Below are 132288 nucleotides of genomic sequence, written 5' to 3' on the forward strand. Positions count from 1 at the left end.
CTTCTCCCCCACTGAAGACTATGTGTAAGAATATAAAACATTCGAAAACCTTTAAATTATAGATTCAACCGGTAATAAACCTGTTAATATTTGATTATGATAACCCCTGTAATACAAATTATAACCTAATGCCAGCACTTCAATAAATGCTTGGATGAAATGATAATTAATGCAATGATAAAGATGATGGTTATGAACAGTAACCCTAAAATAATTCCTATAATTCTACACTACCCTCTCTTGACCTCTTGACCACAAGAGGTCACCATACTGTGTGTGGTGTCACTCCTTGGCCCATTCAGCTGCTCCCCTGTCCATCCCAGACATCATGGACATTAGGATCACTGTTCTTAGCTCTGACCCTCTCTTGGCATCCTGTGACTTAACAAATCAGACAACCTCATGTCATCTAGGTGGTCTTAGTTATAAAATGCCCGCTCCCACTTGAGAACACTTCATGCTTAAGTGGTCTCTGCTCCTCTTCTGGGTCCCTCTCTTCTGGGCCTCCTGCAAAGGATAGAAAACACTTTCTCCCTACTATGCTCTAAGTTACTCTGTTCCTCGATTGTTCTCAAAACATGAACCTAATTTCATATTTGGTTTTTGACTTTTATTTTCAAATCTTAATCAACCGTACTCAGCATTTGTAAAACTCTTCAAGCACTGCCTTCAAGAGAATCGAAGGAAGCACGTCTCTGCATATGCTTCCTCTTTGCTCCTTATCTGATCATCAACATCCTGTGCACAAACTGTCACTGCTGCAAGGGCCTCTCATCTAAAGTCACCTTTCACAAGAAAAATCATCATAAAATCATTATAAGGGCTTATTCTACTAAAAGGATCAAAGGAAAACAACCATTTTAATCAACTAAGTTTAAGCATATAATCAATTACTCCTAAATAACTTTCATCATAGCTAAAAGCTCCCTAGGAACAACTTCTGTGTGTTGACACTAACTTCATTTTAACACTCACAGTTCCTGTGTTTAAGGTCCTGTTTTAATATATCATTTTATTTCATTTTACTACTCTCAATGTAATGGTACATTCTAATTATATTTTATCAGTCATTATATTTTATCAGTTTTAACCAAAATACATAAGCTTTTCCCCCCTTGGACCTGGTTTAAAGCAAAAACTTGATCCCTTCAACAAGTATTTGTTATTCTGTAACTGCATTTTATATAAGAGGACTAATTTAGAACTGCATGTGTTATCTCCATATTTTACATGTTACCCAATTTAGTTACAAACGAAACTCCTATTCAGTTAAATGCTAAATGGATTTCAGGCCTTTTGCCTGGAATCAATACTGTCAGGTCTTAATGAGCTCTATATGTCTGTAAGCGTGTGCAATCCTTCAATAACTCAGGTCATTCTCACAGTAGATTGGCCAATCATAACGTTAACCAAAAGTTTATGACCCTCAAGAGACGACTCTCTGAGCCACAACTCCGTCAAAGGCACAAAATGCAATGTGTATGAACATCCTCATAAAAAGCTCTCCTCTACCCTAAAAATAAATCTATTTACTATCAGCAATTCATCTTCTAAACCTAATTCAGTTCATTTTAATCCTCTCTTTAAAGAATTTAAAGAATTTTACCATATTTAAATTATCAAAAAACCCCAATCGTCATAAAATCATACTAAAACCCATTTCAAATTAAACAAATTAAACCTTAAATCCCTCTCTTTTTTGACACATCTCATGTGGCAAAAAACTCAACATGCTCCACCCAAGCTTAACAAATCAAAAGGAAAAAAGGTTAGTCATTTCATTTCTCAGAACAGCTCAGCAATTCTCCTCTCCGGTGTTTTGCTCCAGCCCTGAAAACCTGTGTTTAAGGAACAAAATCAATTTAATCATCATGTCAAATCTTCTCCAACTCGTTGCTCCATGGAAAGTCTGGATCCTCGGAATTTCCTGAAAACAAAACCTGTGCCTTACATTTCATACTCAACTCTCCCTTTATGATCTAGTCTGTGTCATGACAAAAATAACCTTAAACAAAACAGTTATTAATCCTGAGTTACCTCAGTTAATGGTAACTTGAATCTCATCAAACAATGTTTCCCCTTTTAGCATTTAGCATTCTATAGTGTAATAACATAATCCAACCCCAGTAAATAATTTTCTCAAAACAAACATCAATATCCCAAAATCAGCATCCCCAGATTTAAGTCTCCCACTTGTCCTGTTTGTCAACCTTTATTTATTTCCCCTTGGTCCAACCACTCGCATTCACTCCCATGCATTCACACACACATGATTTTTTTTTTTTTTTTTTTTTTTGCTGATCTGCAGCCTCCTGCGCACGTCATCAGATGCTCCACATCAGCAAAATGAGCTCAATCATTCGTTTTATTTCGTTTTCCTGTTTAGAAAAAGAGTTCTCTATACTTTTGACTGGATTGAATCGATACAATCCATTTTTAGACAGAGACTTGCCGCCAATCAATCTCTGATTGTAATCAATTATAATTCTGTAAAGCCCACCTGATTTTCGTACTTGGTAATTTTGTCAACGCCGTCCGTTCACTCTCTTCCAGGCCTGCTTAAAACAAAAATGAAAAAGAGAGCTGATTATTAGCTCATCAAAGTACAAAACAAAATCACCTGACAGGTTTTTTCCTGAGTGCACTACTACAAAAATTTTTGGGGCCCTCTCAGACATATCCATGTCTTAATTAAACACCCTCTCTGGAAATAAAACAACAGCCTCAAAAATCTGAAACAATCTTAAATTTCACCCGTTCAACACACGAAAACCTCGTCAAAAGATCAAAGACCGTTTGCACAATGTCACCCTTCCTCACTTTACCATGTGTTCATTCAGCACAAGATAAAACCAATTTCAACCACATATCATCCTTAAATTATAAATTTCCTGTCCAAATCTGCCCCTCTGAACAGACCTGACCACCGTAATCAAATATCCTGATACTTTACCATTATATATTTCTCCCAATACTCTTCATCAGCCCCGATCTCTCTTGAACTGAAAGCCTCCGACACACACGCACACAGGAAGTGTCTTTGTCACTCACTCACTCCAGCTAATTTGCATAAACCCACAGCTCAACAGCCAACTTAACAAGAGGAATACATGTTTAAACCTTATCACATTATTGAATTATTTTCATTTTCTTTCTATACTAATCACTTACTTTGATAAATCAGTGCAAGAGCACTCCTAAGTAATCACTTCTCTTTTGTTTTTTGTTTTTTTCCATAACTCACTCCCTTGTCATACAGCTTCGTTTGAGTTATTCCACAACAACTCTATTTTATCCAAGTGTGTTTTAAGTGTATTTTCTTCAACATTCACACCATTTTAACCCTCATGAAATCAGCAGGCTGATTTAATTACATATGTTTGTGTTCTTAGCCAAGTTTTAATCACTATCTATACATTACTCTTCATGAGCTTATCTCTGTAAGGTTAGTGCATTTTCTGTTTGTATGTGTGATTCTTATAAATGTTTCTTTATGATCTTTGTGATCTTGTAAATGTTTCTTTTCCAGTGTTCCAAACTCCTTTTGACAGGGTGTGTTTTCTCTCTTTGGCTCATCACTGATCCTTGTTAATGACATTTCCCCTCCGCCTGTGCCCAGTGGCCTTACCTGTTAAATCCCGTCTCCTCCAGTGACTCCAAGGTCACTCCGGGACTTAGGTTCGAGCAATCGTGACTGCGCCTTGCCTTAGGTTGTCCCAGGGTTTCGAGGTGGGATCTTACCCGTCATGGGCTGTCCAGCCTTCCATGCCCGCCTACTACAGGAGCCAACTGGGCAAGGGTGTTATCAGGCCTAGGGGACACACTGGTTCTGGAAATTAAAGGAGTGTAAACTGCTTTCTTTATTAAACTTTCCAACAATAATTTCACATGTAACAGTTTGTGTATGTGCATTTTCAATTCATTAATGTAATTGTTAGTTCATGTATTTATTTCTCTCAGTCTGTCTCTTTTCTAAAACCTGTAATTAATATAATTTTATTACTTTATTACTTTTTCTTAAAACATGCATTCGCTTCATCTTCTTAGAATTTAACTCTGTCTATTTCTCTGGGTGCTCCCCTGACATCATCAGTCACACACACCTTCCTCTTACACACACTTTTAAATATTCTAACCTCTTTCAGACGCCATGACTCGTCTCACACACACTGCCTTCTCTCTCTCAAACTTCCATTTTCCACTCACTCAGACAAATAATGCAGAGTCACTCAAATCACATACTGACAGCCTTCACACAATTAAAATCACACAAAATACGCTTTCATACGAGTATTTTGGACATGCCTTCCATGATCAGAAAGAGCAAGTCAAAAGAGAAAAAGAAAAAGAAAACTGAAACCTCTCATCGTCTCGCAGCTTCTCCCCACACACACATAACTGAAAAATAAAACACACCAACATTTATGGCTCACGAAATATACATCTATCAAAATTCAGTCATTTACTATGCATCCACACTAATATATTCAAACTGTATTTACACTCTCATAATAAGCAAAACCAACCTCTTATATACAGGCATTTAGCAAAGCGCTCAGTCCTCTCGAGAACTGAAACCACCCTCTCTGCGCGTCACTGCTGCTCATTTGCATTTACACACACAATCAGTGCACATCCGGCTGTGCATGACTGACACAGAGACTGATCTTACTCATAGATCTCATATTTTATATTACAGACGTCTTATTAATTACAACTGCACAGATTTTTTAGGCCTTTTCAACTCCTATGTAATTTCGATAATAGAACATAACGGCTCCAACCGATCAGTCCCAGACTTTTGTGCTCAATTCACCAGGCGGTCCCAGACTGTCCTGTCCAGATTTCTAAACCTAACATAATTTGCCAGCATACCCAATAAGCGCAAGAATAGGGACTTGAACCCCTAGCAATTTCGGAGTTTCCCAACCTCTCCCCCGCTGTCGACGGTACTATCCCTACTGTCCTAGTAGGTCTAAGATCAGCGTCCTGTCTTAGCGCAAGCGTTACCAAGGAGAAAATGCGCTTCTTAACAGACGCCGCTGTCGCCCCTAGAAAAATTTACAATAATTTGAAACAACAATCTACACCGGAGCGGATAAGATTGAGGCAGATCTCCCGTTGTGGACATAGGGGACTTGAACCCACAAAATGACCATCACACGTAGACCAAATGACCAACGGGACTTGAACCCACAAAATGACCAAATTCCTATCCTTCTAAAGTTCACTTCGCAGTCCAACTGCTTTAATTCTCTTTTCATTCCTTTATTCTCATTACTCAGTACTGTCACTTATAAACTTCCATTTCATTATCATTACTTCAACCTTCAACTTTTCACCAAAATCAAAGCAGACATCTACCAGTAGTTTCAGTGAGTAGACTTTCAATTTACACAGCCCAATTTGACACACACTTTGGTTCATAAGATCAACAGGTGGTGCCTACCTTTTGTTATATGCCGGCTTGTCACTCACTTTGACCACTGACCAATGCCTGAGCGCCTGACGCCGGACCTTTCTCCGTCCTGTCTCACTTCCCCTCGGACGAAGCCCCCAAATGTTAAGGTTCAAAATATAGGAAGGAAACACAGGAGGAATGCAAGTAACCACACTGGTCCAAAGGGTAAAGACGATGATTTTAATGAAATGACACGCGTGGGAGAATGAGCGGACTCTGTAAGCAGACAGCCCCACAATCTCATCCTCCTAACATCAAAATACAGTTTTATATGCATCAGAGTATATTTAGTGACGCCCCTCATTGCGTCATCACATACATCAGCTTCAAAACCACAAATGTTCTATTTGACAACTTAAGGCACAATTAAAAGTACACTGGCTTCCATCTTCTCCTCGGTGGTTTCCGTAAGCCAGCTCAGCTCTCGCATCGTGCATCTACTGCTTCATCATCAGTCAACCTTCACCTACACCCTAACAGTGTGTGTGTATGTGTGTCTGTGCGCACACGCGGCAGGGCGCTGCATGCTGTGTACTGCATGACCTCTCACTATTTGTCTGTCTGTGCGTGCAGAGTTTGCATCTGCTTTTCTGAACCTTAGTTGAACTTTCCCTATCAGTGATTCCTCTAACTAAGTGTGCGTGTGGTTACGTGTATGTCCCGAACCAAGACTATATATGTGTACTCTACTGAATTAATGTTTTGATCAAAAGCCTCTACTAAAAGCTTAAATCAAAGATAAATGCATACTAACTCTTTGGCTCTTTGGCTTTCACTCGCTCTGCTTTCGGTTTCGCTTCTGCAAAAGCACACCGTTTCCTGTCAGCCTGCAACTCAGCTTCTCCCCCACTGAAGACTATGTGTAAGAATATAAAACATTCGAAAACCTTTAAATTATAGATTCAACCGGTAATAAACCTGTTAATATTTGATTATGATAACCCCTGTAATACAAATTATAACCTAATGCCAGCACTTCAATAAATGCTTGGATGAAATGATAATTAATGCAATGATAAAGATGATGGTTATGAACAGTAACCCTAAAATAATTCCTATAATTCTACACGTTCTAGAAGAATTTAGAATACTTTGAAACAACAATCTACATCCGAACCAGGATTAAGATTAAGGACAACCCTCAACAGTTTTGGAGATTCCCAAGTCCTCCTCGAATGTTGCCCGAAACTATCCCTAGTCGCAGCTAGGTGAAGGATAGATTTCTCTATCCAGCAGGGAGCGTCACCTCCGAGAAACTTCTTAAGGGTTGCATAACCAATGGGACTTGAACCCACAAAATGACCAAATTCCCTATCATTCTAAGTTCACTTCAACTGCTTTCTCTTTTCATTCCTTTATTCTCATTACTCAGTACTGTCACTTATACTTCATTATCATTACTTCAACCGGTAAACTTCATGAAAACTTCACCAAAATTAAAAAACAGACATTCACCAGTAATTACAGTGACCAGGCTTTTAATTTGACATGCCCAATGTGACACCTTTTGGAAATATATTTCAACAGGCAGTGTCTTACCTTTAAATGCCCCGGGGAATGCCTGCTCACTTTCACCACTGATTACCGTCTGCCCGTCCAATTACCACGGACCCCGGATCTCTCAAAATTCCTCCCTCTCTCTCACCGGACGATGCCCCCAAATGTTAAGGTTCAAATGTTGAGAGAGGAATCCATAAATAACCACAGATCCAGGCGTGTACAATTTAGACGGCATTTTAATGAATTACACATGTGTGAGTTCAACAACCCAATCAGTATTGAACTGCTTTACCATATTCAGACAACGGTTTTATAGGGTTAAGATAGTACAGCCCCCTTTTCTGTTGCTAGGCAGATTTAAACAAAGCATACGTCACTCAAAACCACAAATGTTCTGTCAACAACCTTTAACATAGTTTTAAAAGAACATTGTCTTCGGGTCGGTGCTTCCCCTCAGCTCGTCTTCGCTGTCGCCATCTTCTGGGACATCTGGTGCACTTCCTGGACTACCACGCACGCACCCAAACTTTGCAGTTATAAACTCTTACCTACTAAATGAGTCTGTGTGTGTGTGCATGTGCGGGGGGCGTGCATGCTGTGTACTGCGTGACGTGTCGTGACCTCTTACTATATGTGTCTGTATGTGTGTCTCGCCTTAAATGCTCTCACATCTCACCCGTTACACTTCTGACCTTTCACCGAACAGAGGCTCATCCTTACATATAATAACCTAACTGGAACTATATATGTAATCTACTGAATAAATGTTTTAATCAAAAGCCTCTACTAAAAGTTTCATATCCTACTCACAGTACTTGCATTCAGAGTCTGCTTTCAGTTTCACTTCTGCAAGAGCATGCCCTGCAGACGTGTTTCCTGTCTCTGCCCTCTACACAGAAACACTGAGATTATAGAAGCATTAAAAACATTTAAAATTATAGATTCAACTCCACAGTTTAAAGTGGTTCTCCTTGGACTTGTAATAAAGACTAATATAATACCCATATATTTGAACATCTGAATGCATCTGAATGCAACATCACTATTAACATGAAATGTTAATGATGATTATAAACATAGCAGCAAATAATAGCAGCAAAACATTCCTACTCCTCTCACACTGTACACCACAACATTTTACTGTCTCGCTTGCACCATCTTGCAGGCATTCGTGGTACTGCTTTGAAATGGTTTAGGTCTTATCTTTGTGACAGAACTTTTAGTGTTAACTTTTTAGGGTATGAGTCTTCCTCTGCCACTTTTCAGTCTGGGGTCCCGCAGGGCTCAATTTTAGGGCCTCTGCTTTTTTCATTATATTTACAGCCCCTGGGAACCATCCTCAGAAGGCATGGAATATCCTTCCACTGCTATGCTGACGACTGTCAGATTTATCTGCCTCTGAAGCAGAAAGAGGCCTTGTCTATTAAGCCACTTCTAGCATGTCTAGAAGACATTAAATCTTGGATGTCCCTAAACTTTCTAAGGTGTAATTCAAGCAAAACTGAGGTGATTCTGTTTGGTCCTAGTGGACCTTGTGAACCCTCTGCTATTGATTTGGGACCCCTGGCAGAGTATTTTAAATTTGTTGTTACAAACCTGGGTTTTAAGATGGACAGTGATTTTAAATTAGACAGTCAAATTAGGGCTACTGACAGGGGATTTCTTTAAATCACCCTGCTGTTCTTTCTTTAGCCAAGACTCCTGAGTTTAGAAGACACAAACACTGCAGTTCTTTCACTCGCGAGGGCAGCCATGAACACAGGATCTGCGTCTATTGACTGTCCGCGTCCTTTATTTATACAAGATGATTTGTGTGTGTGTGTGTGTGTGTGTGTGTGTGTGTGTGTGTGTGTGAAGATAACATCAGTCAAGGCAGCGGGTTTTTCCCTTTTCTACATCTGTATGTTCTCGTAAAAGAGCTGAGCTTAGTCTTCTCTACATCTAAATGTTCAGAACGACAGGATGCGGTTGGTATCTGCATAAGTTCATCACACAAGTTACTAGGTGAAAAGTCGTAGAAATATGCTTAATTATAAAAGGAATACATTTCATGTAGCTGATCACATATATACAATTTTCTCTTGACATTCCGCCCTGTTTATCAGAGAAATGAAATGTACAATAAGTAACTACTTGTCTTTCACTTTCTTAGTTACTACATCATAAGTTACACTTCATCTTCATGAAACAAACAGGAAAAGAAGTCTTCATGATCTTCATAGATTTCAGTATATCTGCTTATGCTGTGAATGATAAACTTATCATCTGTGAAATTACAGCTTTAAACAAGTAATAACTCAAATAAAGAAAACAAAATAAAATCAGGAAAAGTCCAACGACGATCAACAGTCTCTTTAAAACTTGAAGTCATGTCTGAAGGATGTACATTATCTGATATGTAAGTGCAGCATGTGTTTGTTCTCAGCCAGGATCATGTGCAGTGCTACACGATGTTGCATTACAGCAATTCTGAGAGCGTCTATTTCTTTGTTTTGTCCCTCGTTGACCTCGCAGGATGCTTTAAGAAACAAGCCGAATCTATAGTCCATTATCTCACTTCTGAGAGCATGTTCTCCAACTCCTGCCCACAGGAGGAGTGAGTTGAGTACCTTTTGTCCAGTTGTCCAAAGTTTGAATTCTTCAGGTACGTCGGTTTCCCAGATTGAGTCATGTAGTCTGACTGTTGAAGTTGAGCGTTTCTTCCTGGATGAGGATGACGATGTTGTTGTTGTTGTTCACTTTGCAAAAGTCACTCTGAAGGTGGTCAGAGATCAGAATTAGTGCACCTGTCCCAGGGTGTTTCCCATATATGGTTGTGTTAATATGCTCGGCATGTGCGAGCAGACGTAACAGTCTTTCTCTGTGGTCTTGCTAAACACATCTCTGTATCAGGCATTTTTCATCCAAGAATGGATGTGATCTTGTGTCATGTCCATTAGGTGTAAGTTGTCGTACGTCCATCTTCTCTGTCTGCCTCGTGGCTCAGCTGCTGTTGGCATCGGCTGGGGTCCTGTAAGGGTGAGCTTTGTAGTCAAGGTAACCATCAGGGTTCCCCTTCACACCTACACCTGGCTGCCTAAAGTTGATCGGATAGAGATTGGAGTGCGGGCTTACCCTCACGGGGCCCCAAGAACGCACTTACCACCCTCACCCCGAAACAACCAAGCGTGGCGCTTCCTCCTCGGTGTCGGGGCTTCCCGGGACCTCAACCTTTTGCAGTGGCTCTGATGTATCCAAGATGGTCTCTCTGCAATTTTACAGGCTGTGGGTGTTGTCAATAACACTTGGTTTCAACCTGCAAGAGACTGGAGAGTCTTACGGCAGTTTATTGTTCAAAACAATATCCTTATTTTCTAGTAGTTTTGCCATCCACTCTGCCAGAGTTGTTTCTCTGATGGATTTTTCTAAGAGTTCACTCGTCACTGGGAGTGGAAAAGGTCTCCCATGAACAACCTCAAATGATGTCAGTTTTTTGAGAGCCTTGTATTAATTTCATCCACATTTTTACTAGGCCTATGCACTCAGGCCATTCAGGCCAGAATGACTGCATAAACATTTTGCAACTGAAATTGCATCTGCTTTTTTCACTGGATAAATATCTGGCCATTTTGAGAATACATCTATAATCACTAGAGTATAAAAGTGTGTATTAAGGACCTGGACTATCCCCCCCCTCTGAGGACACATGGGTCACCCCATGTGTCACTAATGCTGCTGTTCTGCACAGGGACTTGGGGAGTATCGGTTTACCTTCACAAGTCATCAAATCATATTATTTTGGGTATTCTGATGATTAAATTGTGCTCTAAAGCAATGTCAGCTGACTTTCTTACTGCTTCTGCTGCGGCTGCACAGGCCTGCACGTCCATCTACGTGTAAGTAGAAAGGCTTATCATAATCAGGCAAAGCCAAAACTGTATTTGTCTGTAATGCCAGTTTCAAGTTACTGAATGCTTCTTCTGCTTTCTTCTTTGTAGATGCAACACTACATTTTGACTTAGGGCATTTTAGGCAATTCCTATTTCTCAAAGAATTCATACATCTTACATATTTCAAACTTTTAAGTTAAGGAAAAACTTTGCATTGCTTACAGCTCATAGCTCACAGCTCTAAAACTCGTCATTGTTAAATCATGTGCCTAATCATTATATGTCACTGTGATCCACAAGTATGATCACAAATTTGTTTTCCAAACTTACAAAACAAACAAACAAAAACAAAAAACAATTGCCTATGGCACCAAGGCTTTGCGTTCATATTAATTGAGTGTAAGCTGCTTTCTTCATTGCAAGTATTTGTTACAATAAGGTTTGATTCATGCATCTTATCACTGAGTTTGTGCAGACTCTGCAGGCAACAGGCAGACTCTATCTCCCCTTAATTTTCACAGTCTACAAACAATCAGTAATTCTCCTAAATCTTGATTTAAAAACAATACACCTTCATTTCACTCACGCACTTTTGAATAGAGCTCTTTCACACATCAGGACAACTAACACTTCTTCCCACACATCTCCATTCTTTAGGTCAGTTTGTAGCGTATACACTTATGTGTTTTCAATCAGAAAAATAAACTCAACCTCTCATAACATCACTCATGGATTTCTTGAATTAAAAGCACTTTCAAACTTTAAACATCCTATTTTACATCACAAAAGAAATATATTTCACACTCCTTTATTTCATACACACTTTTTAAATGTTCTAACCTCTTTCAGACGCCATGAATCGTCTCACACACCCTGCCTTTTCTCTCACTCAGACAAATCACGCAGAGTCACTCAAATCAAATACTGACAGCATTCACACAGTTGAAATCACTCAAAATACACTTTCCTATGCGTATTTTGGACATGCCTTCCATAATCAGAAAGAGCAAGTCAGAAGAAAAAGAAACTGAAACCTCTCATCATTCTCACAGCTTCTCACCACACACACATAACTGAAAAAATAAAACACACCAGCATTTATGGCTCAAGATATATACATCTATCAAAATTCAGTCAATTACTATACATCCACAGTAATGAATTCACACTCTATTTATACTATTGTAGTGAGCAAAACCAGCATCTCAGTCACAGGCATTTAGCAATATTTGCAAACAATAGTTATAAAGCTCAATAAGACTCTACGCATGAAAGCAACACTCTGCATGCGCGTCACCGCTCCTCATTTGCATTCTCACACACACACCGTCTAAAAATAGAATCAGCAGCCAGTGCACTGTTGTGTTGTCTCAAACCTGTAGCTTTAGCTGTTGTATTCAGGGCTTGACTTATTAGTTGTTAGTATAGGATTGCTCTTCATCTCAAGAGAGTCTCATCTAGGCTAACAGGTTTACAAACAGGTCAAGTGTCTCTAAGCACTTGATTAGATTTGGTATTTTCCTTATTTTCTTCATCTCATATATCATTGTACTGAGTTTGAGCAAACCTTAAGCTTGAATCAGACTACTTTTAACAATTATCCACCTCACATCATAACTGACTGAGGTGCCTCTTATTATTAATATTATGTCATTGTTAATGTTATCATTGTATTGTTTTTCCTTTATTATAACAGCAATAGTATATTACAATACACTACTTTACTACTAATATACAATAGTATATTAGTTTATATCTTATTATGTATCCATCACGGGTCTGTGTGAATCTGCAGCTTCACACCTTCCCAAGCTGGAGACATTTGCTTTTCCTTGGCTGACCAATGACACAGCCGTAATATGCCTTATGCATCTCTCTTTTTTATTTGATATATTTTGTGTGAATTATCTGGTTTTCCCAATTTGTTTCATTTGTACCAATTTACAGGTTGTTATCCTTCCTATTATCTCCTATTATCATGTTGAATACACTAGATAAGCTCTACTTTAATTTAAGTTAACCTTAATTTAACCTTTTGTTTATTCCACTTCATTCCTCTTTCCATGCTTTAAAATACAACTCTTGTGTATGCTTTGATTTCTTTTTAGCATCCTTTTCAGTATTTATTTCTGCTTGGAGGGTTTCTTATAATTTAGTTATACATTATACATACAGTTATACATTTTCCCTCCCACGTGGGACATTTAGGTGTTCTTTGGATTTCTTCATCTATAACCACTGATTTGTCCGGCGCCTGGACATTTCTTTTCTAGCCACTGCTCGTCAGCAGTGAGTTTTGTGGGCTGATTCCCCATTATCACAGAACTGCAAAGCTTTCTCTGGTACTAAACTCGGGGGTGGTTGCTGACACGCCCTTCTACCTTTCCCCTTTATCACCAGTACTTGAGCTTTTGCAGGATACACAAAGAAAACAACAAAAAACAATGGAAGTAGTTCAGCAGCTTATTGTGCTGTAAAATCAACTTACTTCCAAAACACATATACATAAAACACATATACATACACACAGATAGACATTTGCGCGCCAATTTGTCACGAAGTATTTCACGGCCACTTCTAAAACCACTCTAAACACAGTTCCTTGTGGCGAACTTAAACCTTATTTGTCACGAGGTATTTGACGGCTACCTCTAGAACCAATCTAAACTTAGTTCCTTCCGGCGAACTCAACCTATTTCACGTGTTTTTTCGAAGTAATTCCGGCTACTTCTAACCTATTTTACGCGTATCCCGAAGTAATTCCGGCTACTTCCAACCTTTGCGCATTTCCTGAAGTAATTCCGGCTACTTCTAACCTATTTTATGCATTCTTCTAAACCCTTCCGGCGGTTTAAGACCAAAAGTGTTTTCTCACCCTCAGTCGTCTTTTGCTGGTTGTTCAGGTCATCTGGATCCCAACGTCGTGGACCAGTACTAAACCACCGGCCTGGACCCGAATTCAACGTTCCAGGACTCTCACCTCTACCTGGAGAGGGCTGTCGACAGACTTCGGTGCTGGTTTACCCACGGCGTCAGGATGCAGAAGTCAGACCTTATTGGAGTCACAGAAACGTGTCTGGTGTTTCCATCTCTAGGTTCGAAGGACCAATTTAAATGACAGGGGATTTCTTTAAATCACCCTGCTGTTCTTTCTTTAGCCAAGACTCCTGAGTTTAGAAAACACAAACACTGCAGTTCTTTCACTCGCGAGGGCAGCCATGAACACAGGATCTGCGTCTATTGACTGTCCGCGTCCTTTATTTATACAAGATGATTTGTGTGTGTGTGTGTGTGTGTGTGTGTGTGAAGATAACATCAGTCAAGGCAGCGGGTTTTTCCCTTTTCTACATCTGTATGTTCTCGTAAAAGAGCTGAGCTTAGTCTTCTCTACATCTAAATGTTCAGAACGACAGGATGCGGTTGGTATCTGCATAAGTTCATCACACAAGTTACTAGGTGAAAAGTCATGTAGAAATATGCTTAATTATAAAAGGAATACATTTCATGTAGCTGATCACATATATACAATTTTCTCTTGACAGCTACTGTCAAGTCCAGTTTTTACCATTTAAGGTGCTTGGCAAAGGTAAGACCTATTTTATCCAGGCTGCATCTTGAAACGGTAATCCATACTTTTATTTCATGTCGTCTAGATTACTGTAATGCTCTGTATTGTGGAGTTAGTCAGCATCTTCTCTCTCGTCTGCAGCTGGTCCAGAATTCTGCTGCACGACTTTTAACCAAAACTCGTAAAAGAGAGCACATAACTCCCATCCTGGCTTCACTCCATTGGCTGCCTGTATATCTTAGAGTTCATTTTAAAATTCTCATGTTTGTGTTTAAATGTTTAAACGGTCTTGCCCCAACTTACCTCTCTGAGCTTCTGCATCCTTACTCACCCCCCAGGTCTCTCAGGTCAGCTGACAAGCTGCTCCTGGAGGTACCCAGGTCCAAGAGGAAGCTCAGAGGGGACAGGGCGTTCTCTATTGCTGTTCCTAATCTGTGGAACAATCTGCCCCAGCACATTAGAGAGGCCCCTTCACTGTCCACTTTTAAAACACGTCTTAAAACCCATTTTTACTCCTTGGCATATGACACAGTCTGACCCTGATTTTATTGATTTTATTGTTTTAAATGTAATTCTCATCATCATTTTTTATATTATTTTATTATTGTTGTTGCTATTTGTGCTAATCTTATTTATTTATTTTAATGTCATTTTAATAATCATTTATATATATATATTTTATTTATTTTATATTATTATTTTTCTTATTTTTTAACATGTTCAATATATCATTTTGGCATGTCAAGTGTACAGCACTTTGTGTTCAGAGGGGGCTGATCTGAAAGTGCTATATAAATAAATTGCTTGCTTGCTTGAGGAGGTAAAATTATTAACAAGATAATCGACCTCTGTTGCAGTAGAGTTCAGATAGCTGCTCTGCTCTATGTTGGTACAGGGCATTGAAGAAGATAACAGTGGGTGGATTATATTCTTAAACTTAGTTACAGCACTTTCAGAAAGACATCTACTGTGATAAAGTCTACTCTCCACTGCTGTGTAATCAATTATTGTAAATGTAAATGTTATCAGGAAATGATCAGACAGCAGAGGGTTTTCAGGAAACACTGTTAAATGTTCAGTTTCTATGCCATATGTTAAAACAAGATCTAGAGTGTGATTAAAGTGGTGGGTGGGTTCTTTTACATTTTGAGAGAAGCCAATTGAGTCTAATAACAGATTAAATGCCATGTTGAGGCTGTCATTTTTAGCATCTACATGGATGTTAAAATCACCCACAATAATTATTTTATCTGAGCTGAGCACTAAATCAGATAAAAAGTCTGAGAAATCAGAGAGAAACTCTGTGTAAGGCCCAGGTGGACAGTAGATGATAACAAGTAAGACTGGTTTCTGAGTTTTACAGCTGGGGTGGACGAGGCTAAGCATCAGGCTTTCAAATGAATTAAAAGTCTGTCTTGGTCTTTCGTTAATTAATAGGCTGGTGTGAAAATTGCTGCCACACCGCCCCTCGGCCTGTGCTTCGAGGTTTCTGGTAGTTAGAATGACTCGGGGTGTTGATTCATTTAAACTAACATACTCATCCTGCTGCAACCAGGTTTCTGTAAGGCAGAGTAAATCGATTTGTTGATCAATTATTAAGTCATGTACTAACAGAGACTTGAAGGAGAGAGACCTAATATTTAATAATCCACATTTCACTGTTTTACTCTTTGGTTCAGATGTGGATACTGTATTGTTCTTTCTTTGTGATTTTTATGTTTAAGTTGTTTGTTGCTGGTTTTTGGTTTGTTTTTGTCTGTTTGGGAGCTGACACAGTCTCAATGGAGATGGGTTTTGGGGGGTAGCAGGAGGAGAGAAGCTGCAGAGAGGCGTGTAAGACTGCAACTCTGCTTCCTGGTCCCAACTCTGGATAGTCATATTTTGGGGGTTTAATAAATTGGTCCATATTTCTAGAAATGAGAGCTGCTCCATCCAAAGTGGGATGGATGCCGTCTCTCCTAACAAGACCAGGTTTCCTCCAGAAGGTTTGCCAATTATCTATGAAGCCCACATCGTTTCTGGGACACCACTCAGACAGCCAGCAATTTAAGGAGAACATGCGGCTAAACATGTCACTCCTGGTCTGATTGGGAGGGACCAGAGAAAACTACAGAGTCCGACATTGTTTTGGCAAAGTTACACACCGATTCAATATTGATTTTAGTGACCTCCGATTGGCGTAACGGGTGTCATTACTGCCGGCGTGAATTATGATCTTACTGTATTTACGTTTACCCTTAGCCAGCAGTTTTAAATTTCCTTCAATGTCGCCTGCTCTGGCCCCTGGAAGAGCAGGCGACAGAGGGAGGTGGGGGAAGACAGAGGGAGGTGGGGCTCCTCGGAGAGTGCAGTGGGAGGGAGGCGGGGCTCCTCGGAGAGTGCAGCAGGGAGCAGTCCTGATAGTGGTGGCTGTCTTGGCATTGAAGAATGCTGACATGACAATAAATGCCTTGCCATATCCCCACGCCGTATGATTGTCATGTTACAGACAGGGCACTGAACATGTCCTGTCGTCCTACATGGCAGCCTGCACCAGCATATCATTTTGCCTGTAAGAGAGAAAAAAACCCCCAACATGTAATTTAAATGCAGTTGTATAGAATACAATCAGTTTATCTTACAATCAGATTGTACATGTTAACAAAAACATCCAAGCCATCCTCAATAATGAAAGCAAAATGGTGTGGATCACAAGAGCTGTCAAGAAATGTGGTGAACAGGAAAAAAAATATATTTAATAAAAACACACTTTTTTTCTTGCTGATGAATGCACTGAACTGTACAATGTGAAAAGCAACTTGTAAGTCAACAAAGAGACTGCAGAAGTGCAAAAAGAAGTGCAAATTTTTAACTTTAACTTTGAGGTATATTTAATACCAACATACCTTTGAAGGCAAAGCATTTTTAATGTGTCCATTTATATGCTCCTCAATCTTTGCCCTGACAGCAGGGCTGAGAGTGGGGCACAGAGGGCAGTGAAACAGCCAACACGTGGTGCATTCTGGCAATTCTGGCTTGGAGGCAGAATTCCAAATTGATATGTGCATCTAAAACAGGGAGAAAAACAGATAAACACCATATACACATTTAAGTTCAGGTTTTAGCAGAAATAACACGTTACAGTTAGCATGTAAGAGATTTGGGAGAAAATTCTTTAAAAAAACCCCATAATTTACAAGACACTTTTATTTGTGACATACGTATATATTGACATATAACAGACAACCTGTTGGAAACTATTTCCAACATGATGCTTTCTCATTTTGAAGACCTACAGACTTGGTTAGATGTTGTTTTTCTAAGAATATATTTCTGTCGTCATGCTCTTCAGTTGTCTTCTATCGTTTCTCAAGTCTCTAATATTTCTGTTGTGGCTCCGATTGCTTTGTTTTTCAGTGTGCACTCACACTAAAATAATTTTTGGCCTTCATCTTTAAAATGACAGTGAAAAGCAATAAAATACAAATAAAAACTTTGAATCAATTTTTTTTTTGACAAATATTTTTATTGAAAAAAGAAAACAACACAGTACTTGCACTTACCGAATAACAATTAACCAGGCAATTGTTGCGAAATCAGTTTCACCCCGGTTCTTTTTATTCCTCGGGCATCCAGAGACGGCACCGGAACTCAGTAGTCATTTCACAAAACCTTTATCGTCATTCATCTTCATTTAAGCATGCATCTTCTAGAAGGGGAGACGTGCCAGGCCGGTGTCCCTCTGCAGATCTCCTACCTCTTTGTTTGTTACAGCCAGCTTTACAGAAGTGACCCCATCATAAAACCCCCATGGTGTGCTGCAAACTCTGTATTTGTGTGTATGCACGAGCACGTGAGTGCCTGTGTGTGCGCGTACCTGTGTGTATGTGTGAGTGCACGTGAGTGAGTGTGCATGTAGGTGTGGGTGCGTCGTAACAGTCAAAGCACTGTGTGTGTGTCTCTGTGTATGTGACTTCCTGCCGGTCATAAAAGTAATCTCCTCACCCAAGCCACACCAAATTCCTTTAGACAACATACAAAACACAGTTAACATATTACAAACACTGAGACCCCCACTCTGCATCCACTGGGCCAATGGCCTCTTGTTACATTTACATTTAAGGTGGAGAGTCTCCTGCAAACCTACTTCTAAGTTATAACAATTATGAGTTTTTATTAAAGGTACAAGCATCAGCATCAGCAACCCCCAACTGTAGCTTCCTGTCTCCTTTTACGACAGGCAGACCCCCAGTGTCCATAAATTCCTTTCCCTCTACACAATTACACACACTCTCAGGCCTACAGCTAAGCCAAACTAAAACACAGACAAATCCTTCCCTATTCCTCTGATCTAAACAAATTTAACACATCATATTATAATAATTGTTTTCTTGTACTCACACAATACCTCTAGACCAGTAAAATAAGAAATAAAGGGTTGCCACTTGTGGAAAAATTTGGCTGTGCAACCTCTCAACGTATATTTAATTTTTTCAAGTTTTAAAAAACACATAACATCTTTAAGCCACTGGGAAATAGTAGGATACTTAACAGACTTCCAATGCAACAATATTAGACGTCTCGCTAATAGGGTTGTGAAAGCTATGATATCTTTTTGTGTAGAGTCAAGTGTAAGTGAGCGATCAGGAATCCCGAATATAGCAATCAGGGGGACAAGAATAAAGAGTTACCCCAAGAACAGTTGACATAATAGCAAAATACCCAGTCCAGAAACCTTCCAGCTCAGGACACAGAAAAAACATGTGGCTAAGGTGACAAGGAGAGCCGTGGCGTTTATCACATTTGTTTTCCACTTCAGGATACAATTCAGAAAGTCTAGACTTAGAGAAATGCGCCCTGTGTGCTTCCTAGTTCCCCTTCCCATGTACACTTACAGTGGCTTGCAAAAGTATTTGGCCCCCTTGAACTTTTCCACATTTTGTCACAAACATGAATCAATTTTTTTGGAATTCCTGGTGAAAGACCAATACAAAGTGGTGTACACGTGAGAAGTGGAACGGAAATCATACATGATTCCAAACATTTTTTACAAATAAGTGAAAAGTGGGGTGTGCATAATTATTCAGCCCCCTGAGTCAATACTTTGTAGAACCACCTTTTGCTGCAGTTACAGCTGCCAGTCTTTTAGGGTATGTGTCTACCAGCTTTGCACATCTACAGACTGAAATCCTTGCCCATTCTTCTTTGCAAAACAGCTCCAGCTCAGTCAGATTAGATGGACAGCGTTTGTGAACAGCAGTTTTCAGATCTTGCCACAGATTCTGGATTGGATTTAGATCTGGACTTTGACTGGGCCATTCTAACACATGGATATGTTTTGTTTTAAACCGTTCCATTGTTGCCCTGGCTTTATGTTTAGGGTCGTTGTCCTGCTGGGAGGTGAACCTCCGCCCCAGTCTCAAGTCTTTTGCAGACTCCAAGAGGTTTTCTTCCAAGATTGTCCTGTATTTGGCTCCATCCATCTTCCCATCAACTCTGACCAGCTTCCCTGTCCTTGCTGAAGAGAAGCACCCCCAGAGCATGATGCTGCCACCACCATATGTGACAGTGGGGATGGTGTGTTCAGAGTGATGTGCAGTGTTAGTTTTCCGCCACACATAGCGTTTTGCATTTTGGCCAAAAAGTTCCATTTTGGTCTCATCTGACCAGAGCACCTTCTTCCACGTTTGCTGTGTCTCCCACATGGCTTGTGGCAAACTGCAAACGGGACTTCTTATGGTTTTCTGTTAACAATGGCTTTCTTCTTGCCACTCTTCCATAAAGGCCAACTTTGTGCAGTGCACGACTAATAGTTGTCCTATGGACAGATTCCCCACCTGAGCTGTAGATCTCTGCAGCTCGTCCAGAGTCACCATGGGCCTCTTGGCTGCATTTCTGATCAGCGCTCTCCTTGTTCGGCCTGTGAGTTTAGGTGGACGGCCTTGTCTTGGTAGGTTTACACTTGTGCCATACTCCTTCCATTTCTGAATGATCGCTTGAACAGTGCTCCGTGGGATGTTCAAGGCTTGGGAAATCTTTTTGTAGCCTAAGCCTGCTTTAAATTTCTCAATAACTTTATCCCTGACCTGTCTAGTGTGTTCTTTGGACTTCATGGTGTTGTTGCTCCCAATATTCTCTGAGACAACCTCTGAGGCCGTCACAGGGCAGTTGTGGAGCTGTTTTGCAAAGAAGAATGGGCAAGGATTTCAGTCTGTAGATGTGCAAAGCTGGTAGAGACATACCCTAAAAGACTGGCAGCTGTAATTGCAGCAAAAGGTGGTTCTACAAAGTATTGACTCAGGGGGCTGAATAATTACACACACCCCACTTTTCACTTATTTATTTGTAAAAAATGTTTGGAATCATGTATGATTTTCGTTCCACTTCTCACGTGTACACCACTTTGTATTGGTCTTTCATCTGGAATTCCAATAAAATTGATTCATGTTTGTGGCTGTAATGTGACAAAATGTGGAAAAGTTCAAGGGGGCCCAATACTTTTGCAAGCCACTGTAAGCTTAACATTTGAGTGGTTACTAAAACACAGGATAGTATCATAAAGTTTCGAAATGGTTCCTCTGTGATGAGGAATAAATGATAACGTAGTTTCCCACATCTGTTCTGGAGGTAAAGAGGGGAAATTTGGGAAACACTTAGCAACAAATTTTCAAATTTGAAAATAGTGAAACAAATGGGTAATAGGGAGATCGTAACGAGAAGACAAATTGGCAAAACTATTGAAGACGCCATCCACATATAAATGTTTGAACTGTTTTAAACCCTTATGAATCAAATTTAAGTATTACCATGAGGGAATGGGTCCCTGTCCAGCTGCGTTAGTCTCTAATAACGGAGGACTGTGTATACAATTTAAAACGTCATAATCTCAAGCCTCAAATCCGCACTTCAGTTACACATTTAAAGTCTGTTGTGGTGGTGAGCAGTGAGGTTAAACTGCAAAAACTTTGTCCGGTAAACGCTGGCCGTGTCTGCACCGAGATGTGTTTGAACCTGTCTCAGTCACCAACTTGTTGAACTCACACTTCATGTTGTTTCTGCAGATGGCCACACGGTGGCGTCTCCACACTGAACGCTTCCACGCGACCGGAGTGTCTCAAGTCTTCTCTGTGACTTTCACACAAACTGAGGCCGGACATCATGTCTCCTCAAACGCACAGATCACTTCAGGAGCACCGCGTACACAAGCTCGGACGCAGTCTGAACGAAACCGACTGTAAGGAGCAGCTAGTTAGAAGTCGAGTGTTTTAATGTTCCACTTTAAACCAACGGTGGTTAAAAACTTTAGCTGATAACTGTTAGCGCTCTCCTGCTGTAGCGCCCTCCTCTAGTCCTTTGCACTCCGAACTGCTTCTGTTCCCCTGCCTTTTTAGAAGTGATTTGTGGTTCAACATCTGGCCTGTGGACACCTGTGGACCTGTGGACTGGAGCAGGCAGTCTTTGAAGTGGCAGCTGACCTGCTTTAACTTCTGAACCACAGCCACCTGCTGCCATTACTCAGTATTCAGCCAATGAAAACCTGCCATACAACACACACTGCCATTGGTGTGCTGAGGTCAGCTGATCTGCCCGCACCTTGCTCCGTTCTTCATCAGCTTCCAGTTTACATTTCATTTTTCACGTCTTGTCATGTGACCTTTAGTTTGGTTCGTTTTGTGCCCGTCTGAATGACCCAAAGATTAAAAAACAAACAAAAAAAAACCGTTGACAACGGGCTTAATACACATTGAAACTTTATTTAAAACTGCTGTAGTAAACAAATAGAAAAAAACAAGGCGTTTCCTGTGTGCTCTGTCACTTCCTCCTGAACCTGGCAGATAGAGCAGAGTGTCAGCCATCTTTAACTCATTCAGACACCAGAGAGAACAGGTGAAATTTACCTGGAAGTGCCAGGTCGCTTCCTATCCACACCCAGACGCTTCCTGTCTGCAAAGGACGGTCTGTAAGGGAGAGAGATGGTGAGACAGACGGGACAGACGGACAGACAGTGAGACAGCTGGCTACCTGTACGTACCCTGCTCGGTACTGCTTCAGGGCCTTACTGCTGGTGTTTGTCAGCTCTTTGTCAAACACCGACTTCTTGCCTCCTTTTCCTGCTTTCTGATTGGCTGCTGCACACAGAGGATTGGTGAGAGCAAGGACATTATCAGGGTTAGTGTGTTTGTTAGCGTTTTTACAGCATCACATACCTTTAGTTGGCGCTTCATCCTCTGGCATCGCCCTCGCCCTCTTCGGTCGGCGCTCTCTTTTGGCTGCTCGCTCAGCAAACATCTGGGCCTTCAAAATCTCAAACTGAGCACGTTCCTCAGACTGACAGACAGGTAACAGGTAAGCAGGCGCTCAGGTGATTGATCGGATGTGAGTACTGATTAATGCTGGATCGTTTTTTACCGTCAGCTCCTTTTTCCTGCCGTCCTTCAGGAACTTCTCTCTCTTCTTCTTCCCTCTAATGGCAAGATCGAACTCCTGCAGGGCCTTTGACACTGAGCAAAGTACTATAGTTACACAAAGATCACTCCACTGTACTAATCAATACTCTGATATTAACTGATACTATAATTGCCCATTGGGCCTAAGGGGCCATCTGTGAGCATCTTACAATGCTGTGATTGCAGCCATTCCCCAACTCTCTGTGAGTGGTACTCATGGACATCGATCAATAACCACTGATCAGCAGGTGTTGATCAATGATCATGACAGTTTGCATATTAATGATCATAAACTGACCTGCTAGTTTCAGTATAGCTCTGGAGGCAAAAGGTAGTGTAGCCACTGTTAGCTCTCGCCCAGCAGACTGTCCTGAGCAGTCGGGGAAAAAACGCTGGCTGACACAGACCTCTGCAGCTTCTCTTCACCTGTAATTTCTGTTATCTTATGGGTTTAAAAACATAAACAACTGCGGGACACTGTTTGTCTAGATTTGAAGCGCCCAGCACGTGCTCCCGACGCAGGGGAAACTAATCCTGCCAGGGAGGCCTACCTTGGCACCGTTGTAATGCGGGTGAAGCCAAAGGCGAAATCAACACGTTCTCATCCCAGCTTGTAACACACCAATGCTATGTGACAAATCGTCAGTATGTTACGTGTTTGGCGCCATGAGAGCCATTTGGATTGAATCCATACATGTAAACGTGTTTTATGTTCTGATCGTGAAATGCTCTGGAAAACACTATTTCATACAGTTACGGTTAGGGCTGGAATACACGGCTGGAACGTGTGTTACTGCTGTGAGCGGAATTCTGTTGGATTCCGCTGAAAATCCAGAACATATAAGGACGCGGAAGCGTTACTATGAGATGCTTTAGGACAAATCGTCGGTATTTCGCGTTGAGGATGAGAATGCACTGCTTCATCTTCTGTTTTGCATTTGAGTGAGAGTCCCGTCAAAAAACCTTCTTAAATATGATCAACCTATCTCTAATAATCGGCTATGTACCACAGGCCTTCAAGGTGGCTGTAGCTAAACCTTTACTTAAAAAGCATCTCTAGACCCAGCTGTCTTAGCTAATTATAGGCCAATCTCCAACCTTCCTTTCATATCAAACATCCTTGAAAGAGTAGTTGTCAAACAGCTAACAGATCATCTGCAGAGGAATGGCTTATCTGAAGAGTTTCAGTCAGGTTTCAGAGCTCATCACAGCACAGAAACAGCTTTAGTGAAGGTTACAAATGATCTTCTTATGGCCTCTGACAGTGGACTCATCTCTGTGCTTGTCCTGCTAGACCTCAGTGCTGCGTTCGATACTGTTGACCATAATATCCTATTAGAGCGATTAGAACATGCTGTAGGTATTACAGGTACTGCACTGCAGTGGTTTGTATCATATCTATCTAATAGACTCCAATTTGTACATGTAAATGGAGAGTCCTCTTCACACACTAAGGTCAATTATGGAGTTCCACAGGGTTCAGTGCTAGGACCAATTCTATTTACATTATACATGCTTCCCTTAGGCAGCATCATTAGAAGACATAGCATACATTTTCACTGCTATGCAGATGACACGCAGCTCTATCTATCCATGAAGCCAGGTAACACACACCAATTAGTTAAACTGCAGGAATGTCTTAAAGACATAAAGACCTGGATGGCCGCTAACTTTCTGCTTCTTAATTCAGATCAAACTGAGGTTATTGTACTCGGCCCTGAAAATCTTAGAAATATGGTATCTAAGCAGATTCTTACTCTGGATGGCATTACCTTGGCCTCCAGTAACACTGTGAGGAACCTTGAGTCATTTTTGACCAGGACATGTCCTTCAACGCACATATTAAACAAATATGTAAGACTGCTTTCTTCCATTTGTGCAACATCTCTAAAATTAGAAATATCCTGTCTCAGAGTGATGCTGAAAACTAGTTCATGCATTTATTACTTCCAGGCTGGACTACTGTAATTCATTATTATCAGGATGTCCTAAAAACTCCCTGAAAAGCCTTCAGCTGATCCAAAATGCTGCAGCAAGAGTCCTGACAGGGACTAGAAAGAGAGAGCAGATTTCTCCTGTTTTGGCTTCCCTTCATTGGCTTCCTGTTAAATCCAGAATTCAAAATCCTGCTCCTCACATACAAGGTCTTAAATAATCAGGCCCCATCTTATCTTAATGACCTTGTAGTACCATATCACCCTATTAGAGCACTTCGCTCTCCTTTGATAACAGGATTGAGTTTAAAATCCGAGTACTGCGACAGCACTACTACACAGTACTTCCTGCTCAGCCTTCAACACTGAACGAAGGATGACCCACAGTCACACAGTGCTCACGACATACTACAGCGTGTGAATTAGTACTTACTGCGGCTCTGTTTCCTTTCCTGTTGGGTCTGAAACCAAACCCGCTGTGACTGATCAGAGGAGGCGGAGTCAGTGAGACGCTTCTGAGCCACACTCAGCTACACACAGACACACACACACACGGTTTAAATAAAAATCCTGTTTGTTGCTGTTCAGTTCTTTTGCTTTTAAATTAAAAACAGGTATTTTAGCGACAGGTATGCAGGTATCCAGGTGTACCTTGGCCTCAGACGCAGCCAGCTCTCGTTCCTCTCTCTCCAGCTTCATCACAGCTTCCACGTCTTTCTCCAGTTTGGAGATCAGGTCTCTAAATTTCAGGATGACTTCTGAATGACACAAATACACATTTCAGTGACAGGTTCTCTCACTTGGAGGACACTCCTCACCTGGGTCACCTGCTCACAGTTTAGGATTGTTTACCTGGCGGCAGAATGCGAGCCTTCACGGTGCTCTTGGCTGACTTCACGACCTCTTTCAGCATCTTCCTCTCGGACTCTCCGACGAGAGACACTGAACGCCCCGATCGCCCCGCTCTCGCAGTCCGCCCCACGCGGTGCACGTAATGCTTCACCGTGCCAGGCATGGTGAAGTTTATCACCTGAGGGATAGGCAGGCGAACGAGCGAAACACGTTTTAAAAAGCAGCTTTAACGCTTCTGATTACTCTGGTTACCATGGTAACAGACTATAATCCACTTTGAATCGTGTTTGAAAAACAAGGGGAAGAAAAAGTTTTTGTGTCATGTGACTTTTCTTCTTTTATGACCATATTTCATTAAACCATCGAATTCTGTCTTTATTCATATTTCAGTGGTTGTAGGAACTTCACCATAGTAACCCTGCCATAACTTTACGGTTCTCCTGCAGAACACTCACTGTTTTGACTCCATCGATGTCCAAACCTCTGGCTGCCACATCTGTCGCCACCAAGATATCAATCTGTTCATCTTTGAAACGCCTGCAAAACAACAACCACGACAAGAGCAAAGTTACTTATTCTAAACCAGAGGTTCTCCAATTTATAGTTCTGAGTGTACCTCAGGTTCTCTCATCTAATCCAACTCTTTTTATAGAGCACTTTAAAGTCAACACGGTTGACCAAAGTTTTGGGAAAATCAATTGTGTAATACTGTGAGAACGAAGGCTGTATTGGTTGTGGTTTTTACACATATAAACACATTAATAAGAGGGAACTAGCCCAAGGTAAAAAATAAATAAAATTAGTAGTAAAACATGAATAAAATAGACAATAAATAAAATTAACAAAATAAAGAAGATTAAAAGCGACCAGAAACTGACTACAGGCTGACTCTGGTACTACTCCTAAAACATTTTGAAGAAAAGGTGTGTTCTTTAAAGTGATTTAAAAAATATCAAGTGTTGGGGCCAGCCTAATATGGAGCGGCAACTTATTCTCTAATCCCCGTTGTGCGTGCACCTGACGTTCTCTAATCCCCGGTTTTATGTGTACCTGAGGTTCTCTAGTCGTTGGTTCTGACTCAGTTCTCCATGCAGTTCTCCAACCTTCAATCCCATTAGTCCCAACAAGATATGCAGTCTGTGGGCCTGTTTCCGCGTCTGAGTGAACAACATGACGTGATCCTGGAACGTCCGAGTCAGCAGAGCTGAGAAAAACAAACACAGGTAGAACTGTAGAATTGTCACTAGTACCTCGATGTTACTGCAGTATCAACGAGTACCTACCAGCCACCACGGCCTCACGATCTCCTTCTCTGTGAGGTCGGATTCGGACAAACTCCTGCCGCAGGAACGGCGCCACGTCAGTGTTGCTGTTAACAAAGATCCTGACTGGCTGCTTCAATGACACCGCTGCCAAGTCTTTCACCTGAAAACACGTGTCACAGGACAGTCATTCAGTGATCACATGATACAGCAGCACACACATGACTGAGCATGCATACCTCCTCTGTCATGGTCGCAGAGAACAGCATGGTCTGTCTGTTGTAGGAACACAACCTGATGATCTCTTTCATCTGCTCCTCGAAGTATTCATCGAGCATCCTGAGGGAACCACACACAACCGCACAGGTAAGTGTCTCGGCAGATTCTGGTTTCTGGTGTGACGGATTCCCCCGTCGCTTTTTACCTGTCGGCCTCGTCCAGGATCAGGATCTCAATGTGCGTCAGCTCAAAGCTCGGCGTGTTGTGAAGGTGATCGATCAGCCGACCAGGTGTCGCTATTAGGATGTCCGGGCCAGCCCGCAACGCTGCCTCCTGAGACTTCAAGTCCAACCCACCTGAAGACAAATCAACACAGATGAGGCCCAGACCAAGTCTGAATCCGACCGGGTCCAGAGTCAGACTGAGTCAGATCCAACGATAATTGAACCACGACAAATAGACGCACCAACAGCCAGGCAGGTGGTGATAGACGTGAACTGGGCGAGTTGACGGGCAACAGAGTGAACCTGGATCCCCAGCTCTCTGGTGGGAACCAGAACCAAGACGCGGGTCACCTGGGATGTCCTGGGCTTATAAACCAATCGCTCCAGCACAGGCAACATGAAGGCTGCTGTCTTCCCTGCACAGAAAAGAGGAATTCACGTGTCCAATTAAACTGAGATCAACTGGACCCAGTATGATAAACGAGACCCAGTGTTACCTGTCCCAGTAGCAGCACAGGCACAGAGGTCTTTGCCCAGCAGACCGACAGGGACGCAGGCCTTCTGGATCGGAGTGGGCTGCTTAAAGCCCAGAGCAGTGATGGCCTGCAGGAACACAGAGTTTACTCAGACAACAACAGAAACGAGTCACACAGCAGCAGATGTCCAGGTCTGAGCAGATGTGCTGGTCTTACCTTCAAAATCGGCCTGGACAGATTCATGTCGTCGAAAGTCAGTTGGTCATCGTACTGCGACGCGTCTTCATAGAACGACTCTGCTGCCTGGACACAAAGATGGCTGTTAACATGTAACCCGCGACATGAACACGTGATCTTATTCGGTTGTCTTCCTCACCTCCTCTGCCACCTTCCTCTTCTTCCCCCGTCGTTCCTTGTCTCTGAGCGTGTCTGACAGGAAACAGGAAGTAAAAATAAAACTTCCACTGACAGTATTAACAACTGTATCAGAGCGCCACTCATCGGTCTCAGGCTCAAACTTTAGTTACAAACAATAACATCTGAAAGAATTCTTCCTGCTACATTTAAAAATAAAAGTTTCTTACCTGATTTGGTCAAAATTTCCTCGTCGCTCGATCCAAACTCCTCATTTTCGTCCTCATCATCGTCTTCATCAGTAGCAGCTACCTCTCCAGCTGGAGGTTTCACATCCTCCTCCTCCTCCTCCTGGTGGTTTTCTGATGAAGCTTCAGCAGCGTCACTCTGAGATGATTTCTCCTGAAGGTCAAAGAAAACAACACCTGACGCACAGAAAATAGACTGATACAAGGGGCCAGTCAACTCACCTGTCCTTTTCTGCTTAACCTGTGCAAGATTTACTACTGCAAAGCGCTGTGGGTATTTCTGTCATGCGACTTCATGCTGTCATATTCCACATGAAACAAAGTTTCACCTTCTAAAGAGAATCTACTCAACCTTCAGGCTCGTTAGCCTCACACTCACCTCAGCTTTCCTCTTTCGGCGGATTTTCTCTATTTTCTGGTCCAGAGTTGTCAAGGTTCTCTGCAGACAGAACACAGAATGTGAGAACAAACACACAGGTGGAAAGTGTTATGCTCCTCCCGTTGTTCCATGTGTGTGATGAAGTAACTGTGCTGCTCCGCAGCAGGTTGTTCTCTACCTTCTTCTTGAGCTGCTTCATGACATCGGCCATCGCCCAGTCATCGTCGTGGCTCGGCCCGTCTCTCTCTCCAAACTCAAAGTCACAGTTAAAATCTCTCGACCCGCGACTCTTCTTCTTCTTCTTCAGCACGATCGGCTCCTCCTGGAACACAGACAGAGCACAGGTGAGACAGACAACAGGTGAGTGACCCCTCCCAGTAACCCTTTAGCAATAAACCTCGCAGACGGTGGCATTTCCACAGAAACTGCATACAGATGCAACATCAGGTAACTTCAGGTTTAATTCTGTAATTTCAGCATTATGAGAGGAGTTCACATCACGCTTCTTTATATCGTCACAGCAACTGATACTGCAGCCTTTAAGATCCAGACCTCCAGCTGAGCAGTCAGATCTGACACTCGCCCAGAGGTCATAACACGAACACAGTGTACAGTCGAGTCTTAACAACTTACTTACAACTGGGCTCGTCAGGCACTCCTTTTGGCTGCAGTGGTTATTGTTATATTTATATGCTTCCATCTGCCGTTTCTGCTCGGTGACAGCTCATACTCTTCCTTTTTCTCCCTCCCTCGCTCACAGACACATAACAGGTATGGCAGGTCGCTCCCTGCAGCACGGACTACACTGCCCATGAGGCTGCATTCTTTAGGGCTATGCCTGTAACACTCTGCCTATTGCCTTCATATGAAATCATTTTTAAAAATATTCCTTCACGTCATTATGAGGCTGCAAGTAGGGGTGACATGGGCCGCGAGATTGAGACACAGGCATTGGAGCCTCTCAGTGCATGTTTTGTTTGGGTTTCCACCTGCGTGAAATTACCAAAAATAGAAAGGGCATAGCCTAACATAGGAAACAGGAAAATACCACCCTGTAATCCTTTTATTTCAACAAAGTAACTGTATTCTGATTACCACCTTTTTAAACGGTAACTGTAACGGAATACAGTTACTCATATTTTGTATTTTAAATACGTAACGGCGGTACATGTACTCTGTTACTCCCCAACACTGCCCGCAGCTGAAACCACCAAACATCAAAGAAAAGGGAGAAGCCCCCGTCCGGCCCGCAGCACACAGAGACCCCGCTCACCTCTGACCTTTAACCTTTAACCTCTGTTTGGGTTTGAATTCATAGTTGCCTTCATTACTAATGTGTTTATGACTGACCGGGAGAGGTGATGCTGCATTAGTGGCCATTACTGCACTCAGCTCTCCTCTGTGAAGGTTTACATTACATGTTTACACTGAGCGCCAGAGCTGTGCGATACTCCGTGGTACCGGTCCAACACCAGGTCATACAGGCCCGATATTACCGATACGGTGAACTTAAAGCGTCTGCAGTGAGCGGCAACTAATTCCATTGATTTCACAGTGTCAGATAATGTTTGTTCTTCAGGACATTCCGCAGGAAACGACAGCAAGCCGCTGAACCTCACCGAAAATTATTCACACCTATACCAGCGGATGGGCTCTGGTCCCAGATCGGACTCACCTCTTGCTCGGATTCGGTCTCCGCCTCGTCGGGACTCGAATCCTCGTCCCGGATCGTCCCGATCAGACCGAGCTGCTCCAACATGGTGGTCCGATGTCCGGGTCTGAACGGGTTCTGAAGACGTTGTCCACACAGTCACACACGTGTGTGTTGATGAAAACAGGAAATGCAATCGTATGTTTCCGGTTGACTTCTTCTTCCTTAGCCAGGCTTTCGGCACTTCAGAGGCGTACTGCTGCCCCCGTCAGCTCGAGCGTAAAACTACAGCCAGCGTAATAAATCTGACGGTGCTTCAGAAAGCACACGTCACAGCGTCCCATGCAAACGCAAACAATACGTAAATAAGGCTATTAAAGCCAGAAGTGGTAGATTTTTCCAAATGAGCTACCAACCATCACACTGGATTATTGTACCCCTGCACTCAGATGAATGGAATGTCTTGGATTATTTAAATCTGCCGCTGAGCAGTTTAACATCATCATTAAGAAGTAATTTCACAGTCCCTAACTCTAACACCTGACTGTCTTGGATTCTGTGACGGATGGTTTGGAGATGGTTGCGGCAGAGCTGAAGATGATCCAGATGTTCACTGGAACTGAGAGGGGTTGGACAGGATTAGAAATGAGTCCATCAGAGAGACAGCTCAGAGTCAGAGAGGCTTAGCTGATTTGAACATGTGCAAAGTAGGGAGCGTGGATATAAAGAATGTTGATATTATTGAACTCCACGATTCTCTTTATAATTTTATTCTTTGGCCTTTGCGTCCTTGAATCCTTCAGTGTGCTCTCATTAATCCTGAATTTTCTCTGTGCTTTTGCTTTTTGTGTTGCAGATTATCCTCCATTAAATATTTCACTTCATCTCATTGAAGCTGAAAATCTCAGTCACATCAGCAAAGCTTGACTGTTTTGATGATGAAAAGTGTCTGCATGGGTTCTCTGCGAGTACTCCGGTTTCCTCCTGCAGTCCAAACACGTGTAGTTAGTGGGGTTAGGTTAACCGGTGACTCTAAATTGCCCATAGGTGTGAATGTGAATGGTTGTCTGCCTATGTGTTGGCAACCCAACAGATTGGTCAGTGGTCAATGGTAACTTTATTGTCCCCAGTGGGAAATTGATTTGCAGTTTGTCCACACACAGATAGACAAAAGTAAACAAGCACAACTCACAGGAGAAAAAAAAAAAAAGCCCAGAGAGGACAGCCCAAATGTTATCATCAACAAAGTGCAATGGCAACAACACTCATGGTTTAGTGTTGCTAACCATGATAATAGCAGCAGGTACAAAAGACACTCTATGTCTCTTAGTCTTAACTGCAGGCACTTTATACCAATGACCTGAGGGAAGCAGCTGAAGATCATTAAAGAGAGGACCTCCTCAGCACCTGCCTGTTATAAAAGTCCACAAGCTGGACCTGAGACCTCCCTGAAATCTGACCTGCCACTTTAACCAGGTTAGCAAGTCTGGTCTTATTGGTCAAAGACACATTACCATACCAATGATACAAAACATTTAAACAGATTCAATAAAACTTTTATAAAAAGTGTCATCATTTCAGATGAAATGTTAAAACCTCCAAGTTTCCTTACAAAGTACACGTCTTTAGCACCTGGCCACATATATTATCAGGACCTGGACTTTTCCACCCGTCTTTTATCAAAGAACATAGCTGGGGGGGCTCTGGTACTCTCTTTTAACAAATCCAGTGTGTTACTAAAATTATAATTATCATTAAATCGCAAATAAAATCTATTCACCTCATTGGCCAATTGAAAGTCTGAACTAAAACCTGGGAAACTTGTCCCTGTGACAGTGACCAGTCATGTGTTTCATCCCTGCCCAGGCAACCCTTAAGTTTTTGCGACCCATCTCAGCCTCTACCTTATCCTTGTATTTTATTTTGGCTTTTTAAAATTTCGGATATGATCTCCTTCCTAATTCCTCTTACCTTGGAGACATTCCCTTAAATAAAAGCTTGTTTCCTGGCAACCTGTCATTAGTGTACATCACCCTACCTACGGTAGCTGGGATAGGTTCTAGCCCCCCTCCCATGACCCTGCTAAGGATAAGTGAATATCCTCCGCACATGTCCAAACCATCTCAGCCTCTCTCTCTGACCTCTTTGACCCTGGGCTGTCCCTTTAATGTGTGCATTTCTAATCCTGACCATCCTAGTGTGTGAATGTGTGTGTGAATGGGTGGATGACTGGTTGTGTAAAGTGCTTTGGGGTCCTTAGGGACTAGTAAAGCGCTATACAAATACAGGCCATTTACCATTTACCATCCTGCCTACTCTCAGTGAAGATTTGAACATTTTCAGCTTGGCCTCCTATATTTCTATATTAATCCCATAAAATCATAACCATTCAAATCTAACAAGCATTTTAAATATTATAATCTTTGCTGCAGTAACACTCAAAATGTCCCCACTGTAGGACAAATAAAAGATGATCTCATTTCATCTTAAACATTTAAGGCCAGGATGAGTGAATTGGAGACCCGTCTCTTCACACCTATAAAACCTATAGCTAACCAGGTCGCTGTAGTCGGTGCAGCCAAAGGTCGCGCAGCAGCCTTTAACTCTGCCCAAGCAGACTGTCCCGAGCAGCTGGCTGATGATGAGTCGGAAGCATAGTCCAAAATAGAGGCCTCTGGTACACTGCCAACCTGCTCATATTTGTAATCATTTTCCCCCATTTAGTGAAACACCTAACACACCCATGACAGACTCCTGTTTTCTCTGGTCCCCTCCCCAATCAGACCAGGAGTGACATGTTTAGCCACATGTTCTCCTTAAATTGCTGGCTGTCTGAGTGGTGTCCGAAAAACGATGTGGGCTTCATAGATAATTGGTGGTCACTACAGTGGACAGCAATTCAAAGGCTGTCTTCTTGTATCTGTGTCAGTGTCGAAGGTATACTTGCACATAAACACAACACATTTGTATTTATTCATTTGTCAAATTCATAAGTCAAAACGTATGTTGTCCACCTAAGCAGACATGTAAAAAACTATTTGAAAAGTACATGTTTAAAAAAATGAAGTAAAAAATATTTTTTTCATGCCTAAAGGTGAATAAAAATCCTGACTGAGGTTGTCATAATTCATGGATGACAGGGTTAACAGTGTTCCCTCTCTTCGCCGATCATTTCCTGATAACATTTGGATTTACAATAATTGATTACACAGCAGTGGGGAGTAGACTTCATCACAGTAGATGTCTTTCTGAATGTTTAAGGATATAGATCATATACTAGACCTCAGTGCAGCGTTCAATGCTGTCGACCATAATATCCTATTAGAGCGATTTGAGCATGCTGTAGGTATTACAGGTACTGCACTGCAGTGGTTTGTATCATATCTATCCAATAGACTCCAATTTGTTCAACTAAATGGAGAGTCCTCTTCACACGCTGAGGTTAATTATGGAGTTCCACAGGGTTCGGTGCTAGGACCAATTCTGTTTACATTATACATGCTTCCCTTAGGCAGCATCATTAGAAGACATAGCATAAATTTTCACTGCTATGCAGATGACACGCAGCTCTATCTATCCATGAAGCCAGGTAACACACACCAATTAGTTAAACTGCAGGAATGTCTTAAAGACATAAAGACCTGGATGGCCGCTAACTTTCTGCTTCTTAATTCAGATCAAACTGAGGTTATTGTACTCGGCCCTGAAAATCTTAGAAATATGGTATCTAAGCAGATTCTTACTCTGGATGGCATTACCTTGGCCTCCAGTAATGCTGTGAGGAACCTTGGAGTCATTTTTGACCAGGATTGTCACGGCTGCCGAGGCAAGCCGAGTGGTGTTGGAGGAAAGGAGGACCCAAAATGCAGGCGATGACTGATGATTCAAGTGATGTTTATTTACAAGGTGGTGTAGTGGCAAACAGGCAGTGAGGGATGACAAATAACTGAAGAAACCTAAACTGGGAGAACTAAATAACAACCCTGAGAACATACGAAACGAGATGCGGGGCAGAGAGACGCAGACAGAGGAACAGAACACCATGGAACACAGACGAGCCGACAACGAGCACAGATCGACACCCACTATATATACACACACAAGGTAATCGGGTAATTACACACAGGAGGGAAGAACAGCTGATCCTAATACACATGATGACTGGAGGACACAAGCTGAACACAATGACCACAGACACAGACCTTCTGAATAAAACAGGAAATCCAGAACACAAACCGGGCACAAGGGGGGACACAGAATACCAAAATCAGAATAACTAGAACAGAGGAAAATAATCATAAAACACAAAACGCTGGGCCAACGACCCAGCACCATGACAAGGATATGTCCTTCAATGCACATATTAAACAAATATGTAAGACTGCTTTCTTCCATTTGTGCAACATCTCTAAAATTAGAAATATCCTGTCTCAGAGTGATGCTGAAAAACTAGTTCATGCATTTATTACTTTCAGGCTGGACTCTTATCCATCACACTCCCGTCTCCAAACTCTCTTAAAGGAAGTTGTCTGATTGTTGGGGTTTCTCTGGGGTTCCTTATAATACAAAGGAACTAGAAGCATCTGTAGCATTTATTTAGTGCTATGTAAGTAAAATTAATTTGAATTGAATGTAAAGTTAAAGGTACAACAAAAGTATTTAATTTACTGCATTGTAATACTTTGATCATTTATTATTTACAGTTTTATAATCTGTAGATTGATGTCATGGGAAATTAATATTATTTTGTTAGTTTATTTGTTTCTTGTGCTCAAGCTACCAGAACAGTACTTTTTTAAAATGTGGATTAAAATTATTATTACTTTTTTTATTTAGTTATTTTATGGTGTGCCTATGCCTCACACAGGAAAGCTCCCAGTTTGAGACCAGGAGGACTAAAGTAGCTTTGTATGTTCAAAATAATCCTTGAAATCTGAATAAGGAACTAAATTTATTTAAAATATTATGTAAAAAGAACATTCATAAGAAATGTTATGGTTTCTAAACACCTGATTATTTTATGGCAATATTATTGTTTTTACTGTGAGGCACATTTTGATTTTTTTAAAGCCAGTTTCTTTTAGATTAAACCACCAATAATGAGTTCATGACAGTATTTTTGTTTTGTTGTTGGTTTGAACCCTTAGACAATAAAAACCCCTCAGCTCATTCAAGACCTCTCTAAAAGAAAAAGAGAAAATGTATAGCTAAAACATGAAGAGAAACACAGAGGAGGGGGAGGGGGAGGAAGGGGAAGCATGAGGGGTAGGGGGAGGAGTCAGTGACTCCCTCGGGATAAAAGTCTCCACAGAGTGATCGGCGCTCAGAGTGAACAGGGACAGAAAATCAGAAACTACGACGTGATCTCCTCCTCCTCCTCTTCATCCTCCAGCTGCTGATCTGTGAGTTTCATCACTCAGACATTCAGAGCAGAGTTCAGAGGCAGGAAAAACAGCTGACATCAGAGAGGGAGACACAAAAGGAAGAGTTCAGCTCAGAGAAGAGACAGACAGACAGAGGTCAGCTGACACCAGACAGGCAGGTAAACAAACAGAGAGCGTGACATCATGGACAGGTGAGCCCCATCTGAGGTTTTTTTTTTATTGTGATTGTTAGTTTGAATTTGCAGCTCAGCGGATGCAGGTCTGAGGAAGAGGAGGTTTAAACTGTAACCCCCCATAACCTCCTGTTCCAGTATAATCCTCATCCAGGCTTTCAGCTCACTGAGGAAAATGTTTAAAAACGGACCGTGTGTGTCTGGTGGAGAGATTTTAATGCGATGTGAGATTCTTAAAAAGCTTCTGACTATTAGAGCAGGAGGAAGCTCGCCCGTCGCCACAGCGTCACTGAGAGACTGCAGGACAGGACAGGGTTAAACTGAAACTGCTGGACTTATTAGGCTGAATTAAAATGTTATGAGGTCACTGATTTAACTCTTTCATTGTTTGTTGGGGAACATTTGCTGCTTTGTTTGCCTCTGAGACTGGAAGATCAGAGGTCAGAGGTTGGAGGTCAGCGTTTGGGTGTGGAGTCTGTGTTTGAGCTTCAGTAGCTGAATGAATGAGGAGGACTCTGAAGGAGTGTAATTAAAGGTTAGCCCTTAGCAGTTAGTGGTGAGCCAGATGTTTAGATGTGGGTGCAGCAGCAGCTGGATGCTGATTGGCTCTTGGCACTGAGCTGTTATTAAATACACTGATTACAGACTGAGCTTGTGTCAATATTTGTGAGGATGCTCTGCTTTTTGGAAGTTTGTTGGGAGCTTCAAACCTGTTGAGTAATGTGTGTGTGGTCTTTCAGGTCTTGTTCTCTGTTCAAGGCTCATCATGGCATGTAATCTTTTAAAATCTGTCAAGATGCGCTACGAACTCATCAGCAAAGTGTTTACACATGTCAGAGCATCTGTGGACTTTCTTTAGGACTGGAAGGGTCTTGGAAACCACAGGCATCGCCCCCTGGTGGCCATGAAAGAGAATTTAGGTTTTACGCACTGACGCTTTGTGAGGTAGAAGTCAGTTCCAAATAACTTACCTCAAACCATCTTCTTAACAGTTTAGATTTACATTTACAATAATGGATCATACAGCAATGGGGAATCAATTGAATATAGTAGATGTCTTTCTGAAAGTGCTGTAACTGCCTTTAAGGACAATGAATTCATGCTTTATCCTGTCTGTTTTTTTTTTTCCTGTAGCACAACACTTTGTTTCCACCAGTTGCTGCTGAGGAAACTCTTTGTCCTTTTAAAGTGCTCCTACAATTTCTCATGTCAGGAGCGCTTTTAAGGTCCAAGTTGCTCTGTTTATATCTTTGAGAGGATTAAGTCCACATTTTGAAGAAGGAAATTCAACCCATGATAAGAACATCAGAATTTTGCAATTTATGGCAACTCTTTGTACAAGGAATCTGGAGACAGACCAACATCAGACCAGAACTCAAAAAAGTTAATTAATGTGAGTAGAGAGAGCTCAGGATGGTTCAGTGTTTTAGATTTAGAGGTGTTTATTTCTAACAGCTGTGGAGCTGTGACTTTGGTTTTATAGGCGGACATTTTAATGGGATTAGAGAGAACATTTCAGCTTAAAGAGAAATCAAGAAGTGTGCTTTCATGCTGAAGACCTTTGACTGCTTGACTGCAGTCTAAAAACAGTTTAAATCTAAAATAAAGTAAAAGAAGGAACCACAGAGTGGACATTTCTAATCAGAAAGTCAACAATTTCACTTCCTGTCAGAAAAGCAGAGAAATCAGGCCAGGAGCTGCTGAGAGGCGCTTGGAGCAGGGGGAGGGTTGTTGTTGCAACAGAGGAACAGAGGTTACTGCAGTTCAAGTTGAACTGTGTTTGTATGGAGATCACAGTGTTAGAAATGTGTTCACCCTACAGATCTGTGTGGCCATCATCATCTTTGACCCCCACCGCAGCTTCTTGTTTCAGGTTTTAAACAGGTTATGACGTTCATAAAACACTTGGTGTTACCTTTGAGCAGTTCGCTTGAGAAAAAAACTGAGTGAGAAAAAAAATAAAGTGAGGATGCCTGTAAGTCACGGCTCAGGGTACAAACACCTCCTCTGAACAGTCTATTAAAAAAAATCCCCCCAAACCTCATAAATGACCTCCTGCCTCCTTTTCCTGATGACTCAACCCTGACTTGATGGTAGACGGTCTGCTGTGGAGAAACGATGGACCAGAAATAGATGATCCTACAAATGTTGTTATAAAGCATGACTGCGACTCTTTAAAAAGGCCAGAAAACCACATTTAACAAGGAAAACAACATCTGTGCACATCTAAACTCAATTACCAAACAGTCCAACCAAGAACCAGAACCAGAACCTTAGAAGCACTTTTCAGTGCACAGTTCTTATTTTAGGTTTTCCCCCACTGTAGGTCCAAACATTTTCTTTCAGCTCTATTTCAAGGGTTTAACATTAAAAATGGCATGTTCATGACATCTTACAAAACCTGTATTATTGTCCTTACAGATGTAAATACAAAGGTGGGATTATTTTATGTGAACTCTTCTTTGTTTCAGGTTGGCATATTCAGGTTCAGGATGACTTCCTATTTCGTGCACTTCCTCTTCCTCTGGTCTTTGTCTGTCATGGGCTCTGCTGAACCTGCAGGCTGTAAAATACGTATCACTGACAGAGGACTGGACATGTGTGAGTATATGAGTCATTATAAACCTAAAACAATCATATGACCGCCTTTGAGCAAGCACTTGGTGACAGTGGGAAAGAAAAACTCCCTTTTAACAAGAAGAAACCTCCAGCAGAGCCAGAGATGAATAATGACTAATAATTCAATACAGAGAGGTCTATTAACACATAGTCAGTGAAGAAGAAACACCCAGTGCATCATGGGAATCCCCCGGCAGCCTACACCTATTGCAGCATAACTAAGGGAGGATTCAGGGTCACCTGGTCCAGCCCTAACTATATGCTTTAGCAAAAAGGAAAGTTTGAAGCCTAATCTTGAAAGTAGAGATAGTGTCTGTCTCCTGAATCCAAACTGGAAGCTGGTTCCACAGAAGAGGGGCCTGAAAACTGAAGGCTCTGCCTCCCATTCTACTTTTAAATACTCTAGGAACAACAAGTAGGCCTGCAGAGTGAGAGCGAAGTGCTCTAATAGGGTGATATGGTACTACAAGGTCATTAAGATAAGATGGGGCCTGATTATTTAAGACCCATTTAAGACCTAATCATTTAAGGCCAAGTTTGTATTTCTTCCTGTATGTCACATACAGTGTCATGATCCTGGGTCCTTTTGACCCAGCGTTTTGTGTTTTCTATTATTGTAATTTTGGTTCTGTTCTTCCTCAGTTAGTGTTCATTCTTTTCTACCAGTGTATCCCTGTGTTTAGTCTGCGTTTTGAGTCTGTGTCATTACGTGCATGTGTTTCCTGTTTTACTTTAAAAGTCTCTGTCTTATCTCAGTGTGTTCAGTTTACTTTTCCCCTGTCTCGTCAGGTCTGATTACTCCCAGCTGTGCCCTCCTTTTGTGTCTCATTCCCTCGTTATCCTTCTGTGTATTTAAACCTCGTGTCTGCCTCTGTTAGTTGCTGGTTCGTCTGTGTTGCTCCCCTCCGTGTTCTCGTGTTTTCTCCCTGCATCTCCGTTTCTCGACCCAAGGTTTTAGGTTTGTTTGTTAGCTCTTCCCAGTTTAGGTTTTTCAGTTCTTGTTCACCTGCCTTTGTTGTTTGTACCCACGCGTGTAAATAAAGACTCACCTGCACCAGAGCTGCCGCCTTTTGGGTCCTCTCTATAATCTCCACACGCCTGCCACACCGGGCGTGACATACAGTGGCTTGCAAAAGTATTCGGCCCCCTTGAACTTTTCTACATTTTGTCACATTACAGCCACAAACATGAATCAATTTTATTGGAATTCCAGGTGAAAGACCAATACAAAGTGGTGTACACGTGAGAAGTGGAACGGAAATCATACATGATTCCAAACATTTTTTACAAATAAATAACTGAAAAGTGTGGTGTGCGTAATTATTCAGCCCCCTGAGTCAATACTTTGTAGAACCACCTTTTGCTGCAATTCCAGCTGCCAGTCTTTTAGGGTCTGTCTCTACCAGCTTTGCACATCTACAGACTGAAATCCTTGCCCATTCTTCTTTGCAAAACAGCTCCAGCTCAGTCAGATTAGATGGACAGCGTTTGTGAACAGCAGTTTTCAGACCTTGCCACAGATCCTCGATTGGCTTTAGACACCAGACAGGTCAGGGATAAAGTTATTGAGAAATTTAAAGCAGGCTTAGGCTACAAAAAGATTTCCCAAGCCTTGAACATCCCACGGAGCACTGTTCAAGTGATCATTCAGAAATGGAAGGAGTATGGCACAAGTGTAAACCTACCAAGACAAGGCCGTCCACCTAAACTCACAGGCCGAACAAGGAGAGCGCTGATCAGAAATGCAGCCAAGAGGCCCATGGTGACTCTGGACGAGCTGCAGAGATCTACAGCTCAGGTGGGGGAATCTGTCCATAGGACAACTATTAGTCGTGCACTGCACAAAGTTGGCCTTTATGGAAGAGTGGCAAGAAGAAAGCCATTGTTAACAGAAAACCATAAGAAGTCCCGTTTGCAGTTTGCCACAAGCCATGTGGGGGACACAGCAAACATGTGGAAGAAGGTGCTCTGGTCAGATGAGACCAAAATGCAAAACACTATGTGTGGCGGAAAACTAACACTGCACATCACTCTGAGCACACCATCCCCTCTGTCAAATATGGTGGTGGCAGCATCATGCTCTGGGGGTGCTTCTCTTCAGCAGGGACAGGGAAGCTGGTCAGAGTTGATGGGAGGATGGATGGAGCCAAATACAGGACAATCTTGGAAGAAAACCTCTTGGAGTCAGCAAAAGACTTGAGACTGGGGCGGAGGTTCACCTCCCAGCAGGACAACCACCCTAAACATAAAGCCAGGGCAACAATGGAACGGTTTAAAACAAAACATATCCATGTGTTAGAATGGCCCAGTCAAAGTCCAGATCTAAATCCAATCAAGAATCTGTGGCAAGATCTGAAAACTGCTGTTCACAAACGCTGTCCATCTAATCTGACTGAGCTGGAGCTGTTTTGCAAAGAAGAATGGGCAAAGATTTCAGTCTGTAGATGTGCAAAGCTGGTAGAGACATACCCTAAAAGACTGGCAGCTGTAACTGCAGCAAAAGGTGGTTCTACAAAGTATTGACTCAGGGGGCTGAATAATTACGCACACCCAGAGATGGGCAGTAACGCGTTACTTGTAACGCGTTACTGTAATCTGATTACTTTTTCAAGTAACGAGTAATGTGTGGGGATTACTATTGCAAAACGGTAATTAGATTACTGTTACTTTCACATAGGAACGCTGCGTTACTGTGTTACTAAAACCGTGATTTTTTGCGAGAACGTCTCTCATGACAGTGACGTGGCGAGTGCGACGTTCGTGACAACAGCTGTCTGCAGATCATAATATATCGAGTGCGGGACAGAGTGTAGCATGCAGCGTTTAAAGCGTGGAAGTACTGACCTTATTTTGAGTTTGATTCCATAAAAGTGACAAAAACATTAGTGTCCGTTGTGCGTGGAAGAAACTTCTTTTACAGCGAAAAACCCTAAACTTCCAAGCAAGCACCGAGTGCGCTACGACGTAATGTGAAACTCACAGAGAAACTCGCGGATTCTTCCACTGACCGCTGCGGCACACCTGCACCAGGGTAAACCTCCGCCTACCCCACTCCTGCTTTACAGGTGAAAATAGAGCAACAGGACCGCTAGTCTTTGATTTTATTTATTTTCTGCTGTGTTTTACTTGCATCTATTTGAAAGAGTGAGTGTAAACACAAAAACATATTTTATTTTATGTGCTGGAATGTGCAGAAAATAGGTTTAATTGTTAAACAAATTTCTTCCAGTCAGAGAATGTTGCATATAATTTAATTTTTACTTGATGCATAAAGTTAAAAGATTAAAACTAATAAAACAAGTTTTAAAAAGAGACTTTTCCATTTGATTACATTTTGTATGATGAATTATGCAGAAAAAGTAGAATTGGGCTGAAAGATCTATCGCTTTATCACCTATTCAGGTTGTAAATCGTGTTTTTAAAAAGTAACTAAGTAACTAAGTAATTAATTACTTTTGAAAATAAGTAATCAGTAAAGTAACAGGATTACTTTTTGGGGGAAGTAATCAGTAATTAGTAACTGATTACTTTTTTCAAGTAACTTGACCAACACTGCGCACACCCCACTTTTCACTTATTTATTTGTAAAAAAATGTTTGGAATCATGTATGATTTTCGTTCCACTTCTCACGTGTACACCACTTTGTATTGGTCTTTCACGTGGAATTCCAATAAAATTGATCCATATTTGTGGCTGTAATGTGACAAAATGTGGAAAAGTTCAAGGGGGCCGAATACTTTTGCAAGCCACTGTATTTAATAGATGTTTGGCATGCAGAAAATAATTCCCATTCCAAAAAATAAGAATGTTGGTTTTAATGGTGTCAATAGCCTTTTAAAGGCATCTTTTGATCAGGACTGTATCAAGTTTACAGTGAGCAGAATTTTAGAAAGGAGAGCAATCACAGAGGCCATCACTGACAGAAACAAGGAGCTGATGGATGACATGGAGGACATGTTGGTCAAAGTGCTCTTTCTGCCACTCCCAAACATCCCTGGTCAGGTTGAAAAGTTCTTCTGATTAAATGAGTTTGGGAACCTTCAGGACATTTTTGAGCTAAGCTGCTAAGTCCTTCTAAACTCCAGAGAGTTACTGATGAGTTAGTTATCTATTTAGTTATTTATTTGGAAGTTTGAAGAACTTTCTCTGCCAAAGCTCTTTAAATGTCTACTTTAGAAATGTCATCATCAGGTTTGTTTTGTGTTTACAGTGAAGTATGAAACTCAAAAATTTGTTGAAGAGGAGCTAAGTAACATCAGCATGCCGGAGATGAAGGGGGAAGAAGGACGATTCCAGTACACCATCACTGAGTACATGACTCCACAAAATCTGAAGTGATCATTTAGACCCATCCATGTGTTTTAGTAACATCACCTCTCTGTTTGCTATGTTCTCAGTGTGAAGATTACAGAGCTGAATCTGACTCACGCTGATCTGCGGTTCATCCCTGATGTTGGTTTGCTGTTCGATGTTCAGAACTCATCGATCTCACTGACTTTCAACAGACGGATCCTCTACTGGTTCTTGTGAGTTCTCCTCCAGAACACATGGTTCAACCCAAGCAGTTCCACCATAGAGAACCAAATCACTCCACTAGAGCTGGTGCTCACAGGACCACTAATTGCAGATGATGTTGTTTTTGATGATAATGTTATTGCCTCTCAGTTACGACACAGGAAACATCAACGCGTCGGCTGAGGGCGTGAACATCAACACAGCTCTGAACCTGATCAGAGACGAGGAGGGACGGCTGAAGATCAATAACATCACTTGTGATGCCAAAATCAGCAAAATGAGTGCAAAGTTCAGTGGAACGCTGGGGTAATCAATTACAGTGATTCAATAAACAATAAACAATAAATGCATGATGTGACTTATGTGACAGTATCAGCCAACCAGGAATCTCTGTGCCTTTTTTAAAGGAGAGTTTACGGCTTCCTGGCCAGATTTCTGACAACAGGCATGCGCTTCCTCCTCAACCAAAAGGTACCTGGTCACCTGTCGCTCTCTGACATGTCTGTCTTTCTCCTGTCTCTCCTCCCTCACTTGTCTCACCATCCATCTGTCTCACCTCCCTCACCCATCCCTCTCTCTCTCACCTCTCGCGCTCACCTGTGTCACTTCCCTCACCTGTCTCCTTTGTGTCACCTGTCCCATAACTCCCCCTCTCTCTCTCACCCGTCTCCTCTATCTCTTTCGCTCAGATCTGCCCGGCTCTGGATCATGCTGCTCTGGTTCTTGTGAACTCACTGTTGGAGACGATCCCAGTGAGGACAGAAGTTGATCAGTTTATTGGTATCGATTATTCGCTGATCAGTGATCCCGTGGTGACGTCCCGGAGCCTCGACATGCACTTTAGGGTGAAGATTACCTGAGATTACCTGATGTAGTTTTTTATAGAGGCCATAAATGAATTGTGTCTGTTGTTTCCGTAGGGGATGTTCTTCGACCTTTCTCACCAGAACATCTCGTTGGTGAACTATGCTGTGGAACCCGTCATCAAAGAGTATGACCGGATGGTATACTTGGCACTGTCCGAGTTCTTCTTCGACAGTGGCTTGTTCTCCTACTACACGGCCGGAGTCTTTCAGATGCACATTGTCAATGAAAAGGTCAACCAGCATAAACAAAACATTTAGACTTAGAACCAGAACCATAAAAACCAGAACATCTTAAACCATCACGGAAGTCACTAGTTTCCTGTTTGCTATTTGTTTCTTGTAACTGCTCAGATGCCCAAAGATCTGGAGATGTTATTGAGAACCACCTACTTTGGATTCATCATGATGCTGGTGAGCAGACACAGCAGAAACATGACTGAAACACAAGAGCAACACAATAGAAACAGAACAAAGATGGAGTGCAAGACAAAAGGCTCATTAAAAAAGAGGTTTGTTTAATGGGATGCACCGCCAGATGTTGGGTAAATATAGAGTGGTATCCACAGAAATGTCAGAATCCCAGCTAAAAGCTCACAAAAGCATTTCAACAACCACCAAACAACTAAAACAACAAACAATTAAAGAACTGGTAAACAGATTCTGCAAAAAGATGTAAACACAAAATATGGATCCCATGTTCACCCAATGGTTCACCATGACTAGAAACGGGTGAGATTACAGCTGAACTAAATCTAACTACTGACACAGAGGAAGTAAAACATAATGCACACGGACAAAAAGGCTAACACAACAAAACAGGAAACATACATGGGAACTGAACAGTGACGAAGTCCAACTGAAAACACTGGGTCGACGACCCAGGAAGCCTGACACACGTGAAAAACATTGAAATCAATTCCCTCTTACTTTTGCTGTCTTGCTTCCATCAAGTTAAAAACTTCCTGCCTAGCTGTATCTCTCAGTGTGCTTCGTTTCCCAAATACTGCAAAATTCTGCAAAATTGCAAAATGCTTATGTGAAACACCACGGCAGACCCGAAGCCATATTTGTGCTTTGCAGCATACTTTATTTGCACATACAGTTGCTGAATATACATATGAACGGCTGCAGCGTCCTAGCTGCCAGCCGACAAATTCCAAACACCACCAACAACAAACACAGGTACAATGTTCGGCTTTATATTTTTGTGTTTTATCCTCAATTACTTTGAAACAGTGGCCTCTGCTGTGATAGCATTGTGTTTTTGATGAAGTCTCACAAGTGTCAGCTTTATTTTGATATCAAGATGATTTACACAGTTTGTAATTGCTGAGAAATAGTCAGTTAGCTCTGGGCATGTCATTTTCAAGCAGGAATGTTAGAAATACCCCCCGGGGCTTAACAAGTTAATATAGTTCAGCTTTTCAGTGTGTAACACCAGCCTGTTTTCTCCATGTTCTCCTTGTGTACTCTGGGTAGAACCCGGCACTGGTGGATGCTCCACTGTCTCTCCAGCTCGCCGTCAACTCTCCGCCCAAAACCTCCATCAAGACGTCTGGAGCCACGGTTGTCATGACTGCCATCGTCAATGTGATGGTGCTGCCTCCAGGTCAGCCTCCGGTTCAGCTGAGCAGCATGACCATGGTACACACACACACACACACACAGACGCAGACACATTGGACACAACCAAAGCAGACTCTAAAGACTGTACACTGTGGTCTGGTTTGATACTGCTGATCACTGCATCATGATAATGTTCTTAAGGACTTGTTTAGGATTACTGGTGTTGTTTTAAAATGGGTCATGTCATATATAACAGATCTTTTACTGTTTGTATTAGTCAGTGATATCTGAAATAACAGTTCTGCCTTTGATAGAAATTGTCTTAGCTGGGCTGGTCTGTTTTGCCACACTGGTGACCTGATAATCTGGTGAAGACTGGATGGCTGCACTGGTCCTTTTAAAAGGCTGATTAATTGTCTTTGATGGCTTGTAATCTGAGGCAGAAAGACAAACTCCAAATCCACCCTAACCGGACGGAGGATAACAGTTCTTCTTTAAAAACACACCGCAGGGTCACGGGACCTCTCATGACTTCTTTATCATCTAATGAATATTTCTAAACTCAGACTGCTGGTGTCAAAAGGCTGAACTGCTCTTACTGATTATTGTGACTGTCCTCTTTCTTCTGTTTTAACAAATCAGCTTTGACTTGTCTTCAGACTGTGCAAAGTGCTGCGTCAAGACTTTTACCTGTCACCACCTGAAGCTCACACGTCACTCCAGTTTTGGCTTCTCTTCATTGGCTGCCAATATATTTTAGGTTTCACCTTAAAATTCTAGTTTTAACTTGTAGCGCCCTACATGGTGAAACTTCCCAGTATATCTCTGACCTGCTGAAACCCCATCGTTCTTCCTGAGCTCCTAGGTCAGCTCCTAGGTCATCAGGTCGATGCCCCACACACTCGGTTCATGCTGTAAAGACTGCTTTGAATCCTTTTAAAAGTTACTAAGCTTTACTTATATAACATCATACAGAGAATACATCTGTGGCAAGATCTGAAAACTGCTGTTCACAAACGCTGTCCATCTAATCTGACTGAGCTGGAGCTGTTTTGCAAAGAAGAATGGGCAAAGATTTCAGTCTGTAGATGTGCAAAGCTGGTAGAGACATACCCTAAAAGACTGGCAGCTGTAACTGCAGCAAAAGGTGGTTCTACAAAGTATTGACTCAGGGGGCTGAATAATTACGCACACCACACTTTGCAGTTATTTATTTGTAAAAAATGTTTGGAATCATGTATGATTTTTGTTCCACTTCTCACGTGTACACCACTTTGTATTGGTCTTTCACCTGGAATTCCAATAAAATTGATCCATGTTTGTGGCTGTAATGTGACAAAATGTGGAAAAGTTCAAGGGGACCAAATACTTTTGCAAGCCACTGTATATCTGTCCCAGGCAAAGAAACGAAGATGAAGACCCTAAACAAACTCTGAAATGTGGTTGAAGCATCCCTGTGGCTTCAGTGTTTGCGCCTTCTTGTCATTTATGATCTTTGAGCCTTTTAACAAGAAAAAACTCACAGACTTTGAGGTGGAAACTAAAAGTGTCTTTTTCCCTTCTTGCAGGAGACCAAGTTCAATGCCAAAGTTTCCATGAGAGGAAAACGTCTGTCTGTTCACGCTGACCTACGCAGGTTTGCACGTTTCACTTTTTGTTTCTGCAACATGTTCATTAAATATCAGATTGGCCCTAACCCAGTCACCCCACATTCACTCCATTGTATTTGCACATTGAAATCTGTAGCAAGATTTTTTTTCCTGTAGCAATATTTGAATACAAATATCTCAAAAACCATAAAATCGAAATTTTCACTGATCTTCCTTACCATGAAAATCAATCAGTCTCAAGTTTCAAGTTTTATTTTATCATATATATGTAACAGTGGCACATCACTACCAGCAAAGAAATTCTTAGGCTCAGAGCCCCCTCAATATTTCATGTAGAAAAAAAGCAAAATTGCACACAAGGTAATACTAATATAAGATATACTATATACAGTTAAGCCCATAATTATTCATACCCCTGCCGAATTTTGACTTAAAGTTACTTTTGTTCAACAAGCAAGTTCTTTTTTGAGCAGAAATGACACAGGTGTCTCCCCAAAGATAATAAGACGATGTACAAGAGGCATCATTGTGGAAAAAAATATTTCTCAGGTTTTATTTATATTTTAGCAAAAAGTATCATGTCCAGAATTATTCATACCCTTCTCAATAATCAATAGAAAAAAGCCTTTATTGGCTATTACAGCAATCAAACGCTTCCTATAATTGCAGACCAGCTTTTTGCATGTCTCCACAGGCATTTTGCCCATTCATCTTTAGCAATGAGCTCCAAATCTTTCAGGTTGGAGGGTCTTCTTGCCATCACCCTGATCTTTAGCTCCTCCACAGATTCTCAATTGGATTCAAGTCAGGACTCTGGCTAGGCGACTGCAAAACGTTAATGTTGTTGTCTGCTAACCATTTCTTCACCACGTTTGCTGTATGTTTTGGGTCATTGTCGTGCTAAAATGTCCACTGGTTCCCAAGGCCAAGTTTTTCTGCAGACTGCCTGATGTTGAGAATCTTCATGTATTGCTCTTTTTCATGGTGCTGTTTACTGTGATTAGGTTCCATGGTCCATTGGCTAAAAAACACCCCAAAGCATTAGGTTCCCACCACCATGTTTGACAGTGGGGATGGTGTTCTTTGGGTTGAAGGCTTCTCCATTTTATGCCAAATGAAGGCAACATCATTGTGACCAAATAATTCAATTTTTGTTTCATCTGACCATAACACTGAAGACCAGAAACCTTCTTCTTTGTCCAGATGAGCATTTGCAAAGGCCAAATGAGCTTTGGCATGCCTTAGAAGTGCCTGGAGAAGTGGCGTTTTCCTTGGTCTGCATCCGTGGAACCCAACAGTGTCCGTTGGACTGTCTGCCTTGAGACATTGCCACCAGCAGAGCCCAGATTCACCAGAATGGCCTTGGTGGTGATCCTTGGATTCTTTTTTTCACCTCTCTCACTATTCTCCTGGCCAACACAGGTTTCACTTTTGAGCTCCGACAACGTCCTCTAAGATTTTCCACAGTGCGGAACATCTTGTATTTTTTAATAATACTTTGCACTGTAGCCACTGGAACTTGAAAACATTTGGATATGGCCTTGTAGCCCATTCCTCACTTGTGAGCAGCCACAATGCACAGCTGCAGGTCCTCACTGAGTTCCTTTGTCTTAGCCATGAATGTCCACAGACCACCTGCAGAGAGCTGCTGTTTTTCACCTGTTGAGTTGATCAAAACAGCTATTTCCAATTAATCAGGGTAATTAGGATGCTTTAGAACAGCTTTGACTATTTGGAATGGTATGGAACTTTGGATTTTCCCAGAGACTGTGACAGTTTGTAAAGGGTATGAATAATTCTGGACATGATACTTTTTGCTCAAATGTAAATAAAAGCTGAGAAATATTTTTTTCCACAATGATGCATCTTGTACATCATCTTATTATCTTTTGTGAGACACCTGTGTCATTTCCAGTCAAAAAATAACTTGCTAGTTGAGTAAAAGTAACTTTAAGTCAAAATTTGCCAGGGGTATGAATAATTATGGGCTTAACTGTATTTGTAACTCCTTGGCTCTTGAGGGAGGCGGTCGCACTTTCTCCCTCTCCCTTATCTTTCCTGCTTGGCTTCTCATGTCTTTTGTATAGTCTCGCTTATTCTCTAACCCAGGGGTCGGCAACCTTTCTGATGATGAGTGCCATCTAAAATTTCCTCAGAAGTCAATGTGCCATATGATTGCATTAGCAATAAATTTAATAATGCTCTATATCAACAGTTACATACTATATAGAACAACTTTATAGAATTATATTTGTTTGCAGGTGTTGGCAGCTATCAGCGAATAGTTATCAGCTATTTTGAAACAAAAAACCCCCAAAACACTTTTTATCCATAACAGCAAATGAACTGTACAACAGAAAATGCAAATGCTATTTATGGTCTCCTCACAACAATGATAAGAAAAATAAACTGAGCCAATATGGCATGTTTGTTAATACAGAAATACACATGTTAATGTGATCTCTGGTCTCCCACTCAGAGACACAGGTCTCCGAGTGTCCAGCATTCAGACGGCTGCCTGAGGACACTCATGTGAGAGAAAATCTGCTCACACAGATATGTAGAGCCAAATACTGTCAATAAGGCCTCTGCAATGTTCTGAAGACAGTTAAACTTGTCAGGTAGTGATGTCCAGCAGGTGAAAATGCAGCTCCATAAACATGCACAGCTGTGGATTCCAGCTGCGTTCGTAGTTTTGCAAACTTTGACCCCCACAGAGTCGAGCTTTTCAGTTCAGTCAGCTGCATTTCGATGTCCTCTGTGTCCAACCAGTTAATGCGAGACAAATCCAGCTGCTCATTAAAGCTTTCTGGTTTGAACAGAAAATAAAACATTGGTCCATACACCTGAAAGTCCCGAAAACCCATTGTGAATTCTGTCTCGAGTCTACGGATGTATCCGTGTATTTCCGTGGTGCTGATGCTGCGCTGAGCGGGCAGCTCCTGAAGCATTTGAAGTGTCGGAATGTGGAAATTTCAACATCGCTTGAAAAAACTGCCAGCTAGCAACGTCCCTCTCACCGGTAGGATAAGTTATTTTTAGCCAATTACAAGTTGAATCTGGTAGTTGGGGTTGTTAGCTAAGATACCGTCATTAAGAAGCAGCACAACTAATTTGTCTATGCGAGCTAATTTGCGATGTGCACCACTGGCCCGGCCATTTTTTTTTTAATGCACCTTCTCAGATTAATTCACTGCGTGTTGTGACCAGGGCTGAACTGGGACAAAAAATCGGCCCGGGCATTTTGATTAGAGACCGGCCCACCAGGTATTATAGGAAAAGCCATGAAGCCTTTGAATGAAAACAAACGCTGTTGTGACAGTGATGTACACTGTCTTGTCGGTATATGTATGATTTCCATACATTTTACATCAGATAAAAACGTTGATTGTAAGATTCAGATAATTATTTATTAAAGCGAGACATTTTAAATGGAAATAAGAAAGAAAAGTATTTCTTTGTGCCACCCTTTCCCTGTTAATGCCCTACCTGGCCCCCTGGCATAACTTTGCTAGACCCGCCCCTGCACAGTTACCAGCTGTCAGCTACATAGAAAAGGATCCTGGTGTTATTTGTCTCTCAGAAACAGTTCATAACTTCCCTTCAACTCATTCATGTCACCTAAAAGGTAAACCTGTTTCTCCATCACCTGTTCAGCTCTGATGATTCAGTAAGGACATCTCCTGGTTTCATCTGCATGTTTCCCTCTCACCAGATATCCAAACCGATATCATGACCAGCAGCTTTTACAGCTGTGGCTCCAGCAAACATCAGCTGATACTAGAAATTAATATTAAATAAATTCTAACAAAAGCTGATCAACTTTAAACGTGCTGCTGTTGTTTAACGCGACATCCGCTGGTTTCCTCTTTCTGGCGCAAAGTGAGCGATAAACAAACAAGAGAGAAAAGCCGATCAGCTGATCATTGATCAGTTTCATGATTGAAGTAGCAACAGGAAAGGGAGGGGGAGAGAATGAGAGAAGAAGAGGCACCTGCAGCGTAATGACAGAATAACTCCAGCTTTGTGTCTTTTTCCATTCTAGCTGAAGTCCGGGACAAACTGTGTTCCTTTTTACCTCAATATGAAACGCGTAATATTTTCTCTGAATACGGGAGGATTTTGTTTTTTACAGGACAGTTGGCAACTCTACTAACTAACCTTATGAATAAAATAAATTTCATTATCAGTAACATCATAGCACCCACCCAACTGTATAGAAACTCCATCATGCTAGCAGTACGATATTACAGTACGATTATTGTAACTGACTGTAAAGCACAACAAAAATAAACTAAACTTGGTTTATATCTGACCCAGATAGACTGCAGGTCATAACTTCTTACCTGAAGTTCAGTTCACCTGACACTCGGACCGGAGGCCGCCTCAGGTCTCTCCTCCTCCTGCCTCCCCTTTCCCTCGTCCACCTGCTGGCCTCTGTGGAAGCTCCGCCATAGCCACCACCAAACAACTGAATTATTTTTACACATCGGCCAGCATCTGGCCAATCCACCACCTTTCATTCTTTATACCGTTAAAACAAAAACAAAACAAAACAAAATGCCCGGTTGGCCGATGGCCAGTCCAGCTATGGTCATGCCATCAGTTAACCCTTCGCGTGCCAGCTGTGACATGCGTTCCCAGGGTTGCTGACCCCTGCTCTAACCCTAAGAGAGTCTCCCAGAGTTGTTATCTAAAAACCTAAAGAAGAATTATGGATTTGATTAATTGGTCCCTTAACGGGCTTGGGAGAGCCTGATTGTCCTGCAGAGACGTTTGCTGCTGGATACTCGATGGTCGGTTGTGTCATGTGTCTGGCGACACTCTCGATGGAGGACATTGAATGGCATCTACCAATTCAGAACCACGATAACAGAGTTCTGGCTGATTGGAGCTGGCTCTGAGGTGGCTTATTTAAGAACAAGAAGCGGCTACAGCTGTTCAAAATCCCACAAGGCTGGCCGACATGATAGACGATGGGCAAAGCTGTGAGTACTCAGACTGTGTTTATTAAACGCAATATGGATAAGATCTTGGAGAAGAACAACGGGAATTGAGACCTGGTGACCAGTGACGGACATTAGACCAACTGTAAAATTGGATGCAGTTTGTTCGCACTAACCAAAACAACTACCATCTTCATCTCATGCAGCCCCCCTGGCGCCAGCTGGATGCTCAAGGCAAAAGCTGACAGGAATAACAAATCTCCCTTAGATAATAGGACTGTGCCGTGACTCTCTCCCTCCTCATTCAAGGCCACCCGTGTTGACCGAAGATTGTTTACTTTTGCCTAACTGGGTGAAGGGACACTTTCTCTCGGTTGAACACAGAACACACACACACACGCATGTACACTGACACAGACCTACACTCACCCCCCACCCCCTCCAAACGCCTTCAAAGCTTATGTCTTCTGTGTAGTGAGATGTGGTGATTCATGTGCTGAGGGTTTTTTTTTTCTGTTCTCAAACTGATCTCCCTGTTGGAGCTCAGTCTGGGGGGAGTTCTTTTTTCTCCTCGTCTTTCCTCATGTTGTGCATTTTCCATTGTTATACCTCTCTGACCTGTTTTGCAGTTCAGCAGCCTGATGGCCTGTGGGTAGAAACTGTCCCTGAATCTGGTCCTGTGAAGAGTGTAAGGCTGGGTGGGCTGGGAGCAGAGAGGATCCTCTGGGCCTGTAGAGGTCCTGGATGACCGGCAGCTCAGGCCTGGTGATATGCTGTGCATAGAACTTCCGGTATGTTCCGGAAGCTGTTGAAGAACTTCTGGTATGCTGGCACCTGTGTTTGGCTCTGCCACTGCTGGGTGCAGTTTGTCGTGCTCCACTACTTTTGTATTATTTTTTTTCTGCTCTGCTGTTCTCATTTAGTTTTAATGATGTATTGGCTGCCTTGGTGTATGATCGTCTGGCTTTGCTATCCATCTGATCCTCTATGATGCCTCACGATGTCTCTTCATCCTCCTTCGGCATTTTCCATCCTCCTCCATAAGCTGGATCGTCGTCGGGTGATTTCAGCGGATCCTCTAGACCACGGAGAAGGAGAGGGAGAAGAGGAGGTTTTAAGGTAAAGCTCAGGCTTTACTGGCGGCGGGGTTCGGCTGGTAAGCGACGCTGAGCATGCCTTGTCTCCTGTGCTCAGAGAAGCTCCATGGAGGGGGACTTGTTTTCCACATCCCTGTTTGGATACACTGGGCCCGGCTCTTTGCCTGAGGAGGGTTTATCCAGAGTCTTCTGCTGGCTGGCTTTTTCTTCCCACGGTGAGTGGATTCTACGAGTGTGATGGTTCAAACCATTCAACTTGAGCCTCCGCAAATATGGAGGCTTCTACTTTGCTGAATATGGCGCTTTTTAATGCTCGATCTCTGTCTAATAAATCATTCTTGTTGAATGATTTTATATTATCTAAAAAACTGGATTTTTTATTCCTGACTGAGACCGGGCAGCGGGACGTAGACTATTTGTCATTTGTTGAACTCTGCCCGGATGGCTATACTTTTATTACCCAGCCTAGGGTTTCTGGTCGGGGTGGTTGTCTCGCTGTGGCTTTCCAGGACTGTTTCTCCTGCCGCTCCATGAAATTTGGACATTTTCTTTCGTTTGAGCTGCAGCTGCTTAAAATTGGAAACAAGGATCTGTTTTACTGTGCTGTGTTGTATTGTCCACCTGGCTCAAATAGGTTATTTTTGTCGGAGCTCAGTGACTTTTTATCCTCGACTATAAAGCTGTCTAGGTTGCTCTTAGTTGGGGACTTACAGTGGCTTGCAAAAGTATTCGGCCCCTTTGAACTTTTCCACATTTTGTCACATTACAGCCACAAACATGAATCAGTTTTATTGGAATTCCAGGTGAAAGACCAATACAAAGTGGTGTACACGTGAGAAGTGGAACGAAAATCATACATGATTCCAAACATTTTTTACAAATAAATGACTGAAAAGTGGGGTGTGCGTAATTATTCAGCCCCCTGAGTCAATACTTTGTAGAACCACCTTTTGCTGCAATTACAGCTGCCAGTCTTTTAGGGTATGTCTCTACCAGCTTTGCACATCTACAGACTGAAATCCTTGCCCATTCTTCTTTGCAAAACAGCTCCAGCTCAGTCAGATTAGATGGACAGCGTTTGTGAACAGCAGTTTTCAGTTTTCTCCTCATATCTACATCACCGATCCTTTTCTGTGGTGGTCTCCGATTTTAGGTCATCCTCTACCTCCCTTACTTGTGGTGTCCCTCAGGGTTAGGTTTTGGGGCCTTTATTGTTTTTAATATATCTTTTCCCCCTCCAGCATATAATGGGCTCTTTTGAGGACATTTCTTATCACTGTTATGCTGATGATATTCAGTTGTACATCTCTTTTAAGCCCCATGATTTATCTAAGCTTCAGGTTCTGAATGATTGCTTAGATTCCATCAAACATTGGATTCAATTCAATTCAATTCAATTCAATTTTATTTATATATTTTTATATTTATGTATTTTCCTACTCAGTTGTATATAGTATTTGTATTTCTATTTTATTCTATTGTATATATTATTCTATTCTATTTTATTCTATTGTACATAGTATTTTATTTTATTTTATTTTATTTTATTTTATTGCATTCCAGTGTTTTCTAATTTCTGCTACATAACTTTGCACTTTTGCTGTAACAAAACAAATTTCCCACCTGTGGGACTAATAAAGGCCATCTTATCTTATCTTATCTTATAGCGCCAAATCACAACAAAAGTCGCCTCAAGGCGCTTTATATTGTACAGTAGATAGCACAATAATAAATACAGAGAAAACCCAACAATCATATGACCCCTATGAGCAAGCACTTTGGCGACAGTGGGAAGGAAAAACTCCCTTTAACAGGAAGAAACCTCCGCAGAACCAGGCTCAGGGAGGGCGGGGCCATCTGCTGTGATTGGTTGGGGTGAAAGAAGGAAAACAGGATAAAGACATGCTGTGGAAGAGAGACAGAGATTAATAACAGATATGATTCGATGCAGAGAGGTCTATTAACACATAGTGAGTGAGAAAGGTGACTGGAAAGGAAAACTCAATGCATCATGGGAATCCCCCGCAGCCTCACGTCTATTACAGCATAACTAAGGGAGGATTCAGGGTCACCTGGTCCAGCCCTAACTATATGCTTTAGCAAAAAGGAAAGTTTGAAGCCTAATCTTGAAAGTAGAGATAGTGTCTGTCTCCTGAATCCAAACTGGAAGCTGGTTCCACAGAAGAGGGGCCTGAAAACTGAAGGCTCTGCCTCCCATTCTACTTTTAAATACTCTAGGAACAACAAGTAGGCCTGCAGTGTGAGAGCGAAGTGCTCTAATAGGGTGATATGGTACTACAAGGTCATTAAGATAAGATGGGGCCTGATTATTTAAGACCTTGTATGTGAGGAGCAGGATTTTGAATTCTGGATTTAACAGGAAGCCAATGAAGGGAAGCCAAAACAGGAGAAATATGCTCTCTCTTTCTAGTCCCTGTCAGGACTCTTGCTGCAGCATTTTGGATTAACTGAAGACTTTTCAGGGAGTTTTTAGGACATCCTGATAATAATGAATTACAGTAGTCCAGCCTGGAAGTAATGAATGCATGAACTAGTTTTTCAGCATCACTCTGAGACAGGATATTTCTAACTTTAGAGATGTTGCACAAATGGAAGAAAGCAGTCTTACATATTTGTTTAATATGTGCGTTGAAGGACATGTCCTGGTCAAAAATGACTCCAAGGTTCCTCACAGCATTACTGGAGGCCAAGGTAATGCCATCCAGAGTAAGAATCTGGTTAGATACCATATTTCTAAGAATTTCAGGGCCGAGTACAATAACCTCAGTTTGATCTGAATTAAGAAGCAGAAAGTTAGCGGCCATCCAGGTCTTTATGTCTTTAAGACATTCCTGCAGTTTAACTAATTGGTGTGTGTTATCTGGCTTCATGGATAGATAGAGCTGGGTGTCATCTGCATAGCAGTGAAAATTTATGCTATGTCTTCTAATGATGCTGCCTAAGGGAAGCATGTATAATGTAAACAGAATTGGTCCTAGCACTGAACCCTGTGGAACTCCATAATTGACCTTAGTGTGTGAAGAGGACTCTCCATTTACATGAACAAATTGGAGTCTATTAGATAGATATGATACAAACCACTGCAGTGCAGTACCTGTAATACCTACAGCATGTTCTAATCGCTCTAATAGGATATTATGGTCGACAGTATCGAACGCAGCACTGAGGTCTAGCAGGACAAGCACAGAGATGAGTCCACTGTCAGAGGCCATAAGAAGATCATTTGTAACCTTCACTAAAGCTGTTTCTGTGCTGTGATGAGCTCTGAAACCTGACTGAAACTCTTCAAATAAGCCATTCCTCTGCAGATGATCTGTTAGCTGTTTGACAACTACTCTTTCAAGGATGTTTGATATGAAAGGAAGGTTGGAGATTGGCCTATAATTAGCTAAGACAGCTGGGTCTAGAGATGGATCTGTGGGATGATTATTGGTAATTTTTTCTCTAATGATAAAAATTTTATTTGTGAAGAAGTTCATGAAGTCATTACTAGTTAACGTTAAAGGGATTGTTGGCTCAGTAGAGCTCTGACTGTTTGTCAGCCTGGCTACAGCGCTGAAGAGAAACCTGGGGTTGTTCTTATTTTCTTCAATCAGTGACGAATAGTAAGATGTTCTGGCTTTTATGGAGGGCTTTCTTATAAAGCAGCAAACTATTTCTCCAGGCTAAATGATGATCCTCTAAATTTGTGACACGCCATTTCCTCTCCAGCTTACGAGTTATCTGCTTTAGGCTACGTGTTTGAGAATTATACCACGGAGTCAGGTACTTCTGATTTGAGACCTTAGTTTTCACAGGAGCTACAGTATCCAGAGTCGTACGTAGTGAGGAGGTAAAATTATTAACAAGATCATCGACCTCTGTTGGAGTAGCGTTCAGATAGCTGCTCTGCTCTATGTTGGTACAGGGCATTGAAGATGATAACAGTGGGTGGATTATATTCTTAAACTTAGTTACAGCACTTTCAGAAAGACATCTACTGTGATAAAGTCGACTCTCCACTGCTGTGTAATCAATTATTGTAAATGTGAATGTTATCAGGAAATGATCAGACAGCAGAGGGTTTTCAGGAAACACTGTTAAATGTTCAGTTTCTATGCCATATGTTAAAACAAGATCTAGAGTGTGATTAAAGTGGTGGGTGGGTTCTTTTACATTTTGAGAGAAGCCAATTGAGTCTAATAACAGATTAAATGCGATGTTGAGGCTGTCATTTGTAGCATCTACATGGATGTTAAAATCACCCACAATACAGGGAGTGCAGAATTATTAGGCAAATGAGTAATTTGTCCACATCATCCTCTTCATGCATGTTGTCTTACTCCAAGCTGTATAGGCTCGAAAGCCTACTACCAATTAAGCATATTAGGTGATGTGCATCTCTGTAATGAGAAGGGGTGTGGTCTAATGACATCAACACCCTATATCAGGTGTGCATAATTATTAGGCAACTTCCTTTCCTTTGGCCAAATGGGTCAAAAGAAGGACTTGACAGGCTAAGAAAAGTCAAAAATAGTGAGATATCTTGCAGAGGGATGCAGCAGTCTTAAAATTGCAAAGCTTCTGAAGCGTGATCATCGAACAATCAAGCGTTTCATTCAAAATAGTCAACAGGGTCGCAAGAAGCGTGTGGAAAACCAAGGCGCAAAATAACTGCCCATGAACTGAGAAAAGTCAAGCGTGCAGCTGCCAAGATGCCACTTGCCACCAGTTTGGCCATATTTCAGAGCTGCAACATCACTGGAGTGCCCAAAAGCACAAGGTGTGCAATACTCAGAGACATGGCCAAGGTAAGAAAGGCTGAAAGACGACCACCACTGAACAAGACACACAAGCTGAAACGTCAAGACTGGGCCAAGAAATATCTCAAGACTGATTTTTCTAAGGTTTTATGGACTGATGAAATGAGAGTGAGTCTTGATGGGCCAGATGGATGGGCCCGTGGCTGGATTGGTAAAGGGCAGAGAGCTCCAGTCCCACTCAGACGCCAGCAAGGTGGAGGTGGAGTACTGGTTTGGGCGGTATCATCAAAGATGAGCTTGTGGGGCCTTTTCGGGTTGAGGATGGAGTCAAGCTCAACTCCCAGTCCTACTGCCAGTTTCTGGAAGACACCTTCTTCAAGCAGGGGTACAGGAAGAAGTCTGCATCCTTCAAGAAAAACGTGATTTTCATGCAGGACAATGCTCCATCACACGCGTCCAAGTACTCCACAGCGTGGCTGGCAAGAAAGGGTATAAAAGAAGAAAAACTAATGACATGGCTTCCTTGTTCACCTGATCTGAACCCCATTGAGAACCTGTGGTCCATCATCAAATGTGAGATTTACAAGGAGGGAAAACAGTACACCTCTCTGAACAGTGTCTGGGAGGCTGTGGTTGCTGCTGCACACAATGTTGATGGTGAACAGATCAAAACACTGACAGAATCCATGGATGGCAGGGCTTTTGAGTGTCCTTGCAAAGAAAGGTGGCTATATTGGTCGCTGATTGGTTTTTGTTTTGTTTTTGAATGTCAGAAATGTATATTTGTCAATGTGGAGATGTTATATTGGTTTCACTGGTAAAAATAAATAATTGAAATGGGTATATATTTGTTTTTTGTTAAGTTGCCTAATAATTATGCACAGTAATAGTCACCTGCACACACAGATATCCCCCTAAAATAGCTAAAGCTAAAAACAAACTAAAAACTACTTCCAAAAACATTCAGCTTTGATATTAATGAGTTTTTTGGGTTCATTGAGAACATGGTTGTTGTTCAATAATAAAATTATTCCTCAAAAATACAACTTGCCAAATAATTCTGCACTCCCTGTAATTATTTTATCTGAGCTGAGCACTAAATCAGATAAGAAGTCTGAGAAATCAGAGAGAAACTCTGTGTAAGGCCCAGGTGGACGATAGATGATAACAAGTAAGACTGGTTTCTGAGTTTTACAGCTGGGGTGGACGAGGCTAAGCATCAGGCTTTCAAATGAATTAAAAGTCTGTCTTGGTCTTTCGTTAATTAATAGGCTGGTGTGAAAAATTGCTGCCACACCGCCCCTCGGCCTGTGCTTCGAGGTTTCTGGTAGTTAGAATGACTCGGGGTGTTGATTCATTTAAACTAACATACTCATCCTGCTGCAACCAGGTTTCTGTAAGGCAGAGTAAATCGATTTGTTGATCAATTATTAAGTCATGTACTAACAGAGACTTGGAGGAGAGAGACCTAATATTTAATAATCCACATTTCACTGTTTTACTCTTTGGTTCAGATGTGGATACTGTATTGTTCTTTCTTTGTGATTTTTATGTTTAAGTTGTTTATTGCTGGTTTTAGTTTGTTTTTGTCTTTTGGGAGCTGACACAGTCTCAATGGAGATGGGTTTTGGGGGGTAGCAGGAGGAGAGAAGCTGCAGAGAGGCGTGTAAGACTGCAACTCTGCTTCCTGGTCCCAACTCTGGATAGTCATATTTTGGGGGTTTAATAAATTGGTCCATATTTCTAGAAATGAGAGCTGCTCCATCCAAAGTGGGATGGATGCCGTCTCTCCTAACAAGACCAGGTTTCCTCCAGAAGGTTTGCCAATTATCTATGAAGCCCACATCGTTTCTGGGACACCACTCAGACAGCCAGCAATTTAAGGAGAACATGCGGCTAAACATGTCACTCCTGGTCTGATTGGGGAGGGACCAGAGAAAACTACAGAGTCCGACATTGTTTTGGCAAAGTTACACACCGATTCAATATTGATTTTAGTGACCTCCGATTGGCGTAACGGGTGTCATTACTGCCGACGTGAATTATGATCTTACTGTATTTACGTTTACCCTTAGCCAGCAGTTTTAAATTTACCTCAGTGTCGCCTGCTCTGGCCCCTGGAAGACAATTGACTATGGTTGCCGGTGTCTCTAGCTTCACATGTCTGAGAACAGAATCACCAATTACCAGAGTTTGACCCCGGCGGTGTGTCGCCGAGTGGGGAAAACAGTTAGACACATGAACAGGTTGGTGGTGTACCTGGGGCTTCTGTTTAGGACTATGCTTCCTCCTCACCGTCACCCAGCCGCCCTCTTTCCCCAGCTGCTTGGGGTCTGCCGGGGAACAGCTAGCAGGGCCTGCGCTATCTTCAGCTGCACCAGCTACAGGGGCCTGGCTAGCTACGGGTGAACGAAGGGTGCGAAGCCGAGTCTCCAATTCAGTAATCCTGGCCTCCAGAGCTGCAAATATGCTACATTTGTTACAGGTATCATTACTGCTAAAGGAGGCCGAGGAGTAGCTAAACATCTGACACAATGAGCAGGAAAGTGCAGGAGGGACAGGTGAAGTAGCCATGGTGCTAACGAGTCGGCTACGAGCTAAGCTAAGCTAAGCTAGCGAAACAGTAAAGAGACAGTGAGTGAATACTTTGGCTATAAATTAGGTAGTGAGTACACAGAAAGGGTGATTCAGCTGAAGCATGTGAAGATTATACTATGAAAAAGGAATGTATCAAAAGATTTAAATTAAATTGCTAAGCAGAAAAGCTACTCAGAAACACCACTGTGTTTGAGCAGGAACAGGAAGTGATACTCTACCACAAAGCGAGCGAACACCAAGTGACAGCGCCACCAAGAGTCAGGAACTCGTGGCTGCAAATTTCCTCCAACTCAGCGAGGGGAAAAATGAAGTCCTCATATGTGCTCCGGACAGATTTGTATCCCAGATAGTGAAAGCCCTTGGTCCTCTCTCAGTGTATGTTAAATCCTCTATCAGGAATTTAGGTGTCACTTTTGACTCGACTCTCACATTAGATGGGCATGTGAAATCTCTGGTTCGGTCTTGTTTTTATCATTTAAGAAATGTGGCTAGGCTAAGCCCGATTTTATCTCGCTCTGAACTGGAGATAGCTATACATGCATTTATTTCCTCACGCTTGGACTATTGTAACTCACTGTTTATGTGTCTAAGCAAAGGTTCTCTGGATCATCTCCAGGTTGTGCAAAACGCTGCAGCTAGGCTTTTGACAAAATCCTCCAAGTACTCACATGCGACACCATTGCTATTTCAGCTACACTGGCTTCCTGTGGAATTTAGAGTACATTTTAAGATCCTGGTCTTGACATTTAGAGCCTTGCATGGACTGGCACCAGTCTACATCTCTGATCTGCTACAGCCCTATGTCCCTAGCAGGTCCCTGAGGTCATCTGATCAGGGCTTACTTGCTATAAAACTGACTAAGATAAGAACTAAGGGTGACCGAGCTTTTGCCACTGTGACCCCTAGGTTAGGGAACTCTCTCCCTCATACATAAAACCTCTTCAGCCGGCGCAGAAAGAAGAGCTCGCTGCTTTTATGATCACGTCCACATGATGTGAGCAGCTCAGATTCATATGAACTTTGTCATCCTCTAAAGAGTGACTTTTGACCTTTAGTTGCAGATGAACAGCCGGGTCTTGTCCCGTGGAGGTGGCTCTTGTGTGTTGTGCCATGCGTTTATGAGGTGGTTGTTTGGTGTCTCCAGTGTAGAGGTCTGAGCACTCCTCGCTACACTGCACAGCTACACCACGTTGTGAAGTTTGTGTCTGAGTGTGTGGCTGGGTCTGAAGTACACTGGGATGTTGTGCTTGGAGTAGACTCTCCTGAATTTGAGACGGCGGACTCTTTCCATTTCTGGGTTACCATGGCGATGAGTTCTGTCTGATGTGATATGGTGTGGGAGTGGCTTCTACAAGCATTTCATTGATGCCCACATGTCAGGGTTCCTGGGTCGTTGACTCAGCGTTTTCAGTTTGTCTCATGTCCGGTTTATTCTCTGTTTTCACTCCCTGTTCTTTGTGCCAGCCTTTCCCTGTGTGCTAGTTCAATTATGTTCAGCTGTTCACTCACCAGTCTCCACCTACCTGCGAGTCCTGCTTTTGGGTCCTCTTTTCCTCTCATCCACACACACCCCTGACAGAATGACAAGACCCGTGCCACGAAGACATGTTTGTGACCCAGTGGAATCGGTCCTTTTCGAGCAGCAGGAGCAGCGCTTTCCGTTTGGGTGGAGAAGCTCTGGAGGAAACAGCGGCTCTTTCTGGAAAGAGAGCACATCTTCGAGGGGTCTCGCCTGGCTCTGGGCAGCCCTTGGAGATGCCGTGGTCCCCCACCTGCTGCCTCACCTGCATCGGAGCATTCACCGCGGAGAGTGGGCGTCACTGGCCAAGCTTTGGCCGCTCGCTCTCTTGCCGCTCCGCTCCTCACTCGCCCGCCAGCCGCTTCATTCACCGGACCTTAAACCTCGCTGTGCCACAACGGCTCCGCCTCCCACCTCGGCTCTACGAAGGCTCCCTCACTCAGCGGCTCAGCTGTTTTTGCTCAGTGGAGGCGAGGCTCATGCAGCCATCGTATTACCGGTTTGGAGCAGCAAGATCCGGTGGTGAGCAAAACTGACTTTTTTTCTCCTCACCACAACACAACTCGTGCCAGGCCCTCGGGACGGTGCAGTTGATGCCCAGCCAACACCCATTTCTGTGTCAGCTCCCAGAGCGAGGGCAGCTGAACCTCAGTCCACTCCTGCCCCCCTTCCTGTACCTTGGGTGGGGGTGACTGATGTCCATCTAGCTCCCATGCCTGTCCGAACACCCAGGCTGAGGGCGCCCAGGATCTAACCTGATCTCCCTAGAGGCTCAGCTGAGGCTCTCCAGCCATTGCCCTCACGCTCTGGAGGATTGGAAGAGCTAGCGTGTCGACCTGCCCGTTCACCACCTCATCCACATCCTCATCCAGCTTTTCAGGGCCTAGCTCACTCCCTTAGTAAATTAGCAGACCTGTTTCCATCTCATGTTCCCGGTTTATTGTCTCAGGCTGCAGCACTGTCACCATCCTCAGTTCAGTCACCTGTAGCTCAGTCTCCCGTCCTCCCGTCTGTTGTCCAGTCTCCTGCTGTTCAGCTTCCAAGTCAGTCTCCCAGTCAGTTTTTAGCTCTGTTCCCCGATCTGCAGTCACAGCACCCAGAGCCAGCTGTGAGCTCTCTCTCTCTCCTCAGTCAGAGGTTTCCACACCTGCTGGCCCTGCCCCAGTCGCTCCCACGCCGTTGCCTGCAGCTGCTTCGCCACCGGCGGTTCCATGCCGTCGCCTGATCCAGCGATTGCCACCACCTCGTCCACATCGGGTTTGGCGTCGGCGGCCACCTTCCAGGCCGCTGACTGGTCTTCCTCGCGGCCGGCCTCTGGACCTGCTGAGTGGCCGCCACCGTCTTCCTCGCGGCCACCCACCAGATCGACTCCAGCGTCACTGCTGGCCACGTGGCCGCCCACCAGATTGACTCCAATGCCACCACTGGCCACACGGCCACCCACCAGGACTGATTCATTCTGGACTCTGTGTTCAGCTGTTCACTCACCAGTCTCCATTCAGTCATTATTCAGCCGGTGTATTTAAGCCCTCAGTTTCAACCTGGTCATTGTCTTGTCATTGATGTTGTCGTTCCCGTGTGTGCCCTATGCTCAGTCAGCCATTCAGTCATTCAGCCAGTCTTTCAGTCGTCCAGTCAGTCAGCCATCTCATGTTCTGTTCATTTCTCCATTATCTACAATAAATCACCAGTCCTCACCTACCTGCGAGTCCTGCGTTTGGGTCCTCTCTTCCTCTCATCCACACACATCCCTGACACCACAGACTACACCTGTCATCTCTCACCTTCCTCAGGAATGAAAAACTCTAACCCACCACAAAATGCTCTCACACCGGTTCTCCAGCAGAACTACCTCATCACCAACACCATCACCATGTTGGTTAAAACTGGCTTCATAATGATCCACCATTTTATGGCACAACTTGATTATTGATTTTTTTATTGACTTTTTTCACCTTTCAGGTTTAAGATCTTCTCCAACCAGTCTGCTCTTGAATCTTTGGCGGTAAGTTTGTCTTCATCTTACAGTAATTGGTTCAATGAGACAGCAAGGAGACACAAAACTACAGAACAAACACTTCCTCCCTGATTTTTACATGTTCTGACCAAAACATGAAGCGTATACACCCTAAAACCTCTCTGTGTGTCTGCAGTTGATTCCTCTGCAGGCTCCTCTAAAGACAATGCTGCAGATGTCTGTAGTCCCACTGATCAACAGTAAGAACCTAATTCATCAATCAAAAAACTCACAGACCCTGAACACACCGTGACAGTGTCACTCTGTTTGTGTGTGCTCTCTTAGACTGGACAAAGAGAGGCGTTCGGATCCCGCTGGCTGATGGGATGGATTTCATTGAGGAGGTGGTTGAATATCATAACGTGAGTGTGATTTTACCCCTCGACTATTTGAGGAGTTTTAGACTTTTTTTCATATTTATGAAAATAAAACATAAAATTGATTTTGATTAGTTGTAACACATTGAGTGGATTGCGAAAAAAATTGAATAAATTTTCAAATATTTTGAATGCAAACCTGTTGTGTAAATAGATGCACATCGAAAGTGCTTTTATGGAAAATTTGTCCTCAAAAATGCACTGACAAACACAGAGTACACGTGAAGTGATGATGAGTGGGTCCTGATGTTGCTAAGAAACAAAAGGAAGAAACAGAGAATCTGGGTTTTCCGATTCCTTGGAATAGGCAACAGAATGTCCTGGATTGATCCAGAAGTTTTCGGTCATATTTCAGGATGTCAGTCGGGCAGTTTGAGCTCTTGTTGGCCTCCTTGGGACCACAACTGAGGTGGCAGATAAATCATTTCAGTGAGCCGACTGACCCCGAAGAGCATGTAGCTGTGTGTGTCTGAGGTTAAATAGGATTATTTTACTGTTCCCATGTCACTGGATATTCAGTACTGGTGAACATTTTGACCCACGAGTGCACTTGTTACCAAATGCAGTGGTGACCCTTCTCTGTATTATTGTAGGGTCTTTACCTTAGAATATAAAACGCTTCGAGGCGACTGTTGTTGTGATTTAAATAAGATAAATGACCTGATATGACATTTCTGTGTGTGAACCTCTGCATCTGCTGGATTTTCTCATCTTTAACTGTTGAACATCAGTTGTGAGGACTTTAATTCCTTCGACAACTTTAGCACTGAGATGTTTATGGTTTACTCACAGAAGCGTTTCAGGACTTGGACTCTTTCTTCTTCTGGGATGGAACAGTTTGTGAGCTTAGGACTGCTGTCTTACTGAATCTCTTAAGTTCAGTCCTCAGATGTTCTGGAGTTGACGCTCTGCAGCTGTAATTCAGAATTCGTTTTCTGCTCAGTGATGGTGAGCTGTGAGACCTCGGGAACTTTTCCAAAGTCTTAATTGATCCAACACACTCTGAAGGAACTGAGAACAACGCAGCTTCTTCAAACTGTTGATTAGTTCTTTTCTAGCTCTGCATTCAGGACAGATACTCCCCAAACAGGAAAATCCTGTGACTGATGTAAGTGCACTCTGATTGGTGCACCTCTGCCAACTGCCATATTAAAGAAAAAACAAAAACATGCCTCAGAGATGTAAGATTGGTGAATTTTCCATAATAAAGTCTTGTATTATCATTTTATTTGTTTTAGTTTTAGGACTTTGTTGAAAATCTTTGGATTTTTAAAGTCAGATTTATGCAGAAATAAACTCAGTGCTGCCCCCTGGCTGACTGGAGCTGTTCCTTCTCTGCAGGGTTTCATCGTGATCGGAGCAAATCTTCACTTCAGCAAAGGGCTGAGAGAAATGGTAGTAGGAAGCTCAGAGATGGAGCAACAGACTGCCAACTCCACCGCCACCACCAGCACTGCCTAAATGTTCATACGCAGGGTTTATATAGATCTACGATTAATGTGAATATATACAACACATCAGTAAAACCATGAGTATATGATGAACAGATCAGAAAAGAACTGACAGCAGCACAGTGAGCCTTACACCTTGTAATCAGTCCAAACTAACAGGGTTACAATTAGAGACACTATTACTCCTTCTCACAGTTTAATGTATTATTCGTAGATTATTTTCAAGATTAAAGGTAATTCCAGTTATTTATAGTTCAGACAGTGTTGTTCACCATAGGTCACATGCACGCTGACGCTGTGAAGGTAAAACAATATAAATACGAAGGACTAAATCAAAGATGAAGGGAAACACTTGTATCCATGACAACACTGTGTCACAACAACTCTAAAGTTGCCCCTCCTCTGAGGGCGTTGTTCCAGTGGGCAGATAAGTGATCACGTGGTAACTGTCAAGGTTTATTTCTTTAACCTTTTGTTAGTTTATTCTAAAAAAATAACGTTCTGCCCGAGAACATCAATTTATATTTCATGTTCTCTCTAAAACCTCTCACTTCATGTTGATTCATGTTGTTTCTATTTACACCTGAATGTCAGGTAGAGCTAGAAGCCTCCTCTTTGGCTCAGTTTACACATGAAACACAATTCATCACTGTCAAGCCGATCGGGGAGAAAACGCTTCGCTGTCTGTTGTACTTAGATGTCTTTGACCTGATGAATCTTTCACTTTTTGTCTCATTAGGAAGTGTAAACAGGTTAAAACTACATGATGATACTGGAAACCACTCAGGAGATTTTATTTTTCATCTGTGCTGTTGCTGGCAAACCTGTCTTACCTGTACTTATCCGAACATTAAAGATTATGGACCTGTTCAAAATAAACTGAAAGCTAAACCTGAGACCTGTCAGTAGTTTATTTTTGATTATTGTAGGGTCTACCTTACAATATAAAGCGCCTCTAGGTGATTTGTTTTGAATTTGAGCAGTATAAATAAAATTGAATTGAACTGAATTAAAACTTCCACTCATAAAAACCAGCTGCCATTCTGTCATTAGTAAAGTTGATGTTTTACCTGTCTGGGTGGAAGATGTTACTTCTTTTTTCATACAACACTTTATGTCCAAACTCTGATTTACCTGTGTCAAAAATCCCAGGCGGAAGTCTGCTCAACCACAGTATCTCAGAGAAACTTCAACATCTGACTGTCTTTATTGGTGTAGTGAAACTTTGAAGACTCACAAATGTTCAAAAATATGAAGCATCTTCACCAAACGCCAAATATAATTTTTTTCCAATGCAATTCAATTTAATTTATATACTGCTTTAATAGCCACTTCAAGCTGCTTTATATTGTAAGATAAAGACCGTACAGAGAAAACCCAACAATCATATGACCCCCTATGAGCAAGCACTTTGGCGACAGTGGGAAGGAAAAACTCCCTTTTAACAGGAAGAAACCTCCAGCAGAACCAGGCTCAGGGAGGGGCGGGGCCATGACCGGGTGGGGTGAGAGAAGGAAGACAGGATAAAGATATGCTGTGGAAGAGAGACAGAGATTAATAACAAGGATGATTCAGTGGTTTCAAACTGGAAGCTGGTTCCACAGAAGAGGGGCCTGCCCTGTTAAACCTAATATTGTGGTTAATTAAAAATATTAAGTAGACCTACCTCAGTTTTTATCAACTTGTTATTAACACTCAGTTTAAGTAAGTTACCAGGCAGTTAACTCAGTTTATTTGAGTTGGCTTAAATGAGAAAAAATAAGTAAGCTGGAAATTAAGCTTTTCAGTGGTGGAATCTAACTAAGTACATTTACTCTATATTGTACTTGACTAGGTTACAACTCACAGGTTGCCTGCTTTACTTGAGCTTTTGGCTTCACTTTTATGCCTCTCTTGTTGCTTCACTATATTTTATATTTTACTTCATCATCTGACAGTTTATGTTGGAAGTTTGTATATAAAACCTGCAAATAAGTCCCCAGCTGTGCACATGAGTACAACAAAAATGATTATTTATTTATTGGGAAAATTTTTAATTTGCTTTTTCTTGTTGACTGTTTTCTAGTATTTTGTTGTTTTGGTTTTTTTTGTTTCTAGGCAAAAACAGAAAACTAAACTGCCATTCTGCATCTAAGGTCATACAAACGCCCACATTATTTTAAATAAAACCAGATGAAATGGTCATTTTATTTTATCTCGTTATCATAACTTTGCAGTCTCAGCCAACTGCAGGTTTCCCACAACCTTATTGCTCCAACCTTATAAACAGTATGTTTGTGCTAAAAATTGGTCCACCCCAAGGATCGGGTCCCCCGACACAAACAGAGTAACATAGTGCACACTGTTAAGCGTCAGGAGGATTGCCAGGATTTATACATCGGGGAAACCAAAAAACCTTTGGCGAAGCGGATGGCACAACACAGAAGAGCAACCTCGTCCGGCCAGGACTCTGCAGTCTATTTACACCTACAGGCCAGTGGACACTCTTTCAATGATGAGGATGTACACATCCTGGACAGGGAGGAACACTGGTTTGAGGGCGGAGTCAAGGAGGCCATTTACATGAAAAGGGAAAGACCCTAATGATCCACTTGGCCATGACAGATTCCATATTAATGACCATGAAACTGACCTCCCAGCCCATTGTTCATCAGTTGTGCTAGTTTCAGTCATTGTACAAATGTACTGTTTATAAAGGAAACCTGCAGTCAGCTGAGACTGAAGAAGTCACCCGATGATGACGAAACGTTTCTCTCAATGAAAATGTCCAGTTGAACAGAATCAACCTTTTGGGATGTCCTTACCTGGATGATTGAGGATGCATCAAGATGTTCCATGTTATTGCTTTGCTATGCTGAGCAAACCTGGGTGCAGCTGGAGAAGCTTCAGTTTAAGTGGTTAATGTTGGCATCACTGGTCTTCTTATGTGATACACTAAAGGTTTCAGAATCAGAGAGACTTTATTTATCCCCAAGGGGCAATTAAGATACAACAGAGCAGCATGACGTTGAAGATAAGGACAGGGCATAAACAGGCAGTAAGAGTGAGACGATAAATACACAGAATATACAGTATAGACACAGTTTTAAAATTACACAGTTTTAAAATTAAAGTGACTAAAAAGGTGAATAAATAACTGTAAGTGACTAAAAGTGACTTACCTGCAAGAAACAGGCAACAAGAAAACAAGAACACAAGGCCAGCCCACTGGCTGTCACACTGTGCAGCACGCAAGACCGACAGCGCACAATATGCTTTTTAGGTAGCAGCCAAGAAAAGTGTAGTTTGTGTCTCTGAACACCTGTGTGCACACCTGTATGGATGAGCGCGCTTGTATTCAAAAGGTTTCTCCATGTAATGATCTGCTAGAGGGTGTGGGGAGCCATAGCCCCATCCGCCAGGGCATGAAACAGGCATGGAGGAGACCCAGTCCCCAGACATCCAGAGGCCCCCAGAGTGCGAGAACCCAAGGAGGACCACTCAGGTAAATGTAAGTGTTCTCATGCTAAATTTTGCTACTGTAACTTTGCACTGTCTACTTTCTGCTGTGAGACAACAAATTTCCCATGTGTGGGACTAATAAATGTTATCTTATCATATCCTTGTTTTCCAAATATTTAGTTCTAACAGTACTACTGATTGCACCGTGTTTATCCATTCATGAGCTGCTGTAACATGATCAAACGGCTGAAATGCCTCCTCAGGATGTACCGTAAATCCCGGACTACAGAGCGCCCCTGATTAAAAGCCGCATGCTCCAATTGTAGAAAGAAAATCAATTTTGTACTTGTACAGGCCGCACCGGATTTTAAGCCGTATGCGTTTCACTTGTAATATGAGATATTTACACAGAAATATTACACGTGAGGATTTTTAACGTTTAATTTAATCCACAAGGTAACATAAACGTTATGATAACACAAAAATACATACTGCAAATGCTTTTTTTCCTCGAACAGCGCCTGTAACACGGCTACCTGTAAGTATACGTACGTATCGGTAACACACAAATTACGTTGCTTATGGTTTTTTTACAGAACAGTGCACAAACAACATTACGTCTCTTAACAACCAATAAAAATATATGCCATATATATACTACTTATCATTTTGATTGGTCTACTGTTACCAGGCAAAATGTTTTTGGCCGCACATCAGTATAAGCCGCGGTGTTCACAGTGTGGGAAAAAAGTAGCGGCTTATGACCCGAAAACTACGGTAGTCAAGTTCTATAGAGTTTTGATAATGACCTAATAATTTTATCCAGGTGTATTGCGGCAGGGACAATTTTAAAAGTTTGAGGACACTGTGCCTCGAGGGCTGGAGTTTGACAGACGTGGTCTAAATTGTCATGTCATTCACTCAGTGTTTGTTGGGATCCCCATGTCTTTTCCCTCTGTAACCTCCTGAGCTAAGGCTTTTTGCTTCCTGGGCTTTGTTTTTGACTTGTGTATCAGCTAAAATTAAAGCTAACTTCCTGTTTTCATGGCCTTTTTCTAGCTTTATTAGATCGGGACAGTGAAGCTCGACAGTAAAGTGGAGGGAGACAGAGGGGAACACATGTGGCAAAGAGCCACAGGCCAGCTGCTCTCAGCTATGGCATATGGTCACCTGCTCATCCCAGTGAGCTGAACTGGCGCCCAGCAAGCTTTCTGCTATTGTCGTGGTTCTGATGACTCAATTTCCTCTCTCCATCGCTCTCACTCATGTGTATGTGTGCCAATTATGCCTTCTGTTTTAAAGGCGGGTCTTCCTGCTTGCCCCTGCCAGTTGCACCTGGGATGCTTAACTCACCTGTGAGAAGCTGGAGTACAACAGTCGTTTGACGCCTGATTGATAAACTGGAAATCGTTAGTAGAATTGGGTCTCCAATAAAAACACGTTCGTTGTCTTTGGCTCTTTGTTCCTTTCTGTGCAGGAAACCAGACCTTGCAAGTGAGTACACTGACACGGTTATTTGTGGAGAGAATGAAAAGAAGCTCTGTCTGAGCATCGAGTGGTGATTTTTTTTAATGAAAAACAAACTATCAGGACACTAAAAACAATCAACCCGATCATTGATCAGTGAAATTTAATTCCACCAAGTAAAAAACACTCCAAAGAAACTTTTGCTTCTGTCAAGTCAGTTAATAATTTATTGAACAATAATCCAGTTATTGATCTGTGAATGAATGAACTAATGGATGTTAAATGTCAGTTACTGATTGTAATTATGCAGATCCCTTATAACACTGATGATTTTCCTTAAACTGAAAATTAGATAAAATTTCAGTCGTGGCTTCAAACACTTTCACGTTAACACATGTTCATGTTTACACATTGTTTTTCATGTGGTCATGTGCTTTTGTGGACTGGGTTTCCCTAAAACAAACTTTGTGGTTGCATGTCATCGAAGACTTTGCTGATGCTGTCATAACCATGGAAACCACACTTCCTGCCAGCGACCCTGCAGCCAAAGGTTAGGGCGTCTTGCAAGCTCCCACCTATAGACAGAAAACATTGATCTTTTAAATTAATCAGTCCTCAGGTGTTACTGATTTATTTTATTTAAAGGTAAAGGGGAATTAAAGGGCATTACTATGTGTTAATAGACCTCTCTGCACTGAATCATACCCGTTATTAATCTCTCTCTTCCACAGCATGTCTTTATCCTGTCTTCCTTCTCTCACCCCAACCAATCACAGCAGATGGCCCCGCCCCCTCCCTGAGCCTGGTTCTGCCGGAGGTTTCTTTCTGTTAAAAGGGAGTTTTTCCTTCCCACTGTCGCCAAAGTGCTTGCTCATAGGGGGTCATATGATTGTTGGGTTTTTGTCTGTATGTATTATTGTAGGGTCTACCTTACAATATAAAGCACCTTGAGACGACTGTTGTTGTGATTTAATTAACTTCCCTTAATTAAAGGGAAGTTAAAAGAGTCTTATTGTGATGGTCCTGTGTCGAAATGTTTGGAAAAGCTTTGGATTTGTGTTTTAAGTGTTGTGGTTCCATCTCGTCTGTTCCTCCATGGGGTCTTGGGAGCAGGTCACCTATTAATCAGAACGGTCGTGATTGGGTTCCTGGCTGCTCCAGTGTGCATGCCAAAATAGGACCCCAAGTCACACAGCTTGTGGATAGAAAACTGTCTGTCCATGGGTGGATGAGATATGTTGTATGAAGTTTTGAGTGCTCAAGTAGTGTAGAAAAGGATTATATAAGAGCCAATCCATGTACGCTTACAACAACGGATATATATTAAAACAGGTTTTGTTCTGGCGTGTATCAGGAGCAGCACTTTATTAATGAAGCTTTTTGCTACAGGATACTGAGGTTTTTCTGGCTTCCTGCTACATAGATGTTTAAAAGTCTCACCCTTGGACAGTGTGTAGATGACAGCGGCGTTGAAGGTGTCCCCAGCTCCAAGCGTGTCAACGAGACTTTCAGGAGGAAATGCATCAGAATGAATGATCACACCATCAGGACCCAAAGCATCAGCTCCTTTTTCTGCCCAGGCACAGATCAGGACGGCCCTGAGGAAGGATGGCGTCATATTTTTATTTCTATGGTTGTTACTAATGTTACACTGCTGACCTGTGACCGCTCACCCCTGTTTGACTCGACTGTAAAGTCCTTTCAGGGCAGCTTCAGCTGACTCAAACCCAAAATCACGAGCAACGTCCTTACTGACAAACACCTAAAGACATGAAACCGTGATGAACTCGCAACACGTGACAGAAAACATGCAATAACATTTTGTCTGGTAGAGTGGGCAGTTCTCCTGGTTCTAGCACAGAAGCTCTCACCACATCGCCATGAGGAAACAGCTGGTACAGCGGCTTTCTGGTCTTCTCTATCTCCACGGAAATGGTGATCTTCTGTTGCTGTGGCAACATGCTGTTATATTGCTCTACCTGCTGGATCATCTTCACCTGCTCCTCTGCGTTTCGGCCCTACAGGAGTTAAAGTGTGACAGCAAACAAACAAGATTTATAAGACAAAACGGTTTCCAGTGGGTTAGAGTGCACTTTTGTTTAATGAATTAATCATCATTGATCAATTTCAAATTAATGTTTTTTCTGGTGAAAAAACTGTTTCTAAATGAGCACAAACTTCTGAGGAGTGCAGGCTGGAAAGGTGTTCAGATGGTGACAGGTGTTTTCTGATTGGTTACTCATCATTAACAGGTTGTATTTATGATCTTAATTTAAAATTCTGATTACCAATTTCAGTTTAATACTAGGTTGGGTTGACCTGTTTACTGGACTTTACTCACCTCCCAGTGGATCCACTTGAACTGATGAAGGTCAACTTTTGAAAAATCCTCTGCTGTGACATCTGGAAGGTTCCTGACAGACAGGAAGTGAGATCAGAGCTTATGGTCCTTTAAAACAACCACTTCCTATAAAAAAAAGCTATAAAGCTGACTGTGTTGCCATCCACCAGTCAGTCAGAGAGGCCCCGCCTTTATAATGCAAACTTTTAGTCTTAATACAGTTGAAACAGGTGAGTCATAGAAACATCCTCCCCTGGTAAATTTGTTTCAAAGGGGGAAATTATCTATAGAGACTTTCAATTCAGTTTTATTCATATAGCGCCAAATCACAACAAAAGCCTGAAGGCGCTTTATATTGTAAGGTAGACCCTACAATAATACATACAGAGAAAACCCAACAATCATATGACCCCCTATGAGCAAGCACTTTGGCGACAGCGCGAAGGAAAAACTCCCTTTTAACAGGAAGAAACCTCCGGCAGAACCAGGCTCAGGGAGGGGCGGGGCCATCTGCTGTGATTGGTTGGGGTGAGACAATACAATACAATACAATTTTATTTATATAGCACATTTAAAAACCCGAAGGCACACCAAAGTGCTTCACAGTAACATGTAGAGTCAACATAAATCAATAACAGGGTACAAATCAGGCACTAGCACAGACAGGATAGAGGCACTAACAGACCAGGAGATTTAGGTAAATACAAAATCTGCTAAGACAAAAACAGCAGTAAAATTAATAAAAAATAATAATAAATTTAATAAAATCTAATAAAAGATTTAACAGATTAAAATTTAAAAGATTAAAAGGGTGTTAACTGGTCAGGAAAGCCAAGTCAAACAGATATGCTTTTAATCTTGATTTAAAGGATTGGACAGAATCCAAGGCTCGAATAGAAGCAGGGAGGCTATTCCAAAGTTTGGGTGCAGCTGAAGCAAAGGCACAATCGCCTCTGGTCTTCAGTCTAAGCTTAGGTTGGGCCAGAAGTAATTGATCTGATGATCTTAATGCACGACAAGGGGTGTGCAAATTAAGGAGATCAGTGAGGTAGCTGGGTGCAGTGTTATTCAGGATTTTAAACGTGAGTAACAAGATTTTAAACTCAATTCGATATTTGATTGGTAACCAGTGTAGATCGACAAGAGCTGGAGTAATGGGGTCAAACTTCCTAGTTCCAGTAAGAAGGCGAGCCGCAGCATTTTGAAGCAGTTGCAGCCTTCAAGAGAGAAGGCTGGGAGACCACAGTAGAGGGAATTACAATAATCTAACCTGGAGGTCACAAAAGCGTGGATAAGTTTTTCCAGGTCCCTATGTGGTATATAATGCTTAGCTTTAGAAATCTGGCGCAGTTGAAAAAACCAGATTTAACTACAGATGATACTTGCTTATCGAGCTTAAAGGAGCTATCCAAATAAACACCCAGGTTACGCATAGAGTCAGAGAGAGAGTTAGCTAGGGGCCCCAGCAGGGCAGCAAGCTGGTCTCGAGGAATATGGCTGTCGAACACCATAACTTCAGTTTTTTCTCATTTAAAACAAGAGAATTTTCTGACAGCCAATCTTTAACCTCACTCAGGCAATCATACAGAGAGTTCAGTGATGCTGACAAATCATCAGTCAGTTGACAGTAGATTTGAATGTCATCAGCATAAAAGTGACAGGAAATATTGTATTTTTCAAATATGGAGCCCAAGGGTAGCATATACAAAGAGAATAATAAAGGGCCCAAGACAGACCCCTGGGGCACACCACAGCAGAGAGGGGCAACAGAGGAAGAGTATCCTCCCATCACAACAGAGTAGGATCTGTCAGTGAGGTAAGAATTGAACCAATTAAGGGCAGAACCCTTGATGCCTACAACATGCTCTAGCCTCATCAAGAGTATATTATGATCAACCATGTCAAAGGCTGAAGACAGATCCAGTAAAACTAAAACGGCAGGGCGACCAGAGTCAGCAAATATAAGAAGATCATTATAGACTCTTAGCAGGGCCGTTTCAGTGCTATGGTGAGGCTTAAAACCAGACTGGTATTTGTCTGTGATATTATTTGCAACTAAATAAGCCTGTATTTGGAGAAAGACGGCTTTCTCTAAAATTTTTGATAAAAACGGAAGCTTCGAGATTGGCCTATAATTGGCAGGGTCTTTCTGATCAAAATTACTTTTTTTAAGAACGGGGTGCACTACCGCATGTTTAAAAGCAGTCGGGACACAGCCCACAAACAATGATAAATTCATTAAGAATAAAATGCAAGGCCCAATTTCCTCAAAACCTTCCTTGATAATTCGGGATGGAAGGATATCATGCACAGAATTCGAGTTTCTCAGTTTTTCAATTATTCCCTTAAGAGTGGGGAGTGATAGCAGCTCAAAGTGAGAAAAGGTGGACATGCATCCTAAAACCGGAACAGGGTTCAGCACAAGAGAGTGAGAGTGTGAAGCCTTCAGTAATAAAACTTTCCCACTAAAATGATTAAGAAATTGTTCACAGAGAGTTTGAGAGGCCGAACTCAAAGAGTCCGGACAGGGATTTATCACTGAATTAAAAATTTTGAATAACATTCGGGGTTGTGGCTATTAGTATCAATAATGTCTGATAGGAAAGCTGCTTTAGCTGCCTTTACGGAGTTCTGGTAGAGAAAGCGGCTCCTACAAAGAATGTCATAGGATATTTGAAGCCTATCTTTTTTCCACCTCCTTTCGGATTGACGGCAGACACGACGTAAAGCTCGTATAGTGTCATTTAGCCATGGTTGATGAGAAGTTCTGGGACGCTTCATCTTTTTAGGGGCCACAATATCTAAGAGAAGGAAGACAGGATAAAGACATGCTGTGGAAGAGAGACAGAGATTAATAACAGATATGATTCGATGCAGAGAGGTCTATTAACACATAGTGAGTGAGAAAGGTGACTGGAAAGGAAAAACTCAATGCATCATGGGAATCCCCGGCAGCCTACGTCTATTGCAGCATAACTAAGGGAGGATTCAGGGTCACCTGGTCCAGCCCTAACTATATGCTTTAGCAAAAAGGATGTTTGAAGCCTAATCTTGAAAGTAGAGATAGTGTCTGTCTCCTGAATCCAAACTGGAAGCTGGTTCCACAGAAGAGGGGCCTGAAAACTGAAGGCTCTGCCTCCCATTCTACTTTTAAATACTCTAGGAACAACAAGTAGGCCTGCAGTGTGAGAGCAAAGTGCTCTAATAGGGTGATATGGTACTACAAGGTCATTAAGATAAGATGGGGCCTGATTATTTAAGACCTTGTATGTGAGGAGCAGGATTTTGAATCCTGGATTTAACAGGAAGCCAATGAAGGGAAGCCAAAACAGGAGAAATCTGCTCTCTCTTTCTAGTCCCTGTCAGGACTCTTGCTGCAGCATTTCGGATTAACTGAAGGCTTTTCAGGGAGTTTTTAGGACTTCCTGATAGAATCTGGTTAGATACCATATTTCTAAGATTTTCAGGGCCGAGTACAATAACCTCAGTTTGATCTGAATTAAGAAGCAAAAAGTTAGCGGTCATCCAGGTCTTTATGTCTTTAAGACATTCCTGCAGTTTAACTAATTGGTGTGTGTTACCTGGCTTCATGGATAGATAGAGCTGCGTGTCATCTGCATAGTAGTGAAAATGTATACTATGCCTTCTAATGATGCTGCCTAAGGGAAGAATGTATAATGTAAACAGAATTGGTCCTAGCACTGAACCCTGTGGAACTCCATAATTGACCTTAGTGTGTGAAGAGGACTCTCCATTTACATGAACAAATTGGAGTCTATTAGATAGATATGATACAAACCACTGCAGTGCAGTACCTGTAATACCTACAGCGTGCTCTAATCACTGCACTGAGGTCTAGCAGAGAGATATATTTTCGGGGGTTAATAAATTTGGGCAGATTTCTAGAAATGAGAGCTGCTCCATCCAAAGTGGGATGGATGCCGTCTCTCCTAACAAGACCAGGTTTCCTCCAGAAGGCTTCCCAATTATCGATGAAGCCCACATCGTTTGTTGGACACCACTCAGACAGCCAGCAATTTAAGGAGAACATGCGGCTAAACATGTCACTCCTGGTCTGATTGGGGAGGGGACCAGAGAAAACTACAGAGTCCGACATTGTTTTGGCAAAGTTACACACTGATTCAACATTGATTTTGGTGACCTCCAACTGACGTAACCAGGTGTCATTACTGCTGAAGTGAATTATAATTTTACTGAATTCGTGTTTACGCTTAGCCAGCAGTTTTAAATTTCCCTCAGTGTTGCCTGCTCTGGCCCCTGGAAGACAAAATAGACCGAAACAATTTTTGTATTTGTCTGTAAACGTGTTTATATCTGCTGGAAAATGTTAACATGGGAGTCTACAGGGATTAACTCACTTCTACCAAGCTGAAAATTTGCCATCTCTGCCACAGGGTTATTTTGACCCCTTTGCATTTTAAAAATCAAGTATGCGTTAAATTTAAACTCACATTTTTACCCCAACTTTCATGTCTTTGCCTTAAAATGAGTTTATTCATCAAATATTTTATTTTGGGAGGGTGAGGGTTAAGGCCTAAAGATCAGAGCTGAGTAGGTGCGTCTACAGACTGAGGCTGAGCTGAGGGGAATGTTGGATTACAGGCAGAGGTGGATGGTGTGATAAAACTTTCACTCTTGTACATTTAAAATAATTTAAAGAGCCTGGAAAGAAAACCATGTGGACCTCTTTACGTTTCTTAACACGTTTCACCTCTCATCCGAGATGTCTCTTCGGTTCTAAGAGCAATTGGTGGAATCCCAGATTTTTAAGACCTATTGGTAGTGTCCCTAAGAGGGTGATGGACCCACTGTTGATCATCTGGGCAATCACATGAGCCAAGGTGAAAAATGAGCATGGGTCACCATCAGCCAAGGTTTTGGGTGAACCCATTGTGAGACCTTGCCCCACCCTATCATGTCACAATAATTAATTCATTAGTTTTATTGCAGGTGTAAGGTCAGTTTCAAAATGTTGTCAAAATATACATTTATGAGAACTCAGCCTCTTTTAAAAAAAAAAAAAAAAAAAAAGGCCTGTTGCCCTTGGTGTTGCAGGACAGATTGAAAATAACCCCTACTGCTAAAAAGCTGAGGAAACTTGGAGGACAAAAGAAGAACTGTTCAGAGAAGATGAACAGTATCTGAAAGTCACGTCCTTAAGTAAGAGGAAAAAAGCAAAGACCTGACAGATAATCTGGAACTTCAGCTGATCATCTACTGTCATTAAAGTCTCATTAGAAATGGTCTCAGTGGAAGGGCAACTGTCAGGAAATTATTCTTAATGAAGGGACACAGGAGGAATGGCCGATATATGAAAATTACACAAGAGCTGGACTGAAAATTAGAGGAACAGGTCTGATGGAGCGATGGATCCACATCATGATCAGTATGTACGAGGAGGTCAGGAGGTCCGACAGTCGGAGTCCGTAGCCATCTGAGGCACGAAGGAGACTCTGTCATGGTTTCAGCTGCAGGTCAGTCAGTGGTGTTTCGGATCTTTGATAAACTGATGAGTTATAAACTCAGAAAAGTTCCATCAGAGACAGATGGAAGATGGCGTGGCCACGTCTAGATGCCTTCCTGACTGCTCCACACAGACTATGCACTTTTTTAGCTGCTTACTTATTTATTGCTTTGTTTTACATTCCAAAATCTTCTGGTTTTATAGTTTACGACAGCAGATCACTCCTCAACATCTGTAACAAGTTTGCACATGTAATCTTGGATACTTTTAAACCCAATCTGTCCTGGCTGACTGAGATACTACACGGTGCGCAAAACAACAATGGACAGGATGCTCACCCGAGTCGAAGAACAAAGAAGCGCTGGAGGAAACGTGCTGGCGTCCGAAACAGTCTGAGACAGCAGGTGCACTGCGCACCATAACTATGCTAACATACAATAACTGGAGAACAAACTAGGCGACCTAAGGGCAAGAATTACCTTCCAACAAGACATGAGGGACTGCAACATTCTGTGCTTCACTAAGACATGGCTGACCCCCACCGTGCCGGACTGTGCCATAACTCCGTCTCTGTGCTCTGCGCGGACAGAACGGCAGAGTCAAACAAAACCAAAGGTGGAGGAGTGTGTCTCATGGTAAACAGAAAGTGGTGCGATGCCAGGAGCATTTCTACTCTCTCCATCGGCTGCTCACCACATCTGGAATACCTGAGCATTAAGTGTTGCCCTCTTTACTTGCCCCTCACGGGGCAGGTAAAAAGGGCCACGGTAGTCTGCATCCCACCCCAAGCAGGCACAGGTATGGCTCTGTTTGAACTACATGATGTGCTGAGTGCATTTCAAAACAAGGACCTCATTGTAGCAGAAGACTTTAACAAAGCAAACCTCGGACAAGTCATGCCGAACTTTTACCAGCATGTTATGTGTCCGAGTATTATCTTGGACCATTGCTACACGCCATACAGGCGGGACTAAAAAGCTGTTTCACACCCGGCCTTTGGAAAGTCTGACCACAACGCCATCTTCCTCATTCCTCAGTATAAACAAAACACATGGAGGGTTGAAGTAACCACGAATAAGGTGAAACACTGGTCTGCCCAATCAGAAGCTATGCTACAGGACGCACTCAACGACGTAGACTGAGACATGTTCAGAGCATGCGCAGTCGACATCAACGAGTTAACGGAAGCAGCAGTTAGCTTCGCTAGCATACTAGCGGAGGAGATCATCCCCCACCGCAAGAGTTGTGACATTCCCGAACCAGATCAATCTGCACAGCAGTGAACACCAGGACCGCCACCTACAACACCGGTCTCACCACTGGGGATATGAGCGCCTACAAAGCTGCTTCATATGGTGTGCGGCACGTGGTGAGGGATGCCAAATGCTGGTAGCGGGAGCACATGGAGTCTTGCTTTCACCAGGGCAACACAAGAATCATGTGGCACGGAAGACACACCATCACGGACTACAAAGCCATGGATAATGCACCGAGAGGCTGCTGAAGAACATCATCTCCTCCTCCATCCCAGACACCACAGATCCACTCCAGTTCGCCTACCGACCCAACAGATCCACAGAGGACGCCATCGCCCACGTCCTGCACACCACCCTCAGCCACATGGACAAGAAACAGGGTAACTATGTGAGACTGCTGTTTGTTGATTACAGTTCAGCATTCAACACAATAGTGCCCAGCAGACTGTTCACAAAGCTCAGGGATCTGGGACTCAACAGCCGTCTGTGTGCATGAGTGTTGGACTTCCTCACCGGCAGAACTCAGGTGGTGAGGGTGGGTAGGTGTGTCTCTGACAACATCACCATCAACACCGGATCACCACAGGGGTGTGTCCTCTCGCCACTCCTCTACTCCCTCTATACTTCAGACTTTGTGGCCATCCATGGCTCCAACACCATTGTGAAGTTTGCTGACGACACAGTGGTGCTGGGCGCCATCTCCAACAACGATGAGGCGGCCTACATGAAAGTGAAGAATCTGGCATCATGGTGCCAGGACAACCACCTCCAGCTCAACCAAGGAGCTGGTGGTGGACTTCAGAAGGAGTCAGCACAGAGACTAGCAGCCCATTATCATCAGGAGCTCCAGTGGAGAGGGTGCAGTCCTTCAAGTATCTTGGTGTCCACATCTCCTCAGACCTGACATGGTCTGCCCACATTCAGGTCCAGACCAAAAAGGCTAGGCAGCACCTGTACCAACTACGACAACTGAAGAAGTTCAGAGTCTCTCCAGAGATCCTCAGGACTTTCTACACAGGTGCTGTGGAGAGCATCCTCACACAGAACATCACATCCTGGTATGGGAACCGCTTTGTCAAGGCCAAAAAGCCTGTCAGAGAGTGACCCGTACAGCAGAACGCTGCTGCAGGGCTGCTGTCCCCTCCTTGCAGGACATTTACACGAGGAGAAGCTGGTCCAGAGCAGCTCAGTTACCGAAGGACTCGTCCCATCCCAGGAACAGTTCCAACTTCTGCAATCAGGCAGAAGGTTCCACACCATCCAGGCAAAAACAGAGAGACTCAAGGGGAGCTCCTTTCCCCAGGCCATCCGGGTGTTAAATCAGGACATGCCCCCCCACTCACAGCATCCATAAGTGACTGAGACAGGACTTTTTCTTACCACATCCTCATATCATGCCTGATTTTTCTTGCCACACTATGGCACAAGACACTTCAGCATCCCTCTCACACAATGTACATTCTCAGTTTTTCAACTTAAATTTCCAGATTGTTTTATTTAATTTAAATTTACTTAATGTATATAATTCACTCACTTACTGCACATAAGGTCCTCCTTGCACACATTTACTTATTGTGTATGTTTCCTTTTTGCACAGTCCAGGAGCGTTTTCAGGACACATTTCACTGCGTGTTGTACTCGTATAACTATGCATGTGACAAATTAAGAATCTTGAATCTTGATCCAGCATGCAGTAATATCTGCCCAACCACACTGGCAGTGCACTAAAATTATACCTGGATAGGAAAACTCACAGTGGAATCATGGATATGTTTGCACAGGTTTCAATAAATCACTCCACTCATTTCATATTTTCCTACAACAATGTAAAGAAATTTCACCATTAAACCATGAATATCTCTTATATTCAGGCCTTTGTCCCTCAGTGCCCACTGTAGAAAAGAAAACTTTGGTGTTTATAGCAACAAGACGCCATATTAGGCTTCAAGTGTGATCAACAACACCTGCACAGTTTTGCTTATCTTTGTTTATTCTATTCATAGTGGAAGAAAACCCATACAGATTGACATTTGATTAATAAACTTGTTTATACTTTGGCAGAAATTAAATAATTTATGATGAATTATCCCCAGAAACCACTGCTGAGCTAACAGAGAAGTTTGTGACAAGGCTCAGCGAGCAAACAGAAAGCTGCTTTATAAACAGTTTACCTGCCTGAAGGTTTTACTGACTGCTTCATGCTTTTCTTTTTGCTCACCTAACATTCGATGTGGATATCGCAACAATCCAGGACGTTTTTTTAACAGAAACTGGAAATGAATGAGCTACAGTGGTTGCTGAGGTCAAAACGAAAAGAATATCAACGCCATCAGTTTCCTCTACGCGACCTTCACACAAACTGCTCTAGGAAACTCCTTTAAAGAGTTTGGTCCACTTTTTCCAACTTTGCCTCTGACCTGATAAAAAGTCATCTGATATTCACCTCATCTGATTGGTGGAGCCATTGCTCTGCAGTGGCTCATGTGCCCAGTTGTCATTAGACCAGATTTAGGCTGACATTTAGGTTTTCATGCTTCCTGATGGCAGACTCACTAAACTCATCAGTGTATTTGTTTCATCCACCTCCAGCGGCCAATGGGTGGAGCTTAGAGTCTGAGAGGGCATGGTGCAATCCAATCAGTAAAGCCTCACCTGAACCACTGATGGGTTTGTTCAGGTGATCAGAAAGAGAATCAAAAGAAACAGGAAAGATTCTGCAGAATTTCATTTAAAAATATATTTTTGACAAAGGGAAGATTGATTATTTCACTGCGGTGCTGATTAGCCAGGCATGATGTGAGAAATAACACATTGATCAAACAGGCTGGAAGAAAACCTCGATCATTGTAATAATCATTATTAATTAATATCTAACGTGAGCTGTGAAAATCGCAGCTCTTCGACGGCCTTACGCCTTACGTATCGGAGAGAACGACGGTTCGAGTTCCAGTGGATGGACAAACCACACAACAAGCACATGGAGTTTGACCTTCGACCTGCAAAACCACCGCTGACACGTCGATGGCCCGCTGCGAGAAGTCAGCCATGATGAAACTGACAGAAAGACAGACAGGAAGGATCATGTCCCCTCTAAAATAAAACTCTGACAGAAACCCGAACTCTGACTGGCAGAACGGGAGGGGCGGAGCTCCTCTACGATGACACTGAAACAGATGCCGTTAGTGACACAGACACACAAACACACCTGTTCATGTGCAGGATGGTGCGACTTCCTGTGCTTATGTTGCTGATGACCATGGAGGCTGGAAGGAAGCACTGAGGGTGCTCAGACAGCAGAGATACATCGATGCAGTACTTCTGAAAATCTTCCAAAATAAAACTACAGACAGGTAACTGTTTACACTGACTTGGCTTCCTGAAACACAGATCCTCCACATGGCAGACAGAATAATTAAAGTCAGAGGTGGTAACAAGTATGTTAGTAATGCACTTTCTGAGGGGATGCTAAATAAAGACGATAAATCTCCTGTTTTTAGTGCTCAGGTGAAACTGATGGTGAACAAAGAGCTGGCTTTTTTTTTTTTACCCTTTGAAGAATGCTTTGTAAATGTGAGCACCAGAGGAGTTTCCCCCTTTGTGCTTCACCACAGCTTCAAACATCAAGAACTATCTCCACACCTTTAACCTGCTTCATTTACTTTATTGTAGGATTTTAAAATTCATATCTCGCATGCATTTGCTAAAATTCTGTAACAAGTTTGAATCTCAGGTTAAGGTAAGAGGTCAAGTTTCCCCATGAATGTAATAAGAAGGGAAGTCACTTTCAAACTGATGCCACTGGTGCAGTTATTAAACATCGTGAACGCTTTCCAGTCTCACCGACTTGATATGGAGGTTAAAGTATGAGGTGAAGTTTAAAAAATTCAAAGTTGATTCCTTCTTATTGCATTGACAAAATTCATTAAATGTCATCATACAAACACCTAATTAAAGACTGGTGGCTGCCAGTATCCTTTTTATTTATACTGCTCAAAAATTAAAGAAATACTTTTTAATCAGAATATAGTCAGTTAAACATCTGGGATATTTATCTGCTCAGTTAAGTAGCAGAAAGTCTTTTATTTCAGTAGGTTGATAATGTTCATTTGTGTGTGTGTGTGTGTGTAGAATCTCCAAAATACCACAGTTTCAGTAAAAAACTGTGGTATTAACATTCTGGATTCTGCCCTCAAACATTGATTACTGTGTATTTCTTGGATTTCTGAACAAATGGATTTATTGATGAGCATTTGAAAAGGACTCACTTGGCCACAGGACCAGCTGACAGGGAGCCCATGAAGGCGCAGGGCGCTCCGAGCAGCGACAACACTGTGCATGAGTTTGAAGCATTTCCTCCCCGCTGCCAACGCTGCGACAGACATCTGCAGGTACAAAGTGATGACATCATCCATCAGAGGGGCAATCATTAATTTTCAATACTGATGGCAGGAGTGATGAAAGGCTTCATGGAGTCAAACATTACACACAGAAACAAAAAGAAGCTGCTAACGTTAAAGTCAAATGAGTGTGTTTCCCATCCCCAATGAGAAACAAGCACCAGTGCATCACGGACAAAGTCATTGTGGCGGAGCAGTGGGTTCAGTGTCAGGGGAGCCTCATGCACACAGCTGTTCCCCATAGCCTAATCATGTCACCCCTATGAGTAGGATCTCAGAGAAGTGAGGTGTGTGCTATACAGGAGAAGTGAGGAGCACTGAGCTGGAGAGAGTGGGGCTGAAAAGCCTGCCACTCAGTATTCTGTATGCTGTTTTACACATATAAAAACATTCATGTGCTGGAGAAACTGTCAGCCTGGGATCCTTGCTACAGTTATCGACCACACTTAAAAGCACAGGGTTGGGGGACAGTCGGGTCGTAGTCAGGTTAGTGCCAGGGCCTAGGCCAGGAAAACTTAGATTATAGAAGATCAATCAGCTTGGCCTCGTTCACACGAGTGAAGAGAGCAGGAGAACCAGTGATGCTAATGTCACCATGTTAGGAGAGAGGCAAAAGATGAATTCTCTTCTTCAGATTAGTGACACCTCCTGTTTGTGGGGTTAGGGCTTGTTGCAGCACCAAAGAGATACATTAATATAATTTACATCATGTTCTGGATTTTTCATTTTTAAAATAAAAAACTAAACGGAGTATCAAAAGTCGATAGTGTTACACTGAAATCTGTTACGTAATGAAAGCGTGACCTTTGCCCACACATTGACCTAAAAAAACTGCCAACCCTGACCCCTAAACATCACCAAAAACCCTTACCCGTAAACCCCTAATTCTGACTGTATACAATGTCACAGTCAATCACTTTTTAGAGATCCACTTCTCTAAACAGCTCGTTCAACATAAGCTGTACCAGCCTGGAGAGTTAGCCTGCATATTAACCTGCTCTCAGCTTTAGCCTGCAGGCTAACATGCTGTCAGAACTAGCCTGGATGCTAACCTGCTGTCAGCTTTAGCCTGCAGGCTGACCTGCTGTCACAGTTAGCCTGGATGCTAACCTGCTGTCAGTATCTTCTTCAGGGTATTTGTTCACCACGTTGATGATGTCGAGACACACCAGCCCCACGCACAGAATCTTCTTCTGCTGTTCCATGCTGGTCCACACAAACTCTCTGTGATCCGAGGGTGTTAGAAAGGCACACTTAGGTGGACTTTGAAACACTTCCTCCCATGATTCCCTCAGAGTGAAGTAGTGATGCGCGAATCATGAACGAATCGTTCAATACTCGAGAATCACTTTACTGACTCGTGAATCATGATTCACAAGCGCAACTGACTCACTGACTCATCCCTGTTGCTGTTAGCAAACTAATTTCACTAGTAGAAATATATCTAGCTTATAATTCAAATTGTGAAGAAAAACACAACATCCAGTATCTTAACAAAAACATTTCTGCTCTGAACTGGAAGAAAAAACCCTGAGTAGAAGCTCACATCAAGACAATAGCTCCTCGGTTTACAGTAGCAACGCTCTGCTAACATGCTAACAGCACATTTGAGCTACTCACCCCCGCCATTCCTGCGCTGAATCATAGTGTAAGCAAATCACTCAGGACTCACTAACCCCCTCCCTCCTGTGCTGAATCATAGAGCGCGCGAATCACTCATGACTCGCTCACCCCCTCCCTCCTGTGCTGAATCATAGAGCGAGCGAATCACTCATGACTCGCTAACCCCCTCCCTCCTGTGCTGAATCATAGAGCGAACGAATCACTCACTCACTCACTCACCCCCTCCCTCCTGGCTCGCAGCTACTTCTTCTTCTTCTTCGTTGGCAACCAATGTTAAGGCACTACCGCCCCTGGCTCACAGCTCAGTGGACATTTAGATGAGAAAATATATATTTGACACATGTAAGGAAAATACTAATAAAATAAAAATAAACAAAAGAAATGTTCCCTTTAGAAATTCTTTTGCTCTTTTTTGCTATATAAAATAGGGCAGCACGGTGGCACGGTGGTTAGCACTGTTGCCGCACAGCAAGAAGGTCCTGAGTTCAATTCCAACATCAGGCCGGGGTCTTTCTGTGTGGAGTTTGCATGTTCTCCCCATGTTTGCGTGGGTTCTCTCTGGGTACTCCGGCTTCCTCCCACCGTCCAAAGACATGCAACTTGTGGGGATAGGTTAATTGGATAAACCAAATTGCCACTAGGTGTGAATGTGCGAGCGAATGTGAGTGTGAATGGTTGTCTGTCCTTGTGTGTTGGCCCTGCGACAGACTGGCGACCTGTCCAGGGTGTACCCCGCCTCTCGCCCCATGACAGCTGGGATAGGCTCCAGCGCCCCCCGTGACCCTGAAAAGGAGAAGCGGAAGCGAATGGATGGATGGAAAATAGTTGTTTTCTTTAAGAATCACTCATCTTAGCAGTAGGATTTACATTAAAAGAGAAACAAATTAAGTTTGAGTGAAAATGTACATTTTTTGCACTCTCTGGTCAACTGACTCAGTGACTCAAATGACTCAAAAAACCCGATTCACTTTGGTGAGTGACTCATTAAAACTCGATTCAGTAAAAAGAATCAAATTTACCATCACTAGAGTGAAGTCACAGCAACAAACTGCATCACTTCTTCTTTATATTGTTTATTGGTGGTTGGCAAACAGCACTACCGCCACCAACTGGTGTGGAGTGTGGACCGAATTTAAAAGCACTTAATGGAATGAATTCAGTCATTTTCCATTCGTTCTGCAGTTTGTTCCAAGCCGAGGGTGCTAAATGAACAAAAGGTCTTTTACCAAATTCAGTTCGGGCAAATGGAACAGAAAGCAACAAGTAACCATGTGGACGAAGAGAATACTGACCAGCATGTTTCATTGCAAGCAGGGAACATATATAAGAAGGTAGCAACCCAAGTATTGCCTTATATATAAAACTGTATAGATGAGAGTTCCTCCGACTTTCCAAAGCAGGCCATCCTACCTGAGAGTATAACTCACAGTGATGAGTCTGAGATTTACGGTTAGTGATGAACCTCATTCGTATCCAGTGTGAGGTTGAAAAGTGTTGTGAGAGGCTCTGCCACAAAATCAGCTGACAGTGTCAAGAAGAAATGATCTACTAAGTCGGGTCCTGATGATTTTCTATGATCTAACACTTTACAGACTTCATGCACAGAGAAAGGAACAATGTGTTAATAGACCTCTCTCCATTGAATCATACCTGTTATTAATCTCTGTCTCTCTTCCACAGCATGTCTTTATCCTGTTTTCCTTCTCTCACTCCAACCAATCACAGCAGATGGCCCCGCCCCTCCCTGAGCTTGGTTCTGCCAGAGGTTTCTTCCTGTTAAAAGGGAGATTTTCCTTCCCACTGTCGCCAAAGTGCTTGCTCATAGGGGGTCATATGATTGTTGGGTTTTTCTCTGTATGTATTATTGTAGGGTCTACTGTCCAATATAATCCAGTGTATGAATGTGTGTGTGAATGGGTGGATGACTGAACGTGTAAAGCGGGGTCCTTAGGGACTAAGTAAAGCGCTATACAAATACAGGCCATTTACTATTTGCCTTGAGACGACTGTTCTTGTGATTTGGCGCTATATAAATAAAATTGAATTCAATTGAATTAAAAAAGGCAGTTCATGCTCAAAAACCCTCCAATGTGACTGAATTACAACAATTCTGCAAAGATGAGTGGGCCAAAATTCCTCCACAGCTGTAAAGACTGTTAATACAAATGCTTGATTGCAGTTGTTGCTGCTAAGGGTGGTCCAACCAGTTATTAGGTTCAGGGGGCAATCAATTTATTACACAAGGCCATGAGGGTTTGGAATTGTCACCCCCCCCCCCCCTGTTCCTGTAGAAATTAGTCATACTTTTTTTTGTTTCTATTGTTTTTTTCATTGCTGAGGTGGTGTGGCTGGATGTTTGTCAGAATGCAGCTATTAATGGGGTATACTATGTTAACAGTAATGTCTGAATGTCAAACCCAGAGTGATTTATGACTTTTACCAACATGGTGCAGTAACAGTCTCCATGAACTCAGTGAAAGCTGACAGTAAATTATGTTCATGGTACTTTGGCTATAAATTAGGTAGTACAGGTAGTACACAGAAAGTGTGCTTCGGATGAAGCACATGAAGATTATGCTATGAAAAAGGAATGTATCTAAAACGTTTTAATTAAATTGCTAAGCAGATAAGCTACTCAAAAACTCCACTGTGTTTGAGCAGGAACAGGAAGTTCAGGGAACAGTCTGTCTATTCTCTCCATCTGTCAGCTGCTGCTGGCTCTTCCTCCCCCTCTTCCTCACACACTCCTGAGTTTGTCCTGGTGGATCATCAGGGGTGCAAAGCCTCACAGATGATGTGCAGCAGTGGGTCCCTCAGTCTGTCCTCACTCTGGACACTTGCAGTTGTCACACATGGAAATCAAATGTGTGATAAGTTGCAGGATTCAAACACAAGTGTAACTTATAAATACATGTTCATACTTTTATTCTGCAATCAGAGAGAAAGAAACAGAGAGAGAGTGCAGGACAGACAGACAGGTGACAGTCTCAGGTGTATACACTGCTACAAAACAGCACAAGAGAAGGAGGATTTAGTGTTTGTGTTATTACGAGTGCTAAACAAGAAGAGTTCCAGATGGTCCAGTGGACACATGTGTGACTCCTGTGATTAAAGCATCTTTCTTTCAGCTTAACGAGTGAACCGTCAGCTCGTTCAAACACACGTTAAAGTCCGTTTGGCTCAACACCACCGAACAGAGGCAGCAATATAACATAGCTAACATTAACAGTGCAGTGAATCCTGCTTGTGCCGTCATATTCAGGACTGCAAACCGAGCAGCATCACTGACTTTCAGCTTGTTGTGTTTGTGGATATATGACTGACTTTAATTATCCATAAAATCATCACATTCTCTGTAAGATTAAGGTTGACTATTGAACGGCTTTAAAACCAAGTAAACGCTGAAAGTACAAACATCGCTAATGTCACATAACTTTGCCGACATGTGGCCAACAGTAATGTTTTAATGTTCTCCGTTATTCAACATTTTCACATAAATAAGTGACATATTATTCAGTACTTACTTTTAACAGTTTACTCTTCGGCCGCTCCACTTCTGCCGTCTGCGGAAAAATTATCCACACCGACTGCTGCGCTATGAATTGTGGGATATGTTGGGCCATGAAGTCTACACCACCACGTCCTTAAAATTCAGGGACATGAAGGATGCATTTGAGGGCCGCATTTCGAGCAGCCTTTGAATTGGGACAGCCTTCGGCGCGTCGCTGTGACGTAATCGGCCTTAAAATGCGGCCTTTAAGGCTGCAGACCCTGAATTGGGATACAGCCTGTGAGAATAGTTTGCAGCCTGGTCTTACTAGTCATTTCTGCACAGACGCCACAAAATGCACAGATGCGTGCACGCACAAAACGAAGCGCACGGCCAATTTAGGGGAGCTTGGAAGCAGTGCTCATCGTGCAAACAGCGCATTATTATTGTAACTGGTGCAAAAGGTAGGATATGTCCTGTCTGCAAAATCCATCCATCTAGAGGTTCGTGCTATAAAATGTAAATTACATCTTTGTTCAGTTTGTTGTTGAGTTTGTTCAGGTCAGTTCAGTTTCCCAGTGGCACAGGAACAGAACAGGAGGGAGAGACAGAAAAAGATCATCGTCTGTACAGTAAGATAGAGGATGATCTTTTTTTAAATTTAGGTGCATCTTTGAAGTCTGTGAGAATAGTTTGCAGCCTTGTCTTACTAGTCATTTCTGCACAAACGCCATGAAATGCACAGACGCACGCACGCACAACACGAAGCGCACGGTCAATTTAGGGGAGGCTTTTGCTGAGAAAGAGCAGCGTTCCAAAAAGCGGAAGCAGTGCTTATCGTGCAAACAACACATTATTATCGTAACTGCTGCAAATTTTAGATATATATAAGATATGTCCTGTCTGCAAAATCTATCCATCTTGTGGTTCATGCTATGTATGATTGTCAGGAGTTTTCCTGTATTGCAACCCAGGTTGGAATAAAACGCTCAGACAGGTTACCGTGTACACGGGGAGACTCAGAGAGACTCTCCTTTGCAGCATAAAGAAGTAGTCTTTTATTGAAAGCACATACAGGAAGTGATACAGGAAGAGATAAAATAGCTGCTGCGTGCAGACGCCCTGTGGAGTACAGAGTGTAACTTCCCCATTTGGGAGTCTGCACAAAGTGTGACTTACTGAAAGAGCAAACATAAACATAAAGAGCAAAAGATAAAGTAATAAAATAATAATAAAGATCCCCAAAATCCCCAAATCCTGAAATCTTTTGACATTCCCACCTGTTGTTTGATCTTTCCTTCTATATATGTACATAGCAACCACTAACAGTGTATCAGTCTATGGCCACTTGTAGACATTTTTAGCCAAGACATCATAAAATAGTGGGTTTTGTGAGTATGTTATATCCAAGTGTCTATCTCATTGTCATCATCATCATTCTGTGATAGGGTGATGTAAGCCTGAATTGAAGCAGAATAACAGTATTATAACACCAACAAAAACAAGTCCTTTAATCAGCAGGGACTTCCAAGAGCCGCTTAAAAGCCACGTAAGCCAGTCTTCTGTGTTTGTGGCATAGTCTCGTTGTTGTGCATCCAGAAGTTGTCTGAGTGTTTTCAGAGCATCAGTCATGTTCGGTGAGTGCACATTATCTGGAATGTATGTGCAACATGTGTTGTTAAAGAGAATTCTCCTTTCTCGGCGAGAATCATGTCCAATGCTACCCTGTGTTGCATCACTGCAATGCACAGAGCATCAATCTCCTGATCCCATTCGTCGTTGAATTTACATGAAGCATTCAGAACCTTTTGTCTTTCAGTCCAAAGTTTAAATTCCTCTGGGACATCGGAACCCCATATGGAATCATGCTGCTTAAGGTCTGGGGTGCTTCGTCTTTTCCTTATTGTTGACGTTGAAGTTGACGTGGCGTCCATGGTTATCTTGAAAGTGTGGTCAGATATGAAAATGGGAGCGCACTGACCTGTCCAGTTCCCAGGAAGGATATCCCAGGCAATCCCTTGCACCCAGAAGGTGCCATTTGAGATGTTGCTGCTCTTCACGGGCCCTCCAGGAGCGAGTGTCTGTACTGCTTTGCAGTTGGTGGTGTTTCCCATTGGCGTGGATCCGTTCTCTTGGCGGTAGCATAGGCTGTGGCTCAAATTCCCATTGTTTCCAAGAAAGACTGGGAATGATTTAGCCTTATTTCTGTGCTTCACTCTCAGGTCAACCCAGAACCATTCGTCACATGTGCCATTTCATCCTATCTGGAGAGGTTCCTCATGGTTGACCTCGATTCCCTGGAATTGATGCCCACGGCTGGCGTAGCTCGCGGCACACTTAGCTTGAATTATGTCCATTCCCTTCGCATACAAGGTGGCGTACTGTGTTGTTGGGGGCATATAGGAGCAACCATAGCAGTCTTTTCTGGGTGTGCTGTCATGTATATATTGGAACCATGCGTTGTTCATCTTCTTTCTTTCGGGTGAGTGTTAATAAACTCACCAGGAGTGCAATACTAGCCACTAGGAGGATGAACGTCTTCATGGTGACCAGACGCACCAGGTCCTATAGGTGAGTAGACTAGGGGCGAGAAGAACAGGGCGGGATTCTACCCAAACAGCCCTCTCTCCACCTTCCTAGATCACCTACAGGCAGGGGCGTCGGCGTCTCTTAGTCTATGTTGTCACTCACTTTTTTGCAGTGGCTTCGATGAATCCAGGACGGTCTTTCTGCTATTTTGCAGGCAGTTGTTGTGGTGAGTAGCATTTGATAAGGACCTTCCCACCTTGGTGAGCTCCAATTTTTCCTTTGGATAACTTTGATCAGGATCCAATCACCTGGTTTCAACCTGCAAGATACTGGAGAGATGTCACTTGGCAGTTGGTTGCTTAGAACAATCTCTTTATTTTCAAGTAACTTAGTCATCCACTCGGCTAGTGTAGTTTCTCTTATTGACTTATCCATAGGCTCACTTGTGATTGCTAGTGGAAATGGTCTACCGTGAATGATTTCAAAAGGTGTGAGTTTCTGAGAACTTTGCGTCAGTCTCATCCACATTTTTACCAGGCCTATACACTCAGGCCATGGTCTCCATGTTTCTTCCATGCATTTTCTCAGTCTCTGTTGTATTTCCTAGTGCTTCAGAGACCTTACTGATTACTTCATTAACAAAATGTGTCCCATTGTCTGATCTTATCAGAGTGGGGATGCCATATATTGAAATAAAATGGTTGCTACTTTTTGGTGCATTTTGCTACTGAGCTACTGAGATGGCATCTGCTTTTTTTACTGGTTAGATTTCTGGCCATTCTGAGATCACGTCTATGATCTCTAGAGCGTATTCTGAGCCTTGGCATTCATTTAGCTCAATAAATCCCATGTGGATTGTATGAAAAGGAGGAGGTGGTGTGCATTATGTGCATTATGTTTTTGGCAAATCTTAAATTTTATCTACCACTCCTACCCCCCCCTCCTGTTGACAATAATGCTGCTGATATGTGTAGGGACTTTGGTAGTATTGGTTTGCTATTACAGGTCATCAAATTATTTTCTGCCTGTGCTCCACCTTTTAACCACCTCTTTTGTTCTCTAGTTGGTGCGGCTTTCTGTTCGTTTATAAGCACATCAAGTGGTATTTGCATTGGGGAGTCAGACATTAATATGTCTATAGTTTGTTGTGCTGCTGCTTTTGCGGCTTTGGTCTGCAAAGTTATTGCCTTCAGTGACCTTTGAACTGTTTTGGCAGTTTTGACAGTGTCTTTAGAAGATCTCAAAGTGTTGCACAGCTGAAAAAACATACTGTCTGTCAGTGTATATATTTATATCTTGGCCTGCGTGTGTGAGGATGTCAACGGTTTCGCTTCTCTATCTGCTGTGGTTACTGCATAGCCTACACAGTTTCGTCCTAGGCTATTCTTAAGTTACTGAATGCTTCTTCCACTTTCTTCTTTGTAAATGCAACACTACATTTTGACTTAAGGCATTTTAGGCAATTCCTATTTCTCAAAAAATTCATACATCTTACATATTTCAAACTTTTAAGTTAGGAAAAACTTTGCATTGCTTATAGCTCATAGCTCACAGCTCTAAAACTCGTCATTGTTAAATCATATGCCTAATCATGATATGTCACTGTGATCCACAAGTATGATCACAAATTTGGTTTCCAAACTTACAAAACAAACAAACAAAAACAAAACAAATTGCCTATGGCAACAAGCAGCTTTTATGTTCATATTAATTGAGTGTAAGCTGCTTTCTTCATTGCAAGTGTTTATTGCCATAAGGTTTAATTCACGCATCATATCACTGAGTTCTAGGTTCAAATTATCTCCTCTGACCCTTTCCAGAAATAATTTCACATATAACAATTTGAGCATGTGTTGTCTATTCATTCTATTCATAGAGTCTATTCATAGAGTTCTGTTTCTCTCTGTGAGCTGTCTTGACACACCACAGGCACACATATATATTTATATACATATTTCCTGTTTCTGCAGACTAATCGAACTCTTTTGTTTCCTTTATTCCACACACACTTTTAAATTGAGCTCTTTCAGACATCAGGAATCATCACACACACTTCCACTCGTTCACTCAGTCCACTATGAACCTTTGTAGTGTTATTATTACTTATGTTTTATTATTTTTGTACAAATCACACCCAATCACTCAAAACCACAGCATTCACACAGTTAGAATCACTCAAAATATGCTTTCATACGAGTATTTCAGACATGCTTTTCAAGATATATAGAGGTCACTCACTGTACATCCACAGTAATGAATTCAAACTCTATTTATACAATTGTAGTGAGCAAAACCAGCATCTCCATGCGCGTCACCGCTCCTCATTAGCTTGGTAGTGTCCACATATTTAATTCAGCTTCTCATTAGTTGTTAGTATAGGTCTTCATCTTAACAAAGTCTCATCTAAGATGACAGGTTTACAAGCAGGTCAAGTGTCTGCACCTGCACCTGATTAGTGTAGTTAATTCCTTATTTTCTTCATCTCCTATATCATTGTACTGAGTTTGAGCAAACCTTAAGCTTGAATCAGACTACTTTTAACAATCTTCCACCTCACATCATAACTGACTGAGGTGCCCCTTCTTATTAATAGTATGTCATTGTTAATGTTATCATTGTATTGTTTTTCCTTTTTTATAACAGCAATAGTATATTACAATACACTACTTTACTACTTTACTACTAATATACAATAGTATATTAGTTTATATTTTATTATGTATCCATCACAGGTCTGTGTGAATCTGCAGCTTCACACCTTCCCAAGCTGGAGACATTTTCCTTGGCTGAACAATGACACAGCCTTAATATACCTTATGCATCTCTCTTTTTTATTTGATATATTTTCGTGTGAATTATCTGGTTTCATGCATTCTATTCATTCTAGGCACGGTCGTCATGCCACCTATGTTTCATTGTTAATACCAGTTTACAGGTTGTTAACCTTCCTATTATCTCCTATTATCATGCTTATCACTAGATAAGCTCTGCTTTAATTTAAGTTAACCTTAATTTAACCTTTTGTTTATTCCACTTCATTCCTCTTTCCATGCTTTAAAATATTACAACTCTTGTGTATGCTTTGATTTCTTTTTAGCTTCCTTTTCAGTATTTATTTCTGCTTGGAGGGTTTCTTATAATTTAGTTAATGCATTTTCCCTCCCACGTGGGACATTTAGGTTTTCTTTGGATTTCTCCATCTATATGCACTAATTTGTCCGGCACCTGGACATTTCTTTTCTGACCACTGCTCGTCAGCAGTGAGTTTTGAAGCTTCATCACCCATTTTAATCCTTTTAATTTTAATACTTTACAACTACACAACTGCGGCACCTTCTCTGGCACAAGAATCGAGAGTGGTAGTTGACACGGCCTTCTACTTTCAAGCTATTCTTGAAAGCGGTATCATCTTTACGTGATGAAACACGACCTGTTTCTCTCTTTTCACCAGTACTTGGGTGGCCAACAGCAAACAAAATAGTGGAATAGTTCAGCCTCCTTATTGTGCTGTAAAATCAACTTATTCCACCAACAAAATGAAACAACAACCTTTTCAACGCCTTTTCACGTCTTACGGACCAGGTTTATCTAAAATAGCTTCCAGCCCTCTTTCAGGCGAGCGTTTACTTCTAGAAACCCTACTAAAATAGCTTCCAGCCCCTTTTTCAGGCGAGCGTTTACATTTAGAAATCCCCCTAAAATAGCTTCCAGCCCCTTTTTCAGGCGAGCGTTTACTTTTAGGAATGCTACCAACCCTCTGGGCGAGCCTAGACGTTTTTACGCGAGGTGTCTGAGTGTTAATATTCACCTGGTTGCTGCCGGTCTCTCAGGTCAACCTCATCGACCCCCACCGCCGTGGACCACTTATAAGAACGCTGGCCAGAACCCGAATTCACGTCTCTGGACTTTATCCTGTACCTGGACAGGAGCTGTCGACAGACTTCAGCGCGGGCTTCTCACGACGTCGGGGCTCGTTGAGGCTTTCCTGTGGGGTCACACAAAGGTCGCTGTGTCCCATCCGGCTCGAAGGACCAAGAAATGTCAGGAGTTTTCCTGTATTGCAACCCAGGTTGGAATAAAACGCTCAGACAGGTTACCGTGTACACGGGGAGACTCAGAGAGACTCTCCTTTGCAGCATAAAGAAGTAGTCTTTTATTGAAAGCACATACAGGAAGTGATACAGGAAGAGATAAAATAGCTGCTGCGTGCAGACGCCTGTGGAGTACAGAGTGTAACTTCCCATTTGGGAGTCTGCACAAAGTGTGACTTACTGAAAGAGCAAACATAAACATAAAGAGCAAAAGATAAAGTAATAAAATAATAATAAAGATCCCCAAAATCCCCAAATCCTGAAATCTTTTGACAATAATAATGTAAATTACATCTTTGTTTAGTTTGTTGTTGAGTTTGTTCAGGTCAGTTATGTCTGTTTTTTTGCAATAAAGTGTTAGTGTTCCAAAAATAATAATGCATCCAAATTAATGTTCTTATCAATTATTGACCTATTCAAGGCTGTAATAACCTCATGTCAAATAATCTATTTTGCAACTAATTTTTTGAAAATATTGCATATTATGGGTTTCCCCCCCCCCAAAAAAACAGGGTTTTTTTATGACAATAAAGCCATAAAAATTCAAATGCTGCAGGAAGAAGAACAACAAAGTGATGACGGATGTTTGTGCTTCAAACTGGAAAACCAGCAGAAAATCACAGCAGCATTTACCACTACAGTGTGCCAATCACTCATAATTCCTAGACATGTCAATCAGGTAGGAATGAAGTAAGACATTAATAGAAATAAAGATTTTGACATGTAGCCCTTTCCTTGCTTAAATCATTGTTAATATTTTTGAAAAATTAACCTGTGATAAGACATAGCTTATCAAGATAGAATATGCTAGATAGAACTGTAAAGTGTAGAAGTAAATTTAAATCTTATTTGGTATACAAAGAGGTGTTTACAAAGGTTATAAAGCTAGTTATGTAGCTATTTGGTGGTTACTTGTTTTGATATTCACATGTTTACACGTTTGAATGTTTAGGCATGCATATTCAAACCAGTAATAAGTATGTGTTATATCTACCTAGTTGTTTTCCCTGTTCTGATCTGAGTATAAGATTTCCTGGCTTCTGAGAGGCCAGTGAAGTATTCATGAGGGCGGCACACAGGAAGTGTTTTTTTTGTTGTTGCTGTGTGCTGAGAGTAAAGAGGCTGCTAAAAAGTTATCCGTCTCCCTCTTGCTGTTCCTAATTATTCAGAGAGATTCCAAACCATCTAGTGAACCCTCACGTTACATCTGGTGGCAGCGGTGGGATTTATTTTCTTGATGGCTCTGTGTATTTGGTGAGTTTTACTCCCAAGCTGCGGATACGATCGTTTTTTTTTTCCGCTGGGATTTTTCCCTCTCTGTGAACAGCTGATGAACTGAAAATAATAACAGTAATAATTTTTTGGAGATAGTAAGGATTGTTGCAGCTTTTCTCTCTGTTTTTGTGATTTTTTTTGAGCTGGATATTTGTTGGGAACATGTCGGCTGACGAGAGTGAATCTGTGCACGAGCTGCGCTCTTCTCCTGTGCCGCATTCGAGGTCAGTGGATGCATTACGGACTGTTGCTGCTCCCGCCCACCATACCGTCTCTGGTGCCCTGACAATAGATCTTCCACCTGTTTTTAAAGGAGATGGGACTGAATCTTTTACAAGTTGGTCTCGTCGCTTTGAAGTGGCGGTGCAAGCTATGACTCCACCTGAGGTAGATTTGGCAACTGTGATGTCCTCTGTTCTGCCTACTCGTCTAGCAGATGCTGCATTTTTGTACTGGGACAGTTTGCCTTCATCAACCCAGAAAGACTATGATCTAGTGAAGGATAAGCTGAAAGAGGTTTTCGGTCCAAAATATTCTCTGCCGTTCTTCCAGACACATGTGAATGCTCGCCCCCGGAAACCAGGTGAAAGTTTGGATGTATACAGCGCAGATATTACCCGTCTTGTGCTTGAAGCTTTCCCTAACTATGACTACAATGCCTTGGAAGGGGAAAAATTTTGCCGTTTTGTTGCTGGGTTGGACCCCACCTTGCAATCTAAGATTCATGAGATGGGTGCAGAGGATCTTGACGGAGCCCTGCGCATTGCCAGTCGTTGTGAGAGAGCACGGGCAGCATTGCAACTTACAGCTGCAGGATCCTCTCCTATTCCGTCTTCAGAACAGGTTGCTATGATACGTCCTCAGCCTACTGATGCTAAACTCCTTCAAGCGGTTGAGGAGCTCACGCTTACTGTAACCAGCCTGAAACATGAAGTACAGCAGTTACGGGAGAAACAGAGTTACCTTGCCCAATGTTTGGACTCCAGTCATGATAGATCCTCCTCTTCCAATGTTCAGTACAGCACCCGCAGTGCATCCCCGTCGCCTTATCATGCCGGACAACATCCCAGACTATTGGTCGCCCGAGAGGCGTTATCATCGTGATCCAGAGTCTCACCGTGAACGTCCTTCTTCCCCTGTTCCCCGGAGGTTCAATGAGTGGGACAAATGTGAGAAACACGATCAACGCACATTCCAATCCCAACGGCCCTCCCAGTATTCCAGGTACGATTACCCTGACAATGACAGATACCGACGCAGTCCCAGTCCTGCTCCACGTAGAGTTAGAGATGCAGGGTCCTACAGTAGGACCAGTGTTCGTTTCCAGTCCCCGGAAAGGCCTGCACATTTCACCTCCGGCCCACAGGGAAACGTTCATTAGCTGCTGTTGAGGGGCAAACATCAGCTACAGTATCAGAGCCCCAATACAATATCCCCCAGTTCCCCTCAGACTCTGATGGATCAGTCTCCTCTAATGTCTTGGCTATTGTCGAGGGCATTGAAGTGTGTGCTCTAATTGACTCTGGTTCCTTTGTCTCCCTTGTGAGTGAAGATTTTCGAAACTCTCATCCAGCTTTGAAAAAACGGCCTATGGTAGCATCCTCTGTGCCAGCTCGTTCAGTCAATGGAGAACGTCTGGAAATCTTAGGCAAGTTAACCGTTGGTATTAGGGTCTCAGGTATGGCAGCAGGACTTTGAAGTCCTCAGAGGTGCAGCCAGTCATACTAGGTTGGGATTTTCTGCAGAGGCACCATGCTCTTCTCGACCTCAAAAACAAAGTACTGCAACTGTGGGACATGAAAATTCCCCTGTTGCCCAAAGGACATGAGGTGGCTGCCTGCTGTAATGTTTCTGTGTTAGCGCCAACCAAAATCCCAGCTATGAGCGAAACTCTGATCACAGCCTGTGTGTCAGCAGCCACACCGGCTTCACCTGTGTATGATTCGACTCTGCCGGTAGAAATCGATGAAACAAACTTGTCACACTCCCAGGTTCAGTCCCTGAAATCACTTCTCCAGAAGTATTCAGGAATCTTCAGTAAGCACTCAGAAGACAGAGGTCACACAGGCATAATCAAGCATCATATTCACACAGGTGATGCTACACCGATTAAACAAAGAGCCTGTAGAGTGACACCCGAACAGAGAGCTGAAATACAGACTCAAGTTGACAACCTTTTAAAGGCAGGTGTCATCGAAGAAAGCTACAGCCCATGGGCTGCCCCAGTTGTGTTGGTGCGAAAGAAAAATGGTACGTGGCGTTTCTGTCTCGACTATAGGAAACTCAATGCAGTGACAATCAAAGACTCTCATCCTCTTCCAAGGGTTGATGATGCACTGGATGCTCTGTCAGGTTCTGCCTGGTTCTCCACAATGGACCTTCAACATGGCTATTGGCAGGTTGAACTGGAAGAGAAGGATCGTGAGAAAACTGCTTTCACAACCGGCAGTGGACTTTACCACTTCACGGTTATGCCCATGGGACTCACAAACGCTCCAGCCACATGTCAGCGGTTAATGGAGATGGTACTTCGTGGCCTTCCCTGGAAAACCTGCTTAGTGTATTTGGATGATGTCCTCATTTACAGCCGCTCTTTCGCAGAACATCTCCAGCACCTGGAAGAAATTTTCAGCAGATTCCAGGCAAGTGGCTTGAAGCTAAACCCCTCAAAATGCTGTTTTGCCAAAGATCAGGTACAATTTCTGGGCCACATTGTATCAAAAAATGGCATTCAGCCTGACCCCAGAAATGTGAACAGTGTGCAACCCTGGCCTATTCCACAAACAGCGACAGAAGTAAGGTCATTCCTTGGACTTTGTTCATATTATCGCAAGTTCATTCAAAACTTTGCACACCACAGTGTTCCCCTACATGCTCTCACTGAAAAACATGCAACTTTTCAATGGACTTCTCAGTGCCAGGATGCATTCATGTATCTGAAACATGCCCTCTCAAAACCTCCAGTGGTTTCATTTCCTGACTTCACATTGCCATTTTCTCTGTATACTGATGCTTCAAGCACAGCTATTGGCAGTGTACTAGCTCAAAAACAGGGACAGCAAGAGAAAGTCATTGCCTATGCTAGCCATGCGCTTACAAAGGCAGAAAGAAAGTGGTCGACTTATGATCGAGAACTCTGGGCCATTGTTTGGGCAGTTAGACATTTTCGTCACTATCTCTACAAGCAGCCATTTGTTATTGTCACGGATCACAAGCCCCTCCTGGGTCTTCGGAAAATACCCATTGACAGTGATAGAACTGGTCGCCGTGCTCGCTGGGCTCTTGAACTTGATCCTTTTGAATGGACGGTGATTCATAAAGATGGCCACCGCCACCTCAATGTGGACGCACTGTCACGTCGCCCTGTCACTGGTGAAACCGTAGAGCAGGACACGGTCTGCACTGCTTCTGCTAACTTGAAACCTGAAGAAAGGTGCATAGGTCCTGCAGGCCTCTCCAACCATAGTCCTTGCAGTACTGACCGAAAACACATTCCATGCAATGACTTTCCTGATCCACGACTGCAGTGTGCAGCGCTATCTGTTTCATCCACATTTGTGCTTGAGCTGCCTGAAGATGATCTCAAAAGTGAACAACAAAAAGATCCTGTACTGTCAGAAGTCATTGGCTGGAAAGCTAGGGGTCGGAAACCACCCTACTGGCGTATGAAAAGGTGCCCACCTCAGGAAAAAGTGCTATGGCATGAGTACTGTAGACTTACCTTTCACAATGGCTTACTCTGTCGTAAAGCTTTCAACCCGTCCCAAAAGTCAGTGTTGCATCAGTTGGTTGTTCCTGAATCTTTAAAAGACACTGTCCTATAGCTGCTGCACGGCAACCCAGTGTCCGGTCACCTATCAGCAGATAAGGTCCTGAAACGTGCTCAGCAGCTATATTACTGGCCATTCATGTCACGTGACATCAGAACATGGTGCACACAATGCACTCCATGTGATGCCAGACGGAATCCCACACCTCATTACAGAGCTCCAATGAAAACGATTGTTGCTACGGAGCCATTTCAAAAGGTGGCAGATGACATACTTGAACTCCCCATTACGAGTCGTGGCAACAGGTATGTGCTCGTTGTTCAAGACTATTTCTCGAAATATGTCAATCTCTATGCTATCCCAGACCAACGTGCCACAACAGTTGCAAAATGCCTGTTTGACAACTTCATCTGTCAGAATGGCGTCCCTGAAATGCTGCACACAGACCAAGGACGTCAATTTGAATCTGACCTGGTGAAACACCTGTGTCAGCTGCTAGGCATCCAGAAGACACGGACCAGCCCATATCACCCTCAATGTGATGGGATGGTTGAGAGGTTCAACCGAACACTTATTGACCAGTTAGCTAAGTTACTCCTTCAGCAGCCTGGGGAATGGGATGACTGCCTCAATCAAGTTGCTTTGGCTTACAACACCAGTCCTCACTCTACCACGGGGTTTACGCCATTCTTTCTCACACATGGACATGAGGCACGGATGCCTGCTAATATGCTGTTGCCTACCAACATGCCAGCATCATCTACTTCTGCGTCTCCTGCTGACTACGTCACCCAGTTGACTCAGAGACTTCAGTCTGCCTTCAGCACTGCTGCATGGAACAGGGATTGTGCCCACAACCAGCAGAAACAACTGTACGATAGGGGCATCAAACACACTCCTTATGTTCTGGGTGACTTGGTGTGGTTAAATGACCCCACTACAGCAAAGCAGAAACTTGCTCCACATTGGAAGGGCCCCTTTGAGATATTGGATTGCCTTGGAACAGATGGGGAAAACCCTGGTGTCATGTACAGGATTCGTTACCTCCTGGACCAATCAGACAAGACTCAAATTGTTCACTACAATCGTCTCAGGCCTTACAATGCACCTGTCCCTAAAGGTGGAACCAACTCGCCTGCTGGTGACATACCTGTACAGCCCCAGATTCCACATTTGACTGCATTATCAGGTGCTTTGCCCTTCACAGCTTCAAAATCTGCAGCTAAAGGGAGCTGGAATGTTCAGGGCCGCAGCCCTGCAACCTCATCAGACCCTGAGGTTTGTCAGCTACCACCTCTAAACCAGTCACGACCCCATTCCCACTCTCCTTTGTCCCCTTCTCCTCGATCTGAGACTGTAACTACTTCCCCCTCTGGCCATGTGGTGATACACCAATCAGACATTGTCCCCTCACCTTCTCATCGAGTACCTGGTGTTTCACGGCGATGTGGGAGACGTCAAGTTGTGCCTCCCAGATACCTCAAGGACTATGTTTTGAACTGAACTTGTTTTTGGTTTTGCTGTTGTTTTATTGTTGCCCCCTTGCTCGCAGCATGTTGTTTGGGAAACGGGGACGTTTCTTATGTGAGGGGGGGAAGAAAATGTAAAGTGTAGAAGTAAATTTAAATCTTATTTGGTATACAAAGAGGTGTTTACAAAGGTTATAAAGCTAGTTATGTAGCTATTTGGTGGTTACTTGTTTTGATATTCACATGTTTACACGTTTGAATGTTTAGGCATGCATATTCAAACCAGTAATAAGTATGTGTTATATCTACCTAGTTGTTTTCCCTGTTCTGATCTGAGTATAAGATTTCCTGGCTTCTGAGAGGCCAGTGAAGTATTCATGAGGGCGGCACACAGGAAGTGTTTTTTTTGTTGTTGCTGTGTGCTGAGAGTAAAGAGGCTGCTAAAAAGTTATCCGTCTCCCTCTTGCTGTTCCTAATTATTCAGAGAGATTCCAAACCATCTAGTGAACCCTCACGTTACAGAACCATAAAACTAAAGATGAACCAAACTGTTCACAATTTTATCTAGCTCTCAGTTTTAAGAAAGGCTGGTGACCCCTGTTATAGAGTCTGACAGCTGCGGGGATTATATACAAATATTCAACTATACCAGAATTAAACCAGGTCTAAATAAAAAAAAAAGGAGTGAGTATCACTACAAAGATTAACCCACAGTGGTTCTCATATCACAGTTTGATATCAGCAAACACTGAGAGCATACACTGATAGACACCACAGCCATGCTATCATTGCGAACACTGATAACAGCATAAATCGAATTAAATCGGTACTTGATGAGACCTTTTGAGTATCACTAGAAATATTATAAACAGTCATCTCCGTACCACATTTTGCTATCAGTAAACACCGACGGCATTCACTGATAGCATACCACATCCATGTTAGCAGTGTATAAACGGATGGTTTAGCATATATTAGCACAGGTATCAATAAAGGACTACCGTATTAAACACTTTTACTAACCTCAGGCAGATGGACAGGCGCTCTGCAGGTGGGATTGAGCGCCTGTAGTTGGTGGGCGTTTCTCAATATGCGTACTTGTGTGTACTTGCGTTCTCGTGTACTCGTGATACGTCATCAGTTGGAGACCAAGTACTGTTCCAATTCGAAGTACGCGTCAAGCCGAGAACGCGAAAAAGTCCCGGATGTGTTCTCGCTCCGCCCGTTTTATCGAGCATGCATCGGTGTGGACTTGGTACAGCTAAATATCCCAGAATGCATTTCGTCCAAAACTCAACAGCGGACTCCCGGCACATCGTTTTCAACCCCCGGTCGCGGACTTCTCACTACTCAGGTTAAAGAAACCCCAGCAGCTGTCTATAGTATTGAGTGTCCACTAGAATAGAAATAAAAGCGTTCTAACATCTCACCTGCTTGTTTTTATTAAGGTATGTACACGTATGTACATGTACACTATTTTTATCAATAGAGGTTTCACTACTGAGGTTAAAAATGATATATAAGTCACTTAGATCACTTCTAAATGTTAATGTTTGGTTTATTTCAGTGTTTTATTTGTTCCTGAGTAAACCGGTTTGGCTGTGATTAAAGTTAAGCTTCATAACATGTTACTCACAGTTAAATTAGGAGGGGACGGCAGTAAAAACTCCGGACCTGTGACATCATCATGTATGCAGGTGTTCCAATTGTACATATCGCGAGTCCGTGCTCGCGTTCTCGGCGGGTACGTACTCCCGTGCGTTCTCGGCGAGTACGTACTCACCGAGAATGCGCGTACTCGCGTACTTGAGAATTGAGAAACGGCCTCTCTCTTCAAGCGCTAGCTCGACAGGTGCCATCTAGCAAAGATACCGTCTGGCAAAACTTCCTCCCACATTCCTCCCACATTTCCGGTTCACGCGCGTCAAAATATGCAATTTTGAGGCACGATTGATTTTTCTTGGACACGCGTCGAGGTGCGAATGTGCACACGTCAAATTAGGGGTGTCTGGGGCGTTTTCGCTCGCGTCTATCGCGTTCGGTGTGAACACATCGTAAGTTTGCTTTGTTTTCTTCTTTAACAGTTTGTCTTTAGGAACTTTACTGTTTGTTCAGCTCATGTTTGAGTTCTTCACACAACAAACTGTGTGTGTTTGTATTTCCGGTCTCTCCATTAAAGTCAGTGTGTAATGTTTCCTGGCTAACATCAGCTGTGTGCAGCTTAGTTCCGGCACAAATCTGCCGCTCCATAGTTCATGGTAACGGACTCACAGCTGGACCAACGAGGCCAAGTGTGTCCGCCACTCTGAGCTACGTTCGTGTTTGTGTTCTTATAATTTGTACTTTGTGAGTTCACTCAGAGTCCACAGAGGACGCACCGTACGTGATGATGTCACAACCCTTTACCTCCTTTACTGTCACTGTGATTAATATTTACACACGACATGAGACACCTGACAGCATGTTAACGCTAAGCTGACGCTAAACTAACGCTAAACTAATGTTAAGCTAGCCAAGAACCCAGAGTGATGTTAAAGCTGAGTAAACGCTGACCCCAGCAAGAGCACCTGGCTGCAGCCACTGGGGAGTGCCATATTACCTCCACACTAACTGGAAACACGTGACCTCCACAGTAGCCAGAAACACATGACCTCCACCGTAACCGGAAACACGTAACTTCAGTTAAATTGACTTTGACAGCGAAAACTAAATTGCGTTTTTGTTACTATTGATGCTGCTGAGAAATAAAAATGGTTCTAAGTTGGGGGGTTTTAATACTCTGGGTTTGTTAAAAAAAATCACCATCCCCTTAGCTTGTTTGTGGCCAAAAGTGTCCATGTGTTATGTTTTTTGTATTTGTATCTTTGCTACTTTTTCTGCATAAAGGTTTTTTCATAAGTATAAAATGATCATTACTTTTTACATTTTAATCCTTCAAACACCCTTTTCTGGTACAATGCATTTGTTTGAAGACAACCTCAAAACTCACCATTTCAAATATCAGCAGTGCTACTGGAAATTATTGTACAGTGGTCCCTCGCTATAACGCGGTGCACCTTCCGCGACACTCTCTGTTTCGCTGATTTTTATTTTATTTTTTACAGCACATCGTGTTGTGCATTCTGATTGCTGTAGACCATTGTCAATCAATCTAGTCCAGTGTCTCCTGTACAGCAGCTGTCCCCAACAGGTCCACGGACCGGTACCGGTCCGTGAGTCATTTGGTACCGTTCCGCGAGAGTTGAGGCTCCGGTGTGAAATGTATGGCTGTAGTTGTGTATCTTATTTTGAAAGAACTATTTATGCGTTACCATAGCGACCAGAGAGCATTAAGAAGCAGAGAGGAGGATGTTACTGTCATTGTTGTTGGCGCACAGCTGAATTCACGTTTATTACTATATTTACAGAATACCACAGTTTCTTTTTTAGTCTTTTGTTGTATTTATTCGCAACACCTTAAAGGCCGGTCCGTGAAAATATTGTCTGACATTAAAGTGGTCCGTGGTGCAAAAAAGGTTGGGGACCGCTGTACAGTACAGAATGTGTTTAGCTTGTCGAATTTACATAAATCTTCGATCGCTAGCAGTGTAACCCTGAAGTGCTGCACTGTATGTTTGTAAGTTTTCTCCCAAACAAACACAACAATGCCGACGAAACATTTTGCACCGCCAAAGGCACCTTTTGGTTTCATTCCATAATACTGGACTTATGTTTCTACGAAGGTTTGAACTCTAAGAGTGTTTGAACAAAAGAGAAAAGTGTGAAAATGTTCGTGCCTGTCTGAGAAAAGTGTATAAAGCATGTAGTGAGGGGGTTTTACAGTCTTAACATCTATAATAATTGTAAAAAATAAAGTTGGCTACTTCATGGATTTCACCTACCGCGGGTTATTTTTAGAACGTAACTCCTGCGATAAACGAGGGACTGCTGTATTAATAGTACAGTCTGGGACATCTAATTGATTAACATCAACATTGATTATTATGCACTGTTATTTTTGTTCAAGGAGAGCAAAAAATATAAAACTCTCTCAGCTTGTTTGTTGCCAAAAATGGCCACTTTTTGTGTATGTTCACAAAATGCTATAAAATGTATATTTCTTAAAACATTTATCTACTTTTACCGACATGACTCTTTAAAATAGCACCAGTCCTTTTTATCAAAATCAAAATTGTATCTAAATTTTTTACTCTTTATAGCCAGTTAGGTTATATATTACAATTAACTTTTCAGATAAAACGGTGATAAAGTCCTAATGTTTTCATGAAACTTTTTTTTTTTTTTTTTTTTTTTTTTTTTTTTTTTACATCTGAGCATCGGGGAAAAGGCTGTCTTGCAATTGTTGAGGTCACTAGTGTGTGCCCCATTTCCTCCAGGATCACTCTCTTTATAGGTTTTAGTGGACTCCTAGTACTGTGAAGTGGTTTCATTGGACAAAGGCATTGTATTCCAAGATCTGGGAGATTGTAGAAATGAGCAGTAATGCCCTTCTTACCATCTTTCCAGAAAAATAAGTGATCTAGAAGCTGTTAGGCTTACTTACAGCAGCAGCACTTTCTGCACCTGCATAAAGTCCAGGACACATTTACTAACAGTGTTTGTTGCTGTATGTGCTGCAGCTTTGAATTTTTTATTAATATATATTTTGTTAATATTTTGGCTATGGTGTCTTGTTATGAAATGTACAAGAGTAAAAGTGTTTTTAGCATGTGCTTCAAAGCTAAGTTTGACTGGGAAACTCAAAGCTTAATACTCTGTATCAACAGAAATTCACTGCAGCCTGTGTAATATTTGATGCGTCATAATTTATTCTACTCTATCTTGCAAATACATATTTGTGTGGCAATGTCATGTACAACACACACAACTATTAGATCCTTAAGATCAAACCTGTGTCATTCTTTTGGTCCACTGCAGTGTAGTAGTCAAAAAAAAGAATAAGTGAAGTGGCCACAAATGGCCAGGATAGAGCCCAGAGTGTTAATGTTTAAAATGTATAAAAATATTATTGATTACAATTCTTTACTGTTAATATCAACAATAAGCTTTTTATTTTGAAATTACAAGTATAAAAAATGCTGTTACATTTACATTTAATGCTGTTACACTGTAATCCTTTATTATAAGTATGGACATGGAATCAAGTGAACAACATTTTGAAATAAGTTTAATTGGAATTTTGTACTATGCAAAAACAAAACAAAAAACAGCAACGACATATTAAACAAACAAACAAACACAGCCAGTGCCTTCATTTGTCCATTACATGTCAGACATAGCACTGACCCTTAGTCCCTGCTCATCAGCACATGCTTTCAAAAAGAGCTCCATGTCCTCTGCAAACTGAAAAACAAAGAGGAACAAGTCCCTTGCTCCAGTGTCTTCTTCCTCTGACATGTCTCTTAAGACCCTCTGCTGGTCCCCTTGATTTAAGGACAGATATTTTGGCATTGTTACGTGTCCACGGAAAAGTGCCTTATTTTGGACAACCCACTGCACAGCAGGACGCAGATCTTCAACAATTGCTGGCTCCTGTGTCAGGCAAATGGGGATAAAAACATAGCTATTTCTCTGTTGCGGAACAGTTTTTTAACAGTTATTCAAATGTCACTAACCATTTAATTACACTACTGTTTAGTGAATACTGACCTGACTGACTTCCTGGAACTTGCGCTTTTTCAGTCTGAAAATGGGCACGTGTTGTCCTTCAAGCACAGCTTTGGCTTCCTCTCTCCAGTGTGCAAATAGCTTGCCAGAGCTTAACAGAAAATTTTGATATTGTTAAGGTGTGTAAACTTTGACACAACATAGAACAGAAGTCAAAATATAAATACCTCCTGAGATCAAAGTTCTACATCAACAGCAAGGACCACAATTTACGCAAATAGGGCATGTCTGACTGTAAAATATTAATATGAAAGATATTTAACAACTTTCAAAAGATTCAAGACTCCATTGCTGTGAAAGTAAATAGGATACTTACTATAGTATAGTCAAATGGTGCATCCAGTGCCACGTACAGAGCAGACTATTTGGAAGAAAAAATAAAAATGTCATTTTTTTAGAAGCTTAAATTAGCTTCTGTATGAATCTCAAGGAAGAGAAGAGAAAAATTACCATCAGCATGAAGATCCCACAGTCAACTCCATAGTCTTGGCTTGGAAAACCCTGTATTACACATTGAAAATAAAGGCTCGTTAATAAAATTCCTTAAAAGAAGACTAGTGTAATTCATATTATTCACCATACACTTAAACTAGCACATACCTTCAAGTCAAAGCTCTTTTTTTCTGACCACTGCCCGGGAATGAGCTTCACTGCAAGATTCCTTTTTTTCAAGACAGTTACATTCACAAGTTAACAGACATCATCATGATGGGTGTGAAATGTTTATTGCTAATAGCACCAACTGTAACTACAGGCCTTAGGAACACGACCTCAACAAAACAGCATAACAAAATGAAAAAGTACAGTCACATGCTCACAGTTGGTCAAAATTAAGCATTTTCAGCTTTAATTTCAGGTTGGCATATTTTACAAACTAATATTCAATGGTGTTTTATGTTAAACTAGAACATTTGAAGACCCTACTTATGTCTGAAACTCATCTAAAGACAGCATCACTGACTTGATCAGAATGTGAAGATGAGAAATAGAATAAAATGTTGAAGCATCATGCTGATATAGTTTATTAAAAAAGCATGTGAGTGTACTGTATGTGTGAATACTCAAGATCAGCAGAACATGATCTGGGGATGCACTTAACCTGGAACACTGAACAGGTTCCTGAAAATTCTGGAACAAACCAAAAATGTGACCTCAAAAGTGAAACATATTGTTGGCCACCAAATCCTGCCTTTGTGTATAATGGGTCAAAAAAGAGGATTTCTCTTTTAGGTGGCTTCAGTACCTAAAAGACAGTTAGCCATGACTTCAAACCTGAAAACAATGTCATTGCAAGTGATCATAATCAAAGACTTTTGAAACTGCGTCATAAAAGCTTGAATACATCTCAGACACATAGCAAAATTCTAACAGTTTGTATGTGTCAAAAAACAAGACTTACACACAACTGGAAATGACCAGGTGTCCAGAGAGGGAGAACTATGATGTCCATCCTCTGAGCATCAGTCTGAAACAGAATTTTATTTTTAAGTATTCTGTATATGAACTCTCACCAAAGTTATAAAAAAAAATCATTTTGATTACTTGCTTGTTTCTTTAAAGGACGGTACACTTACAGGAAAGGACTGCAATGGATCACAGCCATAGGGTGCAAGCCAAGTCCGGGTGACATACAGATTTTCTATGTAAATGCTTATCCCCTAGAATGTAAAAAGAGCACATTTAAAACAACAACTCTTTCAATTAAAGCTTGACAATCATCATATACAACATACAGTACCTTTGACTGAACAATTTTAGTGATAAGCTCAAAACAGCCATTTCCAATCTGAAACAGAAAAAATCATCAAAAAAACGAATGTACACTTTATTGTTTCATATTCATAGAAACAAAATACTTACAGTCGATTCCATTTGTTTGTTTAAACCCAGTGTCCAAAAATCTGCCCGCGTGATGCATCCAGAAGACGTTTCAACAATCAGCTCATCTTTGGGTCTGCTGATGTCCAGAACGTAGTTGAGCTAAAAAAAAAAAACAGAGAGGTGTCATAGACTGTGGATGACAAAATCAGATAAGCACTAAAAGTTGCACTTTGCGACATCTGAAAACTTTAACATACAAGCTGTTGTTGGCCAGCGTGCGGTACAAAACACCATGATGAACGGCTGGCCAAAATGTTCTCAGGCTTTGTCAGAACTTCGCACGGTGGTCCACACAGGTCAGGAAAAGTTCCATCTGTTGACCTTCTATTGGCTTTCTTGTTGTCAACTCTTACCTGAGGTTCTATAGGGATTTTAACAGGTTTCAGACAAAACACTACAAAGAATGCATATTAAATGCATACAAATAAGCACTATTTATAGAAGGAAATTCATTTGAAACAGCATGTAACAAATTCGTTTATGAGCCCTCAACTACAACAAGATAATGAATGCAAGGTTATTATTTCACCTATATATGACAATCACCATTCAAAATAAGAAATTTTACCAGTGTTACCAGACATTGAAGGTGCTGGGTTCAACACCGTTTCTGTGGTTTCTCTGGGTTTATTGCACACCTGTGGGGCTAGGTACACAAAGAAAACAATATACACACACAGATAGGAACAAATCTAACATGTGAACAATGGTAGCGTTCTGGTCATGAGACAATGCATGTACTTACCTACGACAGCTTGACCCAGTGCCGACAATGAGATATTGATCTTTCCAAGTCGACCATGTCTTAGCTGCCTCTCCAGAAGTTTCTTGTTGGTGACAGTGTTATAATGATGAGTTATATTTCTCATCAAAAACACATGTGTAGATGGACTCATATTACTTAAAAAGTAATTGCTTTTCCTCATGTTTGCAAAGAACTGTTCAACAACTTGACTGTTCAGCCAGCCTTTCAGCTCTGGGACAAGTTGAATTCTGCGTAATATGTCCTTGGGATCTTTTGTATTTCCCTCATGAAATCTGTCATACAGGACATAATGGTCAGATGATCCAGTGACAGGATGAGGATTTTCATTTACACTATCCATCCTTTCATGTAGCCATGGAAGATTCACTTTCAGGCTTCCATCCTGTGCAGCCTTGACATTTTCCTCAGTGGGCTCAGCCAGTCGGCCTTCATGTGGATGAAATAGCAGTTTATCAGGAACCCACAAATTGGTGTGTGCCGCCAAACCCCTCGCAAAATCGTAAACACAGACATTTGGCATGTGCTTCCAGGACAGGAGAAGGTCAGCAAAATCCCGGGGACTTTTAGCACGAAGATTAAATTTAACACTGTATACAATGCCATGTGGCCATAGTATTACAGACCATCCTCCTGCAAGCAAAGATTTAAAAAGTTGTTTGTGATTGTAATTACATATTTTAATGCTGCTTCTAATAATCGCTAAGTGATGCTTACCAGAGGCACCCCATATGCTTTGAAAGACCTTATCATGCCTGCTCTTCATCTTCTCCCTCAGTCTGGTGATGAGATCAAAGCGGGAGCCTTTGGAGTCGATGTTGCATGCTTTACACAATTTTCTCACCACTCCAACCTGACAGTAATTATGGAAAACTGTAAATGGAACAACCCCAGAACTTTATGTCACATATTCTGAAAACTTCAAAGCAATGTTACCTTTTGTTTGGCGAGTTCATCCAACAGACGGTCTTCTGTGACACTGCTAAGCTTTGCTTCATGTGAAGAGCTTGTTCCTACTTTTTGAAACTCTGTGTTGAGCACAATGTCACTTGTTCGAGTTTCACTCCCGATCCATGGTGCCCAGTGCATGTAACTTGGTGGAACTGAAAATGGATTCTTCACGCCGCCTACAGAAAATGGCATGTTTTTAACTACAATCTAAATTACTTTAAAACACTGAATGACTTTCAATAAGTTTTTGCCATCACTCACTTGGAAAAAACCCACGGCTTATCATTTCCAGGTGAATAGAGTTCCAAAAACCTTCAATGTCATGTTCACCATTGAAGTCTTCCGGGGCTTTGAGGTCACTCACTATAATAAATTGACTCATAAGAACATGCACATAATGTACACAATGAACCATAAACACAAATGTACATTAAACTTACCTGCTAACTTGAACACCCCTTTTCTGTGTAAGTCCATAACTACCACAGGGGGGTGAAACCCACAGTTTATGCAGGAGTACATGTATTCTGCGTCAGTCAAAGCCTCAAAATGGCAATAAGCATGAAAAATGGTATCCCTAGAAGGAAACTTCACTCTTCTTAAGCCCTCCAATGAGTCAATGACCCTTGAAGCGGATACATGGTTCTGTAATATGACAATAGGGTGAAGAAGACTGTGATTACAGAGATATTTAAATTTGGGCACCAACATATCATAATGACACAAACACATTTTTAAAGCAATCTTCAGATGAGTATATTTTATTTTTGCGATCCTCACCTGCAGATTTTCTCTCAAAAAAAGGCAGAGTTCAAGAGACAAAACAACGTGGTTGTCAAAGTTGTGAAGCTCATCCGTCCACTCCTGGTATCTGTAGACCATGTGGCACTGAGGACACGATCTATGGTGTGTTGAAACATCTGTTAAAGACAAATCACATTAATGTCAAAACATTAGTATAGGAACAATTATAACTAATTATTTCACACTGATATTTAATCTTATTCATTAAAACTTACTCTCAGTCACTCCCATCATGCTGACAATCCTCGCTTTATTGGTAATTACAACAGCCTCATCAAGTTTTGGGTGCTCTGGGCACACCTGGCACAACGTTTCACATGGAAAGAGCTGTTTCTGATGATCCATTTTCTGTGAGATGACATTTTCTGGAAGAGATCCAGGAATTTTTTTCTCTTTAAAAATATAGCGTATACTCCTTTCGACGGCAGCATTGTCCTCAAAGGAAGAACTCTCCTGAGTCATCTGTGATGGGGTGCCTGATGATAGTGGTACAGTTGATTTGAAGATGTCTCTCTGTGTCTGGAAGAGATGCCATTTAGCTATGCTTTTATGAGGACATGATAATCGTGGCTTTGCACAAGCACAATGCCAGGTGTTCCTCAGAGCATTGTAAGTCACAAATATTCTGCCAAGACGGCAGAAACTGTGTATTTCCGGCTCAAATACAGACAAACAGATCTGTGTTGAGGATCCACCAAAATCCACCCTCACACAAAGTGGAGCATGTGCCATCTGGGCAGCTTTCTGTCTCTTTATGCATGTAGCAGCTTTGGCCTCTCCAAAAAATTTAAGGTCCACCATTTCCATCACAATGTGCTCTTGAAGAAAAACCTCCTTTACAGTTTCTCGGCAGTAATCTAGTGAGCGAAGGTGCTCACATAAACTGAAGCCTAGTCCGCTCCGCTGGGCCAGCAACTGGTATTGCTGACATTCCTCCAGCTCACATCTGATATTGTGAGACATCCCCCATGTTTTCCTCTGAACGTGAACTGGCACAGAAAACCCATGGCCATTCTCTGCACAGCAAATAACCCTGTAGTTTCATCTACACAAACACACTGCAGATGACTGGCCAGGCAAACATCTATTGATTGGTTGGAGTGCCTCCTCATCATGTGAGCCTTGTAGTTTTTTGTACGAAGAGTAAGGCCACAGTGAGGGCATGTCATTTTCATGGACTTTCCATCAGCTGCAATTTTATTGAACACAGAGGGTAGAGCATATGAATGTTCTAACAAAGATTCAGAAAATGGTTCAGATACCGAAGACAAAACCTTGGGGGGGAGACGGGGCTCCTCGAAGAGTACTGCCGGAGGAATACGGGTCTCCTCAGAGAGTTCAGCGGGGAGCAGTCCTGATAATGGTGGCTGACTTGGCATTGAAGAATGCTGGCAAGACAATAAATGCCTTGCCATATCCCCACGCCGTATGATTGTAATCTTACAGACAGGGCAGTGAAAGTGTCCTGTTGTCCTACAAGACAGCCTGCACCGGCATATCATTTTATCTGTAAGAGATGAAAAAAACAAAACAAACAAACAAACAAAAAAACCCAAACAGACGTAATTTAAATGTAGTTGTATAGAATGCAATCAGTTTATCTAACAATCAGATTGTACATGTTAACAAAAACATCCAAGCCAACCTCAATAATGAAAGCAAAATGGTGTGGATCACAAACGTTATGTCAAGAAAAGTGGTGAAAAGTAAATAAAAATATATTTTATAAAAACACTATTTTTGTTGCAGATGAATGCACTGAACTGTACAATGTCAACAGCAACTTTTAAGTCAACAAAGATACTGCAGAAGTGCTTAAAAAAGTGCATATTTATAACTATAAAGTATATTTAATACAAACATACCGTTAAAATGCAAAGCATTTTTTATATGCACACTTAGATGCTCGTCAATCTTTGCCCTGACAGTAGGGCTGAAAGTGGGGCACAGAGGGCAGTGAAAGAGTCCTCTGCAACACGTGTTGCATTCCTGCAATTCTGGCTTTAAGCCCGAATTCCAGATTGATATGTGCATCTAAAACAGAGAGAAAAACAGATAAACACCATATACACATTTAAGTTAAGGTTTTAGCAGAAATAACAATTTACAGTTGGCATGTAAGAGATTTGAGAAGAAAATTCTTGAAAAAACCCCCAAATATTTTACAAGACACTTTAATTTGTGAGATATGTTTCTATTGACATATAACAGTCAATTGAACAGGGGCTAACTAAAATCTGGGCAATAAAAAAGCTGTACAGAATAGAATAACGAATAGAAGTATTGAAAAATATATAAATCTGTTTGTGATGTAATTTACGGTGTTGACGCTAACCAAAGGTGTCACAAGTACACACGTTCCTTACTACAGTTTAGATACCTCTGTTTAAAAATAATCAAATAAAAGTAGAAGCATTGACTTGACTTTTTAGTCAAGTGGAAGTAAGAAGTACAGGGTCTAAAATATAATTTATGTACAAAATTTTGAAGTAATCTTGCGTCCAAAGCACGCGTGCGGGGGGATGATTTACAAATGTACAGATTACAAAGTACAGATACACGTGCTAAAATGTAAGAAGTAGAAGTATAAAGAAGTATACAGTAGGCACAAAAAAGTACAGCAGTAAAGTAAAGATACCAGAAAATTCTACTTAAGTACAGTATTGAAGTATTCGTTATTTTGCATCTCTGACGCCAACAATAAATCATATTCTAATGCAAAATGTGTTTTTTTTTCTTCTTCTTGCCCACAGAAGCCGTTAATCCAGCTCTCTTACTTAAACCAGGCCCAGGAAAAAGCATATCTGTGTGTTTCTCTGCCATGGAGCACGATGAAAAAAAAAAATTAAAATAAGGAGGAATGTTGTTGTAACGCAAAAAAAGTGGCAACATGATCATTGTAAGAAAACTAGACGACTCCTAGAATTATGAAATTACTATCGGCAAACTTATTTAAGAAAGACTCTGTCCCAACCTTTGCGATCCACTTGCAAGACTTCCACGGTATCCATGTGTGTTTCTGGCTACTGTGGAGGTCACGTGCTTCCGGCTACTGTGGAGGTCACGTGTATCTGGTTACTGTGGAGCTCCCCAGTGGCTGCAGCCAGACCCTTCTCAAAAAATCATGGTTTTAGTAACGCAGTAACGCAGCGTTCCTACGGGAAAGTAACGGTAATCTAATTACCGTTTTTGCAATAGTAATCCCTTACTTTACTCGTTACTTGAAAAAAGTAATCGGATTACAGTAACGCGTTACTGCCCATTTCTGCTAATAATTCCATATAATTAATTTTGATTCTCCAGCAGCCACTAGGCCCAGGATCCTCCAGCAGCCACTAAGCCCAGGATCCTCAAGCAGCCACTAGGCCCAGGATCCTCCAGCGGCCACTAGGCCCAGGATCCTCCTGCTCCACCATGCCCAGGATCCTCCAGCAACCACTCGGCCCAGGCTCCTCTAGCAAGGCACCAACAAGTAAATTGACAGTGACTTCAACAGGCCATCACAAGGTAATACCAATCTCACCATTTTCAAAATGCCGCCTAAAAAAGCAAATCCAGGAGTTGAAGAGGAGTTGGAGGAGATTAGGAAATCGCTTAATTTCATGTCTGATGAACCGAGCAAAGTGGCTAAACAACAGGGTATGCTACATGACCTAATGGATGAAATAAAACAACTAAAAAACCTCATAAAGGACAAGGACAAGAAAATAGACGACTTGGAACGGCGAATCGAGGACCTTGAACAATACACAAGAATTGATGATTTAGTCATAAGTGGACTGGAGACGCAACACCGAACCTACACCAGAGTAACAGCTGGCGGAGGTAAAGACGGTGAAGATGCCCCAGTAGAGGAGCTGCAAATGCTTGAACAGCAAGTGATAAAATTCCTTCAAACAAAGAATGTAAGTATTCAGAGCCATCATATCGCAGCATGCCACACGCTCCCCAGAAAAGACAGTAAAACAAAGCCAGCAATTATTCTTCGGTTTGTGAGTCGCAAAACAAAGATTGAGTTACTGAAACAGGGTAAGAAGCTAAAAGGGACCGCTGTGTATTTAAATGAACATTTAACGAAAAAGACTGCTGAAATTGCAAGACAGGCACGCAGCCTGAGAAAACAAAATAAGATACAAGCGACCTGGACGAGGAACTGCAAAGTAATGATAAGACTAAATGGCACTCCTGAAGAAGCGAAAGTTGTGATGATAAGAAAACTCAAAGACTTAGAGCAATATAAATAATCAGGAATCTACTATGGAATCTATTGGAAAAGTGACGATTGGATAATGAACAATGGGTATGGAAAGTGTTTGTGGCCTTATGGCTCAAAAAACAATGGAAAAAACAACAACAAAAATAAAAAACACATAAATGACAAGTTTGGACACAGATTATAGGTTTCCATTCAAAGATATTGAAGAGGAAGAATTTGATTATGAAAAGGACTGTCAAGTTGGTTATTTTGCCACACACGCTGAGAAAACGAACTTCAAAACGTTTAACTATGCAGAGCACAACATGCATGACCCTGAAAGTAACATTGACCCAGATAACCACTTCTACAATAACAACAATAATACTTGTGAGTACTATACAGACGACCAGTTCAATATGAATATTAAAATGGCAAATGCATTGTCGGTCATACAGTTCAATAGTAGAAGCCTGTATAAAAATTTTTCTAAAATCACAGAATGTTTAAGTTGAAAAAGTTTAATATAATTGCAATATCAGAAACATGGCTCGATAATGAGAAAGCTAGTGAAATGGGACTGGAAGGATACGAATTATTTAGAATGAACAGGGTCAATAAAAAAGGAGGCGGTGTTGCTTTATATGTAGATAAAGTTTTGAAATGTAGTCTGATTGAATGTATGTCAAGCACCATAGATAACGTATTGGAATGTGTTACTATTGAAATCCATGTTGAAAAAGCTAGCAATATAATTATAAGTTGCATCTATAGGACACCAGGATCATGCCTTGAGACATTCAATGAAAAACTTGCTGCTATGTTTAGCAACCTAAATGATAAAAAAGTGCAAATAATTTGTGGTGATTTTAATATAGATTTGCTAAACCCAAACGGACATCAGAAAACAACAGATTTCATCAGTACAATGTATAGTAACTGCCTTTTCCCTGTAATTATAAAACCAAGTAGAATAACAATTGATACAGCTACATTGATAGATAATATATTCACAAATAAAATTGACCATGAAATAGTAGGTGGACTATAAGTGATCATCTTCCTGTTTTTCCAATTTTTCAAAATTATTTTGGGATTAAAACTAAACAAAAGAATCAAACATTTGATATGATACGACATAGAACAACAAGAGCCATTGCTGCCCTCCAGGTGGACTTAAAGGAACACAATTGGAATGAGGTTTTTGCAAATGAAGATTCAAATAGTGCATATGATGCATTCCTATCAACTGTAATTTCACTATATGAAAAACATTGTCCTTTAATGAAAATCACTAGAAAGCATCACAGATCAAATAAGCCATGGATCACAAAGGGGATAGAAGATGCATGTAAAAAGAAAAATAATCTATATAAGAGATTCATAAAACAGAGGACAAAAGATGCTGAAATAAAGTACAAGTTATATAAAAATAGATTAGTAAATATTATAAGAACAAGTAAGAAAGAATATTACCAGACATTATTGGAGCAAAGTAGAAGTAACACACAAGAAACATGGAGGATATTAAATAGTATAATCAAAAAGGGCTCAAAAAATAAGAATTATCCAGCCTATTTTAAAAAAGATAAAGATATTGTGCTTGATAAAACTAAAGACATTGCAAATGAATTTAATGATTTCTTTGTAAATGTTGGTTTTAATTTAGCAAAAGAAATTCCAGAGTCAAGAAATAATAAGGACCTAAATAAACATATTAGAATGTGTCCTCCATGTTTATTGGTGCTGTAACTCATAGAGAAATAATTAACATTGTGAAAACATTTAAAAATAAAAAGTCCACTGACTGTTTTGGTATTGACATGATATTAGTTAAAAGTATTATAGAATATATAGTGCAACCTTTCGCATACATTTGTAATCTGTCCTTTCGAACTGGTGTATTTCCCTTACAAATGAAAATAGCAAAAATTAGAGATCCATAAAAACGGAGAGAGATGTCAGTTTACCAATTACAGGCCAATATCACTACTCCCACAGTTCTCAAAAATTTTAGAAAAGTTATTTGTTGATAGACTTGATAAATATATGGAGAAGCATAATCTCCTAAGTGATAACCAATATGGCTTTAGAGCGAAAAGGTCCACTTCGATGGCAGTGATGAAATTTGTAGAAGGGATATCTAATGCAATAGATAATAAGGAATATACTGTTGGTGTTTTTATAGACTTAAAAAAAGGCGTTTGATACAATTGATCATTCTATATTAATGAATAAACTAGAGAGATATGGCATAAGAGGGATAGCATACAAGTGGATGAAAAGTTACCTGTATGACAGATGTCAATATGTCGAAATCAATAATGTAAAATCTAAGCGGTTGAAGGTAACTTGTGGTGTTCCTCAGGGCTCTGTGCTGGGCCCTAAATTATTCATATTATATATAAATGACATATGTAGTGTTTCCAAACTGTTAAAATGTGTATTGTTTGCTGATGATACCACTCTGTATTGTTCAGGTAAAAACCTAGAACAGCTTCTGACTACAGTGGAAAAGGAGTTAAATATATTAAAAAACTGGTTTGATGTAAATAAGTTATCATTAAATATAAAGAAAACAAAATTGATTATTTTTGGCACTAGACAAATGAAAAATGTATCTAAAATCAGGATTATTGGAATTGAAATTGAAAGAGTGTATGAAAATAAATTTCTTGGAGTGATAATTGATGATAAGCTGAGTTGAAAGTCTCATATAAACCATGGGAAAACAAAAATGTCAAAAACCATTGCTATTCTCTATAAAACAAAGCATGTCCTGAACAAGAAATCATTATACACACTTTATTGTACTCTGTTGCTTCCATATATGACTTATTGTCTGGAGAAATGGGGTAATGTGTTCGCTCGCTTTCTGGTAGAGTATCACTTCCTGTTCCTGCTCAAACACAGTGGTGTTTCTGAGTAGCTTTTCTGCTTAGCTATTTAATTTAAATCTTTTGATACATCCCTTTTTCATAGTATAATCTTAACGCTTCATCTGAATCACCCTTTCTGTGTACTCACTACCTAATTTATAGCCAAAGTATTCACTCACTGTCTCTGTACTGTTTCGCTAGCTTAGCTTAGCTCGTAGCCGACTCGTTAGCACCATGGCTACTTCACCTGTCCCTGCTGCACTTTCCTGCTCATTGTGTCAGATGTTTAGCTACTCCTCGGCCTCCTTTAGCAGTAATGATACCTGTAACAAATGTAGCATATTTGCAGCTCTGGAGGCCAGGATTACTGAATTGGAGACTCGGCTTCGCACCCTTCATTCACCTGTAGCCAGCCAGGCCCCTGTAGCTGGTGCAGCCGAAGATAGCGTAGACCCCGCTAGCTGTTCCCTGGCAGACCCCAAGCAGCTGGGGAAAGAGGGCGGCTGGGTGACGGTGAGGAGGAAGCATAGTCTTAAACAGAAGCCCCAGGCGCACCACCAACCTGTTCATGTGTTCAACTGTTTTCCCCACTCGGCGACACACCCGCCGGGGTCAAACTCTGGTAATTGGTGATTCTGTTCTCAGACATGTAAAGCTAGAGACACCGGCAACCATAGTCAATTGTCTTCCAGGGGCCAGAGCAGGCGACATTGAAGGAAATTTAAAACTGCTGGCTAAGGGTAAACGTAAATACAGTAAGATCATAATTCACGTCGGCAGTAATGACACCCGGTTACGCCAATCGGAGGTCACTAAAATCAATATTGAATCGGTGTGTAACTTTGCCAAAACAATGTCGGACTCTGTAGTTTCTCTGGTCCCTCCCCAATCAGACCAGGAGTGACATGTTTAGCCGCATGTTCTCCTTAAATTGCTGGCTGTCTGAGTGGTGTCCCAGAAACGATGTGGGCTTCATAGATAATTGGCAAACCTTCTGGAGGAAACCTGGTCTTGTTAGGAGGAGACGGCATCCATCCCACTTTGGATGGAGCAGCTCTCATTTCTAGAAATATGGACCAATTTATTAAACCCCCAAAATATGACTATCCAGAGTTGGGACCAGGAAGCAGAGTTGCAGTCTTACACGCCCTCTGCAGCTTCTCTCCTCCTGCTACCCCCCAAAACCCATCTCCATTGAGACTGTGTCAGCTCCCAAACAGACAAAAACAAACCAAAAACCAGCAACAAACAACTTAAACATAAAAATCACAAAGAAAGAACAATACAGTATCCACATCTGAACCAAAGAGTAAAACAGTGAAATGTGGATTATTAAATATTAGGTCTCTCTCCTTCAAGTCTCTGTTAGTACATGACTTAATAATTGATCAACAAATCGATTTACTCTGCCTTACAGAAACCTGGTTGCAGCCGGATGATTATGTTAGTTTAAATGAATCAACACCCCCGAGTCATTCTAACTACCAGAAATCTCGAAGCACAGGCCGAGGGGGCGGTGTGGCAGCAATTTTTCACACCAGCCTATTAATCTGTTATTAGACTCAATTGGCTTCTCTCAAAATGTAAAAGAACCCACCCACCACTTTAATCACACTCTAGATCTTGTTTTAACATATGGCATAGAAACTGAACATTTAACAGTGTTTCCTGAAAACCCTCTGCTGTCTGATCATTTCCTGATAACATTTACATTTACAATAATTGATTACACAGCAGTGGAGAGTCGACTTTATCACAGTAGATGTCTTTCTGAAAGTGCTGTAACTAAGTTTAAGAATATAATCCACCCACTGTTATCATCTTCAATGCCCTGTACCAACATAGAGCAGAGCAGCTATCTGAACGCTACTCCAACAGAGGTCGATTATCTTGTTAATAATTTTACCTCCTCACTACGCATACGACTCTGGATACTGTAGCTCCTGTGAAAACTAAGGCCTCAAATCCAAGTACCTGACTCCGTGGTATAATTCTCAAACACGTAGCCTAAAGCAGATAACTCGTAAGCTGGGGAGGAAATGGCGTGTCACAAATTTAGAGGATCATCATTTAGCCTGGAGAAATAGTTTGCTGCTTTATAAGAAAGCCCTCCATAAAAGCCAGAACATCTTACTATTCATCACTGATTGAAGAAAATAAGAACAACCCCAGGTTTCTCTTCAGCACTGTAGCCAGGCTGACAAACAGTCAGAGCTCTACTGAGCCAACAATCCCTTTAACGTTAACTAGTAATGACTTCATGAACTTCTTCACAAATAAAATTTTTATCATTAGAGAAAAATTACCAATAATCATCCCACAGATGTAATATTATCTACAGCTACTTTTAGTACCATTGATGTTAAGTTAGACTCTTTTTCTCCAATTGATCTTTCTGAGTTAACTTCAATAATTACTTCCTCCAAACCATCAACGTGTCTTTTAGACCCCATTCCTACAAAACTGCTCAAAGAAGTCCTGCCATTAATTAATTCTTCAATCTTAAATATGATCAACCTATCTCTAATAATCGGCTATGTACCACAGGCCTTCAAGCTGGCTGTAGTTAAACCTTTACTTAAAAAGCATCTCAGACCCAGCAGTCTTAGCTAATTATAGGCCAATCTCCAACCTTCCTTTCATATCAAACATCCTTGAAAGAGTAGTTGTCAAACAGCTAACTGATCATCTGCAGAGGAATGGCTTATTTGAAGCGTTTCAGTCAGGTTTCAGAGCTCATCACAGCACAGAAACAGCTTTAGTGAAGGTTACAACTGATCTTCTTATGGCCTCTGACAGTGGACTCATCTCTGTGCTTGTCCTGCTAGACCTCAGTGCTGCGTTCGATACTGTCGACCATAATATCCTATTAGAGCGATTAGAACATGCTGTAGGTATTACAGGTACTGCACTGCAGTGGTTTGTATCATATCTATCTAATAGACTCCAATTTGTACATGTAAATGGAGAGTCCTCTTCACACACTAAGGTCAATTATGGTGTTCCACAGGGTTCAGTGCTAGGACCAATTCTATTTACATTATACATGCTTCCCCTAGGCAGCATCATTAGAAGACATAGCATAAATTTTCACTGCTATGCAGATGACACGCAGCTCTATCTGTCCATGAAGCCAGGTAACACACACCAATTAGTTAAACTGCAGGAATGTCTTAAAGACATAAAGACCTGGATGGCCGCTAACTTTCTGCTTCTTAATTCAGATAAAACTGAGGTTATTGTACTCGGCCCTGAAAATCTTAGAAATATGGTATCTAAGCAGATTCTTACTCTGGATGGCATTACCTTGGCCTCCAGTAATGCTGTGAGGAACCTTGGAGTCATTTTTGACCAGGACATGTCCTTCAACGCACATATTAAACAAATATGTAAGACTGCTTTCTTCCATTTGCGCAACATCTCAACATCTCTCAAATTAGAAATATCCTATTTCAGAGTGACGCTGAAAAACTAGTTCATGCATTTATTACTTCCAGGCTGGACTACTGTAATTCTTTATTATCAGGATGTCCTAAAAACTCGCTGAAAAGCCTTCAGCTGATCCAAAATGCTGCAGCAAGAGTCCTGACAGGGACTAGAAAGAGAGAGCAGATTTCTCCTGTTTTGGCTTCCCTTCATTGGCTTCCTGTTAAATCCAGAATTAAAATCCTGCTCCTCACATACAAGGTCTTAAATAATCAGGCCCCATCTTATCTTAATGACCTTGTGGTACCATATCACCCTATTAGAGCACTTCGCTCTCACACTGCAGGCCTACTTGTTGTTCCTAGAGTATTTAAAAGTAGAATGGGAGGCAGAGCCTTCAGTTTTCAGGCCCCTCTTCTGTGGAACCAGCTTCCAGTTTGGATTCGGGAGACAGACACTATCTCTACTTTCAAGATTAGGCTTAAACATTCCTTTTTGCTAAAGCATATAGTTAGGGCTGGACCAGGTGACCCTGAATCCTCCCTTAGTTATGCTGCAATAGACGTAGGCTGCCGGGGATTCCCATGATGCATTGAGTTTTTCCTTTCCAGTCACCTTTCTCACTCACTATGTGTTAATAGATCTCTCTGCATCGAATCATATCTGTTATTAATCTCTGTCTCTCTTCCACAGCATGTCTTTCATCCTGTTTTCCTTCTTTCACCCCAACCGGTCACAGCAGATGGCACCGCCCCTCCCTGAGCCTGGTTCTGTCGGAGGTTTCTTCCTGTTAAAAGGGAGTTTTTCCTTCCCACTGTCGCCAAAGTGCTTGCTCATAGGGGGTCATATGATTGTTGGGTTTTTCTCTGTATTTATTATTGTGCTATCTACTGTACAATATAAAGCGCCTTGAGGCGACTTTTGTTGTGATTTGGCGCTATATAAATAAAATTGAAATGAAATGAAATGAAATAAATGAAATGAAATGAAATAATGCATATAAAACAAATACTCTTCCTATTTTCAAGTTACAAAAAAGAGCTATAAGAATTATAAATCAATCAAACTATATAGAACCAACTAACATTTTGTTTATTAATCTGAATACCCTGAAATTTTATGATTTAGTTGAATATAAAGTGGCACAGATAAGGTATAAAGCACAAAATAACTTTCTTTGCCGCAGTACTCAGAAGCTGTTTAATGTCAGAGAGAGTCAATATGACCTAAGGGGAACAGATTTCTTAAAAAAAAACAAGATAAGGACAAACATAAAGCAGAGATGTGTTTCTGTTAGAGGAGTTAACCTGTGGAATAGTTATGACAGTGATTTAAAAAGGTGTAGTATATTTTCCTTGTTTAAAAACATGTTTAAAAATAGAGTATTGGAAAAATATATAAATCAAGAATGAAAAGAGCAAAAATAATAATACTGAAACTCTTGATTGTTTTGCTTTGATGTAGTTACTTATCTAAGGTGGAAAGTTTTTTTGTTTTGTTTGTTTGTTTGTTTGTTTGTTTTTGCTTTGCTTTGTTTTATTCTTTGCTTCGAGCCCTGTGTACAGGAGCTGCATGCAAAAAGATCTTTTGTTAAAAGAGTTGGCGTAATAAGCATATGCTTCAGCCAATACCTTTTGATTAGCCTTGTCTCGTGCTTTCTTGCTTTGTGGTAATCTTTATTCTGTATTCACTGAGATATTTGAATGCTAATCAATAAAATAAAATCAAATCAAATAACAATAAAGATTGAATAAACTATAAAAGTCAAGTGGCGTAATGATCCACTTGGGAAAATAAATCTGGTGGGCATTTTTTCTTGTCCTTCAAACAATAATTCTGATTGTTACAGATCTGGACAGGCAAAAAATTAAATGAATAAAAATAAAATAATATAAAATCAACAAACTGGCTGAATTTATAACTCTTTGTGTTTTCTTTCCCAGGGCAAAGAACTGAACAACAGACAGACAAAGAAATGCCTGGAAATCATGAACCAGAAACTTCTAATACAGGAATGTCCAGGTCACAAATCATAGTCAAACCCATTTAAAGTGTGTTTGAGCTCTGCTCATAGAGCAGTGGATAAATTACACCTGGATGCCCTCTTGTGGACATTAATTCATTTTGTTTAAAATATTTTTAATTTGAAAGTTGTGTTTTTTAAAGAAAACTACCCTATAAGTGAAAATGTGATATGTTTACTTTTTACTTATGTTTGCGTTTCTTCAAACACTCGAATACTTGGAAATAGAACTTATGAAAGAGGCTAATGTTTGTTTTAAAACATCTAGCATACATAGATATATAGACAATAACATCGAGCTCTATAATAGCTCATGAATTTGTAGGATTTTTGCCAGCTTTTCTATTGTTTTGTTTTGATAGAAAACAAATTATCAAGGTTGGAAAAACTCAGGTAGCTTAGCTTAACATTTTTTGTGAGAAGCGAGAAGAAAGCGAGAAGAAAGCGGGAACTCACGGCGATGGGCAGAGCAACACAGTTCTCCTGCAGGGTGCTTCTAGTGGTAGATGTGGCAAAGTGGAGGGCATGGCAGGAGCAAGACACAGTCCTGCAGTCTGCTGCCAGTCCTGCAATGACTTGAGGATCGACCCTGCCTCCACCAAGCTGCTACTGGAGTTAGCAGCGGAGGGATGTGGAAGGACTTCTGCCAAAGGTGTGATGCATGTTCCTCTCACAAAGGGCCACAGTGTCATGTTTTGCTGTATAGCAGGCAGGATAGGGGACCCAAACGCAGGACTCATACACAGGGAATGAACTCAAAACAGCAGCTTTATTGTTGGGAAAAACTCTTACACTAATTCAGAAAAAAACAAGAAACTAGAAACATGAAACTCAAACCAAAAAAACTAAGAAACTAGGAAACTAGGGAACAGGGAACTAGGAAATACCTGGAGAACGGCGGAAACACACACAGCACAGAGAGGTGTACGATAGTATGATGCAACAACGGACAGAGGAAAACACAGGTCTTATATCCACAGGGAAAAACAAGGGAATCCAACACAAGAGGAGAGCACAGCTGGGAGCAATCACACATAACTGTCACAGAAGCCAGTGTGTTTATGATGCGGACCTAAGAGCGGACATGGAAGAAACACAACTTAGGTGTAACAAAAAGCGAGCTGTTTATTTGGCTGATAGGGAAAAAAAAACACAAAACAAAAGCAAGATGAAGTGGGCCAAACTAAACTAGGAACTAAACTGGGAACAGCTAAGACTAACTATGAAAACTATGACATGAGAACATGGACATGAACACGAACAGAAAAATGACAAAAACTAAGACCTGACATGACATAAAGCAATACAAATAGACGACCTGACACTGAACAGAGTGAGACAGAGGACTAAAATACGCAGGCGCTAATGAGGGAAGTGGAAAAACCTGGGGAAATACAGCTGTCACAAATGAACATGAGGAGAGAGACACAAGGGAAACCTACATAGACGAGGAGATAACACATGGAAAACAGAAAAAGTCTCAGTGGTGAAACATAAACTAGATTAAAACTGTCACGGTTCTGGGTCCGTTGGACCCAGTATTTTGAGTTTATTATGCTTTGGTTAATTTTGCATCTGGGATTGTTTTCTTGTTGTGGATATGATGTTGTCTATTGTTTGAGTTTCATGTATTATTTTCTGTCCGTCCCTCAGTGTCGAGTCCGCGTCCTTGTGTAGTGTTCTTGTTTCCTGTTTTATTGTGAAGGTCTTCGTCTCATGTAAGTGTGTTCAGTTTTACCTCTGTCTCGTCTTGTTAATTACTCCCAGCTGTGTCCACCACCTGTGTGTAATCTCCCTGTGTTTCTCTGTGTGTATTTAAGTCGCGTCTTCAGTCATTGTAGTTGCTGGTCCGTCTGTGTATCCACCATGTCTCATTCGTGTGTTCTCCCTGCCGTCACCATCATGTACCGTTGTCTACCCTGCCTCATGTTTGAGTTCAGGTTTGTGTTCTTGTTCAGACTCAGTAGCTTAGTTATCCCAGTATAGTTTAGTTCTCCGGTTACCGTTTGTCCATCTATACTTTTGTGTTTAATAAACCACCCTCTCACCTGTACAAGTGCCTGCATTTGGATCCTCCTTTATTTTCCACACGGCTCCTCTCACTCGCCGTGACAGTACGGACCAGCCAGATATGGATCCAGCGGCATTCACCCCACCCACGGAGCTTCGAGAGCTCATAACGGACTCAGCTACAAAATTAATCAATCTGTGGCTAAAGCATGAGGGAGAAGCGTTTCTCTATGCTGTGGAGGACAAGCTACAACAGCTTATTTCCGGTTACCCCTGGTTATTGGACTCACTGCACCCGCTCGTACAGAATTTTCTTCTTCACGAGCCTCACCTTCACCCTCCCGCCGCTACCGCTCGCCCACTCGCTTCAATGGAGGACGTGCCGTCCGACCCGCCGGACGAGGAGTTTCCCGGCCCGTCGGAGCGGACTCCAAGGAGGAAGCGACGTTCGCGCCGCTGGCGCGGCACTCCACAGCTGGATGTCGGGACATGTAAGCAGCCGGCTGTGGTGAGTGAAAGGGACACTGTTTCTGCTGCATCAGACTCTGTGACTGTGTTTTCTGGAGCTGTCTTTTGTGTGTCTTCTGTAGATGACAATAATTTTTCCGTCTCACCCATGGCCACTGCCCCAAAGACTGCCTTGTCTGAGCCTACATTTTGTGTTAATGACTGTGTTCATGCTGTTGTTTCCAAGCCTGGAGTACCTGAGTCTAGCGCTATGAACATAGGGAATTTAAGTGTCAGGGAAGTTTTTTTGTCTCCATCAGTTCATTCAGGGGAAGCTGTAAACCTCACTGAAACAGTTTTTCCTGACCGTATCCCCCCATCCACACCTTCACCACAATTCACTGTGGGGTCTGTAACACAGTTAGCAGTTCAGTCAGCAGCCCGGCTGCCCTCAGTTCAGTCAGCCACTCCACCACCTGTTACACCTCCGCTGCCATCATCTTCGTTACCTGTAGTTCAGTTGCCACTAGTTCAGCAGCCTACCCACTCGTTCATTCAGTCACCATCCTCACCGTCTTGTTACGAGCAGGGAACACACTTCACCACAACATCTGCTGGTTCTCTTAAGTTGGCCACCTCTGTAACAGTTACTCCCTCTAGGGCCTCCCCAGAGGCTGGGTGTCGCTCACCAGCCAACTCTGGACCCCTAGAGGTCAAGACGGCAGAGCCAGCAGCTCCCCCGAAGAACTTACCAGAACAGTCTCGGCTCTCAGCACCCCCTGAGAGTTCAAGTGAGTTCACTAGTCTGCCTCCGTCCTCTGCTGAATGCATTGGGGAACACTTTCAGCTCTCTGAGGACTGCACCCCACTGTTGCTGCCTGAGTCCAGCCACTGTGCTGCTCAGTCCCAGCCAGTGTCCACACTGACAGAGGTCTGCGTACCTGCTGCTTCAGTGTCTGTTTCCACTGGAGGGCCCGAGGAGCCCGTCCAGTCTCAAGCCACGTCGGCTGGAGGGCCCGAGGAGCCCAGCCAGCCTGAAGTTTCATCAGCTGGGGGTTCGGGAGAACCCAGCCACCTTCAAGTGTCGTCAGCTGGAGGGCCAGAGTCGCCCGTCCAGCTTCAAGTGTCGTCAGCTGGAGGGCCAGAGTCGCCCGTCCAGCCTCAAGTGTCGTCAGCTGGAGGGCCAGAGTCGCCCGTCCAGCCTCAAGCCACGTCTGCTGGAGGTTCCGAGGAGCCCGTCCAGCCTCAAGCCACGTCTGCTGGAGGGCCCGAGGAGCCCGTCCAGCCTCAAGCCACGTCTGCTGGAGGGCCCGAGGAGCCCGTCCAGCCTCATGCCACGTCTGCTGGGGGCCCTGGAGGACCCAGCCAGCACATCCTCATGCCAGCTGACAGTCCGGGGAAGTCTGTTCAGCCGTCACCTGCTGAACTATCCCCCGCGACTTCTGCATCATCTCCTCCGCCTGCAGCATCATCTCCTCTGCCTGCAGCATCACCGCCTCCGCCTGCAGCATCACCGCCTGCAGCCGTCTCGCTGCCGTCAGGTTCCGCAGCCGTCTCGCTGCCATCAGGTCCGGCCCCCGTGTCTTCATCCACGCCTGGTCCGGCCCCCGTGTCTTCATCCACGCCTGGTCCGGCCCCCGTGTCTTCATCCACGCCTGGTCCAGCTTCTGCTCCGCCTTCGTCTGGTCCAGCCTCGTCAGACTCGTCCACGCCTGGTCCGGCCTCCGTGTCTTCGTCCTCGCCTGGTCCGGCCTCCGTGTCTTCGTCCTCGCCTGGTCCGGCCTCCGTGTCTTCGTCCTCGCCTGGTCCGGCTTCAGCTTCGCCTTTGCCTGGTCCTGCCACGTCTGGTCCTGCCTCGTCCACATCTGGTCCTGCCTTGTCTGGTCCTGCGTTTGCCACACTGTCATGGGACCCAGCTCGTCCTGTTCCGCCTCGCCTCTGCTGGCCGCTTTCCAGGCCTCTAAGTTGGCGTCATGGCCGTCGAGGACGGCCCCCGGACAGAGTTCGTCACCACCACTGGCATCGCGGCCGACCTCCGGACCTGCGCAGTTGCCGCCACTGCCTTCCAAGTGGTCGGCCTCCTGATTGGTTTTGCTGGCACTGCCGCCGCTGCCGTGTGCACGGTCGGCCTCCAGAACTGTTTGCCCGCTGTCGCCGCTGCCGTGTGCACGGTCGGCCTCCAGAACTGTTTGCCCGTCGCCGCCGTTGCTGTGTGCACGGCCGATCCCCTGAACTGTTTGTGGACTCTTGTTGAGCTTTGGTTTGTTTTCGTTTTTTGATGTGTTTTTTGGTCTGTTTGGACGCTCTTGCTCCTTGTTTTTTATTTGGTTTCTGTCCCTCCGTCCTGGACCCCCTCCACCCACCCTGGCCTGGTGCTCTGGTTTTGTTCTGTTTTTTCGTTTAGGGCTGTCGGGAGCCAGCCCTTAGGGGGGGTACTGTCACGGTTCTGGGTCCGTTGGACCCAGTATTTTGAGTTTATTATGCTTTGGTTAATTTTGCATCTGGGATTGTTTTCTTGTTGTGGATATGATGTTGTCTATTGTTTGAGTTTCATGTATTATTTTCTGTCCGTCCCTCAGTGTCGAGTCCGCGTCCTTGTGTAGTGTTCTTGTTTCCTGTTTTATTGTGAAGGTCTTCGTCTCATGTAAGTGTGTTCAGTTTACCTCCCTTGTCTCGTCTTGTTAATTACTCCCAGCTGTGTCCACCACCTGTGTGTAATCTCCCTGTGTTTCTCTGTGTGTATTTAAGTCGCGTCTTCAGTCATTGTAGTTGCTGGTCCGTCTGTGTATCCACCATGTCTCATTCTCATTTGGATCCTCCTTTATTTTCCACACGGCTCCTCTCACTCGCCGTGACAAAAACTCAACTAAATCCTAATAATAACGACACAAGAACTTCACATATTTCCAATATAACATAAGCATATAACATAATCAAAAATACAAAATAAACTCAAAATGCTGGATCACAGACTCAGACCCTCACAGACCCTGACAATAACGAGATGTGGAGGAAGCAAAACTGAAAACATAAACAAAGGACATGAAACTATAAAAGTAAAACAGGAAGCGGGGGACAGGCACAGAGACGCGGACTTCACAAGTAAGCACAGCTGACAGGTGGAGATGGAGCAAACATGGAGCACAGAGACAAGAGTAACTAACAGTGATGGGGAGACATGACTGACTGGGGAGACAGGAGATGAAGGAGCAGAGAGACAAGGGTGGCTTGACATGAAACGAGGAACACAGGAACAGCACAGAGACAGAGACTTATAAACACTGAGGGAGGAAGAACTACGATCACTAAGAGCCTAAGAAATAAAGATAATCGAAACCATGAATAACAATAATGAAAGAATATTAAAGCAAAAACACAAACGTGACACACGGGATCAGTCCCATGCTTAGCTTCAGCAACAACCAGCAGGAGCACCAATGGAGCGAGTAGTTGTGGACGTCCTGAGCCCGTTTCCCAGGCAAAGACTGCCGCTGATACATTAGTGGAGGGGAGTACCAGAGACCCTTCACAGCGATCATGGGCGGAACTTCAAATCCAGGGTGATTGCTGCCATGTGCGAACGCCTTGGGATTAAGAAGACCCGTACCACCCCACTCCACCCCCAGGGCGATGGCCTAGTAAAGAGGAGACTGGCCTAGCAGTTAGCTATCCTTACCTCACGAAACAGTGTGACTGGGACTACCAGACTCCGCCCAATGCACGCCTTATGCTAGGGAGAGAGCTGAGGACCCCTGCTGAGCTGGCTTTCAGGAAGCCCACTGATGCACCGGAGGCGCCACCAGGCCTGGACTATGCGAGGAAGCTGCAGGACCAACTGGACTCCGCACATTCCTACGCCCAGGAGCACCTGGCAAAGGCAGGACTGTGCCAAAAGAGAAATCTCGACTAAGGGGAGGCACTTCCATGCTGGAGAGCTGATGTGGGTCTACAGTCCAAAGAGAAGAAAAGGACAGTGTCCAAAACTGGATAGCAGCTGGATGGGGCCCTGCAGTGTCCTGGAACAAGTTGGTGAAGTGGTTTACATGGCACAGTTGCCTCCTAGAGGCAGGAAAGTGGTGCTGCACAGAGACTGAATGGCCCCTCATAGAGGTCATTCTTTTCCTCCTTTCCTTGAGGGATGTGTGCGAAGTCCCAATACCCCTGCACAGATGGACTCGCAGCAGGAACTGCCTTCCCTTTCTTCAGGTTCTTCCCCTCAAATCCCTATAACTCTTTGTATTCACTTTTGCAGAATACCCCCACAAGGCACAAGGACCTTGATAAAGTTATCCATGCTTTTGTGACCTCTAGATTAGACTACTCTAATTCCCTTTACTTTGGTCTCCACTCCGCCCTTCTTCATAGATTGCAGCTTGTATAGAATGTTGCAGCACGCCTTCTGCCTGGAACCGCAAGGTTTGCCTCTATTACCCCAGTCCTTGCTGACCTGCATTGGCTCCCTGTCAAATACCGCATTGAGTTTAAAATTCTGTTGCTTACCTTTAAAATGATAAACAATACTGCGCCGTGCTACCTCACTGAACTCCTTAGTCCATATCCCCCTAGCAGAGTCCTAAGATCAGGACAATTACTCTTAGTACAGCCTAGATCCCGGCTAAAGCCCAGAGGTGACTTGCTTTTGCCCTGGCAGCCCCAAGCCTCTGGAACAATATTCCTGCTGCT

General features: G+C 42.3%; 4 protein-coding genes and 1 long non-coding RNA gene across 24 annotated transcripts; 1 reads left to right on the forward strand and 4 right to left on the reverse strand.

The window, feature by feature from the left end:
• Nucleotides 1-22111: 22111 nt before the first annotated feature.
• On the reverse strand, nt 22112-30629 carry ddx27 (DEAD (Asp-Glu-Ala-Asp) box polypeptide 27). Of its 2 annotated transcripts, none has more exons than XM_031735301.2 (21): nt 30448-30629; nt 28951-29094; nt 28773-28832; nt 28376-28547; nt 28168-28220; nt 28008-28094; nt 27813-27918; nt 27558-27731; nt 27297-27447; nt 27112-27211; nt 26894-27035; nt 26661-26814; nt 26066-26147; nt 25611-25788; nt 25410-25516; nt 25192-25288; nt 22787-22878; nt 22585-22705; nt 22410-22503; nt 22276-22335; nt 22112-22205 (listed from the first exon to the last, which is right to left on the reverse strand). In XM_031735301.2, the coding sequence occupies exons 1-21, from the start codon at nt 30529-30531 to the stop codon at nt 22190-22192; spliced, it is 2274 nt and encodes a 757-aa protein (XP_031591161.2). In that variant the 5' UTR covers nt 30532-30629; the 3' UTR covers nt 22112-22189. The 2 variants fall into 2 exon arrangements, with proteins under 2 accessions (XP_031591161.2, XP_031591160.2); XM_031735300.2 differs by having other exon boundaries at nt 22410-22506; nt 30448-30628.
• A 5092-nt stretch (nt 30630-35721) lies between these two features.
• On the forward strand, nt 35722-66821 carry LOC116316678 (phospholipid transfer protein). 5 transcript variants are annotated; one of them, XR_005613211.1, is made up of 16 exons: nt 35722-35825; nt 38452-38581; nt 42811-42910; nt 42998-43126; nt 43266-43421; nt 43523-43586; nt 43805-43960; nt 44036-44212; nt 44333-44392; nt 45461-45625; nt 47116-47183; nt 52733-52894; nt 53027-53415; nt 64043-64085; nt 64234-64297; nt 64383-64401. XR_005613211.1 is itself a non-coding variant. In XM_031735304.2 (15 exons), exons 2-15 carry the CDS (start codon nt 38473-38475, stop codon nt 65933-65935), a joined length of 1488 nt encoding a protein of 495 aa, XP_031591164.1. In that variant the 5' UTR covers nt 35722-35825; nt 38452-38472; the 3' UTR covers nt 65936-66821. The 5 variants fall into 5 exon arrangements, 3 of the variants coding, with proteins under 3 accessions (XP_031591164.1, XP_031591166.1, XP_031591165.1); XR_005613209.1 differs by having other exon boundaries at nt 52733-53415; XM_031735304.2 differs by lacking the exons at nt 52733-52894; nt 53027-53415 and adding an exon at nt 65816-66821 and having other exon boundaries at nt 64383-64459.
• Nucleotides 66822-70909: 4088 nt separating this feature from the next.
• khk (ketohexokinase) lies at nt 70910-86032 on the reverse strand. 15 transcript variants are annotated; one of them, XM_039612293.1, is made up of 9 exons: nt 85933-86032; nt 84181-84297; nt 83121-83241; nt 82835-82969; nt 73175-73247; nt 72705-72851; nt 72507-72595; nt 72274-72431; nt 70910-71408 (listed from the first exon to the last, which is right to left on the reverse strand). In XM_039612293.1, exons 1-9 carry the CDS (start codon nt 85955-85957, stop codon nt 71287-71289), a joined length of 987 nt encoding a protein of 328 aa, XP_039468227.1. In that variant the 5' UTR covers nt 85958-86032; the 3' UTR covers nt 70910-71286. The 15 variants fall into 15 exon arrangements, with proteins under 15 accessions (XP_039468227.1, XP_039468228.1, XP_039468235.1 ...); XM_039612294.1 differs by having other exon boundaries at nt 83121-83233; nt 85933-86031; XM_039612301.1 differs by having other exon boundaries at nt 83121-83178; nt 85933-86030.
• A 22412-nt stretch (nt 86033-108444) lies between these two features.
• LOC120440176 lies at nt 108445-110196 on the reverse strand. The gene is made up of 8 exons (XR_005613042.1): nt 110087-110196; nt 109965-110012; nt 109801-109884; nt 109626-109691; nt 108827-108887; nt 108677-108727; nt 108543-108587; nt 108445-108458 (listed from the first exon to the last, which is right to left on the reverse strand). It is a non-coding gene; the product is annotated as an uncharacterized LOC120440176 (long non-coding RNA).
• A 99-nt stretch (nt 110197-110295) lies between these two features.
• Nucleotides 110296-115649, reverse strand: LOC120440356. Its single transcript, XM_039612690.1, has 11 exons — nt 115600-115649; nt 114491-114659; nt 112841-114132; nt 112602-112741; nt 112262-112466; nt 112083-112184; nt 111807-111997; nt 111588-111723; nt 110853-111503; nt 110685-110753; nt 110296-110468 (listed from the first exon to the last, which is right to left on the reverse strand). Exons 3-11 carry the CDS (start codon nt 113586-113588, stop codon nt 110296-110298), a joined length of 2415 nt encoding a protein of 804 aa, XP_039468624.1. The 5' UTR covers nt 113589-114132; nt 114491-114659; nt 115600-115649.
• Nucleotides 115650-132288: the final 16639 nt, after the last annotated feature.

This window comes from Oreochromis aureus, linkage group 5 (genome assembly GCF_013358895.1).
Source record: "Oreochromis aureus strain Israel breed Guangdong linkage group 5, ZZ_aureus, whole genome shotgun sequence".
NCBI lineage: Eukaryota > Metazoa > Chordata > Actinopteri > Cichliformes > Cichlidae > Oreochromis > Oreochromis aureus.

Coding starts and splice junctions, on each gene's coding strand:
- ddx27 (XM_031735300.2), bottom strand. CDS start 30,531: ATGTTGGAGCAGCTCGGTCTGATCGGGACGATCCGGGACGAGGATTCG. Junction 28,548..28,772: donor GCCGAAAGAGGAAAGCTGAG/GTGAGTGTGAGG, acceptor TTTGACCTTCAG/GAGAAATCATCTCAGAGTGA. Junction 27,732..27,812: donor CTGTGCTGCTACTGGGACAG/GTAACACTGGGT, acceptor TTTTCTGTGCAG/GGAAGACAGCAGCCTTCATG.
- LOC120440356 (XM_039612690.1), bottom strand. CDS start 113,588: ATGTCTCACAATATCAGATGTGAGCTGGAGGAATGTCAGCAATACCAG. Junction 112,185..112,261: donor AGGGGTGTTCAAGTTAGCAG/GTAAGTTTAATG, acceptor AATTTATTATAG/TGAGTGACCTCAAAGCCCCG. Junction 111,724..111,806: donor ATGAACTCGCCAAACAAAAG/GTAACATTGCTT, acceptor AATTACTGTCAG/GTTGGAGTGGTGAGAAAATT.
- LOC116316678 (XM_031735304.2), top strand. CDS start 38,473: ATGACTTCCTATTTCGTGCACTTCCTCTTCCTCTGGTCTTTGTCTGTC. Junction 43,422..43,522: donor AAGTTCAGTGGAACGCTGGG/GTAATCAATTAC, acceptor CCTTTTTTAAAG/GAGAGTTTACGGCTTCCTGG. Junction 64,298..64,382: donor TGTAGTCCCACTGATCAACA/GTAAGAACCTAA, acceptor GTGCTCTCTTAG/ACTGGACAAAGAGAGGCGTT.
- khk (XM_039612293.1), bottom strand. CDS start 85,957: ATGATTCAGCGCAGGAATGGCGGGG. Junction 82,970..83,120: donor ACCATCCTGCACATGAACAG/GTGTGTTTGTGT, acceptor TCTTTCTGTCAG/TTTCATCATGGCTGACTTCT. Junction 72,432..72,506: donor TACAGTCGAGTCAAACAGGG/GTGAGCGGTCAC, acceptor ATCCTTCCTCAG/GGCCGTCCTGATCTGTGCCT.